Here is a 140,352-nt window from a genome sequence, read left to right as displayed (position 1 = left end):
GTCCACAAAGCACTTCCTTCCCCTCTGCCTGCCTCACCCTCACAGTCGCCCAGGGAGAAGGCATTGCCATCGTATGTGCCCATTGTACAGATGAGGAAAGTGAGGCTGAGAGAGGGCAAGGGACTAGGCTTCCCATCAAAGACCAACTGGGTTCAAAGCCCTGCCCTACCATCTTCTAGCTCTGTGACCTTAAGCAAATTCCTTAACCTTCCTGAGCCTCACGTTCCTCCTCTGTAACATGTGCTTAACAGTAGTCCCTGCCTCACTGGGTTAAAGGAGTTAATTCACCTGAAGTGATAAAGCCTGGAGTGAGCACCCCACAGATGTTGGTCATCACAGTGATGGTTATTACTGCTGCAGGCTGTGCGCGCACACACACACACACACACACACACACACACAACTCACTTGCAAATTCACCTCTGAGCTCCAGAGCCAGCGCTAGGAGAGGGGCCACAGGCCTTCACCTGGAGAGGGTGGAGCTTGTTCTTACATAGAACCCCTGTCACTTCTCTCAGACCTTCTCACCCTAATGAGGCTCTGGCCACTGGCCTGTGAGTGCCAGGGAGGCAGGAGAGGAGACCCCCAGGAAGGCAGACAGACGGACCCCCAGGCCTAAGCCAGCCTGGAGGAGCCCACCCTGCGGCCTTGGGCCTTGTCCTGTATACAAAAGCGAGGGAAGCGCAGTGTTTGTTTTCCCAAAGCCGATGCATTTTTAGATCCTCCAGGCTCCAGACAAGGAAGAGGATGTTTGGACGGGGCAGCTTGGACCTACCTGCCCCGCAGGCTGGCTGGAATTGGAGTGAAACCGTCCTGGGGTGAGGGGAGCTGGGCCAGATGGGCTGGAAGATGACCCCATTGGGGGTCTGGGCCCCTCCCCCAACCTTGATGCTTGAAGGCTGGCTCTCCCCAGAGAAGGCCCATCCTGACAGTGTCCTTTGCTGCCTGCCTCCTGGGCCTGGAGTGAGCCCGTCATCAGGACAGCCTCCCTTGCAGACCATTCGCCCTGGGCCAGTCCTGCTCTTGAGCTGACAGCCTGAGGAAGGAGGCAGGACAGTGATTACCATTTGACCAGCAAGGAAAGGGAGGCTGGCTGAGCCCTGACCCACTCCTGGTGCTCTGATCTGTTCATCTGGGGGAGGAGAGGAGACTGAGGCTCCGAGAAGCATGCTGGCTTTCCCAGCGCCACCCAGCAAGGAAGCAGCAGTCTTAGGATTTGATCCAAGGCTGTGATGCCGAAGCCCACACCTTTGCCACCTCCCAGCCACACGATGCCTCCCTGTGTGCCTGGATGGCAGCTGCCCAGCCTTCTTCATGCCATGATGCATACGTACAAAACTATACGGACTACATGGAGACGCTATGCAGGGCTGGAGGCAGTGGGCCCAAGGATTCCGGGTGGGGGGCCCCGGGTCCACCCCCACCCCAGAGACAGAAGCCATTTGCTTGTGGTGGGGTCCACAGGTGGGAAACAATGGAATAGGTATGGGTTAGCCAGCCCTTTCCAAATCAGGGCATCCTTTTAGTCGCTTTCTAAGGGTTTGACTGGGGATTCTGGAAGGGATGGAGCTGGGAAGCAGAGACAGACAGGCAGTGAGCAGGCACCCCTCTTGGTGGGGATCCCAGCTTGCTAGAGGAGACTGCTTGTAACTGCAGGAAACATGGTGGGCCTATCAAAAGAATGGGAAGCCAGCCACGGTATAAAAGTCACAAACTTAGGCAGGAGCAGTGGCTCACACCCATAATCCCAGCACTTTCGGGAACCAAAGCAGGCAGATCACTTGAGCCCAGGAGTTGGAGTCCAGCATGGGCAACATGGCAAAATCCCATCTCTACAAAAAAAAAATAATAATAATATAAAAATCAGTCTGGTGTGGTAGTGTGCACCTGTAGTCCCAGCTACTCAGGAGGCTGAGGCGGGAGGATCGCCTGAGCCAAGGAGGTTGAGGATGCAGTGAGCCATGATCACACCACTGCACTCCAGTCTGGGCAACAGAGTGAGACTCTGCTTCAAAAAAAAATAAAAGTCACGGCCAGGCGCGGTGGCTCAAGCCTGTAATCCCAGCACTTTGGGAGGCCGAGGCGGGTGGATCACAAGGTCAGGAGATCAAGACCATCCTGGCTAACACGGTGAAACCCCGTCTCTACTAAAAATACAAAAAATTAGCCAGGCGTGGTGGCAGGTGCCTGTAGTCCCAGCTACTTGGGAGGCTGAGGCAGGAGAATGGCATGAACCCAGGAGGCAGAGCTTGCAGTGAGCCAAGATCACGCAACTGCACTCCAGCTTGGGCGACAGAGTGAGACTCCGTCTCAAAAAAAATAAATAAAAATAAATAAATAAATAAATAAATGTCACAAACTTTCCACCAGTATTCATAAGAGCAAACTCTGTGTAGCCTTGGCCGTGCAGTTGGGCAGCCAGCTCTACACCTGTAGGTGCAAGAACTTATTTGAGCTGCACGACACGTAGGCACGAGAGGAGCTCTCACCACCCACATTTCACAAATGGGGAAACCAAGGTCCACAACAGCTCTGCCAAAGTCAGGGATGGCTGAGGGCAGAGCCGGGACTTGAACCCAGGCAGCTCAGTGCCAACATCGCTGCCCTGCAGTTCTCCACCCATCTGTGAGGCGGGCAAAGATGAAAACACACCTGCCCGGTTCACTGGGGCCTCACCCTCACTCACCCATAGATTCCCACAGGCTATCTCTGTGCCTTCCTGTCACTGCTGCTGTGAAGTGAAAACTGTACTAAAAAAAAAGTACTTTTTAAAAAGTTAAACACTGTGATTTTATATGTTTCAAACTCATACATCAACTCACTGAACCATCCAACAATCCAGGGAGAGGAAAATACGTTATCCCCATTTTACAGGCATGAAAACTGAGTCCTGGGCCTGGAGGAACAATGTCCGCAGCCTCGGTGTTGTCGTCTGTAGAATGGATATCCAGACACGATCTGATTGTGGGGAGTGTGCGCGGATGTGCATGGCACGCCTCCGGGGTTATCCTCGGGAAGAATTGGCCATTCCACCACCAGCTCACCTCTCTGGAGCCCCCTGCCCTAGGGGGGCTTGCAGGCCAAAGCAGGCAGGCAGGTAGACAGTCGGAAAGACCCAGACGGCTGTACAAACACCCTGGGGCCGTGGTTATATAAGTCAATAAGCAAACAGAGGGCAGCCGGCGTGAGTGACTAAGAGTCTTAATAGGAACCACCGCAGCCATGGGCATAGTACGCGCTCCCTGGGCACAGATGCGCTCTGGCCATGGGGCACGTCTCTGCTGAAGCCACAGAGTTATCATCGATGGTCCCAGGTGGAAGGGGGTGTTCCATGGAGGATGGGCCTTCCTCTGCCCCTTCCCCCTTGGGGCACCAGGGGACCTCCCTGTTCTTCCTTGGATAACAACAGTGCTCACCACGCCCCCTCCCAGCGTGGGACCCTGGGTGAGTGTGATTCTGGAACCTGCCCCATTTGGTGATGGGGTTAATCTAGCAAATGAATGAAGGGGGTTGGCACAAACGGAGCACTCCATACATGGGAGCTGTGGTTACCTTCCTCCCACTTGGCTGAGGCACCTGAGGGACAAACCTCATTCAGTCACACAATTTGTCTCAGAGGGAAGCAAGCGGCATGGGAAGGATCATATCCCTCTTACAGATGGGAAAACTGAGGTTCAGAGAGGGAAAGTGACTTCTCTAACATCACCCTGTTGGTTAGAGGTGGAGCTGGGTTTGAACTTAAGTCACAGCACTCCCAGGAAAGTGCTCAAAGGGAGGGAAGAATGAATTAAGCCAGAAAGACACATCCCCCCCATCCCACCCACCAGTGTGAGTGAGATATTTTCCCATGTGGGATCTGGTGGGGGCGTGCAGGGAGGGTGAGCGTGCCTGTGTGACGCGGTGTGAAGGGCGACTGGGGGGCCTGTGTGCACACAGGCATTGTGGGTGTAAACCAATGTACACAGGCCCCGGAGGAAGGGAGGACGAAAACACCCCCTGGCAGCCAGCAATGTCCCACTCGGGAGACACCCAGGGCGCCAGCCCCAGCCGAGCAGGCTAGAGACCCCCGGCGCCGGGGCTTCCCTTCCCTAAAGACCACCAGTGGGTGAGGGGAGGATGCACCTCAGCCTCCAAGCCTCATCTCCCTGTCCATCCCCCTCCCCAGCTCCTTCCTGTTTTGATGGAAGGAAAATTTTTCAGCTTTTTCCTTCTTTATTTTTCCAGACGGGTGACTCGCTCGGGAAAGGAATTCCCCCCTCCCCAGACCATCATAACACCTATAGGTCCATGCCATCGAGGCAGGCCCATCCTGTTATGCTGGAATAGGCACGGTTATTTTGGGGTGCCTTACGGGGGTGGTGCCCCAGGGGAGGGGATGTGGGGGTGCTCAGCTGCCTTCTTCTAGTCCACATCCCCCTCCCAGGTTCCTCCCCACCCCCACCCCGTCCTCCCTGCCCGAGTTCTGGGAGGAGGGAAGGAAGCCTGCCAAGCCAGGGTATAAATAACCCAGGTGGTTACTCAGCTCCTGAGAACATGATAACATGAGTCATGACGTGAAATCAACAGGAGCAGCGAGCGCCCGGGCCGCCGCCCCGGCAGGGCAGTGGGCTGCAGGGAGCGACCTCGAGGGGCCTGGGACTGCAGTGGGCAGGGCCCAGGCTGACGGGTGAAGCTGCTGCCCTGTGCCTGGTCCCAGACAGGCCTCTTCCCAGCTCAGGCCCTCGGTTTACTCATCTGGCATACGCGGGGGGGCTGCCTTCCTTCCCCAGGTCCTCCTGCAGCTGGAGAGAGGAAAGGAGGGCGGGAGTGAGCTCTGAACATCCCTGGGGCCTTTGCCTGTGCCTGTCACACAGTGGTGGACAGAACCAGCCCACTGGAACTTCCAGTCCCCTCTCCCCATTTCCAGGGCAGATGGCCCAAGGGGTTCCCTGAGCTTCAAAGGGACTTGCAGGAAGGGAGGAAGGGGGCTTGGACAGGAGCAGGAGGGTCCTGAGCACAGGGACTGCAGAGCCGTCACCCACCAGGGTGGCCCTGAATCCAGGACAATCCGCAGCCTCCTCTGGCGCCTGCTGTAGCGTGGCCTGAAGCGTGGGCACAGAAACAGGACACCCTGGAAGACCTCCGGCCAAGCCAGTGTGACCAGCCCAGGCAGCTTGGCCGGGCTGCTGGCCCATCTCTGGTGCTTGCAGGCCAGGGGGCAAAAGCCAGCGCCCCTGCATCCTCACCCACGTCCTCGGCTCCGGGCTCATCTCCAGAGCATCACAAGCCTGGACCCCAGGTTGCCATGGCAATGGGTTCTGGAGTCTGTGCAGGCCAAGTCACCCTCTCCTGTCCACCCGCAGCTGCTAGGCCTGGTGGGGGGCAGCAGGGCGATGTGTGGGGGCAGGGCCTGTCCTGGTCGGAGGACAAAGGGCGGGGGGCACAGCTGGTGCTGCTGACCTGGGCTGGCAGCTGGGGCATTATCCTCCACGTGGCCTTCAGCAACTTAGTCTCCCAGCCGAGCCTCAGACCCCTGCCTAGGCAATGGCAGAGGAGGGGGAGGATAACGCCTGCCCCGGCTATTATGAGGGGTACCCTGCAGAGGGCGTGTTATCAGGAGAGCAAAGACCCCTCTTCCTCTGTGAGGCATCCCCCTCTACACCTTTGGCCTTATCAGAACGGCAGCACCCCCAGAGCTCGCACCCCACCTCATCTGCCCTGACCCTTGGCCCAGCTTTCTCTCCAGGTGGGGGGTTCACCGCACCCACCGCCCGCGACCCCTGCATGCCCAGACAGCTTGGCATGGCTCAGCCCCAGCATTCAACGGGCAGCCTGCCCTCTGGCCCCTCACAAACAATGGGGACTCCAGGAATATTGTCCCGCCCGGGCTGAATCAAACGCTCTAAATTTAGTCTCTCTGATGCGTCCTCCGTTTCCTGCCCCTGCTGCCCTCCTTTCAAGGCGATGAGGTCACCCCGGAACTGCCTGCCCCAGAAGCCAGACCCGGGGGTTTCCAGGCCCAGGACTGCTCTCCTGCAATTGGGGAACAGGGTTTCATGGGGACCAGGGGACACGGGCCTTCCCTCCTTCCCACCCTGTCCTGCCTTGCCAGGCCCCTGGGCTGCTGGGCCCCATAGCCAGGGCCTGAGGCATCCCTGTCCCAGAGCTGAGGACCCAGGAACATGCCGCCAGCCTGGGATGGGGGAGGCCACGGAGGGAGGAAGCAGTGAGCCCCCAGGGAGGAATCTCGAGCTGAAGAACCAGGAGCTCGGGCTTGTTCTGAGAAACACAGTCTCAGAGTCACTCATTCAGAAAGACTGAGAGAGCCTGCCGAGAGCTAGGGACCGGAGACGAGTCCCTGCCCGCTCAGAGTTGACAGTCCAGAGGCAAAAAGGACAATCGGCAAGTAAACAGTAAATGAACAGGAAGACCACAGTTGTGAGAAAATGTTATAAAGCAAATAAATCAGAGAAATGTGATCACAAACACTGGGTGGGTGAAGGGTACAAGTTTAGGAAACAGGTCAGGGAAGGCCTTTCTGACATTTGAGCCGAGCCTTGGATGACCAGAAAGAACTATTGAAAGATCTGGGTGGGGCCAGAGGAGGGGTGAGTGGCAGACACCCCAGGAGAGAAGAAAGTTGTCCAGGAGGGGCCAGTGCACTGGAGGCAGGGGACGGGGCAGGCACAGGGGCAGGGGAACGAAGCCAGAGGCACTCCCTCCCCCAGGGTGCTGAGCAGGGGAGCCCTCTGACTCAGTTTTACAAAGGGCCGTGGCCGCTGTGTACAGATGGGACAGGGGAGGCCAGGGAGGAGGCTAAAGTCACGAGATCTTGGAACAATAAAAACCAAGTGTCCTAAGTCGTTTGCTCGAAGGCACCTTCAAGATTTGCCTGTTTCAGCCCTGTCATGAGTCTCTGAGGCCCAGAGAGGGCATGTGTCTTGCCCAAGGTCACACAGCGAGTCAGAGCTCTGCCTGGAAAACCTTCGACAGGAGGGAGTGAGGGGTACCTGACCACCTGAGAAGGATGTATCTTTTTAGGAACACCACGTCTGAGATGCTGCCCTCGGCTTAGCTCCCCCAAGTCTGGAGGCTGTGCTGTCGCCCCATCCAGGTTTCTGTTGAGGTGGGGGTGAAGCAGCCCAGAGATGCCTAGTTCCTGGGGTGTGGGGGGGTCTGCCCTGTCCCCTCCCTGGTCCCTCCCACACCCTGTGGGCAGGTGTGCCCGCTCTGGTCCCACCTACAATCCTCCTCAGCCACAGCCCTCTCCCCACACTCCTGCCCTGAGCATCTCCCAGAAGCCCCTGCTCTCCTGCTCTGCCAAGAATCCAGGTTTGGCAGGGAGTTGGGGGGGGACTCTGGAATGTCGCTTTCCGGTGCCAGCACCAGTGTGCCAGCCTCAGCAGAGGCCCCGGGGGCGGACGGGGGATCACCGGATCTCGTCTGGAAGGGGAGGCTGGCAGCCATGCGCCACCGGAGGAAGGCAGGGCCCTGCCTGCTGAGTTGGATGGGGGACGTCTGGGTGTTGGAGCTGCCCGGGCTCCCTGGCTCCTGACCTGCTCTTTCTACCTGCCATCCGTCCTGTGCCCGAGCAACAGTGCCCCCAGCCCACCCTTTGGTGCCTCTTGGTTCACACATGGACCTTGTAGAGGCTGGGTAGTGTTCTGTGTTGGGGATTCCTATTGGCCCTTCAGACACTGAGTGTGAGGAAAGGCTTTGGACAGAAACGGATCTAGGTTCAAATCCCATCTCTTCGGGGCCTCAGTTTGCTTATCTACAAAACAGACAGCGTCCCTGCATGAGGGCTGGGTGTGAGAATTTAACGAGCTGACATGGTCACCCCACTGCAAGCCCTTCTCTGCTGGCTCCCTCCCTCCCCCAGCACCCTACGTGGTATCCCCAAGCCCTGGCCACTCAGGGGAAGCAGAAAGCTTCTTTGCTCTGCCGGCCAGAGGGACGGCCTGGAAGGGGAGCCCAGGGGAGACGGAATAGTGGGGAGGCGAGGGGTGGTGGGGTACATGGTTAGGCTCTGACTCAGGAGCCAGGCAGACCTCTGCTTGAGCCACGGCTCCTCTGCTGGCCAGCTTTGTGGCCTTGGACAAGTTACTCAACCTCTCTGAACCTTGGTTTCCTCATGTGTCTTAACAGTAATGACAGTGGTGCCTACCCCACCCGGGGTAATGGGGACATCATTACTGTTATCTGCTGGTAGGTGAAAGAAGGTGTGGGGGGAGCGCCTGTCCCCCACCAGCCCCAGATTGTTGGAAGCTTCTGGTGGGGAAGGGGCAGCTTGAGCTCCTGGAGGAGGAGAAGGCCCCAGACCCAGACTCACCAGGCAGCAGAAGCCGGGGTGCCAGGACACTCCGAAGACCCTGACACTCCCAGCTGTACTGGAGGTGGAGCTGGGTGGGACCTCCCTTTGCAGCCAGTTATCCTTCAGGCCTGGGCCAGAGCTGCCCCCTTCCCTCCGCCAGCAGGGCCAGGCCAAGAAGCCTTTATTTTCAAACCTTCGAACAATGCCTGGCTGGGCACAGCCTCGCCACAGAGCAGAGGATGGAGAGCTGGGAGAGGAGGGGCCCCACACTTCCTGGGCCAGCATTCCTCGCCCCCAGACAGGTGCCGAGGGCTCTGCCCTCCGTCTGACAGAGGCACGGAGCCTCCTCGGGTTCCTCTCGCCCCCAGCCTCAGCCCTTCTCTCCCTCAGAGGGTCCAGGTTCTAGAATCCTCAGTAGTCCCTGTCCCCTGGCTGGGACAGGCCCCATCAGACATAGATGAGACACACCTGCTGTGCTCAGGCACCCAGGGGCCGGTCTCGAGAATGGCTGGTGGGGCCCCTCCGAGGGGCTGGCTCAGACGCCCTCCATCCCTCACAGCTCCTCCAAGACCAGGTTGGACATCCCACCTCTTTGGAAGGCCCCTCCAACCCAGCGTGGGCTGCACCATCCCTCTCCAGATTCCACTTGCTCCTGGCTCTCCAGAATATTCCTGTGTCTATGCAGCAGGAGGGCAGTGCACCTGGAGGTCCCTGAGGCCACATTCCCTCCCCAAGAGCAGAGTCAGAGCCACACACAAGCAGCCGGGAAGTGGGGTCTCATCCTGGTTCTGCCATCAACCCCTGAGCAACCTTGAGCAACTGTCTTCTGTCCCTTGGTTTCTGCTTCTGAACAACGGGGATGATTAACCCCCCTACCCCCCATTCACAGGGTGCGACGAGGCTTTGTAAGCTGCGAGGTGCTGTGCACATGTGGGGCACAGGGCTTCCGATGGGGCGGGGCAGGAGACACTGGACACGGGGGTCCCCCATACCTGGTGGTCTCTACGGACAGCCACCAACACCAGAGCCCGGACCCAGAAAGCCTGACTTCTCATCCCATCTCTGCCACTATCAGTCTCAGACTTTGAGCAAGATAACAAACCCTCAGTGGCTTGGTTTCCTCATCCGTAAAATGGGCTAAGATAGTACCTGCCTCACAGGACTGTTGGGAAGATTGAGATGAAATACATTAAAGCCTGGGCAGCGAAGCAAGACCCCATCTTCACAAATCAATCACTTACCTGGGTGTGGTGGTGCACTTTTCATCCCAGCTACTTGGGAGGTTGAGGCCGGAGGATCCCTTGAGCCCGGGCATTCGAGTCTTCAGTGAGCTATGATCGTGCCACTGCACTCCAGCCTGGGCAACAGAGCAAGACCCTGTCTCAAAAATAAATAAATAAGTAAATAAGAAATAAAATACGTAGAGTAAGTGCTCAATAAACATGAGCTCTTACCATGTGCACAAGTATACGTGCGTGTACATGTGTGTGTGTGCACCAGCCTGTGTGTGTTTGTGCCCAGAGGGGGTGATCCCAGGGTGTGGAAGCCATTGGATGTGCATGAAAGAGATCAGGCACCAAATCAGTGGTGTGGATTTGCTCATGAGCCCAGCCCAGGTGTCTGTGCACCAGTGTCCAAGTGAGACATGTGCGCCAGGCCTGGTAAGTACATACCGCTGACCTCGTGTGAGAGCCCAGGAGACGCACACAGGACCTGAGGCAGCTTGTCCCCTCACCCCTGCCATTGATCAGGGAGCAGGAGTATGTATTTTTTGTCATTGTTGATTTTTTTTTTTTTTTTTTTTGAGATGGAGTCTCTCTCCATGCCAGGCTGGAGTGCAACGGTGCAGTTTCCGCTCACTGCAACCTCCAGCTCCCAGGTTCAAACGATTCTCCTGCCTCAGCCTCCCGAGGAGCTGGGATTACAGACATGCACCACTATGCCCGGCTAATGTTTGTATTTTTAGTTGACAGGGTTTCACCATGTTGGCCAGGCTGGTCTTGAACTGCTGACCTCGGGTGATCCACCTGCCTCGGCCTCCCAAAGTGCTGGGATTACAGGCAGGAGCCACCATGCCCGGCAGGAGCATGTCCTTGTGTCTCCACCTCACTGGCATCTCCTCCTGCTGGATGGTGGGCACAGGTCACCAGGGCCCCTCTCTCCCACAGTCTGGCCCACCCCAGACCACTAAGGGACCCAGCCTCAAAGAGAGACGTCAGGGTGGGTGGGGGGTGCGTGGAGAGCATCCAAGTGGTCAAAGGCCTCAGGGCTTGGTCTCTCCTGTCTCCTGGGCTGCTCTAATTGTCCCCTTGGCATCTTTAGCATCCCTGCTGTAATGTCCCGTGTCATTATATTCTTGGCCAACTCCCCGGCCTGTGAAAACAGAGGTTCTGTCTGTTTTGTCTACACTGCACCCCGGAGCCTGGAACAAGGCCAGGCACACGGGAGACATTTAACAGGCCCTGGAATGAATGAGGAGCCTGGGAGGGATTTGTTGTTGTCAGCTTTGCGAGGTGTAATTTCCACACAACTCACCCATTGTCCAAACTCTGGGACACAGTTGAGTAGCCACCACCTCAGTCAGAATGGAGAACCTTTAGAGCACGTGACCACCACCCCAGGTCCCGTCTGCTCCTTTCCATGCAGGTCCTTCCCTTCCCGATTGCCCTGGGCACCACTGACCTGCCTTCCAGCACTAGAATTCTGCCTTTTCTTTTTCTTTTTCTTTTTCTTTTTCTTTTTTTTCAGCTCTGTCACCCAAGCTGGAGTGCAGAGGCATGATCTTGGTTCACTGCAACCTCTGCCTCCCCGGTTCAAGCGATTCTCCCACTTCAGCCTCCTCAGTAGCTGGGATTACAGGGCCCCACCACCATGCCCAGCTAATTTTTGTATTTTTAGTAGAGACAGGGTTTCACCATGTTGGCCAGGCTGGTCTCAAACTCCTGGCCTCAAGTGATCCGCCCCAGCCTTGGCCCCCCAAAGTGCTGGGATTACAGGCGTGAGCCACCAAACCTGGCCTGAATTTTGCCTTTTCTAGCATTTCACATAAGCAGGAGAGTGATGCTCTGATACCTGCATCTGCATAGGCTGCTCTGGCTGCTCAGTGGGCCTCCAATAGGGCCCTGTTGGGGAGGGCCACGGAGGAGCGAGGAACCTTTCAGGGTGAGGTCACAGGGGACAGGTAACCATGGTGAGCCTGGCCCAGGAAGGGAAAGGAGAGGCTGCATCAACAATGATCAAGGAGTAGGCTGTGCGCAGTGGCTCACGCCTGTAATCCCAGCACTTTGGGAGGCCGAGGTGGGCGGATCACAAGGTCAGGAGATCGAGACCATCCTGGCTAACACGGTGAAACCCCGTCTCTACTAAAAATACAAAAACAAAATTAGCCGGGAGTGATGGCAAGTGCCTGTGGTCTCAGCTACTCGGGAGGCTGAGGCAGGAGAATGGCGTGAACCCGGGAGGTGGAGCTTACAGTGAGCTGAGATCACGCCACTGCACTCCAGCCTGGGCGACAGAGCGAGACTCCGTCTCAAAAAAAAAAAAAAAAAAAAGAAAGATCCAGGAGGAGCCCTTAGGCCCAGGTGAGGATTAAGCAGGGCTGCCTGCCAAGGCTGCTGTTCAGAGCCTAAGGCGTGCCTCCCAGAGAAGATGACCGGAGAAGCTTCTGGTGTGGGCAAGAGAAAGATGCGCTCACAGGCCCATGAGCGCACAAGTGTGCACACACCCGCACATGCACAGGCACACACAAGCACTCACGGAGCAAGCAGTCCAGGCCCAGGCAGATGGTGCAGAGTCAATGCTGCCACAAGGCACAGCCACTCCACTCACGTTTGTTTCCACCTTCCCTGTGGAGGACATTCTCTAGGCTGCATAGAGTGGAGCAGGTGTGGGTGGCAGAAAGTAGGGAAGGGAAGTTCACAAGAATCATTGGATCATTTCTCATAGTTTCTGTGGGAAGGGCTTAGCTGGGTGGGCTTGCTTGGGGTCTCCATGCAGTTGCAATTGCAGTTGCACTTCGTAGCTAGAGCAGGTGCAGTGGGCACTGGCCAGGCCTCTCTCTACTCCCCTGGTACTCTGGGGGCCACTCTGTTGTGTCCCTCTGTGTGGGCTGGTTGAGCTTCCTCACAGCATGGCAGCTCATGGCTGAGTCTGTCTGAGCTCATCCCCACAAGAGGCATGGCCTATATGGAATCCCAATCTGAGGAGGCAGCTGGTCTCTGCTCTCTTTTATAAATGAGGAAACAGAGATATCAAGGGGCTGAGCAGCTTGCCCATGGACACACAGTGACAGGATAAAAATTCAGCTTTGTCAATCTCTGGCAGGCTACATTTTCCAGCAGGGACCACAACAATGCCTGACATCCCACATGCTCCTCTTGCAATGTCATATTGATGTTCTTCCTGTGGAGAGGTGGGGTCTGCATTCCCTTTGCTTGAATCCAGATAAACTGGAATCCACAGAACCAAAGCTCTGTGGCCTCTGAGGCTGGATCATCGAAAGCAATATTGTTTCTGCTTGGTTTTCCTGGGACATTTGCCTCGGGAGCCCTGAGCTGCCATGTTGTGAGGGAGCTCAATCAGCCCACATGGAGAGACCCAAAAGAGGGGCCCAGAGAGTACAAGGGGAGGAGAGAGAGGCCCGGCCAATGCCCACTGCACCCGGTCCAGCCACCAACTACAACCTCAACTGCATGGAGACCCCAAGCCAGACCACCCAGCTAAACCCTTCCCAAATTCCTGACCCACAGAAACTGTGAGAAATGATCCAGTGATTCTTGTTGTTTTAAGCTACTACATTTGGGGTTGGTTTGTTATGCAGCAGTAGCTAGTTGGAACATGACCCATAGCAAATCCTGTTGGACTGAAGTTCAGAATAACCCAGAAGCCAACCCATCTCACATCTCCACCCACTACCCAAATCCAGGCCACTGTCACCTCCTGCCTGGATGGCTGTGGTAGCCTCTTGACTTCTGCCCCAACCCTGCAGTCTGTCTCCTGCACAGCAGCCCAAGTGGGGCTACAGGGCAGAGATGACCCTGCTCAGAGCCCTCCAGTGGCTCCCATGGCACTCAAGTCCTGACAGTGACCCACAGGCCCAACAAGACCTGCCCCACAACCTATCTGACCTCAGTTTGGCCCACTCGCACCACCTCTCTCTGCTGCAGCCCCTCAGGCCTCTTGGCTGTGTCCCCAAACTCACCAAGCACTTCCCTTCCTCAGAGCCATTGACAGCACCGTTCCCTCTACCTAGCTCTCTTCCCCCAGGTGTCTGGCTGGCTCCATCCCTCAGCCCTTCAGCTCTCAGCTAAAACATCACCTCCCTGGGGAGGCCTCCCCACCCCCACTTGCCCTCCACCAAAGTCCCCGTCCTCCTCTGCTTGATTTCTCTCTGTTGAGTGCCCTGCCTCCTCATGGTGGTGATAAATTAGATCTCAATTGTCTGTTGTTTACCTCTTCCCATCATTATATGAGCCCTTGCCAACAGGGACTTCGTTTTTACCGCTTTATCCTCAGTGCATAGAGCAGGCCCTGCACAAAATAGACCTTCAAATGTCTGTTGAATGAATGAAGGACACCAGAACCTTTCCACCCAGTTGAAACCCTTGCTTAGTCTGCTTTCTGTTGCTTATAACAGAATACCTGAAACTGGATACTTTATTTATTTATTTTTTTATTTTTTTATTTTTTGGAAACAGAGTCTTGCTCTGTTGCCAGGCCGGAATGCAGTGTTGCGACCTCGGCTCACTGCAACCTCTGCCTCCCACGTTCAAGCAATTCTCCTGCCTCAGCCTCCTGAGTAGCTGGGACTACAGGCACCTGCCACCACACCCAGCTAATTTTTGTATTTTTAGTAGAGACAGGTTTCACCATGTTGGCCAGGATGGTCTCAATCTCTTGACCTTGTAATCCGCCCGCAGCGGCCTCCCAAAGTGTTGGGATTACCGGCGTGAGCCACCGCACCTGGCCTTGAAACTGGATGCTTTATAAAGAAAAGGAATTTATTTCCTACAGCTGTGAAGCCTGAGAGGCCCAAGGGGCCTCAGCTGATGAGGGACTTCTTGCTGGTGGGGACTCTCTGCAGGTTCCCAAGATGGCGCAGGGCATCCCATGGTGAGGGAGCTGAGCGGGCTAACATGCTCAGGCCTTTCTTCCTTTTCTTCTAGAAGAGTTCCCCTCCTGTGATAACCCATTATCCCATTAGTCCACAAATGGATTAATCTGTTCATGAGAACAGAGCCCTCCTGACCCCACACCTCTTACAGGGCCCACCTCTCAATATTGCCACACTGGAGATTAAGTTTCCTTAAAACGTGAGTTTTGGACGGAACAAATATTCAAACCATAGCACCCAGTGGGTGAGAGAGTAAGAGAAACGGCGTCGAGCCCCTCAAGATGGGTTGCTCTCCTGCCTGTTTAAGGCACATCCCATGCTTCGGATGCGGAAACTGAGGCTTGGAGAAGGTAAATCATTTGTCAAGGCCTAATCAGTCACTCACATGGTCAACAAATATTGATTGAGTTAAAGCTGTATATAGCATCCAAATCTCCTGGGGTCTTTCAACCCAGACCTCCTGGATTCAAATCCCAGGGCTGCCACTTGCAAGCCAAAGGCGCAACTTACTTAATCTCTCTGTGCCTCGGTTTCCTCACATCTACCACGGGGCTACCCCCCCACCCCAAAGGCAGGGGCAGATTTGCCCTTTGGCTCCTGACTCTTAAGCTCTGGCACGCCTCACGTGCACGGCCCCTTCCAAGGCACCCTGCCTCTCTCATACCCACAATCATGTGTTTTCCTGGAAGAAGATCTCGAGACAGACTCAGCTTCAGGCCCCTAGTCCCGCCCCCCCCCAGAGGGTTGTTTTGAGAATTAAATGAGTTACTGCCCATGAGGCGTGCCTGGCACATAGCAAGTGCTCAGTGCTGTTGCTGAGGGCCCACTGTGTGCTGGGCACGGTGCTTGGAGCCGGGACTCAGTGGCAAAGACAGACCAAGCCTGCCCTCATGGAGCCCATGTCCCAAGAGAGGAACAGACAGTGAACAAATGAGCAAATTGGAGCCTGCTCTGGGGAGGCAAGTGGCTGAAAGGAGAGAGCCATTTCAGGCAGGAGGAACAGCAGGTGCAAAGGCCCTGTGGCGGGGACGAGCTTGTCGCATTGGGGAAGTCAGTGAGGAGGCGCCGCAGGAGCTGTGGTCAGAGAACCGGGGTGCTGGGTCTGCTTCCCTCTCCCCTCCCCGCCTCTGAGGGACCAGCTGGGGTGCTGCTCTACCATCTCCCTGTCCCCGCCTTGTGACCTCAGACCCTGTGCCCAGCCCCCACTTCCCCTTCCAGCTGTGACCCAGAAGTGGGGGACATGTCCTTCCCTAGACAACATCTCCCTCCCCAGGGTGGGCCTCACACTTCCAGAACCTCAGTGGACTCAGCAGCTGTCCCCGCTCCCTGACCCACCCGCCTGCCCCCAGCAGCGTCACACCCTCGAAACCTCCCCTCCTTCGCTTTCCCCAACCCTCCCAGAAACCATGGAGATTCCCCAGATGCATCAGACATTTCCCCCGCCCGGAACGCCCTGTCTGCCCTCCTCCATCTGACCAAATCTCAACGTCACCTCCTTCTGGAAGTCCCTGGGTTATGAGCAGAAAATGAGTCTTGCTCGTCTCTGTACCCCAGGGCCTGGTGCAGGGCTTGGCACCAGGATAGACTGGTGATAAATGGGTGAACAGGGAAGCTATTCAGGTCCAATCGACACATTCTTCGCTGGCCTGCTTGCTTGGCCCGTGCTGGGCACAGAAGCCAGGACTCTGACAGATGGCTCCACTCACGTTCATGGGCAAAGAACCCACTCCCAAATCCAGGGGCCTGGAGCGTGCCTGGGCTCTGCACTAATCTGCGACGTGACTGTGGAAAGCCACCGGTCTCCGCTGGGCTTCTCCTTATCCGCCAGAGCAACAGCTGGAAGAGTCTATGCGTGAGTCACAGTGTGGGCCTGATCCAGACAGCCTGGGTTCGAATCCTGCCTGCCACTTGCTGCTGTGTGACCTTGGGTGAGTTTCTTAACTTCTCTGAGCCTCTGTTTCCCCATCAGTAAATGCTGAGGAGAATCAGTGCCTGTCTCACAGAATCATTCTGAAGATTCCTGGCGCTGGTTCTGTGGAAAGCCGAGCCTGTAGAAAGCACAGAAAGTGCATGCACCACGATTAGGCTTTGAGCCGCGTCCACGGGGACGCGACGTGCTTGCCTCACACATCTACTATGTGTGTCAGAGTGGGAGCCTGGGAGTGCTCAGGACTGAGTCCTTTCTGAGGTTCCTCATGGCACCAAGGACAAGGGTAGCCAGAAACTCCCCGGGCCCCATCACAGCTCCCTGCTCGCGCAGCCTGGGGATGTGTGTGCACAGCACACGGACGGGCGCCCGATCCATCACAGGCACTCTCTTCCTGGACACACCACCTGCTCCAAGGCAGCCTCCATCCTCCCCCACCACTGGACCCTCCGAGCAGTGGAATACCATTGAGAAGGTCCAGGGAAACAGGGTGATCCCATCATGGTGAACTGAGTTTCCATAGACCCACACACACGTACCCTTACACACACACATACTCCCCTAGGGAAGGGTGGCTGGAAATAAGATAACAGGACACATATGAAGGTTCTGAGAGGCTGGGCACGGTGGCTCACGCCTGTAATCCCAGCACTTTGGGAGGCCGAGGAGGGTGGATCACGAGGTCAAGAGATCAAGCCCATCCTGGCCAACATGATGAAACCCCGTCTCTAATAAAATACAAAAATTAGCCGGGTGTGATAGCACGCGCCTGTAGTCCCAGCTACTCGGGAGGCTGAGGCAGGAGAATCGCTTGAACCCGGGAGGCAGAGGTTGCAGTAAGCCGAGATTTTGCCACTGCACTCCAGCCTGGAGTAACAAGAGCGAAACTCCGTCTCAAGAAGGAAAAAAAAAGAAGTTTCTGGGGACCAGAGCCAGTAAGGGGCTCAGTCTCAGACTCCTGGGTTCCTGCCCCTTAGGGCCTGGGGGAGAAGGCCTCGTTTAAACAGAGAGTTTATTCATCTTAGTGATCTCTGTGTCCAGAGCCCATTGCACAGGGGAAGCTGAGGCCCAGGAAGGCTGAGTGACTCGTCTAAGATCACACAGCAGTATGGGAAGAGCCAGCCCTAGAACCCAGGACTCTGACTTCCTGGCCATGCCCCTCCCCCACAGAGTGATGCGTGTCTAGAGATCACCCCAGTTCTACTTTCCAAAATGAGTCAGGAACATCTGTACCTCTGGGACTAAAAATACTCCCAGGGACACCCCAGTAAGAACACTGACATCTTTCCGGGTGTCTGAAAACAGAACTGGCCTTCCTAAGAACTAACAACGATACTGTTTTCAGCCACATTCCCTTCCTGTTCTTGCTACATGCTCTGTCAAATAGGTGGCCAGAGGCCTGGGTGCGGGTGCAGGTGCAGTGGCTCACGTCAGTAATCCCAGCACTCTGGGAGGCTGGTGGGCAGATCACTTGAGGCCAGGAGTTCAAAGACCAGCTTGGGCAACATGGTGAAACTCTGTCTCTACTAAAAATACAAAATATTAGCCAGGTGTGGTGGCACAAACCTGTAGTCCCAGCTACTCAGGAGGCTGAGGTGGGAGGATCACCTGAGCCAGGAAGTCAAGAGTGCAGTGAGCCATGATGGCGCGCCACTGCACACCAGTCTGGGCAACAGGAATGAGAACCTTTCTCCAAAATACAAAAAAAAAAAAGGAGGTGACCAGGCCCCATCTGACAGGATGTGCCACTGAGGCCTAAAGGGATCTGCCCAGGATCACACAGGCAGCCCCTGACACCTGGCTGCCACCTCCAAGCCCAGAACCTTCCCTGATGCCAACCCCCTCTCAGAGACTCGAGGGCAGAGCTCAGATAGCATCCACCCCATCCCCACCCCGAATTCCTTTGATTTTTTTTTTTTTTTCATTTTTAATGTCTTGGCTGGGCACAGTGGCTCATGCCTGTAATCCCAGCACTTTAGGAGGCCGAGGTGGGCGGATCACAAGGTCAGGAGTTCGAGACCAGCCTGGCCAATATGGTGAAACCCTGTCTCTACTAAAAATACAAAAAAAAAATAGTCAGGTGTGGTGGCAGACACCTGTAGTCCCAGCTACTCGGGAGGCTGAGGCAGGAGAATCACTTGAACCCATGAGGTGGAGGTTGCAGCAAGCCGAGATCGTGCCACTGCACTCCAGCCTGGGCGACACAGCAAGACTCCATCAAAAAAAAAATCATTTTTAATATCTTTACCATAAAAGCAACAATACATGTTCATTTATGAAAATCTAAAAATTGCAGAAAAGTCAAAATAAGGAAGAAAAATCACCACCCACAGCCCCACCACCCAGAGACAATCATTGTTAAGGTTTGATGTATTTCCTTCCATAGTTTTTTGTTTGAGGACTTAAAAAAAATGGGGCTGAGGTCATACTGTATATTAAAAGAAAAAAAAAAGGTGGTATCCTGCCTTTTTGACCTGCCATTATATCATGGGCACTTTTCTAGTTCTTTCGCTCTCTGTAATCTCGTTTCTTTTTCCTCTTCTCCCAACCTCATTTTTATTGGCTGCCTAATATTTTGTCAAACCATATTCCATGGTTTATTTTGCCGTTCCCTCATTGTTGGAAATCTCAGTTATTTCCAGTTTTTCGAAGCTATAAATAATATATTTCGATTGGTATCTTTCTACAGATAGCTTTCCTTTTTCCATATTTAGGGGTTGCTCCTTGGCTGGCATGGAATTCCTGGGTCAGCAAGCCATGTGTGATATGCTTCTGACTCAACCCAGTTGCTTTTCTAAGGACCTGAGCCATGCCTGGTCTACAGAGGAGCAGAGAAGCCCCAGGAGGTGACATACACTGCTCATGGCCACTCAGCCGGTCAGCCATGCCCACGCTCCTTCCTCTGTCCCTCGCCTATCCCCGTCATCACGCTTCCGTCTAATCATTTTCATTCATTCATTCGATTCAACAGAGAAGGTGAACCCACTGTGTGCCAGGCACAGGTCCAGGCTCCAGAGACCCGGCAATGGACAGTCAAAGCCTGTGCCCTGCAGGCGTTTCCACCACAAGGCATGATGGGAAGAAGGGCACATCCTCACCCACCTCTGCATTTGGTTATATGCAATGTGAGGTGTTCGTTTGCGTGGCTTCTCATTTGCATCCCACCTGGGGACAGGTGGGCCGGCAGAGGGTGACATCTATCAGCTCTAAGGGCGGGGTCCTGGTTTTCCTCAGCCCCAAACTGTTTTCTGACATTTGGCCTTCCCTTAAAACTTGGGAGATTTCACAAGAGTCTGTATTTCTGACTTCTTCTGAACACTCTGTAGGCCTGGCCACACTGGGCCCAGGTCCCAGAGGGCCCCCAGGGATTGGAGCTCAGTCGTGGCACCCCCTCTGCCCAGGCCCGACCTGGCTACCTTGACACACACCACACTGAGCTTCTTGGCCGTCCTTTCTGCACACATTTATTCGGTCCGTGGCCATTCTTGACTCGGCTGGAGGGATGTTAATGATTGTAATCCGGAGACAAGTCACAAGAAGATGAAGTCACTTGGCTGAGGTGACAGAGCTACAAGGGACAGGGGCAGGATTTGAACCAGAGCAACCCGGATCCTGAGTCCAGGCTTTTGGCCACACCTACCTGACAGTCCAGTGGGAAAACTGTCAGGTACTGGGAGACCCTTGCAGGGGGACAGACTGCCCCACCGCAGCCAGGGGCAGCTCAGAGGGTCCCCAGGGCAGCAGAGGTCTAAGACCACTGTGGACATGGGCCTGGGAGCCAGAGCTCAAAAGTCAGGTTGGAGGTTTCCTATTTGAGGAGAGCCTCCCTCTGCCCAGAACGCCCTCTCCTCCTGCCTTTACTTGCTTAATGCTTACTCTTGCTCAGCTGAGACGCCACCTCCTCCAGGGAGCCCTCCCTGACCCCAGAGAGGGTTTACAGCTAGCTTCAGAGCCCCGGTCCAGCCCAGAGAGAGGTGCAGCCCTGACTGGGGGGGAGAGACTAGAGCACCAGCACCAGTGACTTACACATTCCCGAGTTCCCACTGCCCCCGACGGGAGACCCCCCCACTCGCGCTCCAAACCGCAGCCACCTCCCACCCCTCAGCTCCATGTGGATTAGGAGAGAAAGGAAGAAACAGCAGTGACTGCAGGACAGTAGGACGGCTGCTGGCCTAGGGTGGCCCAGAAAACCCCAGCTTCACCCTACAATGGCTTCACCCTACCTTAGGCATTTCCTAACCACCCTGCGCCTCGGCTTCCTTACCTCTAAAACAGACTGTAGCGGAGTTCCTCCTCCCCGGTCACTGTGAGGCTTCACGGGAACAGCCCCCAGTGGACACCCCAGTAAGTGATCATCTTATTATTAATGAACAGGGGAGGACCCACCCCCGGGGTCATGGGCTCACAGAATGCAGGGAGCCTAGAGACCCCAGCCCCACCGTCTCATTTTATAGCTGAGGAAACTCAGCCCAGGGAGGGAAGAGGCCGTGGCTTTAGCAAGAGCCCCTGACCCTAACTCCAGTTGCTGCCACCAGCTGCCCTTGGCCCTGGTCCACCCCCTCTAAGGGTTCCTGATAAGAAGGGACCCAGGGCCGGGTGCAGTGGCTCTCACCTGTAATCCCAGCACTTTGGGAGGCCAAGGGGGCGCGGATCACTGGAGGCCAGGAACTCGAGACCAGCCTGGCCAACATGGTGAGAACCCCCCTCCCTGTCTCTACTAAAAATACAGAAAGTAGCCAGATGTGGTGGCGGACACCTGTAATCCCAGCTACTCTGGAGGCTGAGGCAGGGTAATCGCTTTAACCCAGAAGGTGGAGGTTGAAGTGAGCCAAGATAGTGCCACTGCACTCCAGCCAGACCAACAGAACAAGACTATCTCAAAAAAACAAAACAAAACGAAAAAACAACAACAACAACAACAAAAGAAGGGACCCAGTGATGCAGCCCCCACCCCGGCCCCTTCCCCTTAAAGGGCCAGCATGTATCTCTGTCCTGGGCCCAGCCAGGGCCTGCTTCCTGGCCATTTGCTTCTCTGGGAAGGAACCCTCTCCCCAGAGACTGTCTCCTCTGGCCAAAGAGGGAGGGGGTGGCTTCCTGGCCTAAACAATGGGGCCAAGAGGCATGAAGCCTCCTGTAGCCTCTGGCATGCAGTGGTGTGGGGACATCTGATGGGACGTCATTCCCAATCAGGGAGCACAGAGAATGTGGAGATGGGGGCCGGAGAGGGCAGGGGTGCAAGGGGGCCACAGAGTGGGAATCCACTGCAGGTAACATGAGTCCCTGCCTCCAGCCCCAGCAAGGAGGCGGCAGCATTGGGGAACACTCTCTGGCCTTGTGACCCTGAGCAAGGGGCTCCATCTTGCTGGGCCTCAGTTTCCCCACCTGTAAAATGGAGAATGACAGGAACATCTACCCTATAGGACGGTCATGACATTAAACTAAATCCTTTCTGTAAAGGGCCTAGCCCTGAGCAAACGGGGTCAGAATTCACACACACGCTGCTGCCAGGCAGTGGGGGGTGGTGGTCACAGGCATAGACTCAACCACCATCTGCCTGGGTGAGAATCCCCCTTTGTGTTTGCAGCTGTGTGGCCTTCAGTAAGTTACTTAACCTCTCTGTGCTTTTGTGTCCTTGTCTATAAAACAGGGATAATAATCATCCCACAGAACAATGTCTGAAAATTAACTGAGTTAACCTGCGTAAAGGGCTTGGAGAACATGGCTGGGCCCTTCCTAAGCACTCAAAGTACCCATCACTGTGGCCATCATCATCAGTATCACCTCCTTGCCTTCTGCGAGTTTCTCATTGCTGCTGTAACTAATTACCACTCACATGGTGACTTACAACAATGCAAACTTTTTATCTCACAGATCTGGAGGCCCAGGTCTCGGCAGGGCTGAGTTCCTTTTGCGGGCTCCAGGGGAGAACCGTTTCCTTGCCTTCTCCAGCTTCTAGAGGCCGCCTGGACTCCTTGGCTTGTGGCCCCTTCCTCTGTCTTCAAAGCCAGCAGTGTAGCCTCTGCAAACTCTCATCTGATCTCTCCTTCTGCCACATTTCCTCTCTGACTTTGACTCTCTCACCTCCTTTTATTTTTTCTTTTTTTGAGACGAAGTCTCATTCTGTCACCCAGGCTGGAGTACACTGGAGCAATCTCAGCTCACTGCAACTTCCACTTCCCGGTTCGGGCAATCCTCCTGCCTCAGCCTCCTGAGTAGCTGGGATTACAGGCACTCACCACCATGCCCGATTAATTTTTGTATTTTTAGTAGAGATGGGGTTTTACTATGTTGGTCAGGCTGGTCTCAGATCCTGGCCTCAGGTGATCCACCCACCTCGACCTCCCAAAGTGCTGGGATTACAGGTGTGAGCCACTGCGTCCAGCCACCTTCTTTTTTTTTTTTAATTTTTCATTTTGAAATCATCTTAGATTTATAGAAGAGTTGTGATGAAATTCAGAAATTTCTCATGTACCTGCCTCCCAGTTTCCCCTAATGTTAACATCTTACATAACCATGGTGCCTTTATCAAAGTGAGGGAGTTAGCATTGAGATACAGACTGTATTCAGACATCACCAGCTTCCCCACTGATGTCCTGTCCCTGTTCCGGGATTGGCCAGGATCCCACATGGCATCAGGTCATCAAGTCTCCTTAGTCCCCTCCCAAGTGTGATGGCTCCTCAGTCTCTCCTGATCCTGATACTTTCAGGAGTGGTGATTGGTGGTTGAGTATTTGGTAGAAGGTCCCTCCTTTAGGATTTTTTTTTTTTTTTTTTTAGACAGTCTCACTCTGTCGCTCAGACTAGAGTGTAGTGGCACTGTCTCAGCTCACTGAAACCTCCACCTCCCAGCTTCAAGCAATTCTTATGCCTCAGCCTCCTGAATAGCTGGACAGCTGGGACTATAAGCGCATGCCAACACACCCGGCTAATTTTTGTATTTTTAGTGGAGACGGGGTTCCGCCATGTTGGCCAGGCTGGCCTCCAACTCTTGACCTCAGGTGATCTACCCACCTCGGCCTCCCAAAGTGCTGGGATCACAGGCATGAGCTGCTATGTCCAGCCCCTTTTGGATTTTTAGAAACAGCTTTATTGAGATATAACTCATATACCACATAATTTATCCATTTAAAGTGTACAGTTCAGTAGGTTTGGTTTATTACATTATTAACCTGTTAAATTATGGTAAAGTATATGTAATGTAACCCTTATTATTTTACCTTTTTTTTTTTTTTGAGACAGAGTTTTGCTCTTGTTGCCCAGGCTGGAGTGCAATGGCATGATCTCGGCTCACTGCAACCTCCACCTCCCAGGTTCAAGCAATCCTCCTGCCTCGGCCTCCCAAGTTGCTGGGATTACAGGTGCTTGCCACTATGCCTGGCTAATTTTTGTATTTTTAGTACAGACAGGGTTTCACCATGTTGGCCAGGCTGGTCAGGAACTCCTGACATCAAGCGATCCACCCACCTCAGCGTCCCAAAGTGCTGGGATTACAGGCGTGAACTACCACACCTGGCCTATTTTACCATTTTTAAGTTACAGTTCAGTTTGCTTTCCTCTTAGAAAGACCTTGTGATCACAGCAGGCCTGCCTGGATAATCCCCATCTCCAGGCCTGCACCTGAATCACATCTGCAGAATTGCTTTTGCCATGTGAGATGGCATAGTCACCGATTCTGGGAATTGGGACGTGGGTGTCTTTAGGGGGGCTGTTATTCTATCTACCTTCCTTCAAGCCACCAGCCACCTCACGCCCACAATCACCTGTGTCCCTGTTGGATCTGGGCTCCCCAACGGCAGGGCTAGGCCAGCCTCCATCCCTGCTATGTCCTCAGTGCCTAGAACAAGGCCTGAGACAGCCGAATTCCAACATGCATTAGCACTTACCCTAACCTCGGCATGGGAAACAGCCATTCTTGTGAAAAACGGTCAAATCACTGTTTTATCGGGTCCACCCTAACTTGCACGAGGCACACCACGCCAAAGCTTACCCAAAGGACCTCGCCCCCCCCGAACAACAGTCTGTGCAGAACAAGCCACCCTCAAACCCACTTTACAGACAAGAAACCAAGGCCCAGAGAGGTGAATGAAGTCCCCATAGTCACACCTACATTTGCACTTAGGAGTCCCTGCCCCTAGACGGGAGTCACCAGGAAGCCATTTCAGGATTTGCCGTTGAAATCCTGAAATACAGGCCAGGCACGGTGGCTCACTCCTGTAATCCCAGCACTTTGGGAGGCTGAGGTGGGTGGATCACCTGAGGTCAGGAGTTCAAGACCAGCCTGGCCAACGTGGCAAAACCCCGTCTCTACTAAAAATACAAAACTTAGCCGGGCACGGTGTCGGGCGCCTGTAGTCCCAGATACTCAGGAGGCTGAGGCACGAGAATCGCTTGAACCAGGGAAATGGAGGCTGCAGTGAGACAAGATGGCACCACTGCGCTCCAGCCTGGACAACAGAATGAGACCCTGTCTCAAAAAAAGAAAAAAAAAGAAAAAAAAAATACAGCTGAAATACAGCTGAACCATGGTAACTAGTCTCTGCTTCAGGCCTCCAAATGCCCCTCACACTGCCTGGACCCTCCAGAGCCCCCAGGCTTCCTCATGAACCAGTAACTAGTGGTCACTGCTTCTGGCAACAGGGGCTCCCCAGGCCACCCGATTGGTCAGCACCAGCCCTGCTGGGTGGGAAATGCTCTCCCCTGTTCTGGCCCACAGTAGGCACTCAGTAGGCACAGCGGGCTGGAAAAGTGACTCCTCAGCCTCACTCTGTGCTCCCCACTGCAGCCCCCATGAGGGAATGGCACCTCAGCACTACAGGCTGTGCCCCCCCTTCCTCTGGGGCCAGTGGATGTGAGGGGACTGTAGGGTGCAGAACAAGAGGGCTTTGAGGTAGCCCTATCTCTGGAGGGAAGTGGAGGAGATAGCACAGCTTCTCACTTTCCCAGCCTGTCCCAGAGCAGAGATAACCCGGAGGAGACGGGGTGCCCGGAGCCCTGCGAGCAACAGGGCCACCCACCTGCCCCCCAGGTCTCCCACAGTCCCTGCTATCGCAGACTCCAGGCTGAAACCCGAGGAGCCGCTCGGAAGAGTGGCCCAAGACAGGCGGGTGATAAGCCGGGCCACTCAGCGTCCCCTGGAAAAAGGCCTGCAGGCTGCAACTGCCCCTTCCGCAAGCCTGGTGCCACCCAAACCTGCCTGGGGAGCCCACCATCACCCACCCCATGCTCCCTAGAGCTGCCCTAAGACATGGCCTCAGCCTAGCTGCCTTCAAAAGCGCCCGGTCCAGCCCTCTCGCTGACCAATGAAGAAGCTGAAAACAGAGAGGTTGGGGGTCTTGCCCAAGTCACACAGCATTTTGATGGCTGAGGGAGGACTTGAACCCACATCTCCTGGCTGCTGCAGGGAGCATGCCAGACTGCTGTTCTCAAATACGGGTCAAATATTAAGAGAAGGGGGCAGAGGGCTGGAAAGCACCAGGTCCAAACTCCAGAGGGGTGGGTTGGGGAGTGCAGAGAAAGAGGTAGAATCATGTTGAGAGTCTGCAGCTGGGAACCAGACACCAGGTTTCTGCCTCCAGCTCTGCAACTAACCACCGTGACACCTTGACCCAGTCTCTGCTCCTCTTTGAGCCTCAGTTTCACAATATATGAAAAGGAGATAAGAATGATTTTATCACCGGGCACAGTGGCTCACACCTGTAATCCCAGCAGTTTGGGAGGCCAAGGCAGGCAGATCACGAGGTCGGGAGTTTGAGACCAGCCTGGCCAATATGGTGAAACTCTGTCTCTACTAAAAATACAAAAATTAGCCGGGCATGGTGGTGGGCGCCTGTAATCCCAGCTACTCATGAGACTGAGGCAGGAGAATGGCATGAACCCGGGAGATGGAGGTTGCAGTGAGCCGAGATCGCGCCACTGCACTCCAGTCTGGGCAACAGAGCGAGACTCTGTCAAAAAAAAAAACAAGAATGATTTTACCATAAGAGTAAGGGACTTGGGGGAGTGGCTGGTCCCTAGCAGAGACTCTAAGGTGCTGCCTTTGTTACTCCATCTGTCCCTCCTCCTCCGCCAAGAATGCCGTGAAGGCAGGGGCTGGAGGTATTTGACTCTCAACACAGGTCCCACGCTCATGGTGTCCACTCCTTCAGCAAGTTTCCTGAGGAATGGCTGCATTACAGTCAGCGCTTCCTTCAGGAAAGCACGGGGGCCATAAGAGGCCAGCACACACGGCTGGATGAATGAATGAGTGAGTACGCGAATGAATGAGTGAATGAATCCATCTGCCCAGTCTCTTCCCAGTGGAGGGGCTCCCAGCCTAGCTTCCTCCCAACCTGCCCCCAACTCTGCTCCCTTGATAGCTCTATGCCCTGCACCCGCCTTGGCCCCAGGTAGAAGCAGCAGGTGGCCAGGGCTGCAGGTGGCCAGTGCAGAGGAGGCTCTTGCTCAGGGACAAATGTGCTGCTTCCCACAGACTAGCAGCCCAGACACTGCCTGCGTGCTCTCTGCCCAGCCCCAGCCTGAGCAAGCCTTCCTTGCAGGCCCAGAACTCTTAGTGCTTGGTGGCCAAGAGTGCAGGCTGGCCTGAGAACCAGAGCAGAGGCCTCACCCACAGCCAGCCCTGGAGGGCCAGCGACTGGAGGGTGAGTGATTCCCAGGTCTGGAAACACCAGGGCCCTGCTCTGGCTTTCAGTACATTCACGTGTAGCACCAAATCCGATTCCCACGGCAGGATGAAGGCATTGTTAGGTGGGGAAACTGAGGCTCAGGGTAGGAAGTGTCTTGCCCGAGGTCCCAGAGTGAGACAGAGGCAGAGAGGAATAGGAATCAGGGCTCAGTTCTTCCAGCCTGCAGTGCTGAGGGGGTCCTCATATCTCCTTGTTTCCCCCATCACCCACACCCTGCCCCCCAGGCGCAGTGTCCCAGCACGAGTTCCTCGGAACCCCAGTTTCCTCATCATCGGTGTGGCTGACCATAGTTCCAGTTTCCTCCAACCGTGTGGCTGTGAGGATTCAATGACAGGCTGTCATTTGCATAGACATTTCTCCAAAAGAGATCTATGAATGGCTAATAAGTGCATGAAAAGATGCTCAACATGACTGCTGATTACGGAAATGAAAATGGAAACCTGTCCCTTCAGTGGTGGGACCATGTCACACCCACTAGCATAAAGGCAATGATCAAAAAGACAGCAGCCAGCGTTGGTGAGGATGTGGGGAAACTGGAATCCTCCCAGGTTGCTGGTGGGAATGCAAAATGATTCAGCCCCTCTGGAAACCAGTTTGGCAGTTCCTCAAAATGTTAAACATGGAGCTGCCACATGACCCAGCAATTTTCCTCCTAAATATTTACAAAGGAGAAATGAAAGCATACGTCCACACAAAGATACATACAAGAATGCTCACGGAAATATTATTTTTAATAGTCAAAAGGTGAAAACAACCCAAATGTACATCAATGGATAAGTGGACAAATTGTGGTATGCCCTTACAATGGAATATTACTTGGCCATGAAAAGGAATGTTCTTTCCGGCTGCTCTAGTGGAAGAAATAACAAAGAACAACAAGGAATGGAGGAGTGACACATGCCACAACATGACGCTCACTGAAAGAAGCCAGTCACAAAAGGCTACACATTGTATGATTCCATTTATACGAAATGTCCAGAACAGAGAACTCTCTAGAGATAGAAAGCAGAGGAGTGTTCCAGGGGCTGGAGGAGGGGAACAGGGAGTGGCTGCTGATGGGTGTTGGGTTTCTTTGTGGGATGATGTAAATGTTCTAAAATTAGATTGTGGTCATGGTTGTACAACTCTGTAAATATACTGAAAACCATTGACTCATATACTTTAAGTGGGTAAATTTTAGGGTATGTAAATTCTCTCCCAAGAAAGTGCTGTAAAAAATGGGCTCGTCCAAGTCCAGGATGGACAGCCTGCAGTTCAAGCCCAGGAGGCAGGAGCTACTGTGGTTCTTATTCTTGCTATCTGCACTCTCATCTCTTTGATTCTTCACAACCACCCTGTAAGGTGGGCACTTGGCAGAGGAGGCAATTCGAGTTTTGGAGAAGGAGGAGCCCCGATACTTCCCTGGCCTTCTGGACAGACAACAGCAGGGTGAGGGGCAGCCTTCCCAGGGAGGCTGGCTGGGGGCTCAGTGAGCTTCAGTTCCACATGCTGGGGCTCTGTAGTAGACTTGGGGAGGGGGGACTCTAAGGTCTCCAGGCCTCTGACCCTCCTACCCCTCCCCACTCCAGGCCTCTGTTTTCCCATCTAGCAAAAGGGCTCCATCAGTGGTTTTCAAACTGTGCTCCAAGGCACCCTGGGGCCAAGAAGAGTTTGCAACCACTGCAAAGAGAGGATGTCCCCGAGGTCCTCCTGGGACCCCACCCACCTCCCTGCCTCCCCTTCAGTCCTGGTCCACCCCTGAAAGGCAGGATGTGGCTGCCAAAGGTAGGTAGGGAAGAGGAAGGCGTGGGGGGCTGTGCGCAGGAATCTACATCCTGGGGACCCGGAGATGGGAACTCCAGGTGCCTGGAGCCCGGCTTCCGGCTCCAGCCTAGGGAAGAAGCCTCGGCCGCCGCCTCCCGGGATGAAACCGCCTGGCTTGCAGCCCAGAGCCCTTCCCGGACATGCTGCCGGCATCTCAGCTTCCCTTCTGGTGGAGGAGACACTCTGGAGCCGCTTGCTCAGGGCTTGGGTTTCCAGGACTGGATCGTCCATGGCTGTGGCTACTGAGTCCCAGATACCCCAAGTATCCAGCAAGAGAGTGAAGCCAGGCCTGTGCCGAGCGCTGGGAACCCTGCGCATTCTGTTTGCATGAATTTAAGCCCAGCACACCCTTCTGCGGAGGAGGACGACCAGGTCGGGGGCTATACATGAGCAATAGGGAGTGGTGAGGCCTGAGGCCAAAGGGAGCACCCCTGGCCCTTCCAAAGTGGGCAGTGGCTACTTGGCTCCAGCCTGCAATGCCAGACTTTTGATTTTTCAAGAGAAGCCAGAAATCTGGGTTACAATTTGAAATCTCCAGAGTTTGGAAAAGTTTTATGAGCAAAACACATCCACAAACAGGGCACAGCCTGCAGGCTACCCATGGGCAACATTATCTCCCGGATGGGTACAACCACTGTCTTTTTTATTTTTATCTTTTACTTTTTTTTATTTTTGGTAGAGACAGGGTCTTACTGTGTCACCCAGGGTGGAGTATGGTGGTATGATCATAGCTCCCTGCAGTCCAGACTCCCTGGGCCCAAGGGATCCTCCTGCCTCAGCTGCCTGAGTAGCTGGGACTACAGGCACACAGCACCATGGCCAGCTAAGTTTGTTTTTTTGGGTTTTGGTGGGGATGGTCAGGGGTAGAGATGGGGCCTCACTATGTCTCCCAGGCTGGTTTTTTTTTTTTTTTTTTTTGAGATGGAGTCACGTTCTGTCACCCAGGCTGAAGCACAATGGTGTGATCTTGGCTCACTGCCACCTCTGGGTTCAAGCAATTCTCCTGCCTCAGCCTTCCGAGTAGCTGGGATTACAGGCACGTGCCACCATGCCAGCTAATTTTTGTGTTTTTAGTAGAGATGAGGTTTTACCATGTTGGCCAAGGCTGGTCCCGAACTCCTGACCTCAGGTGATCCTCCTGCCTCGGCCTCCTAAAGTGCTAGGATTACAGGCGTGAGCCACTGCGCCTGGCCCCAGGCTGGTCTTGAACTCCTGGCCTCAAGCGATCCTCGTGCATCGGCAGCTCAAAGTGCTGAAATTACAGGTGTAGGCCACCGTGCCCAGCCACAAGCAGCATCTTGCAGATGAGAACACTGAGGCTCGGGGGAAGCAACACGTGCAGTCCCCGAGTGGTAAGTAGCCCAGCTCAGACTCAAGCTCGTCTCCGAATTCCAGATTCCAGGAAGGATGCTTCCGTGAAGCTATTCCTTTGCTTTGAAAAAAAACAACCCTTCCCTTTACAGCCTCGTCAAATAACAATGGAACACCCACCCATACACCGCCGCTCAAGGAAGCTGTTTCTGTACTGATGCCTGCCATTCTCCAAGAAAAAACTCCGCCATTCGCGGGCTGTGTTTAAGGTGGAGAAGAGAATACAAATGCATCTCCCCGCGTACCCGCCTAGGGCATCTCTGGAAAAATATACTCAAATACTCAAGAAACGGCGGGGGAACGGGGTGGGAGGAGGACTTCTCTCTCACTGCATATCCTTTGAGTATTTTGATTATTTGGACATGTGAACATATTCGCTCTTCAGCAAGTAAATGGTTGTTTTGTTTGTTTTTCATTGTTCCCTCAATTCATTCTGAGCCTGGGACAGGAAGGGGCATTTGCAGGTGTCTCTGGGGCCTGGAGCCAACTCCCTGGGAGCTGGAGAGAATTGGGGAGGGAAATTAAGCCTGGATGGGACCCCCTGTGTGCCAACCACCCTGCAAATACCCACCCACCCCGGTGTGCACAAGTACACTTGGTCCTCACAACCACCCTAGAATGGGAAACAGTTACAATCCCCGTCTACACATGAGGAAACTGAGTCACACAACCAGAAGTTATGGAAGCCTGTTTGGAGCTTGGGGGCCAGGTCCTAGGCCCACCCCTGCTCCTCCCCAGGCCCTCCCGTTTCTCAGCTGGGGATCCACAGCCTGGGATCTGTCACAGCCCAACCCAGGCCCCAGGCCCCAGGCTCATTCTCCTGTTCCCTCTGGTGAGCTAGTGGGGCAGTTTTGGCCCCAATGGCACCACCACACTCCTGCCTACTCAGCTGGGCTTGAAGCAGCTGGATTCCTTCCAGGAATGGTCCCATCCCAGGTCCAAAGACCATCTGGGCTCCATCCAGAGGCATTTCCACCCCAAACCTCCGGTGCAGCTGGGGGCTGCACACACACCCCTGCCCGCCCCATGGAGCCTGTGCCTGGGAATCCCTCGGTACTTCCTGCCCAAGGTGAGATTTGCAGGCAGGACACCCAGAGAACTCAAGGCGTCCCCTCGGGCATCTCACAGCATCGCCAGGAGGAGTTTGGCACCCCATTGACTCCTGTGAAGAGACCAGAGAGATTAGACCACTAGGTTAAAGTCACACAGCCAATGGGCAGGAAGATAAACTGCTGTTATTCAGAGTCACCTAGACCTGCTTTGGGTTATAGAAGAAATATGCAAATAGGGCCGGGCGTGGTGGCTCGCACCTGAATCCCAGCACTTTGGGAGGCCGAGATGGGCAGATCACCTGAAGTCAGGAGTTTGAGACCAGCCTGGCCAACATGGTGAAACCCCATCTCTACTAAAATTACAAAAAAAATTAGCTGGGCATGGTGGCGGGCGCCTGTAATCCCAGCTACTTGGGAGGCTGAGGCAGGAGAATTGCTTGAACCTGGGAGGCAGAGGTTGCAGTGAGCCAAGATTGTGCCACTGCACTTCAGCCTGGGTGACAGAGCAAGATTCCGTCTTGGGAAAAAAAAAATAAATAAATACATAAATAAATAAATAATAAAAATATACAAAAATTAGCTGGGCGTGGTGGTGGCACAGGCCTGTAATCCCATCTACTCGGGAGGTTGAGGCAAGAGAATCACTTGAACCCAGGAGGCAGTGAGCAGAGATCGCACCACTGCACTCCAGCCCGGGTGACAAAGCGAGATTAAAAAAAAAAAGAAATATGCAAATATGGCAAATCCATTCTCATTGGAAAGGAGCCATACTATGCAGATGAGGCTCCCCACTGCTCTCCATCCCCTCCTCTGCTTCACTTTGCTTCCCAGCATCTACCCCTCCAGACGTGTCACAGGGCTACATGTGAATTACTGTCTGTCTCCCATGAGACAAGGACAGTGTCTGTTGTATTACCCACTGTGTTGTGTTCCCAGCACCTTGAACGTAAAATAAGGAGATCATCCTGGATGATTTGGGTGAGCCCAGCACGATCACAAGAATCCCTGGATGTGCAAGAGGGAGGCAGAAGAGCGAGTGTCAGGGTCAGAGGGAATGGAAGACGCTGTGCTGCTGGCTTTGAGGGGCAGAAGGAACCCCAGGCCAAGGAATGCGAGTGGCATCTAGGAGCTGCAAAGGCAAAGGAGAGCCCGTGAAGGCACAGGCCCTGCCCGCACCTTGAGTTTAGCCCACGAGACCCACTTCAGACTTCCGACCTCCAGAGCTGTAAGAGCTCACACCCCTGTTATTTTAAACCACTACATTTGTGGTCATTCCTCACAGCAGCGATAGGAAACTGATAGGAAACTAATGCAGTTACAGTGTGGGCTCAAAAACACTTTCCTCTGAATTTATGTTTGTTTTGTTTTGTTTTGAACCGTCTCACTCTGTTACCCAGGCTGGAGTGCAGTGGCACGATCACGGCTCATTGCAGCCTCGACCTCCCAGGCTCAAGCGATCCTTCCACCCCAGCTTCCTCAGAGCTGGGACCACAGGCGTGCACCATCACGCCTGGCTAATTTTTTTTTTTTTTTTGAGATTGAATTTTGCTCTTGTCACCCAGGTTGGAGTGCAATGGCATGATCTCGGCTCACTGCAACCTCCACCTCCCAGGTTCAAGCAATTCTCCTGCCTCAGCCTCCCAAGTAGCTGGGACTACAGGTGTGTACCACCACACCTGGCTACTTTTTGTATTTTTAGTAGAGACAGGCTTTCACTATGTTGGCCAGGCTGATCTCAAATTCCTGACCTTAGATGATCTGCCTGCCTCATCCTCCCACAGTGTTGGGATGACAGGTGTGAGCCCTCATGCCCACCCGTGTTGAAGTGTTGGAAAGTGTGCTTCTTCATTGGGGTGGAGCCCCACCTGGTCAGCATGGATCCAACCCCCTCTTGCGTGTCCCTCTGTGTGGAGGGTGCTCACAGAGGACTGGCAGGCGTCCAGGACCATTTTTCCTCTTTCACTATGACACACAGTGCCACGAGCGTGTCCATGAGCACAAGGGAGTGTTTCCTAAGACCTGCCTAGGCCGTTCCTCACTGTGGGACCTCGCGGACATCACATCCCCTCTCTGAGCCTCAGTGTCCTCATCTGTTAAATGGAGCATCTGATGGTCCCTCCCTCACAATGCGCTCTCCCTATGCCAAGCTGGTGCCCTCTCCTGTCCTCTTGGCAGGGCCCTGCGGGGAGGCAAAGGACACAGCGGGAGACTCCACCCTGACGTTCAGCTGTGATCAGCGTGTCAGGCCCTGCCTGGCTTGCCCTGTAGAGCTGAGCTCCAGGGAAGGTCCAGCCCAAGCTGCACATGCACCAGGTTCACAGAATGAAAAATCAGTCATGCGTGCTTGGGCTGGGTCATCAGAGCCTCTGAGGTCAGGGGCTCCAGGAGGAAGGATCACAGTGGCACAGTGATGGGGACAGCAGGACATCCGGGAACAGCCTCCACAATGGCCACCCCTTGGCTGGGGACTGTGAGCCAGTCACCATCCATGCCAGGCCTCAGAGTCCTCCCCTGTAAAGGAAGACAACAATGACCCCTCCTGGGCTGTGCTGGGGACCCAGCGAGGGAGTAAGATGTAAACAGAGATGGAAATGACACACTTCCTGGCCCTTAAGAAGCTCAGGTCTGGACATTAGTAAACAGGCTTTGACTTTGCAGAGAGAGGGGCTCCAAGAGGGAGCTGGGATCTCAGAGCCCCACCCCCGCTCCATCCAGCCTGGGGAACCAGGGAGGACTTCCCGAGGAAGGGGCATATGGAACCCTTGGGGCCGTGCAGCTAAGCCCGGAAATGCCCTTCTGCAGGAGTGGCCATCAGCCCTCCTGAGGCCCAGCAATGACCAGGCCAGGGCAGGAAGCCAACCAGGGGACTCCAGAGGGGCTTTCTGGGCGGAAGTGGAGGTGGGGTTCCTCAAGGTGGAGAATGAGGTCAGGGCTTGGCCGACCCCGCAGGTGATTCCTCCTGGCCAGCCCCTGGCCTGTCCAAGGAGGCGGTCCCACGCCCCAGGGCTGCCCCATCACCAGCCAGTGGTCAGGCCTGGGCTGCCTGATGCCCCCTGTGCTGACTCACGTCCGCCCGGCTGTCCCTGGCCGGAGGGAGGGGGCGGACCCTACTCCACACTTGACCTTATCAGGCCTTGCTGGTGTCCAGCCGCCGGGACGTGGGCAGGGCCTCGGCCTAGCAGGCACGACTCTGGACCTCCCAACCCCCTCCCTGCCCTGGTTGGGCAGGGTGTGCATGAGCTCATGGGAGCCCCAGGCAGGGCAGGGCAGGGCAGGGCAGGCAGGGCGGCGGCCCAAGAAGGGATGAGGCCAACAGCCTGGCTGGGGTGCCCCCGTGGAGCTTGCCCGGCGGCCCCCTGCCCGGGGGGACAGGGCTGGGCATGAGCTATTTTTAGTTCCTGAGTGGGCCCCAAATGTAGCAGCTGGTACCCTACATTCCTACCATACAGCCCAGCCTGGCACACAGGGCACGCACCCAGTATGAAGGCACACACATGTGGACACACCCACGCACAAGAACACTCCAACTGTACGAGCATACACATGAGCGTGAATGTGCAGTGGTGTGCACATGAGCATGTGCCCACATCCGTGTACAGAGACATGCTCACTCCACCTGCCTTTACACAGACACACCAACTGCTATTCACGTGTGTACAAACATGTGCACACCCACCTCCCACAGGCACGCTGACATACACAGAGGCCTGCACATAAGGCCCACCCAGGCGTACACTTCGGGGACACCAGCTGGCTGAGGGTCACTCAGCGACATAAGCAGCCCCGGGTCCCCGCCTGTGTGTGCACACAGCGAGTGCCAGCTTTAGAGACTTCCATTCCTTGCTGGCCCTGCTAACGATGCCCTCAGGGATGTCCCAGTCTGGCGGCTGTAAACAGGCAACGAGCACAATGGGACTGTTGTTCTTTCAGGCATAGCACAGAGGGCTGGAGGTGCACAGAGGAGTGGCGGCCCAGCGCAGGGTGGTCAGGGAAGGCTTCCTGGAGGAGGGGGTCTTTGAAGGAACAAGCAGGGAAGGATCTGCTTGTTTGAATGAACCCAGCTTAGACTGAGTAATTTTCTCTGCTTAGGGAAATAACAACCATGGCGGTAAACCCTTGTCACAGCTCCCATTTGCCACATACTTCCTCGGCACCAGGCTCCATGTGTGTCGTCTCATTTCATCCTCATGACAACCTTATGAGGCGAGTCCTACTACGGTCACCACGTGCAGATGAAGCCCCTGAGGCAAAGACGGGCCTTGACACATGGCTGGTGAGTCTGATCCCAAAGCCCGTGTTCCTAACCCAGCCTGCAGGCACTGGTGGTGACTTTGTTGGTCATGGAGGGTGTTCCAGTTATCCATTGCTATGCTGCAAATGATCCCAAAATTTAGTGGCTTAAAACAAGAGTAATCATTTGTTTCTCTCACAGATCTGCAAGTCAAGCCAGGCGCCACAAGAAGGCACAGCACTGCTCTATGAGGCATCAGCTGGGGCAACTTCAGTGGGAGCTGGAGGTCCCATTGGCTCTACTTGGGCTGACAGCTGGCAGGAGTGGAGGGTCCTCTGTTCCTTCCCACACCGGCCTTTCCATGGGGCTGTTGAGCTTCCTCACAGCATGGTGGCTGAGTCCCAAGAGGTGGGAAGCGGAAGTTGCAGTTTCTCATGGCCTGGGTCCAGAAACTGACACAGCCTCACTGGCAACATATTGATCTAGCATCCACAGAGCCCAGATTCAAGGAAAAAGTACATAGACTCCCATCTTTCAAGAAGAGGAGTGTCAAATAATTGGGGGGAGAGCATGTTCTAAAACCACCAGAATAAGAATGGAGGGAACTCCAAGGCAGGCAACCAGTATCTAATGCAGAGCCTCCTGCCCTGTTCCAGACCTCAGAACTCCAGCTAGGGCCACGAGTCAGCCTAGTGCAGACCACAGACCACCCCCGACCCCTGTGCGTTTCCTTTACATTTTTTTCTTTCCTTTTTTTTTTTTTTTTTTTTTTGAGACAGTCTCACACTGTTGTCCAAGCTGGAGTGCAGTGGCACTATCTCTGCTCATTGCAACCTCTGCCTCCCGGGTTCAAGTGATTCTCCTGCCTCAGCCTCCCCAGTAGCTGGGATTACAGGTGCCCACCACCACGCCAGGCTAATTTTTTTCTTTTTTTGTATTTTTAGTAGAGATGGGATTTCACTATGTTGGCCAGGCTGGTCTTGAACTCCTGACCTTGTGATCTGCCCACCTCGGCCTCCCAAAATGCTGGGATTACAGGCATGAGCCGCTATACCCGGCTTTTTTTCTTTTCTTTTCTTTTCCTTTTCTTTCCTTTTTTCTTTCTTTCTTTTTTTCTCTCTCTTTCTTTCTTCTTCTTTCTTTTTTTTTGAGATGGTCTCACTCTGTCACCCAAGCTGGAGGGCAGAGGCACAATCTTGGCTCACGGCAGCCTCAACCACCCCAGCTCAAGCAATCCTCCTACCTCAGCCTCCCCGGTAGCTGGAACCATAGACATTCACCACCACACCCAGCTAATTTCTTTTTTCATGTATTTTTTGTAGAGATGGAGTTTCACCATGTTCTCCAGGCTGGTCTTGAACTCCTGGTCTCAAGGGAGCCACCTGCCTCGGCCTCCCAAAGTGCTGGGATTACAGGCTCTGTTCACATTTTTCTGTGTGTGTGCCAAGCACAGAGGGGCCACTGTGTGTGGCTACAGAGGCCCAGCTGGCCTGGCACCTCGGCTGGAAAGGGGCAGCCTCTGGGTAGAAGAGCTGGGTGCCCAGGTGGGGAAGGCATTTCACTCACCCCCTGCCACAGCTCCCGTGGAGCCCCAGAGTTCCAGGCTCCTGGGTCCTATCTCCTCTGCTTTCTCCAAGCCCATTCCAGGGAAACAGAAACCCAGACAGGGCTTGGGAGATGTCACTCCTGGGTCCTGAAGTGACACCCCAGAATAGATGTTCTCCTGAGGTCCCCTCTCCTAAAATTTTATAAATCTGGGGTTGGAAGTGCCCCATACTGTAAAATCCAAAAGTCTGTTTCCCTGCTTCTCTTTTTCTTATTTATTTATTTATTTTGAGATAGGGTCTCACTGTGTCACCTAGGCTGAATAGCAGTGGTGCAACCATGGCTCACTGCAGCTGTGAACTCCTGAGCTCAAGCGATCTTCCCACCTCAGCCTCCCAAGTAGCTGGAACTACAGGCATGCGCCACCACACCTGGCTAACTTTTGTATTTTTTGTAGAGACGAGGTCTCCCTATGTTGCCCAGGCTGGCCTTAAACTCCTGGGCTCAAGCGATCCTCGCACCTTGGCCTCCCAAAGTGCTAGGATTACAGGCATGAGCCACTGCACCAAGCCTCCTCTCCTTCTTAAGATTCTTTCTGTTTTGACTCAATTTGACAGCATCAGTCAAATTGCAAACGGGCTTACCCTTTGACCCAGCAATTCTCCTTCTAAGGAATCTTCCAGCCTCCAGAAATCATCAAGCACGTACAGAAGAGATGAGGCAAAAGTGTTCACAGTAGCTTCTTGTGTAACCAAGGAAAACTGGGAGCTGCCCCCACCTGCACCAACGGCCAGAGCCATTTATGGAAAGTTTACGGAACACCGCGTCTGGTATGTGCCTATGAAACTTCTGCATTCAACAAACAAAACTTCTGCATTCAAAACACCACATTTCAAAACAAAACTTCTGCATTCAGCATGCCACAGTCATGTGTGGAGAGCAGAGAGGAACCCTGGAGGGAGGAGCTGCAGACGGAGCAGGGCCATGGGGCAGGTGGCTACTGGTTTCCTGTAATAAATTACCATACACTCGGTGGTGGAAATAACAGACATTTATTCTCATAGCTCTGGAGGCTAGAAGTCCAAAATCAAGGTGTCTACAGGGCCATGCTGCCTCCACAGCTCCAGGGGGCAATCTTTCAGCTTCTAGGGACCCCCGGGTTCCTTGGCCTGTGACCACATTGTTCCAATCCCTGCCTCTGACTTCCCAGGGCCCTTTCCTCTCCTGAGTCTCTGTTTGCGAATCTCCCATCCCTTTCTCTTGTAAGAACACTGTAACTGGATTTAGGATCCACCCCAACCCAGGATGACCTCATTCTGAGATCCATACTCTAATTACATCTGCAAAAATCTTTATTCCAAATAAGGTCATGCTCTGAGGTGCAGAATAGATGTGAATTTTGGGGAGACTCTGTTCAACCCACAACAATGTGGAAGGCCAATGTGTCTTCTCTATCATTTGGTCCTGCTGCAAGGAGGGTGTGTTTCTGGACCTGTGTATTATTTGTGTATCATTTCATTCATGCCTACTGTTCCATTATTGGGAGTTATTTCTATCCTACTGCTCAAGGTCATTGCCAAGGTCTGATTGCAAGTTTTAAAAATTGCAAACTAAGGCATAAGTGGGTTAATTTTTTTTTTTTTTTTGAGACAGGGTCTCTGTTACCCAGGCTGGAGTGCAGTGGCACAGTCGTGGCTCACTGCAGCCTTGGCCTCCTGGGTTCAAATGATCCTCCCACTGCAGCCCTGCTGAGTAGCTGAAACTATAGACATTCGCCACCGCACTCGGCTAATTTTTTTTAATTTATTTTTTTAGTGATGGAGTCTCACTAGGTTGCCCAGTCTGGTCTCAAACTCCTGGGCTCAAGCGATCCTCCCTCCTCAGCCTCCCAAGTAGCTAGGATTTCAGGTGTGCACCACCATGCTTGGCTAATTTTTAAAATTATTTTAGAGACAGGGTCTCACTATGTTGCCCATTCTAGTCTCAAACTCCTGGCCTCAAGTGATTCTCCTACCTCAGCCTCCCAAAGTACTGGGATTACAGGCATTAGTCACTGTGTCTGACCTCATTTTAACTTTCAAAAAGTTCTAAAATCCCAGAAGACAAGTTGTCTTCAAAGATCCTTTGCCTCCCAGGGTCAATGTCCCCAGTTTTCTGGGAGGCCCAGGGGGGCCCCTTGGCAATGAGGTGGAAATGGTCAGCATGGCAGGGTGGGCGCCTCTGACACCTGCCCTGCTGACCAGGCTGGAAGTTGCCGTGGCATCCTCAGGCCTCCCAATGGTGAGCCTACCTGAGTCAATGGCGAGGTGATGGCTGACGTTCCCAGCCCAGCACTTGCTCCGGGTAGGAGCTGGGCACCTTGGAGCATGGCAGGGCCAGGGAGTGGGGGACAGTGGACTGGGGGCTCTGCCTGGTACCAGCGGCCCACCTGCCTATGACAGGCTCCTCAAGGGTCCTGGGTAGTCACAGATCCCAACCCCTCATTTTTGGTTTTGTTTTGTTTTGTTTTGTTTTTGAGACAGAGTCTTGCTCTGTTGTCTAGGCTGGAGTGCAGTGGCACAATCTCATCTCACTGCAACGTCTGCCTCCTGGAATCAAGTGATCCTCCTGCCTCAGCCTCCTGAGTAGCTGGGATTATAGGCGCCCGCCACCACACCCGGCTAATTTTTGTACTTTTAGTAGAGACGGGGTTTCACCATGTTGGCCACGCTGGTCTCAAACTCCTGACCTCAAGTGATCCACCTACCTCGGCCTCTCAAAGTGCTGGGATTACAGGCATGAGCCACCACACCGGGCCTCCAACCCCTTGTTTTATCAATAGGGAAACCAAGACTGACAGAGAAGAAAGGGCTTGGCCAGGGTCACCTCCTGAATTAGGAACCATGTGGCCTGTCCCACTGCTGCTCAGCAAGAACCTCCCCAACCTCCTCCACACCCGCTAGGGCAGCCCCAGTGCCTCTGCCAGAGCGGCTCTGCATTCTCCCCAGCTCCCTCTGCGAGGAGAGCAGGAAATGACCAGCCCTGTGCACAGATGAGGGAAACTGAGACTCAGGGGGCGGAGGGGCAGAGGGGGTAAGAACTAGTCAGCAGACACTAGGCTCAGATCCCCCCCGCCAGCGCCCCAAGGACACAGAGACACCAGACTCCCCAGTGTCCCGCAGCGGGGTCCACTGGGGCTGGGAGGAGCCCTCCTAGTCCTGCCTGGCCTCTGGGGTTCTGTCTTCTTTCCTGATGGTGTCTCGCCCGTCTCCTGCAGGCTGTGCTGTGGCCCAGGGCCCGGGACAGAGCAGGGTTTGCTGGACCGATGACAGTCACATCCTTGCCTGTGTCTGTGAGTTTGGCAGCCTTCGTCTGTGTTTCTCCTTGCTCACATTAGGGGCTGGGAGACGGGGGTACTGCAGAGTGGGTACCCTGGTCGCAGATACCAGGGGCACCCAGCCAAGTCCCCGTGGGTCTTGGGTAATTAATTAATCATTGGGCCGTTTAAAGATTAACAGCAGAACGGTGGGAGAATGGCTTAACTTATGATAGGGGCACGGAAGGGGAGCTTTCCCTGTCCCTGTCGACCCCTGGACTCTGTGACATGGGTTAGGGAGTATGGAGGCTGGCTCTGCAACCCCACCCCTTCCTTCCTGTCCCCTCACCATCCCCAGCCTCTCCTGGTCCCCAAGGAGGGGTTCTGAGCTCACAGTGAGGGGCCTGAGGCATATAACATGGGCCAGAAAGTTCCAGGAGCAAGACCCAGCCCCAGCTGGGCTTCCCTCCACAGGCACTGGCTGGGCTGTGTGGCCTTAGGCGAGTCACTGCCCACTCTGAACCTCGTTTCAGAGGAGGGCATCATAGCAGGTGGTTACAGATTGGAAGAGAGGACGTCCGCACTGTCCACGAGCTCAGCGCACAGTAGGTGCTCAGGACTTCCTCCCAGAGACCCGGCACCCCAAGTCTTCACATTGTGCCTCCTCGGGTCAAAGCCACTCTCCTCCGAAAATAACAGTCAAGTTCATTCTAACCCCCAGGCAAGAGAAAGGGTCCCTTTCTCCAAGGCCAGGTGGGGAAGATGAGTCAGCTTCCTCACCTGGGCTGATTCACACCTGTGTGGAGTGCGGGTGGGGAGGAGACAGAGACCATTCCTCCCTTCGCTCTGGGGCAGCCCATTCCAGCAGGCCTGAGCTGGAAAGGGGAGGGATTCAAGATGAACCAATACCCTCAGAAGGGGTGATATGGTCCCGAGGCCCAGAGAGGGGCAAAGATGGATGCCCTCGCACAGCACCCCAGAGGCAACACCATGGGCAGGGAGCCACGACCCTGCTCCTTTCCCCAGCTGCTCCTCCACTGTTAGGTAACAGAGAGCCCAGCCCCACCTCCCACCAGCCCACTCAGCTGAGCCGGCCATCACCCCTCCCTCCAAAGGTGCCCAAGGGGTCAATGAGACCCGGTGACTCAGGGCGGGAAAGACCCGTGAAGTCATCCAGCGGCCGGGGCCACCTCCTGAGGCTGTCCTGGCCTCTGGTCTCACCGGCCTGGGAGTTCCCCAGCTGTCTGCTCCCCTGGCTGCAGGACAGAGGCAGCCGCCGGTGTGGATGGAGCCTGACCTCAGAGGCTCCCAGCCCTTGGCTCAACGCCGTCGGCCCCAACTGCAGGCCTCAGAGGAGCAGGCCCCTGGCTCGCCCAGCGCCTCCCTCGCGGCCCCACCACGGAAAGGAGTGAAGGAGACACCTCGAACGCGGTGTTGGCGCAGGGCCCAGGGCTTGGCTGGAGAGGGAGTCAGGGAACACTGTGATCATTTTTATGATCTGCGGGGCACCCACCTGAGCAGCCAAAGCTTCATCACTGTGCTCATCAGAAAGGTGACAAATGGTGTTGCCCAGGACCCAAGGCCCCAGACATTGGAGGAACAGGGACACAGGCTCAAATCTGACCTTCCCCAGCCTTGAGGCTTGGACCCCTTCACGCCCCCTCTCTGGGCCTCAGTTTTCTCATCTGTCAAAGAAGCTGGCGAGAGCTGCCTGGCCTGGTGACTGGGAGGACAAAATCAGTGTCTCAGCAGGAAACAGACAAGGGGGATGCGAGGAAAAGATGTTAGAGACCTGGCTGAGGGGACTAGATCCAAGCTATGCTAATGGCAGGAGCTGTTTCCATCCCGGAGCCGAGGGCTCTGACAGCCAGCGAGAGCTGGAGGCAGAAAGAAGGCTGAGAGAGGAGCTACAGCTGTAGGGGCCAGCTGGGATGAGGAGGGAGCAGGGGACACCCCACTTCTCCCCATGGCCCCCCTGTCTGCAGCGCCTCCCCCGGCCGACCCCACTGCCCAGAGAGCCCACTTCAGGGCACAGCCCGCGGGGAGGGGCCTGATGGGAATGCCTTCACAGCCAGCTCTTACTGAGCACAGCCAAGCTTCGTCCTGAGCCCTGGGGACACAGTGGTGCCCAAGACAGCCCAAGACCCCATTCCACGAGGAGAGAAAGAGGGAGAGTGAAGGAGGTGAACTGGGCAGCAAGAGATGTTTTAATCCAAGGAAAACCCTACAGGGCGATCAGAGACCCCTTACACAGACGAGGCCCCGACAGTTGGTGGCACGGGGAACCCTGACGCCCGCCCCCATCACTTTTCCAAGGCCCCACAGAGGTTGCTCAGGCTTGCAGGGGGTGGGGACCCAGGAAGGCTCGGTCAGCCAGCGCCTCCCTGGGCCATTCCAGGCTCTGAGCCGCCGCGTGGCAGGGGGAGCAGGCTGCCAGCCGAGGGAGCCCACCACAGGGGAGCCGTGTGCATTCCCAGACGGGCACATTCCCGGGCACATTCCTGCCGGGGAGCCACTCTGCCACCCGCACCGCCCTGCCTGCTCCCCGCACACAGTGCCCATTGTCTGCCCAGACACTTTGAGCTGCCGCCGCCCCCGGCCTCTGCCACATCCCCACGCCTCCCATTCCCGGGTGGGGCTCCACAAGCCCAAGCACCCCTCTCCCAGTCCCCAGCCCTGAAGGGCACCTGCCATTTTTCTTGGAATCAAGCAAGGATTAGAGGAGGGAAGTGACTTGCCCCAAGTCACACAGGCCAAATCCAAATCCAAATCCAAATCCCTGGACCCCCAGCGAATTACTCTTCCCTAAGAGCCCTTCCTCCTCCCAACCCTACACCCCTGGGCTGAGGGGCACCCTGGCTCAACAGCTTAGACCCTGCCTCCTGAGCACCTGCTGTCGGCCAGGCCCTGTGCCGGCCCCTGCAACCCTGCCTCGCTCACGGGGCCCAGCAGCCCTGCTGGGTGTGAATTTCCCCAATATCACACAGGACCAGGAAGCTGACTCAGGGCGGGGAGGAGTTTGCCAAGGCCACCCAGTGAGGAAGCCAGTGAGCCGAGATCCAGCCCGGCCCACGCGCTTTCCACCTCCTGCAGGGAACAGTACAGGGCAGAGCCTGCCGGGGTGGGAGGGACCGAGGGAGTGTCCAGGGGAGAAAGTGGTATCCAGACAAAGCCTTGAGGGGAAGGGCCCTGCTCCACAAAGGCAGGCTGGTCTGCTGAAGCGGGTAGGCCTTTGTTTGCTCATTCGCCCAGCATGTGGATCCAAGCCCTAGACCAGGCACCGGGCTAGGATACAGGTGAGAAACAGGGTGAGGAGTCAGGACAGCCTGCCTTCAGGGAGATGGGTCAGATAATATGCACTCTCCAGGTCATAAAACCAGGGGGTCGGCCGGGCTCGGTGGCTCATGCATGTAATCCCAACACTTTGGGAGGCTGAGGCGGGGGATCACGAGGTCAGGAGTTCGAGATCAGCCTGGCCAATATGGTGAAACCCCATCTCTACTACAAATATAAAAACTAGCCCAATATGGTGGCATGCGCCTATAATCCCAGCTACTCGGGAGGCTGAGGCAGGAGAATAGCTTGAACCCGGGAGGAGGAGGTTACAGTGAGCTGAGATCGCGCCACTGCACTCCAGCCTGGCGACAGAGCGAGACTCCATCTCAAAAAAAAAAAAACAAACAAACCAGGGGGCCGCTGAGTCTAAAGTATCAAGCGCCCCTTCTTTCCCACTCCCCACCCCTGGTTTCCATCTCTCCTTAGCACACACGGGGCCAGTTCTAACCCACTTCCGTGCCCATCAGTAGAGAGTCACTCTACTGAACTTCCCTGCTAAGAGGTTTTGCAGGCGCTATTCCCTCCCACTGCCGACACCCTTCCCCCAGAGAGCCTCAGGGCTTCTCCCTTGCTTCCTTCAGGGCCCTGTTCAAACAAGACCACCCTATAAAAATAGCAACTCCACGCCCACCCCAGCACGCAGCACCCATCTCCCCCTGACCCTGCACCCGTATTCTGGTTCTTCCCATGATCTGATTTCCCACTTATTTACTTGCTTTTCATGTTTAATGTCTGCCCTCCCATCACCCCCACTAGAATGGAAGGTGTTATGAGAGTTGGGATTTTTATCTGTTTTGCTGTATGAAGTGGATGCGGGAAGAATCAAGACTGATGATAAGATTATTTCAACTCAACATACCAGTAAAACCGGCTCCAAGATCAAGATAGAGAATATTTCCGGCCCCCAGAAGCTGCCCTGGCTCTCCCTCTGGTCAGTACCCACCCCTGTCCCCAAGGGTAACCACTCTCCCGTCACCAGGACCCCGCCCGGTCTGGACCTCCATGTCAGTGAGACCGGCGTGTGATTTTTTGCAGGCATGGGCTTTCTGCACTTGGCATGAGCTCCGCCCCTGCTGCTGCTTGTAGCCAGGGTCACCAGTGGGCTTTTACCTTAAGCAGCAGGTAGACAGTGGGGCTGGGGACAGCTGTGAGGATCCAGAGTTCTAGGAGGTGTGGCGGACCAGCTGGGCCCAGGACTGGGGTTGGAGGTGAAAGTCAGGCAACATCAGCTCATCAATGGCATTTCAAGCCGTGGAATTTGAGTACTATTGAGCTGGCCATGCCACTGATGGAATCATTTCTTGCTGCTGCAAAATCGAGGGCCACATGCTACAGGTCAGGCCTTCTGCCCCCCTATCCGCTGTGAGGTGCGTGAAGGACTGGTTTGGAAACAGACCCCTATTTCAGAAGCAGAGTTGAGGCTTAGCAAGGGAGAATGACTGGGCCAAGGCTACTCGGCTGGTAGGTTTGGGCCAGGACTCCTCGCTCTGCACTGGATGCCCCTGCACTGCCTTCTGGGTGTGCCAGTTTGGCATGGGGAGGCCAGGCTCACACCCAAATCAGGACGTAGCCTATCGTGAGGGTCTGGGTGAGCTGGGAGGTGTTCAGAATAGGAGAGCAACCCATGAAGGCTCCCGGGAGGAAGCAGGCGTGGTGCTGAGCCACAGGAGCCTGGGGCAGGGTAACCCCCACCTGAAGTCACTGTCTCCCCAGCAGTGACATCATTAGCAAGCCAGAATGGGCAGGGCACACAGCTGGAGGACCACGCAAGCTGAGGCGGGGGCCAGGTGGGCGGTTGGAAATACGTCACTAGCCGGGGGGGCCAACCCCCATCAGCGGCCATTGACCTCTAGAAGATGGCTGGGCCTCACACACCTTGGAAACCAGAGCAAGAGGCCATCAGGGTGGGGAAGGCGGCCCATCACCTCCTGTCCAAGTGCCTCATTTTACAGGTAGGGGAACTGAGGCCCGAGGCAGGTCGTGACTATCCCAGGATTACACGGCAAGTGAGGGGCAGATGCAGGAGAGGGGTCCAGGCCTCCTCCCTCCCAACAGTGTTCTGTCTACCCTCCAAGTTCTGTCTCACCCAGCCAAGGGCCACTCTGCTCCTGCACTGCTGGGCTGGGGTGGTGGAAGAGATGGGAAAGTGGAAGAAGGCAGGGGCTGTGTTCACGAGGGGCCCCTGAGGCTGTGAGGATGGTCCATGCCCCCAGGGAGACAGGCTGGTGGACGGGGAGGGAGCACAACTCAGAATTCATCTTCCTCCCCAACATGCTCCTCCCGCAGCCCTGTCTCCTCACCAGGCCCAGGAGCTGGCGCCTCAGCAACTGCTGCATTTTCAGGAATTTTGCAAACTGGCTTCAAAACACAGCCATGATTAGACGTCAAAGTATTTAAACTTACAATTCAGGGCCAGGCGCGGTGGCTCACGCCTGTAATCCCAGCACTTTGGGAGGCTGAGGCAGGTGGATCACTTGAGGTCAGGAGTTTGAGACCAGCCTGGCCAACATGGTGGAACCCAGTCTCTACTAAAAATACAAAACAAAACAAAACAAAAAACTAGCCAGGCGTGGTGGCACACACTTGTAATCCCAGCAACTCAGGAGGCTGAGGCAGGAGGATCACTTGAACCTGGAAGGCAGAGGTTACAGTGAGCCGATATCGCACCACTGCACTCCAGCCTGGGTGACAGGGCAAGACTGTCTCAAAAAAGCAAAACAACAACAGCAAAAAAAACTTACAATTTCAATAAACATTCAAAACTCATCATCCCCAATTACTTGACCACATTCTCCTACGTATCTATGTTTTTGAGGTTATTTACATCTGTGGATCTGTGCTGGGAGACATGCCCCTCTCCCCAACCCCCAATGCAGGGACTTCAGGTTTCTAACTTGAACTTACCCATGGTGGGTATGTTTACACCACAGAAATTGGCAAATGTGGCAAGTTAGGGATCTAAGCCTGCCCCCACCCTGCCCAGAGAGCCAGTTGTTAAACATTAACTGGAAGGGCTGCAGTGGCTCACGCCTGTAATCCTAGCACTTTGGGAGCCCGAGACGGGCAGATCACCTGAGGTCAGGTGTTCGAGACCAGCCTGGACAAAATGGCGAAACCCCATCTCTACGAAAAATACAAAAATTAGCCGGGCGAGGTGGTGGGTGCCTGTAATCCCAGCTACTCGGGAGGCTGAGGCAGGAGAATCGCTTGAACCCAGGAGACAGAGGTTGCAGTGAGCCAAGATCGTGCCATTGCACTCCAGCCTGGGCTACAGAGCAAGACTCTGTCTCAAAACAAAAAAAAACAAACAAACAAACAACAACAACCATAAAACAAAAACCACTAACCAACATGCCTCTGCCCTTGTCCTATCCATCCACAAAGCTCTCCCTCTGGATTGTCTCCAGAATCTCCCCGCTTCCACCCCATCCACCACCCTTTCTCATCTGGACTGTTGCAGCTGCTCCTGGCTCACCTCTCTGCCTCCCCAAGGCCCTTTCTCCACCCAGCAGCCACAGAGTCTCACTCTGTTGCCCAAGCTGGAGTGCAGTGGCATGATCACAGCTCACTGCAGCCTCAATCTCACAAGCTCAAGCTATTCTTCCACCTCAGCCTCCTGAGTAGCTGGGACTACAGGCACATGCCACCTTGCCTGGCTAATTTTTTATTTGTTTGTAGAGACGGGGGGATCTCACTATTTTGCCCAGGCTGGTCTGGAACTCCTAGGCTCAAGCGATCCTCCTGCCTTGGCCTCCCAGAGTGTTAGGATTACAGGTGTGAGCCACTGCACCCAGCCCAGAAAGACCTTTCTAAACTTAAAGAATAAATGACAAGGCCGGGCGTGGTGGCTCAGGCCTGTAATCCCAGCACTTTGGGAGGCCAAGGCGGGCGGATCACTAGGTCAGGATATTGAGGCCATCCTGGCTAACATGGTGAAACCCCGTCTCTACTAAAAATACAAAAAATTAGCCGGGCGTGGTGGTGGGCGCCTGTAGTCCCAGCTACTCAGGGGGCTGAGGCAGGAGAATGGCATGAATCTGGGAGGCAGAGCTTGCAGTGAGCCGAGATCGCGCCACCGCCCTCCAGCCTGGGCAACAGAGCGAGACTCCATCTCAAAAAAAAAAAGAATAAATGACACAAAACAATAAAACAAAGATGCTGCGCCTGGCTTCAAAGTCCTGCCCTATCCCATCCCGCAGCTACAGGGGGTCCTGGCTGATGTGTCTTCCTCCAGGCCAGTTCCAGCCTCTCCCCTTCCCCTTGGCCTCTCATTACACAAGCCTCCGCCCAGACGGCTCCTCCAGGAGACCCTCCAGATCCCCCCACCCCCATCTCCCTGTGGAAGCAGCTCAGCCACTCACTGACCCAGCACCCACTGGATTTGTGTCTTTGCACAAACCTCTCTGCGCTGATCTTCCAGATTGTGTCTGTCCTCACGCTAGACTGGAAGCCCCATGTGGTGTGGGCAGGACTTCTCTCTGTCCCACTCATGATGTCTCTCCGGCACCTAGTGCAGTGCCTGGCATATAGTAGATGCTCAGTAAATATTTGAGCAAATGAGTCCATAGGAGGGCACAGGACTCTAAACCTGTTATCGTCTGTGCCCAGGCAAGGAAAAGAAGGGTTGGCGGCATGGTCAGAACCCATCCCCCATTCTCCCCCAGCCCACCCCAGCCTGTTCTGCCAGCCCCAGGCCGTAGCTCCCTCCCCAACTCTCCCTCAGTCCAGACTTCCAGCATGCGCCTGGTCCTTCCCACAGCAACCCCTTCCCTTGGGGCTGGTGGGGAAGAGGCGGGAGGAATTCCTGGCCCCGAGTCAGAGGAGGTGCCCCGGCAGGCAGGCGGGAGGCAGCGCACACACGCCAGGGACTGCTCCGAATTCCAGCTCCCACGGGCCGCTGGGAGGCCGCCAGGCAGGGCTGGGGAAGGGCAGGGAGCCCCTCCTCGCAGGAGCCGGGAGGGCACGGGAAGCCTACGGCAGGACAAGGGAAGAAGTCAGCGTGGAGACAGGGCGGGAGGGCCGGCCTGATGGCCCACCACTCCCAGCACCCAGATGGGAAGACTGAGGCCTCCTGACGGCAAACTCTGAGCTCCTGACTCCTCCCAGGCCAAAGACCTGAGGCGGCCAGTAGTGCATGGGGAGAGGGTTGGCTGTGACCAGAGACCAAACATTCCGGGATGAAGCGGGGGCGTTTAAGGGCCGATTAACAGGAGACCCATGGAAAGAGCCCCAGACTGGCCGGGAGTCCTGGGCTATCCCAGCTCTCAGTGAGACCAGGAGGAGGCCCTGCCCCTGGCTGTGCCTCGACGCCCCACTTGCCCAAGGTGGCCCCAGCACACTCAGCCACTGGGAGTTCAGTGGGCAACCGGAGAGGAGCCTCAGGGGAGGGCAGAGCTCCCAGGAGGCTCTCAGCCAGGCCTCTTCTGAGTCCCCTTCCTGTCCCTGCCCCCTCCCCTTCCTGGGTCAGGGCCAGGTGCGATGGGCTCAGGCAGCGGCCCCTCCCCAGCTGTCAGCGCTGGAGCTGCCGCCAACACCCACACCAGCACACCTGGCCTGCCCTGTGCCACCCTGCCACCCGGCCGCCACCCCTTTCCTGGCTCCTCCCTGGGCCCCACCAGCTCTTGCAGCGCCCTCGGCCCATAGTGTGGTATCTCAACTCTGGACAGCTGGATCCAGACTTCCAGAACCACAGTGCCTTTGAACTAGAGAATCCTAGAACGACACATTCTTACAACCAGAAAATTCCAGGACCATCAACTACTGGGATATTTTCCATTCTAGTCCCAAGAATTCTTAGAACTAAGTAATTTCAGGAATGCATATCTTACAAAGATCAGACCATGCAAACTAGGACTTATAATTTTAGGAGCGAGGGTTCTTAATTCCCAAGTAACAATCCCATTGTCCCAGAGGATAGAAGCCCCGTGTTCTTCACACCACCCAGAGTAACAGACACCCAGGAGCAGAGCAAGGCGCCTTGGCTGGGGGCCATTCACAAGGCCTGTACCTTGTGAGCCTGCGCCTGGAACAGAGAAGGCGGGAAGGGACAGGGGAAGACAGAGGGCACCTCTGAGCAAACCGGAGGCGCTGAGGGCCTCTCCTCCAGGCCCAGGGAGGCTCCCTCCACCTTGGCCAGGAGAGAGGAACCGAAGAGAAAAAACGCAGTTGATGCCACAGGGTTTGGGCGGCGGGTGTGTGGTCACCGGGGGTGGCAGGAGCTCTCTCCTTCCTGGCGGGAGTTTGGAATTTTCTCCTGGCAGGAAGGGCCCACCCTCCCAGGAATGGAAAACAATCCTTGGCAGCTGGCCCCTGAGGCGTGCAAGGTCTTTGACAATCAAACGCGATTGTCCTCCCTGCCTCACCCCCAGCACAGTACAGGGGAGAAACCGAGGCAGAGTCTCCATCTAAATCAAGAATCTGAATCTGCCTCTGGCGGATTCCAGTCTTCCCCATCTGTGATCATGGAATGTCGAGCCCAAGAGAGACACAGGGGTGGGGCCAGGTGAGTCCCTGCCAGGGCAGGTGGGAGCTGAGACCAGAGAGGGCAGTGGTTTGCCTGAAGTCACTCAGCAGGCTGAGGAGGTCTCTTATTGGCTCCACTGAGGCTCACTTCCAGGGCCTCCTCCAGGAAACCTTCACAGGCTGCCCTTCCTGAGGCCCCTTTGCCCCTTAAGACTTTCTCAGCCACCGAGCCGGGAGCTCTGGCTTTTTTTTTTTTTTTTTTTTTTTTTTTGAGATGGAGTTTCGCTCTTGTTGTCCAGGCTGGAGTGCAGTGGTATAATCTTGGCTTACTGCAACCTCCGCCTCCTGGGTTCAAGGGATTCTTCTGCCTCAGCCTCCCAAGTAGCTGGGATTACAGGCACCCGCCACCATGCCGGGCTAATTTTTTGTATTTTTAGTAGAGACGGGGTTTCACCATGTTGGCCAGGCTGGTCTCGAACTCCTGACCCCAGGTGATCCATCCTCCTCGGCTTCCCAAAGTGCTGGGTTTACAGGCGTGAGCCACTGCACCCGGCCTCTGGCCCTGTTTTCTAAGTGTTTGGTATGAGTGTCTCACCTTCCTGGCCTGGGCTGTGATGGTGCCTCCCCATCAGCCTGGAACCAGATGGAAACCGTGAGCTGAGGCCTCCAAGCCCCTGCTCCGAAACCTCCCTTTGTCCAATGTAGCCTGGCACTTGCGGGAGGTGGAACCTGTGGCTGCCCGATCCCTTGGTCCCACTGGGCATGGGTATCCCCGAGTTTCTCGCAGCCCTCACCCGTCCATCTCTCCCTCTGCATGCTTGGCCCTCGCTGCCCCGTCCCTGTGGCCACTTTCTCTTCTTCCTCTTTCCTGGCCTGTTCGGCCTCCCCTGAGACCGCCTTCCTCAGGAGTCCCTGCCTGGGGTGGGACCCCTCCCCAGCCTGCCTCCCCAGCCCTCACACCACTGCTCAGCACTGGCGGCCTCTCCCTCTGCCTGGCGTCCCCTTCCTGAGGCTGGCCTGGGTCTCGCTCACACTGGATCTTAGACTAACCCCCGTGGTGAATGTGAGCTGAGGGCCGACTGTGGGTCTCAGCCGCTCACACGCCTTCATTCATCAAATCCTGGCAACAACAGGAGGCGGCCTGTTAATTAAAATTAACCAAGCATGGTGGCAGGAGCCTTAGCATCTCCATTTTTCAGATGATGAGACTGAGGCACCGTGTGGTTAAATCACTTCCTCAAGGTCATGCAGGAAGTGGTGGAGCTGGGAATGGAACCCTGAAAGTCCGCTCCAGAGTTTACCCGCATCCTGTCCTGTTAGGTCACTCTGCCCCAGGGGAAAAGGACAGAAGCACCCAGCCCACAGCTCTGGGGAACCCACGTCTGGAACCCCTGGGCCAGAAACCACCTTGCTCTGCCCCCTCAGGCTCTGAGAGGTCCCTGGTTCCAGAATCCACTGCCCCCCACCCCACAACAGACACGCACGCAGACAGACATACAGACACACGAGTTACACACAGACCCAGACACATGCCCTGGGCCCCGGACCGGCTGCAGGAAGCACGCAGCTGCCCAAGCCTTTTTCACTTCAGCTTTTCCTAAATTTGCTTTGAGGAAGTTGCTGCCGCCTTGGAGTTCTCCCCGGTCTCTCACGAGCTCCAGACCACATCTCTCCAGCCCTCCCTTCTCTGGAAGCCTGGAGAACAGAGACCCGAATAAAGGGCCCTGCCCTAGCGGGAGTCGGGGAGACACGCAGTGACCATGACACAGAAGTGCATCCTGCTGCCGGTGGCAGGCGACAGTGCCTGGAACAGAGGAGGCAGAGTGGGGTGCAGGGTCAGGAGCCCTGGGGCAGCAAGGTTGCAGCTGAGAAAGTGGCCTCTGCAAATTTCTAGGGACGAGCATTGCAAGAATTGGGGAGAGCCAGTGCAAAGGCGCCCGAGGCAGGGACCAGCCTGCCGCATTGCAGGAACAGAGAGGAGACCTGTGTGGCCATGAGGCCTGGGAGGAGCGGGCCCTGTGCACTGCGGTGGCCTGAGCTCTCACTCTGCATCCAGCAGAGCTATGGAGGGTGTGCAGCAGAGGCAGGGTGCAATCTGATGGGGGTTTGTTCGACTCTGGCCACCAGGTGAAGGATAGATGTGAGCGTCAAGAACAGAAGTGGGGCTGGGCGCGGTGGTTCACGCCTGTAATCCCAGCACTTTGGAAGGCTGAGGCAGGTGGATCATTTGAGGTCAGTAGTTTGAGACCAGCCTGGCCAACATGGTGAAACCCCGTTTCTATTAAAAATACAACAACAACAAAAATTAGCCAAGTGTGGTGGCAGGAGCCTGTAATCCCAGCTACTCCAGAGGCTGAGGCAGGAGACTCACTCGAACCCGGGAGACTGAGGTTGCAGTGAGCCAAGATTGCGCCACTGCACTCCAGCCTGGGCAACAGAGGGAGACACCGTCTCAAAAAAAAAAAAAAAAAGAACAGAAGCAGGAAACCAAGCAGGAGGCCAGAGGGGCTTGGGCGCTGCTGTTCCACCAGGGCCATGCAGTCCTGACCATCTGGGTGACCCTGGGCAAGTCACCTCATTCATTCTTAGTTTATGCGTGCCTTCAGGCAATGGGTCTTTCAACAAACGTTCATTGAACTCCTACAATGTGCTCAGCACTGTGCTAGGTGCAGAGGGTACAAGAATAGCAAGACAGACACAACCCGGGACCCAAGGAGGTCACCACCTGGCTGGGAAGATGGACGTGGAGCACAAAGTGGGGAGGGAGAAGCAGAGAGTGCAAAAGAGCAAACATCAGGCAACCCTGATGCAGGTGGGGGTCAGGGAAGGCTTCCAGGAGGAGGTGACATTGCAGCCAAGCCCAGAAGGGCAAGTTGCGGTTCCCATCACAGACAAGAGGGAACGGCATTCCAGGCAGGGAGAACGGCCACACAGGAGCTCTGAGCATTGGCCTCCCGCTTCCCCAAGGGGCTTCCTCTCCTCTACCTCCCCAGGTAGACGAGCCCAGAGGAGCCTGGCTGTGGAGCCCAGTTTCTTCCCCTGTGAAATGGGGGTGACCTTTGTGCCTGCCGCCCCCTTCCTCAGGTGTGAGGAGCAAATGGACCATGCGTGACAAGAGCAGGTGCAATGCCTGGTTCATGGGGCGCGACGAGCCATGAGATCACTTCCCACACCCACCCACCCACCCATCCAGGATGGAGAAGGGAGCCCCCTGGGATGAGGTCCAGTGGAGGATCTCGGGGAAGGCCTCCCACAGCCCACCCAGAAATCTCTCCCTAACTCACTGCCTGCTGTGCCTGAAGTCTCTCTCACAAACTCATTCCGAGGTAGGAGGTCGGACTTGACTCCAGAGGCACAGCTCAGACACTGGACCAAATTGAGGACTAGCTAAAACAGGTCGGGGGAAGCACCTCCCCCTAAGACACGCCCACCAGTGTGCCATATCAGTTTACCATTGCCATGGCAACACCCAGAAATTGCCAACCTCTTCCATAGCATTGACCTAACAACCCAGAAGTTGCCCCCATGTCCTGTAAATTTCTGATAACCCGCCCCTTCATTTGCATATAATTAAAGTAGGTATAAATATGAGGGCAACCCTGCTTCTGAGCTGCTGGTCTGGGCCCACTGCCTATGGGGTAGCTCTGCTCCAGGAAGAGTGAGACCTCTGCTGCTACTGTACACTGTCACTTCAGTGAAAGGTGCTGTTTAACACCACCTGCCCGCCCTTGAATTCTTTCCCGGGAGAAGCCAAGAACCCTCCGAGGTTAAGCCCTAATTTGGCTAGCCCTTTCTTGTCCTGCATCAATCAATTCCTTGGCATCATGAATGCCCACGCTTCCTATTCAGGTTAGCCCTGGCAGGGCATCACTCAGCCTTCACAGACAGCTCAGCTCAAGCCCCCCTCTTTCAGGAAGCCTTCCCTGATTGCTAGAGCCCACAGCATCTCTCTTTGTCAGTCTTTCACTCTGCACTTCCTTTGAACTTTGGAGTCCCAGCCTCAGAGCTGAAAGAGCTCTGAGAAATTGTGCAACCCTGCCCTCCCTCAGCCTGAGCCCCCATGCCACAGACAAGGAAACTGAGGCCCAGACAGGCTTCACCAAGCCTGCACCATGAGTTCTCAGGGGAGCTGGGACAGGACGCCACCCCAGTGCCCAGCCCATTCACTGTCCACTATGCCACACAGCCAGTGCAGACTGGGTTTGCCATTCGTTATTTATTTATTTATTTATTGTATTATTATTATTATTATTATTATTATTATTTTGACACAGAGTCTCGCTCTGTCGTCCAGGCTGGAGTGCAGTGACACAATCCCAGCTTGCTGCAACCTCCACCTCCTGGGTTCAAGTGATTCTCCTGCCGCAGCCTCCCGAGTAGCTGGGATTACAGGCACCCGCCACCACTCCCGGCTAATTTTTGTATTTTTAGTAGAAACGGGGTTTTGCCGTGTTAGCCAAGCTGGTCTCGAACTCCTGACCTCAGGTGATCCACCTGCCTCAGCCTCCCAAAGTGCTGGGATTACAGGCATGAGCCACCAAGCCTGGCCCCATTTGCATGTTTTTAACGAATTATAAAATCCTTCACAGATGCCGAAAGAAGGGAACAGCTATCTCGCTGCACCATGGGAGTTTCTCTGCAACTTGCCCTTTTTGCTCTGCACCGAGAGGTCCCTCCATGAGGGGCGCCTGTGACTCCAGCTCCACCTGCACTGCCGCATGACGCTCCCAGGCCGAGGAGACAACGCTGTGCATGATGGCCTCAGGGCCAGTGGACTTTCAGATGATTTCCAGGCTCATGCTATTGATCAGGTTTTTAAAGATCAAAGTGTAGTGGCCAGGTGTGGTGGCGTCCGTCTGTAATCCCAGCGCTTTGGAAGGCCGAGGCTGGAGAATTGCTTGAGCCCAGGAGTTCAAAACCAGCCTTGGTGACATAGTGAGGCCCTGTCTCTACAAAATAATTTTTTAAAAATTAGCCAGGCATAGGGCTGGGCGCAGTGGCTCACACCTGTAATCCCAGCACTTCGGGAGGCTGAGGCGGGCCGATCACGAGGTCAGGAGTTGGAGACCAGCCTGGACAATATAGTCAAACCCATCTCTACTAAAAATACAAAAATTAGCCGGGCATGGTGGCACACGCCTGTAGTCCCAGCTACTCAAGAAGCTGAGGCAGAAGAATTGCTTGAACCCAGGAGACAGAGGTTGCAGTGAGCTGAGATTGCATGGCTGCACGCCAGGCTGGGTGACAGAGCAAGACTCCATCTCAAAAAAAAGAAAAAAAAAATTAGCCAAGCGTGCTGGCATGCGCCTATAGTCCCAGCTACTTGGGAGGCTGGGGCAGGAGGATCACTTGTGCCAGAAGGTCGAGGCTGTGATGAGCCAGGATTGCATCACTGCACTCCAGCCTGGGCAACAGAACGAGACTCCGTCTCAAAAATAAAAAATAAAAAAAGGTCAAAGTCTGCCAACTCCTGAATTCAAGGCCTCGAGTAAAACAAGCTCACCCAAACAGGGGTTTCATAGGAGTGGCCAATAGGTGCTTCATTCGTCCCTCTGTCCCAGTCTCTTCCACCTCCCAGTTCTTCAGTGAGCACCTACTGTGTGCTGGACCCTGCTGGCTGCCAGGCCTGCCGAGGTAACCCTGAGACAGAGGCTGGGGAGGGGCCATGGTTGGAGGGCAGCAGCTTTGCAGCTCCAGCCTGTTGCCACCAGATCACCCTATTGCCCAAATAAGCTGGAAATGTGAGTTCTGTGTGAAAGGTCCTGACTTAGAAAGGTCAGCTCCCTTTAATTTTCTTTTGCAACTCTGAGGACCAAACAAAGCATAACTGCGAGCTGGGCTGGCCCTTGAGCTGCCAATTGCCAGCCCAGGCAGCTCTTTTCCACGCACCACACCAAGATTGTAGACGGGGACACCGAGGCACAGCCAGGAGGAAGGACGACTCTGGTGGTCCCGCACAGCTGAGGCACAGCAGCCTGGGATGAGCTGGCAGGCTGCAGCTGCCTAGTGAAGAGACTTGAATGCCTGTGGGTGCTTAATAAAGGTTGGTAACGGTGACATATGAATACAGTTGGCCCTCAAGGCCGGGCGCAGTGGCTCACTCCTGCCATCCCAGCACTTTGGGAGGCCGAGGCGGGTGGATCACCTGAGGTCAGGAGTTCGAGACCAGCCTGGCCAACATGGTGAAACACCAACTCTACTAAAAATACAAAAATTAGCTGGGCGTGGTGGTCTGTGCCTGTAATCCCAGCTACTCGGGAGGGTAAGGCAGGAGAATCTCTTGAACGTGGGAGGCAGAGGTTGTAGTGAGCCAAGATTACACCACCACATTCCAGCCTGGGCGACAGAGCAAGAACCTGGATCAAGAAAAAAAAAAAAAAAAAATACAGCTGACCCTCAAACAACACGGGTTTGGACTTGGAGTTTCCACTGCTTTTTTTTTTTTGAGATGGAGTCTCACTCTTGTCCCCCAGGCTGGAGTGCAATGGCGCGACCTCGGCTCACTGCAACCCCCACCTCTTGGGTTCAAGCGATTCTCATGCCTCAGCCTCCTAAGTAGCTGGGATAACAGGCGCATGCCACCACGCCCGGCTAATTTTTGTATTTTTAGTAGAGACGGGGTTTCACCATGTTGGCCAGGCTGGTCTCAAACTCCTGACCTCAAGCGATCCACCTGCCTCGGCCTCCCAAAGTGCTGGGATTACAGGCATGAGCCACTGCGGCTGGCTTTTTTTTTTTTTTTTTTTTTTTTTTTTTTTGGTAGCGATAGGGTCTAGGTTGCCCAGGCTTATCTCCAACTCCTGGGCTCAAGTGATGCACCTGCCTTGGCCTCCCAAAGTGCTGAGATTACAGGCGTGAGCCACTATGCCCAGCCAGATTATCTTAATAACATTTTCTTTTCTCTACCTTACTTTATTATAAGACTATAGTATATAATACACGTAACACACAAAATATGTGTTAATCAACTGTTTTCACAGTCAACAGTAAGTTATTGGTAGTTAAGGCCAGGTGCAGGGTCTCATGCCTGTAATCCCAGCACTTTGGGAGGCTGAGGTGGGCGGATCACTTGAGGTCAGGAGTTTGAGACCAGCCTGGCCAACATGGTGAAACCCTGTCTCTACTAAAAATACAAAATTAGCCAGGTGTGGTGGTGGGGACCTATAGTCCCAGCTACTCAGGAGGCTGAGGAAGGAGGATCTCTTGAATCCAGGAGGCAGAGGTTGCAGTGAGCCGAGATGACGCCACTACACTCCAGCCTGGGCGACAGAGCAAGACTCAGTCTCAAAAAAAAAAAAAGTTATTGAGTGTTAAATTTTTTTTTTTTTTTTTTTGAGACAGAGTCTCACTCTGTCCCCCAGGCTGGAGTGCAGTGGCATGATCTCGGCTCACTGCAAGCTCCACCTCCTGGGTTCAGGCCATTCTCCTGCCTCAGCCTCCCAAGTAGCTGGGACTACAGGCACACACCACCACACCCGGCTAATTTTTTTGTATTTTTTTTAGTATAGACGGGGTTTCACCGTGTTAGCCAGGATGGTCTCAATCTCCTGACCTCGTGATCCGCCCGCCTCAGCCTCCCAAAGTGCTGGGATTACAGGCATGAGCCACCGCGCCCGGCCGGTAGTTAAGTTTTAGGGGAGTCAAAAGTTATACCTGGATTTTTTACTGCATGGGGGGTCACTGCCTCGATCCCCACATTGTTCACAGGTCAGCTGTATATGAATGTGCAATGTGGAGCCAGGGAAGCTGCTGAGGTGGGAGGTCCTGCCTCTGATTAAATGTATGTGTGAAACGCTGGGAATGGTGGTTCCCAGGAAACAAGAGTGAAGCACTGGGCATTGGGCTGGATCTTGTGTCTGTCACTCCAGATCCTCAAGTCGCCCTTTCACCCACTGCTCTGTACCCCAGGATGCTAACTTCTGGGGCCCATATCAACCCAACTCCCTTGCCACTTCCAGCTGGGTTCAGCCATCAGTGTCACCAGCAGAACAGAAGGTTGGGGTCGGTGCTGTGCTGGTAAATGTCTAACAAGCAGCTCCCTGGAGGAACAGCCCTGATCTCTAGTGTCTGCCTATTTCCCTGGTGTAAATACTCCCGCTGTGGGTGGAGATGGTGTCACACATGGTTGGGGGATGACATGGTGTCTTCATCTTAGGCCCTGGTGTAGCCATGCCAGTGTGTCCATAGGCCCCGGGCCATGGGGGAAGATGGCGTGGCGTGTCAATGTCCAGGTGTGTTCCCAGGTGCTGGCAATGGGGATGAGCTGGGGCTTTCACACCAGCTGGTCCTCCTCTGTGCTTGGATCCCCATCTATCAAGTGGGGGGTGACAGGCAGCTCCTTGCTGCCCCCTGTTGAGGGGTTTCTGTGCAATAAGGCACACAGTCCTGCCTGACCCAGTGCCTGGGGCCAGTAAGTCTTCAGTAACAGCGGCCATGGTGGTGACCATCGCCTGGGTCCCTGCTCATGCCCCGGGCTGGCTGACCAGGCTCAAGGACGGCCTGGGGTGGAGGCCTGCTGGAGAAGCCCACTGGGGAGGAGACAGCGCCCAGTAGGATGGGGAAGTTGGCGAGGCAGCTATCTTTAGTGCCTTCCCTCACAGCCGTTTTCCTCTGCCAGGCTAAGCGGGACTCTGGTGGGGACCGGGTGGGGAGGGGTCACTTCTCCATAGTCACATGAAGCCCAGTGACCTGGAGGCCAGCTGTGCAGGCTCAGGGCCCAGCGAGGGTGGGGCTGGCTGTGGTACCAGGCTCCAGGAGACCTCATCCATAAAGAAGCAGGGGCCCACTGTAGGAGCCTGGGAGAGGGTAGGGGGCAAAGGAGCATTGGGGGTCGCAGTGGCTGCTGGGAAACAGTGTCCCTCCAGTCCTTGCCCAGAGCTTTCGCAGCCCTCCTGCACCAGGGCAGCGTGGTGTGAATGGTTGTGCGCTCGTGTCTGGAGCCTGGATTTTATATCCCCACCTCACAGCTCCTAAGAGTCTGACCTCAGAGACTGTGACTTAACCTTGCTGAGCCTCAATTTCCTCCCCGTGAAAACAGAAGTGATGCCAGGCTCAGTGGCTCACACCTGTAATCCCAGCACTTTGGGAGGCCAAGGCGGGTGGATCACCTGAGGTCAGGAGTTCAAGACCAGTCTGGCCAACATGGCGAAACCCCGTCTCTACTAAAAATACAAAAATCAGCCAGGCCTGGTGGCGCACCTGTAATCCCAGCTACTCAGGAGGCTGAGGCAGGAGAATCGTTTGAACCTGGGAGGTGGAGGTTGCAGTGAGCTGAGATCGCGCCACTGCACTCCAGCCTGGGTAACAGAGTGAGATGCTGTCTCAAAAATAAATAAATAAATAATAAATAAATAAGGTAAATTTGGGCTGGGCAAGGTAGCTGAACGCCTTTAATCCCAGCACTTTCCGAGGCTGAGGGGGGAGGATTGTTTAAGCCTAGGAGTTCGAGACCAGCCTGGGCAACATGACCCAGTCTCTACAAAACATACAAATATTAGGCCAGGCACGGTGGCTCACGCCTGTAATCCCAGCACTTTGGGAGGCCGAGACAGGCGGATCACGAGGTCAGAAGATCGAGACCATCCTGGCTAACATGGTGAAACCCCGTTTCTACTAAAAAATACAAAAAAATTAGCCGGGCGTGTTGGCGGGCGCCTATAGTCCCAGCTACTCGGGAGGCTGAGGCAGGAGAATGGCGTGAACCCGGGAGGCGGAGCTTGCAGTGAGCCAAGATCATGCCACTGCACTCCAGCCTGGGCCACAGTACGAGACTCCGTCTAAAAAACAAAAATACAAATATTAGTCAGGCATGGTGGCACACAACTGTAGTCCTAGCTACTCGGGAGGTTGAGGTGGGAGGATCACTTGAGCCTGGGAGGTCAAGGCTGCAGTGAGCTGTGATCGCACCATCGCACTCCAGCCCTAGGCGACACAGTGAGACCCTGCCTCAAAAAATAAAAATAAGGTAACTCTGAAAGAGTTGAGTACAAACCTTGGCACACCGTAGGTGCCCAACAGATGTGCCCTCTCCTCCCTTGAACCAGCATTCATTGGCTTTACCGACCCCTGGTAGCCTAGAGTGAGGGTGAAGAGATGTCTGGGCTCACGTCCCAACCCCACCAATCATACAGTGTCCCCGGGCCAGTTATTCATCCACAAGCCCCAGTTTCTTACTGTAAAATGTGATCGTAACAGAAGCTGCCTCAAGGAGTGAGCCTGATGACTTTCTCTGTGTGAAATGCTCAGTGCCTAATACAGAGCAAGATGCTCACAATTATTGCTGCCTGCTGTCCTGCGCACTGCCTTGACCTGTGAGTGCTGCTGATTGTGGGTGAGCAGCTGGTGAGGTTGGGCTCTGGATGGTTCCTGGATGCTCCCTTCCTCCCTCACTCTCAGGCCCCTGGAGTTACCGCAGCGCCCCATATCTGTGGTTTCACTTTCCTTGGTTGCAGTTTCCAGCAGCCAGCCACAGCCCGAAAACATTGAAGAGAAAATTTCAGAAATAATTCATAATTTGACATTGCATGCCATTCTGAGTAGGGTGATGAAATCGTGCAGCGATGAGCGTGACTCATTCCTCTGTCCAGCGTCTCCGCACTGCAGGCGTTCCCGCCTGTGAGTCACTTTGTAGCCCTCTTGGTGATCAGAGAGAAAAAGCCTAATCCACAGAGGGTTCGGTACTATCCGCGGTTTCAGGAATCCACTGGGGGTGTTGGAGGGTAGGCTCGCTGATAAGGGGGGGCTACTGTAATTTCCTGCCTCTCGTGAGGTTTGCATCAGGCCCGTCTCCTGTCGGTGGCCTGGACTGGGCTCCTAAGACTGCTCCTGAAAGGGAAAGGGACTTTGGGCTCCTGGGAACTGCCCAGGAGGCAGGGCAGGGGGATCCCCAGAAGCTGCAAGTAGCTGCATTCTCAGCTATGGGGTTGAGAACCAAGGGGAGGAGGGTGAGCTGCCAGCTGCATGGGGCTGCATCTGGGCAGGGGGACAGAGAGCAGCATAGACCCCGCCAGCAAGGCTGTCCATGAGGATCTAGGCAGCGAGCAATTTGGGGTGAGCCCACAAGGTGACGGCCAGCCGCCCTCCCCTCCACACTCCGTGGCTGTCCCCAGGTGAGCCGAGCCAAGTCCCTGGCTCCGTCACACCTTTTAAGGCAAAGGCAGCTCCCGCCACCACCTCCCTGTTCCCACTTGCTCAGAAATTCCCAGCAGGTATTTTTTCTTTTTTTCAGGAGGAATGGAATGAGACTTCTTGTTCTGTCACCGCAGGATTCCGGCGAGACCTGTCTAGGGGTTCTGGTGAGAGAAAAGCGTGACAGAAAGCGCATGCCAGCAGGCACTTGGAGATGTACCCTCGGTGACATGCACAGGCAACGGCAGTCGCCCCACCCACCACAGGCCTCCGCTCGGGACAGCCGGGCACACGCACAATACAGACGAGGCCCAGAGACGCAGAGACCTCCAACAAACCTACTCCATGCTAGGGAGACAGGAGATCCAGCTGGGAACGAGCCCATATCATGAAGCCCCTCCCTCAGGAGCTCATACGGGAGCCCAGGAGCCTTGTCCCACCCCAGGGCCTTTGCACTCACCGTTCCCTGCCGGGAGTGAGTGTTCCTGCACAGGGCTCCACGGGCAAGATCCTTGACACCTTTCAGATCTGAGAGGCCTCCCCGACCCCACCCACATGACTCCATCCCAGTGACCTATTTTATTTCCTCACAGCCATCTTCACTATTAAACTGCCTCTTTTCTTGACAGGATCTTGCTCTGTCACCCAGCCTGGAGTGCGGTGGTGCAATCATGCATGGCACACTGCAGCCTTGACCTCCCAGGCTCAAGCGGATCCTCCCACCTCAGCCTCCCAAGTAGCTGGGACTACAGGCACGTGCCACCACACCCAGCTAACTTTTAAATCTTTTGTAGAGACAGGTCTCACTATGTTGTCTCAAACTCCTGGGCTCAAGCCATCCTCCCATATCAGTCTCCCGAAGTGCTGGGATTACAAATGTGAGCCACCACACATGGCAGGCAAGGAAGGGCTGTGGGGCTGTCAACAGCAAAGGCTCAGCCCCAAGTCAATCCAGGCTGCCCGTGAGAAAGGCTTTCTGTGCATTTGGGCACATGTGGACAGGTATGGGTGTGATGCCAGCCTCCACTTGCAGCCTGCAGGTGTGTCTGTGGTACTGGATGCCTGTGTGTGTGTCCTGAGCCTGGGGGCAGATAGACAGACTACCCCTACGGGCCTTTGTTCTTTGCATCCTGTCATCCTGGCCATACCCACAACTGGGTACAGAGCCCTGGACAGGCAGCAAGGCTCGGCCAGGACATCTCAGACCAGCAAACCCTTTCCTTTCTGGGCTGGGTGGGCAGCGGGGCTCCAGGCCCAGCCTAAGGGATGGGGAAGGGAGGGGACAGGCTGGGACCCCTGCCCACTCAGCATCCCCACCAGGACGAGATCTAACCAGGGAGACTGACAAGAGGCAGCACCCAGGAGACCAGGCAACCAGGTCTCACACCTGGCCCTGCCACTAAGGTGTCTGGTGGCCTTGGGACAACAGGTCCTGACCCATTCCAGCTGTGCACTTGACTCCCATGACTATGGGGCATCCAAAGACCCTGATGCAGAAAGGAACACTGCCCAATCCAAAACCCCTAACAGGGCCCTCTTGCAGGGCACGTGCCGCACTCACCCCCTGGTGGCTCCAACCTGAAGTGCAGCTCCAGTCACCTAGGCCCAGGCTGCAGAGCCAAGGATGGGAGGGGCTGCAGGAAGGAGGGTTCTGCCTTGAGACCAGCTGCCTCAAGCCAAGCTCAGACGGGGCTGGAGACACGCAGGGTGGAGACACACGTGGGGAAGGTTCCTGCTGCACACAACTCAACTCTGACCTGGCCCTGCCTCAGGACCCACGTGGCACTTATCCGCTCTGCACCTGGATGACTTCAAGTTTTTTTTTTTTTTTTTTGAGACGGAATCTCGCTCTGCCAACCAGGCTGGAGTGCAGTGGCGCAATCTCGGCTCACTGCAAGCCCCGCCTCCCGGATTCACGCCACTCTCCTGCCTCAGCATCCCGAGTAGCTGGGACTACAGGCGCCCGCCACCACGCCCAGCCGACTTCAAGATATTTTAGTGCTCCACCCCGCACCCTCAGATCCACAGGGAGGCAGCGACAACTTGGGCATCTCCCCACCTGTTCTCCCGCAGTCCCACACACGCCCGAGCCCACAGGTGCACCCTGCACGCTGATCCTCAGATCACAGCTATTGCCAATCCATCCGAATAAACAGACTCAGACACACAGTTAGGGCCCCGGTGACTAGCAGGCCTGCCAGACACCGCTGGGTGGACAGTCAGCTGCCGCAAGCTGGGGACTCTATCCACAAATAACTCAGTGAGGGATGGAGTACAGCACAGCGCCTGCACACAGCCACAGCACCTGAGTCTGAGGGAGCAGCTTTGACGGCATCAGGGAACCTATATTCCACACCCTGTACTGGTAGAGCCCAGGTGCAGCTTGAGCAAAGATGGGGAGTCAGCAAGTGGGTCCAAGCACCAGGGTCTGTGCTGGGTTTCACAGAGATCACCCGGCTCCAGGCCAGGTCACAGGGGTCAGCCCAGAGCCTGGAGGCTTCCTTCAGCTTACAACAGCAGCCTCACCCCAGCATCCTGGGCTCCAGGAACTGAGGGCAGCAAGCACTCAACATGCAAGTCAAGAAAGCAAGTAAGCGCCCAGGGGGGCTGGGGTAGAGGGGCCATCTCCAGTGGGAACAGGGACTGCACCAGCCAAGTCCCAGAGGGCAGACCCCAGCCCAGAGGGGACACAGCCCTCTGCCACACATTCCAACTAGGCTTCCAGCTGCCGAGCCCGGGCAAGTCCCTTAACCTCTGTGCCTGTGTTCATGTTCTCCCAGTACCAGACTTGGGGTGCAGATTACAAAAGCACCTGAACAAGCCTTAACTGGAAGCCACCCTTCCCTGGATTAATTTAAAACCAAATGAACTTTTTAAACAAGTAACAGACCCCAGGGTCTGCCTGCACATCAGCATCAAAGGCGCCAGGGAACATCCAGGCCTCCTTGTCTCCTTCCCTGTCTCCACAGCACTGGCATCACCCAAGCTGTGCAAACAGCAGAAACCCAGCTGCCTCGCCCTGGTGACAAACATTTGCACAATGCCCACTGCTCCAAGCTGGATTTCTACAGCTCAGCGGCAGAACCAGGCCCAGCTTTTACCTCCCTCCAGGGACTGAGGGTGGGGGACAGAGTGGGAGGACTAAGGGTGGGGGACAGAGTGGGGGGACTGAGGGTGGGGGACAGAGTGGGAGGCCAGAGGGCAAACCCAGCGAAACTACAGAAAGGAGGGCAGTGGCCTTGGGGAGCACAAGGCACCTCAAGGGCCCCCATCTGCCTCCCCAGTCCCCGCCTCTCTCCTGAAGAAAGAGGCAAGATGTCAGTGGAAAATAACTTTTATTGAGACTCCACCAACTGCAAAATCTGCTCCTGGCATTAAGCTCCTTCTTCCTTTGCAATTCGGTCTTTCTTGAGTGGTCCCTGTGGGGAGAGAGGCAGTGGTCAGAGGTAGAAGATGGCAGGTGACAGCAGATGCCCACTCTAGAGGTCGGGACCAAGACTCTGGGCCAGTCTCCACAGCCACAAGAGAAGCCTAAGGCATCAAGACCACCCCTACCCTGGCTGGAGCCAAAGGCAAGCGGCTGGCCAAGCCACCGAACCCAGCAAGGGGGGCAGGCAGAGGTGCTCACCATGAATGCTTTCTTCTCCTCCATGGTCTGGAAGCGGCCATGGCCAAACTTGGAGGTGGTGTCAATGAATTTAAGGTCAATCTTCTCCAGAGCCCGCCGCTTCGTCTGCACCAGCAAGGACTGTGGGCCAAGAGGGGAAGGGATTTAGGATTATGAGGAGCCAGGCTTTCCTCAGCACTTGGTTCACAGCGCCCCTGCATCTGGGAAGGCACATGATCAATTCAGCCTCCCCCACCACCCGGCAGATGAGGACACACTCAAAGCAGCAAACAGCCCAGCAAGGCCAGCCTGGGAATTTCCTCATCCCAGGACTTCAAAGCCAGTGTGAAAGGACTGCCAACACCCTCTCCTTCCTCTCCTCTCCCACCACAGGGCCACCAGCGTCTGTGGCCTTGGATCCTCCCTCTACAAGAGCCCCCCCATGACAAAGCAGGACCTGCCTCACCTTGCGAAGGGTGAGCACCCGCTTCTTGGTTCCCACCACACAGCCTTTCAGCATGACAAAGTCATTGGTCACTTCACCATAGTGGACAAAGCCACCCTGGAAAACAAGAGCATCGGATCAGCACAGGCCCAGGAGGGGACTGTTGTGCAGATAACCCCTCCAGGTTCAGGCCCTCCCTGACCACAGGGCTGTTCTCAGAAGGAAGGCAACAAGGAACGGTTCCGCAGTCTGTCTTGGGCGCTGTGCCCAGCGCACATTCCAGGCCTCATCACTGAACAGCTGAGCCTGAGACCCCACTTCTCACCAGCCAACCCCAACGAGTGGACTCAAATGACAACATGCCACTTACAAGGGACACAGCTAGGTGCTGTGCTGGCTTCAGTTAAGGATCCTGCTAGCAGCTCCTAGGAAGCAGCCTATCCCCAAAAGCACAAGGCCTGGGGTGGCCTCACAGAGCAGAACACCCATTACTTACCAAAGGGTTGATGCTCTTGTCAGACAGGTCATAGTCAGTGGAGGCATTGTTCTTGATCAGCTTGCCGTCCTTGATAAGGTAGCCCTGGCCAATCTTATAGATCTGAGTGAACAAGAAGGGTGGAAGGCTAGGGCATTAGGGACAAATAACCCAGACGTGCCAGTGTGCTGACCTGCAAAGCACTCTAGGAAGGCAGCTGAGGCCTCAGTCCCAGCCACAGACTATCCCAAGGTCAGAGCAAAAAGGTGGCTGGCCCTCCAGGTTCCTTTCTGTAAGGTGGCTGGACTAAAACTAAAGATCCTGCTGTACAACACAGGAGGCCTGTCACCCCCCCGGTAGTGGGATCAGGGACCAATAAGGCTAGTATCCCCAGCCACACCAAGTCAGCCGCACCACAGCCACTTTACAGGATGGCACCTTACAAATCAAGATGGGCCAGAACGGACCCATGAGAAGCAAGCCACTGATGTCCACATGATGCATAAGCTACAGTCAATGAAGCAGCACTGACCGGCACAGAAACCCCACTCCCCAGCACGGGGTCATCTTCCCGCCCCCAGGGAGCCACTCTCAGAACCTCACCTTCTTGTTGATCTCAGTGCGGTGATGGTAACCTTTCTGCCCAGCGCGTGCCACAGAGAAGGCTACCCGAGCAGGATGCCACGCCCCAATACAGGCCACCTTGCGCAGGCCTCGGTGGGTCTTGCGGGGCAGCTTCTTGGTGTGCCAACGACTGGTGACCCCTGGAATGGATACACATCATTGCACCTCAGTGCCCAGCACCTCCCACTGACCCCTTCCTGCTACTCAACAATTACCAACCATGGCTGGGTCATCTGAGGGAGTGATAAGATTATTTCATGTGCATTATCCACAGGTCTCCCCTGTCAAGCTGGATAGGCTCTGGGGGTGTAACCCTGAACTCAATTCTGAATGGATGCTTTTTAAGGCATCCATTAGTTTAAGCTCCCCCATCCGCAGGGACTGACTGACATAATTCCAAGCTCCCCTTTGCAGTTATCAGTAGGCTACGAAGAGCAAAGGGTCCAGGAACATGTTAAGAAGTTGTCCCCTGGCCCTCTGCTACCCCAGCCACTTCTGACCACAAAGCTGTTCTCAGAAGGAAGGCAGTAGAGAATGGTTCCACACTGTCTGATTCGGGCGCTGTGCCCAGCGCTCACTCTGAGCCTCATCACCGAACAGCTGGGCTTGAAACCACTTCTCCCCCAGGTTTGCACAGCAACTCAAGCCACTGCAAAGCTCACCTTTGTAGCCTTTGCCCTTGGTCACCCCGATGACGTCGATCATCTCATCCTGTCCAAACACTTGGTTCACAGGTACCTGCTGCTCGAGCCTCTCGCGGGCCCAGTCCAGCTTCTCGGCCACAGTGCCTCCGTTCACCTGGATCTCCATCAGGTGGGCCTTCTTCTGGCGCAGAGGGAGCAGGCGCATCTAGGAGGGGGTAGACACAGCTCAGCTCCAGCTGCCAGCGCTCCTCCCACAGTAGAGGAACTGCAGCTCCATGCGGCCTGATTGATGTCAAGCACACGGCAAAAAGCCAGTAACTCTGAACAAGTCACTGAACTTCACCAAGAGGAAGGAACTTTCATTTTTGCCAACAGCAACAACTTAACTTTGGATACTGGTGCCTGAGTTACTGTCAGGATGAGCGGACAAGGCCCACACCACAGGCAAACAACCAGATCCCAGCACCTACCAGCCCAATGTTCCTATGGCTGTCCTTTGGGTCAGTTCCTTTTGGAGTATTGCAGTAGTTTTACCTCAGCCACCTACACTTGCCCTAGTGACAAGCCTGCTTTTAAGAGAGCACAAGCTCTAAGTAAGAAAATGCATCACTGGGCGCAGTGGCTCACGCCTGTAATTCCAGCAGTTTGGGAGGCCGAGGCAGGCGGATCACCTGAGGTCAGGAGTTCAAAACCAGCCTGACCAACATGGAGAAATCCCATCTCTACTAAAAATACAAAATTAGTAGGGCGTGGTGGCGCATGCCTGTAATCCCAGCTACTCAGGAGGCTGAGGCAGGAGAATAGCTTGAACCTAGAAAGCGGAGGTTGCGGTGAGCTGAGACAGGGCTACTGCACTCTAGCCTGGGCAACAAGAGCGAAATTCCGTCTCTAAAAAAAAAAAATGCATTTAAGCATAAAGCTTTCACTCAAGGACAGCCTAGCAATGTCCTGACAAAATTTCAATGGTGGACATTCACTCTCATCTGTGGCCCTCACCACAGGGGGTTGTACTCAGCACTTGAGATCAGCCAGGATAACCAACAGGACAGCAAGAGGCACCCACTCTAACCAAGTCAATAAAGAGCCTGCTCAGCTCACCAACTAGGTTTCCAGGAGAGCAGCCAGTACAGTACCTCACAGCCGACTTTCAGGCAGGCATTTCAGTGTTACAGGTGAGTCACCAGTTGGGTCAGCCAGTTGAATTTGAAAGGGGAATGGTTCCCTTGCTAAGGGCCAGTAAGGACACAGTGCCCTCTGCTGGCAAGGGAGAAGCCTACCCACAAGCAGGCGGGCACGGGACCCCCATGATCACATAGGTCACTTCTACTAAGTGGCAGGCCAAGCCACCCTGGGGCACTGCGCTCACCTGGGTGTGGGCAATGACACGGATGACTTGGCAGTATTTCTTCATGCTGCTGAAGTCCTTCTCCAGCTGCTTCTTGCCATCCTCATCCTGCCATTTCTTGCAGTACTTGGTAAAGGCCTTCTTCTTAGATTTATGCCTTCAGGAGCAGAGCAGAGTTGGGGAGGGGACCGGGTGCAGGCCTTCATCACCCGTCTGAGGGGTGAGCGGAAGGCACACTGGCACCACGGGGGATGGGGCTCATTGCCGGCTTCTAAGGAGCCTTTTCCACCGGCAAGCGGAGCCTGGATGGAGCTCATCGGGCAGAGCCGAGCGGAGCTGAGCAGAGGTCCACAAGGTTAATGTAAGTTACACGCATTCTAACAAAATTCTTGCTCCGGGAGGAAGCAACCTTTCTGCCTTGGGGGAGCACCCACTCAGTGACGGAGGAAATGGGATATTCCACCCAGGGCCAGAGGCCCTTGCCACCCCTATAGGGGTGGAACTATCCTGCTACCTCTCCTGGTTTCTAGTTGGACTCCTCAACCAACTGGGTCCTCAGCCACCATCCACTAGCCTGGACTCAGAAGGAGGGTGTTAGCTTCCGGCTGAAACCAGATGGCTGGCCAAGTCTGATCCCAGGTATTTTTCTGTTCAAGAGGCAAACTAAACCCGAGACAGCAGCTCCCTGCCTGCTACAGAGCTGAGAAACCACGCACACGCTGCTCCCTGCTCTTCAGCTCCCAAGCTAGGAACTACATGGCCTCCTCCCTTACCAATTCTTATAGAAACGCCTCTTGCATTCATCACTGATGTGCTCAGCGAAGACAGTCTTGAAGGTCCGGAGGCCTCGAGGGGTTTCCACGTAGCCCACAATGCCCACAACCACCATGGGCGGCGCCTCCACAATGGTCACAGCCTCCACCACCTCCTTCTTGTTCACCTCTGCAAAAAAAAGCAGTCAGACTTGGCAGGAGCCCAAGCAAGGGGTGTAATGTTTTCTAGAAAAATGCAAAGTGCCCATTTAGGCCGGAAGGGCAACTGGGCCCCACACCTGCAGTATGGACTCACAGGGCTGTCCTTACTACCTATTTCTCATTCAAAGCACATTTATGTTCTTTAAACAAAAAATATCAGGACCCTAGACAGCCAAATACCTGTCCAGCTTCAATTCTCTTCTACAGAAACCTCTGGAGGCAGACAAGAATGCTATTCATCTGGAAAATTCAGTGTCCTAAATATAACTGGGACACAGAAATAGCTCTGAGCTCAGAGATTAGTCAATATCAACTGCCTAACATTAATGTCTCCATAGCTCAGCAACCAGTGCTGTTAGAACACACACAGGTAAGTGGCCATTATTCAAGCTTTCAGGTGAAACTCACGTGAACAAGCAAAACATGAGGCAGTTTTTATGCCAGCCTCAGCAGCTCCAACCCCCAACACTAGTGTTACTTCTCTTTGCTAAGGCTCCTGGCAAATTTACTATGCTCTGAAACCAATACCCCACACCGCACCTAAAGCAAACAGTGCTGGCCATCTGTAGCCTTGGAATATTAGTCTTGAAGTTGAGCATTCCCGTTCTGCTGTCACAGCAGTTCTGACAATCTGTAACTCCTGCTTAAAAACAAGTCTGCCCTCTGCTAGCAGCTTGACTCCGTCTCTACAGTTTCCCTCCTCCTCCACTCCTATTCCTCCAACTTTTAGGATGCCTGTACATACTGGATCCTGGCCTGTCGACTTCCCGCACGATGTGAGTCATGCCAGCCTTGTATCCCAAGAAGGCTGTGAGGTGGACCGGCTTGGACGGGTCATCCTTAGGGAAGCTCTTCACCTTCCCACGATGCCTGCTGCTGCGCTTCCGAGGCAGGAAGCCGAGGGACCCATGTCTGGGAGCGGAAAACTTTCTGTGAGACTAGAGGGGAAAAAAATCACCGTCAGCACCCGTATCAAAGCAGTGCCCCCTTCTCTAGTTCCCAGGGGCCTAAGTTCCAAATCTCAGCAATACTGAATCCTGACCAGACACCCAACAAGCCAAGTAAAAAGTCATTATCTCTTCCAGGCTCGCACATGTCAAGAATGCTTTTGTATTCGACAAAATTTAAGCTGAATCTTATTTCAAATCCACTCAACCTGTAAGAAAACGAGCCATCCATTTTTTTCTCTAACACTACACAAAAATACACTAAGTAGTGGCACTAAAAACTGCTTAACAGTTTATGTGCCAATTAGCAAGGTTTTGACCGCTAAAGAAAGGGACTCCTGGGACAAACGCTGGGTAGCAGCTAGCAATGCTACGCTATGGGCTGCCTCCGGCGCCCAGACACTAATTACACCGACACACGTAGGCCAGAGAACTCGGCAGAGCCAAATCAGAACATGACAATCAGCACACAGTTTCTGTCCGCCCGTCAATAAGTTCATCATCTGTGGTTTCTGGGAGCTCCAGAGGCCTTCGGAGTGCACCAGCGGTCCCAGATATTCAGGAGGACTCCACAACACTCCCCTCCCCCAAGCTTCTTTACCTCCCAATGAGAACGGCGCCGAGAATCCCCACCCAAGGTCCTTCTACCCAGACAAGCAGCTTATGGGCCGTAATACCAACTAATGATAGAATTGGTGAGATCGAAACTCAGAAATGACTCAGGGCTTTAAAAATGCCGGGCCTCCGAGCCTGCTCCCACCCTTACGGCCTCTCTCCGGCCGACCCGCAGGCCCAAAGCCAGTCCTCCAAGCGCTCTTCTCCACAAGCCTCTCGACTTTCCAGAAAATAGGCCAGACTGAAGTCCCCGCTGGGTCGCCCGTGCCCCTAGAGCAAGCCCCCGGCGCCGGCCAAGACGGGATGGCGGCGATGCGTCGCGGATTCAGCCGTGCCGACGCCGGTGACAATGAAACAGCCGCCATTACAACACGTACCATCACGCCATCAAATCCCGCCGGTAGAGGCCGGTCGGCCTTCGGTGCCCGCTATATAAAGCCAAATCTGGCCCCGCCCCTTCCGGCGTGCGAGCGCGCCCCCGCGGCAGACGTCGGGTCGGGGGAGGCGTACCGAGCGCCATTTCCGCGCCCGCTCTTCCGCTCCTAGCTTCCGTTCAGAGGTGGACGTCAGCTTCGGAGACAGAAATTAGGCGCTCTACGGCGAGGGGTCGGGTTCAAACTTAGTGAAAAGCCGCGGAGACGTGGGCTAAGGGTTGGTGTGCCACAAATCTACGGCGTCCGGCAGCAGCCAAATTTGATAATAACGAAGAAAAATGGCTGCGTCGCTTTTCCTCCTCTGATATGCAGCTATGTCTGGAATTAGCGAAGAAAGACTGAAACTCTCGTTTCCTGGCACCCACGCTGGTTTTGCCGCGACACCAACTTACCTTTAATACCTTCGATCTCAGGCATCCCTCCCTCAAGCCCTATCTCTGTCATTTCTCCCATGCTAATGCAGTGGCCCGCGCTTGATTCTGAGGGTCTCAGGAGCGTCCCAAGCCTGCGGAACGGCCTCACGACCTCGGGTCATGCCGAGTCCAGCTGCCCAGCCTCCCGGAGCCTCACGCCTTCCAGACCTCTGGATCAGCGAGGGCTTTCGCTGATCTCTGTCTGGGCTCCAGGGTGACTCGGATCCTGACCGATTCCCTGCCTCCAGGCTCGTCCCCTACAAATCTTTTTTTTGAGACAGAGTCTCACTGTCGCCCAGGCTGGAGTGCAGTGGCGCAATCTCGGCTCACTGCAAGCTCCGCCTCCCGGTTCCCAGTTCAAGCAGTTCTCCTGCCTCAGCCTCCCAAGTAGCTGGGATTACAGGAATGCGCCACCGTGCCCGGCTAATTTTGTGTGTGTGTTTTTAGTACAGATGGGGTTTCACCATATTGGCCAGGCTGGTCTTGAACTCCTGATCTCGTGATCCGCCCGCCTCGGCCTCCCAAAGTGCTGGGATTACAGGTGTTAGCCACCGTGCCCGGCCCCCTACAAATCTTTCTAAGAATCAAGTATCTCGTTACTTTCCATGGCCGCCTCGTTGTTTCCTCGGAATTAAGCATCAACTTCAGCGGCCGCCAAAGACGCTCGCCTAACCGTCTACTTCAGCCTCATGGCTGCGCCAGAGCACACGCTCTCATATCACCTGCTTCCTCCGCCCAACCCTGTCATCTTCTTTAATTCTGGGCCTGGCCTTTGCTCCCACCGTCGTTTAAAAAGCATTCTCTCTTCCGGGCGCGGTGGTTTACGCCTGTAATCCCAACACTTTGGGAGGCCGAGACGGGCGGATCACCTGAGGTCAGGAGTTCGAAACCAGCCTGGGCAACATGGCGAAACCCCGTCTCTATTAAAAATACAAAAATTAGCCAGGCACGATGATGTGTGTCTGTAATCCCAGCCACTTGGGAGGCTGAGGCGGGAGAATCGTTTGAACCCGGGAGACGGAGTTTGCAGTGAGCTGAGATTGCGCCAGTGCAATCCAGCCTGGGCAACAGAGTGAGACACCGTCTCAAAAAAAAAAAAAATTATCCCGCTTAATCCTCACACCATTCCCGAAGGACATAACTGATAGATCTTCAATCCATTATTAGAAATCCTGGGGGCCACATATGTTTCAAAATTCAGCATTTCTTGAGTTTTAGAAAGGTAATATGGTGCACATACTGTATATTATGTAATTCAGTACTTTTTAAAGAAAAACAATATTCCGTAAGGAAACATGAATATTCACATGGAGTGGGACAAATATAAATAGACTCACATCAGTTCAAGGCTGACTTTGCTGCTAAAAAAATGCATCAGTTTACTTTTTGCTGCCAAATAATTTAAGAAGGTTTTTAAAATTTCAGGATACAGGCCAGGCACGGTGGCTCACGCCTGTAATCCCATCACTTTGGGAGGCCGAGGAGGGTGGATCACCGGAGGTCAGGAACTTGAGATCAGCCTGGCCAACACAGTGAAACCCCATCTCTACTAAAAATACAAAAATTAGCGGGTTGTGGTGGCTGCACGCCTGTAGTCCCAGCTACCCAACATGGGGTTTCGCCATGTTGGCCAGGCTGGTCTCGAACTCCTGACCTCAGGTGATCCACCCACCTTTGCCTCCCAAAGTGCTGGGATTACAGGCATGAGCCCCCACGCCTGGCGTTTTTTTTTTTTTTTTTTTTTTGAGACAGAATCCTGATTGGTCATCCAGGCTGGAGCACAGTGGCATGATCTTGGCTCACTGCAGCCTCTGCCTCCCGGATTCAAGCAATTCTCCTCCCTCAGCCTTCCAAAGTGCTGAGGCGGGCGGATCATCTGAGGTCGGGAGTTCGAGACCAACCTGACCAACATGGAGAAACCCTGTCTCTACTAAAAATACAAAATTAGCCAGGCGTGGTGGTACATGCCCGTAATCCCAGCTACTCAGGAGGCTGAGGCAGGAGAATCGCTTGAACCCAGGAGGCAGAGGTTGCAGTGAGCCAAGATCGCATCATTGCACTCCAGCCTTGGCAACAAGAGTGAAACTCCGTCTCAAAAATAAATAAATAAAAATAAATAAAAAATAAAAATAGGGATTCAGCACAACATTGGGTTAGGCCTCAGTTTCCTTATCTGTCAAATGAGGAATTCATTCATTCATTCAACAAATATGCACTGAGCCTACTTTGCCTAGCCCCGTGCAGGGCTCTGCAACATGGAATAAAACAGAGGTGGGGTTGGGACCCCTGCCCTGGAAGAGATCAGTCTACCTACATCATAGCTATGAAACAGAGGCCTGTGCAAAAAGAACTGGTGAATTTCCCAATTTATGGGCAGGGTCATCAGGGAAGCCTCAACCACAGAGATGTCATTTGAACCGGACTTGAAAGGATTTTTATTTGTCAAGCAAAAAGGGCAGCTCTCCAGGCAGTAGGAACAATGTGTGCAAAGGCAGAAAGGATAAAAGACAGTGGCCTGCAGAACTAGCTGTGATTTGGCACAGCCAGACTAGAAGACAGTGGCAGGAGGCCAGTTTAGGAAGATAGGTAGAGTTCAGACCTAAAGTTTCCAGCTGGAAAACATCATCCTGAGGCCAGTGGAATGCATTGAAAGCCTATGAACACCTGTGCACTTATTTTTATTTGTATAATAAGACAGGCTCTTGCTATGTTGTCCAGGCTGGTCTCCAACTCCTGGGCTCAAATGATCCTCCTGCCTCAGCCTCCCAAAGTGCTAGGATTACAAGTGTGAGCCGGCATGCCAGATCAGCACCTGTGCATTTTAGAAGGGTGACTTTAAGGGGCCAGCTGGATTAGGAGAGGATGGAAGGAGTTTTCACTGTTCCGTGTAAGCCACCAACATAGGCACCTGGCAAAGGGCACTGAAGGTGAATATACAGAAGAAAGGGGTGAGTGGCCAGGTGCGGTGGCTCACACCTGTAATCCCAGCACTTTGGGAGGCTGAGGTGGGTGGATCACAGAGCTCAGGAGTGCAAGACCGACCTGGCCAACATGGCGAAACCCTATCTCTACTAAAAATACAAAAATTAGCCAGGCGTGGTGGTGCAGGCATATAATCCCAGCTACTTGGGAGGCCGAGGCACAAGAATCACTTGAACCTGGGAGGTGGGGGTTGCAGTGACCTGAGATCACACCACTGCACTCCAGCCTGGGCAACAGAGCAAGGCTCTGTCTCAAAAAAAAGGGCGGGGAAGAAGAAGAAGAAAGAAGAAAGAAGAAGGAGGAGGAGGAGGAAGAGGAGGAAAGAGAGAGAGAGGGGAGAAAGGAAGGAAGGAAGGGAAGGGAAGGGAGAGAGAAAGAGGGAGAGAGAGGGAAGAAAGGAAGGAAGGGAAGGGAGAGAGAGAGAAAGAAGGAAAGAAAGAAAGAGGGAGTGAGGGAGGAAGGATGGAAGGGAGAAAAGGGAGAGAAAGAAAGAAAGGAAGGAAAGAAGGAAGGAAGAAAAGGGGATGAATCAGATGTTGAGACTGGACAGGCTCTGGAAACTATTTGTATGAGTCAGGGTGGGTGGGACAGGAAGCAGCAAGTATGGGAATCAGGATGTCCATTTTGGATATTGGGTATGTGGTGTTATTTTAGAAGGCAGAGTTTGATTTATATGTGTAGGGATGGATTCATTTATGGGGTTAACTATATCCTTTCTCCTTTCAAGTACAGATGTAAGGCTACATACCAAGACATATGCAACTCATCGAGGTAAAAGTAAGGACATGACCAGGCCCGGTGGCTCACGCCTGTAATCCCAGCATTTTGAGAGGCCAAGGCGGGTGGATCATGAGGTCAGGAGTTTGAGACCAGACTGACTAACATGGTGAAACCCCATCTCTACTAAAAATACAAAAATTAGGCGGGCGTAGTGGTGCACACCTGTAATCCCAGCTAACTCAGGAGGCTGAGGCAGGAGAATCGCTTGAACCAGAGGCGGAGGTTGCAGTGAGCCAAGATTGCGCCACTGCACTCCAGCCTGGGTGACAGAGCGAGACGCCATCTCAAAAAAAAAAAAAAAAAGTAAGGGCATGATGGAGGGATATAAGAGGAAGCCAGAAGTGGGATCACGTCTAAAATACACATTATGGATCTCTGTATTTGTGCCAGAGGTGGTCCTCTCATTTGGTTCGGAGTTTCTGTGTAGCCAAATAAAAAAGATGAATATGGCTAAACATGGTTCACAATATCCACATGATAAAAGCAAACCAGTGGCCAGAAAGAGTCTGCTGTTCCTGAAATAAGGCTTGAAAGACATTTTTCCCCAGGGGTCCTCCTCAAGGGGCCAGGGTGGTACAGCCGATGATGCCTGGAACATCAGCCCACAGTGAACACACAATGGCCGTGTATGCTTAGTGCAGGCCAAAGAACTCACGGCGACATGCTGATCCGTGTGAGCTGTTTACAAGAGGCCAAAGTGAGCGGGTTAAATGATATGATCACTGATTGCCAGTTTAATGCAAAAATCAAATCCAGAGTCTGAAAAGAAATGGGTTAACTTTATTTACAAAGAGACCCCTATCGATTTTTTTTTTCCAAAACAGAACTTGTAGTAAGCAGCAGCAAAGACTCCAAGGTTTTGCTCACATACCTAAAGGGCAGATGGTCTCTGCTGCCAGGTAAAACCCAAGGTGTACTCTAACTTTTGTGGAAGATTAGGAGGACTTGAGGAGGAGGAGAATGGAGGAAGCAGGAGGGCAAGAGAGGAGTTGGGTGGGATGACAGTTTTGCCTTGATGGTGTTTAAAGCTCTGTGTTCCCCCACTAGCCTGGAGGCTTCATGTTGGCAAAGCATGTGTCTCCTCCCCATGTGCTCTGCCTCCAGGCAGAGCCTTGCATAGAGAAGATGCTGAGTCGCATTTGTCAGATGAGGGCATGAAAATAGTGGAACCAAACGAGGACATTACAGCTGCATTTTCTTTCTTTCTTTATTTTTGAGACAGAGTTTTGCTCTTGTTGCCCAGGCTAGAGTGCAACAGCGCAATCTCAGCTCACTGCAACCTCCGCCTCCCGTTTTCAAGCGATTCTCCTGCCTCAGCCTCCCGAGTAGCTGGGATTACAGGGGCCCACCACCACGCTCAGCTAATTTTTGTATTTTTAGTAGGGACTGGGTTTCGCTATGTTGGATAGGTTGGTCTCGATCTCCTGACCTCAAGTGATCTACCCACCTCGGCCTCCCAAAGTGCTGAGATTACAGGCGTGAGCCACTGCGCCTGACTTACTATTATTTTTTGAGACAGGGTTTTGCCTTGTTGCCCAGGCTGGAGTGCAATGGCGCGATCTCAGCTCACTGCAACCTCTGCCTCCCAGATTCAAGCGATTCTCCTGTCTCAGCCTCCCGAGTAGCTGGGATTACAGACACCCACCACCACGCCTGACTAATTTTTGTACTTTTAGTAGAGATGGGGTTTTGCCATGTTGGCCAGGCTAGTCTCAAACTCCTGACATCAGGTGATCCACCCGCCTCTGCCTCCCAAAGTGCTGGGATTACAGGCATGAGCCACTGTGCCTGGCCTACAGCTGCATTCTCAATGGCTGCCTGCCTTGCCCATTATGGGCAAAGCAGTTATGCCCTCTCTTGGACATAAGTTCATATCCTGATCTTTTGTGCTGTCATTGATTGTTGCAAAACTACCCTGCCCAGATGACAGGATGTTTGGTCCAGAGGGTCAGCTAATATGAGCTTGGGGCATGAATGCAGCCTCATGTCCCCGGGCAGGAGCCTGGGTACACAGCCTTTGGGTCGTGAAGGCCCCTTGCTGTGCTTCTTCACAAGGAGCTGTGGGGGAAATGCCCCACAGAATGGGAGCGGGCTGGGCAGGGAGGTCTGGCAGGTCCTGCTCCCACTCCTGCTGCTGTGTGGCCTAGGCCTGGTGAACTTCTATGCATCCCTGCTGGGGCTGCAGGCGGAGATGGCAAATCCAGCCTCCCACTGGCTCTCAGTCTCCGTGCTGGGCATCTGCGTCCTGTGGTGCAGCAGCCTGCCAGTGGGTGGGGGTCTCATCCTCATCCTGTCCCGGAGACTGTGCATGGAGGTGATGCTGCCTGTCCAGCGGGCCTTGTGGCAGCAGCTGACTGTTGTGCAGATCTGGAACCTACAGCTGTTCCCCACCCTGATCCATGGAGCCTGCCGCTGCACCTCGCAACTCCGGCAACACCTGCGGTGGGAGGCCGGCCCAGCCGTGTTCTCCATGGCCCATTGGGCCTACTACAGCCCGGTGGGCTTCCACCACGATAACAGCAAGGTGTTGGAGCTGCTGCTGCAGGCCGTGCTACAGCACATGGCCATGTCCCTGCTGGCCTGCTGCCTGGACAGGCTGTGGGTGGCTGTGGGACGGGTGGCCCAGGCCGTGTGGGGCTGTGGCCTGCAACCCCTGGAGAGGGCCAGGCTGTGCTGGGCAGCCTCCACAGACCTGGATGCAGTCACCACTATCCTCCCAGCAACCACCATCCCTTTCAGCCAGCGCTTCCCCGGACCTGACCCGGCCACCATGAGTAGGCTCTCACCAGCCTTCATGAGCCTGTTCATAGTGGTTGGGGTCAAGGATGCCAGCGAGGGAGAAGAAGGCTGTGGCTATGGAGCCACCAGCATATCCCTTAGCACCAGGTTCCGGAGCAGTAGGACAAGCAAGATGGCCGTGAAGTCTTCATCCAAGAAGGCCCTCGCACAGCAGCTCAAGGCGACTTGTCTCCTCATCATTCTTCTGTTTATCTGTGCCGCGTCTCTCTTCGTGCAGAGCTTAAAATAAGGTGATTAACTGTGGGCCGGCCCCCGGTATGTTCCCTGCCTAGCTTTGTCAGGGGGAGATAGAATGGCGACAGATCTGTCCACTTAGGCCTTTACTGGGCCGAGGGGCAAGGTGGGTTGTTCCCAGTACACAAGACACATGCATCCCAGGGGCTGGGCTGGGGGACCTAGTCTCAGCCCTGTCACTACTGTGTATCCTTGCGGAGGTTACTTCACCCTTCTCAGCCTCAGTTCCCTTTCCTGCAAAATATAGATAATAGGACTCTGAGGAGAGGGGATCTATAAAAAGGTGTCATTTGTGAATTGTAGCATACTCTTCCCCCTCTAATTACTTGAACAAATAGTGCACAAAACCTTCTTCCTTTTTTTTTTTTTTTTTTTTTTTTGAGATGGAGTTTCACTTTTATCACCCAGGCTGGAGTGCAATGGCGCGATCTCAGCTCACCACAACATCTGCCTCCCGGGTTCAAGCGATTCTCCTGCCTCAGCCTCCCAAGTAGCTGGAATTACAGGCATGCGCCACCACACCCAGCTAATTTTTGTATTTTTAGTAGAGACGGGGTTTCTCCATGTTGGTCAGGCTGGTCTCCACCTCTCGACCTCAGGTGATCCGCCCACCTCAGCCTCCCAAAGTGCTGGGATTACCGGCATGAGCCACCACACCCGGCCACCTCTTTTCTATTAAAGAACATAAAAGAAGTCCTGAATAAATGGAGAGACATCACCAATTCATGGATGGCCTGACATGTCTTTAAAATGTCAGTTGTGGCCAGGCGCATTGGCTCACGCCTGTAATCCCAGCACTTTGGGAGCCAAGGTGGGTGGATCACCTGAGGTCAGGAGTTTGAGACCAGCCTGGCCAACAAGGCAAAACCCCGTCTCTACTAAAAATACAAAAATTAGCCAGGTGTGGTGCCACACGCCTGTCATCCCAGCTACTCAGGAGGCTGAGGCAGGAGAATTGCTTGAGCCCAGGAGGTGGAGGTTGCAGTGAGCCAAGATTATGCCACTGCACTCCAGCCTGGCCAACAGAGTGAGACTCTGTCTCAAAAAAATAAATAAACAGGCCAGACGCGGTGGCTTACGCCTGTAATCCCAGCACTTTGGGAGGCCGAGATGGTGGATCACCTGAGGTCAGGAATTCGAGACCAGCCTGACCAACATGGTGAAACCCCATCTCTACTAAAAATACGAAAATTAGCCAGGCGTGGTGGCGCATGCATGCAATCCCAGCTACTCAGGTGGCTGAGGCAGGAGAATTGCTTGAACCCAGAGGTTGCAGTGAGCCGAGATCGCACCACTGCACTCCAGCCTGGGCAACAGAGACACTGTGTCAAAAATAAATAAATAAATAAATAAAAATAAAATGTCAGTTGTGACCAGGTGCAGTGGCTCATGCCTGTAATCCTACTGCTTTGGGAGCCCGAGGTGGGTGGATCACCCAAGGTCAGGAGTTCGAGATCAGCCTGGCCAATATGGTGAAACTCTGTCTTTACTAAAAATGCAAAAATTAGCTGGGTGTTGTGGTGGGCGCCTGTAATCCCAGCTACTCAGGAGGCTAAGGCAGGGGAATCGTTTGAACCCAAGAGGCGGAGGTTGCAGTGAACCGAGATTGTGCCACTGAACTGCCTGGGCGACAAGAGTGAAACTCCATCTCAAAAATAAAATAATAAAATAAAATAAAATAGTCATCTCCATAGTAATCTGTAAAGTCATTAGGATTTCAACCAGAATCCCAAGGGATTTGGGCAAGAGGTCGGGGGATGGGGTGACTCATACATTGATTCTAAAATGTATACGGAAGGCCAGGCATGGTGGCTCATGCCTGTAATCTCAACACTTTGGGAGGCTGAGGTGGGAGGATCACTTGAGCCCAGAAGTTTGAGACCAGCCTGGGGAACATAGCAAGACCTCATCTCTATTTTTTAAAAATTAGCTGGTCATGGTGCTACATACCTGTAGTCTCAGCTACTCAGGAGGCTGAGGAGAGAGGATCACTTGAGCCCAAGAGTTCAAGGCTGCAGTGAGCCAAGATGGCACCACTGCACTCTAGCCTAGGGCAGAGCAAGACCCTGTCTGAAAAAAAAAAAAAAAAAGGTATGTCCACCTACAACCTGTGAAGGGGGGTGGCTGAGATATGAGAATCGCTTGAACCTGGGAAGTGGAAGTTGCAGTGAGCTGAGACCGTGCCACTGCACTCCAGCCTAGGTGACAGAGTGAAACTGTCTTAAAACAAACAAACAAGAGTTCAGTGGAGGAAGGAACTGCAGATGGAGGAATGTGCCGAGACCCAGCTCGATATCCCTCTAGGCCCCTAGTACTGGTGGATTTTAATCAGTGGAATAAAGCGATTTAATCTGTGATGTAAGAGCCCCCTGGCTGCCGGGCGGAGAACAGATTCAGGGTAGCTGGGATTCGCCATGTTGGCCAGGCTGGTCTCGAACTCCTGACCTCAAGTGATCCACCCGCCTCGGCCTCCCAAAGTGCTGGGATTACACGTGCTTGTAGTCCCAGCTACTTGGGAGGCTGAGGCAGGAGAATTGCTTGAACCTGGGAAACGGAGGTTGCAGTGAGCCAAGATTGCGTCATTGCACTCCGGCCTGGGGGACAGAGCCAGATTCCATCTCAAAAACAAAAGAAAAAAAAAAAAGAAAACCACATTCATCACCATCAGAGCTCTTGGGTATCCAAGTGTATTGTCAACAAGCAGTAATATTTTGAAAGGAAAACAGATGTGCTGTCATCCAGGCTTTGGCATTCCACTTACAGAGCACAGGCAGAGTAGACGTAGCATAATTCTTAAGGGCCTTCAGATTTTCAGAATTATCAACGAGCAGTTGGCTTCAACTTAAACTCACCAGGGCTACACCAACTCCTGACAAGAGAGTTAGCCTGTCCTTTGAAACTTTGAAGCCAGGCATTGACTTCTCCACTCTAGCTATGAAAGACTTCCTGGCATTTTCTTTTGATATAAAGCTGTTTCATCTAATTGAAACTCTACTGTTTGGTGTAGCCACCTTCATCAACGATCTTAACTAGACCTGGATAACTTGCTGTGGCTTCTCCATGAGCACCTGCTGCTTCACCTTGCACTTTTATGTTATGGTGACAGTTTCTTTCCTTAAACCTCATGAACCAACCTCTGCTAGCTTCTGCTTGTCTTCTGCAGCTTCCTCATCTCTCTCAGTCTTCATAGAATTGAAGAGAGCTAGGGTCTAGGGCCTTGCCCTGGGTTAGTCTTTGTCTTTTTTTTTTTTTTTTTGAGACAGAGTCTCGCTCTGTCACCCAGGCTGGAGTGCAATGGCTCACTACAACTTCTGCCTCCTGGGTTCAAGCAATTCTCCTGCCTCAGCCTCCCGAGTAGCTGGGATAACAGGTGCCTACCACTGCACCTGGCTAATTTTTTGTATTTTTAGTAGCGATGGGGTTTTGCCATGTTGGCCAGGATGGTCTCAAACTCCTGACCTCAGGTGATCCTCCTGCCTTGGCCTCCCAAAGTGCTGGGATTAGAGGTGTGAGCCACCACGCCCGGCCTACTCTTTGGTTTAAGAGAATGTTGTGGCTGGTTTGATCTTCTATACAGACCACTCAAACTTTCTCCATATCAGCAATAAGCCTGTTTCACTTTCTTATCATTCATGTACTCATTGGAGTGGCACTTTTAATTTCCTTCGAAAGCTTTTCCTTTGCATTCACAACTTGGCTAATTGCATAGTGGAAGAGGCCTAGCTTTCAGGGTATCTCAGTTTTTGACATGCCTTCCTCATTAAGCCTAATCATTTCCAGCTTTTGATTTAAAGCAAGAGACATGTGACACTTCCTTTCACTTGAACACTGAGAGGCCATTGTAGGGTTATTAACTGGCCTAAATCCAGCCTGTCTCGGCTGTTGGCATGCTTTCCTCACTAAGCTTAATCATTGCTAGCTTTTGATTGAAACTGAGAGACAGGACTCTTCCTTTCACTTGAACACTTAGAGGCCATTGAGCAGTTATCAACTGGCCTAATTTCAGTACTGTTGTGTCTCAGAAAATAGGGCTGCCCTACAGAGGGAAAGAGACAGAGAAATGGTGAGTCAATAGAAGAGTCAGAACACACACATTTATCAATTAAATTCACCATCTCGGGCTGGGCGCGGTGGCTCACGCCTGTAATCCCAGCACTTTGGGAGGCTGAGGCGGGGGGATCACGAGGTGAGGAGATCGAGACCATCCTGGCTAACATGGTGAAACCCCGTCTCTACTAAAAATACAAAAAAATCAGCTGGGCGTGGTGGTGGGTGCCTGTAGTCCCAGCTACTCGGGAGGCTGAGGCAGGAGAATGGCATGAACCCGGGGGGCAGAGCTTGCAGTGAGCCGAGATCGTGCCACTGCACTCCAGCCTGGGTGACAGAGCGAGACTCTGTCTCAAAAAAAAAAAAAAAGGATGGCCTGAGACTCCTTCCACGTACTTACCTTTTAGAATTCTGATGGGCCATGTTCCATGTTTCTTTTTCTTCCTTTTTTTGAGACAGAGTCTTGCTCCATCTCCCAGGTTGTAGTACAGTGGCGTGATCTCAGCTCACTGAAACCTCTGCCTCTCCCCAGTTCAAGAGATTCTCCAACCTCAGCCTCCTGAATAGCTGGGATTACAGGCGCATGCCACCACACCCAGCTAATTTTTGTAATTTTTTAGTAGAGAAGGGGTTTCACCATGTTGGCCAGGCTGGTCTTGAACTCCTGACCTCAGGTGATCTGCCCTCCTTGACCTCCCAAAGTGCTGAGATTACAGGCGTGAGCCGCTGCACCCAGCCCCATGTTTCTAATCCAACCAGAACCTGCTGCTATGTTATTGCTATCATCTGAATGTTTGTGTTCCCCAAAATTCATATATTGAAACCTAATCACCAGTGTGATGGTGTTGGGGCAAACTGAGGAACGGAGAGAATGATATGAGAGTACAGGAGGATTTTTTTGGTTTTGTTTTTGACACGGAGTCTCGCTCTGTCACTAGGCTGGAGTGCAGTGGCACGATCTCGGCTCACTGCAACCTCTGCCTCCCGGGTTCAAGCAATTCTCCTGCCTCAGCCTCCCGAGTAGCTGGGACTACAGGCAAGTGCCACCACACCCGGCTAATTTTTTGTATTTTTAGTAGAGACGGGGTTTCACCGTGTTCGCCAGGGTGGTCTCGATCTGAGTACAGGAGGATTTTTTATTTCAGGTATGCACCAGCTCAGTGAACTCACATCCAAAAAGCTGAGCCTAGAACAAAGACAGAGCGGGGTTTTTATAAGCTGGCTTACAAAAGTAAAACAAAGGCAGCTAATCATATGATAGGTCACATAATCTATAGTATAGCATAACTTACGGCCTTCCATAGCTGGTGGCTTTGTAGCTGCATTGAAAGAAAAACAAGAACTGGCTAAATACAGACATTTGTAAAACATAATCATGCTTAAGAAACCAGGGAAAGGAGTAACAGTAACATAATTTGTCTTTCTCTCTTTTTTTTCCTTCAACTTTGCTCTGGAGGGGAGGTGTCTGGAGCCCACTCCTTTGGCCTTGGCTTCTCAAACAGTGTTATCCTATAACTGTCCTTGAAGTGAGCTTGCTGCACTTTCCTTTGCTAGGCAGAGGAAAACTTGTTATTTTCCTTTTAACCTTGCCTTGCCTGTTACTTTTCTTAGAGTGAATGAATGCATATTTATTTTTAAATTTCTGCCTCAATGGTATTGTTACGGGAAAGGGGTCCAGATCCAGGCCCCAAGAGAGGGTTCTTGGATCTTGCACAAGAGAGAATTGAGGGTGCGTCCATAGAGTAAGGTGAGAGCAAGTTTATTAAGAAAGTAGAGGAATGGGGCCGGGCGCGGTGGCTCACGCCTGTAATCCCAGCACTTTGGGAGGCCGAGGCGGGCGGATCACGAGGTCAGGAGACCGAGACCATCCTGGCTAACACGGTGAGACCCCGTCTCTACTAAAAATACAAAAAATTAGCCGGGCGAGGTGGCAGGCGCCTGTAGTCCCAGCTACTCGGAGAGGCTGAGGCAGGAGAATGGCGTGAACCCCGGGGGGCGGAGCCTGCAGTGAGCCGAGATCATGCCACTGCACTCCAGCCTGGGTGAAAGAGCAAGACTGTCTCAAAAAAAAAAAAAAAAAAAAAAAAGAAAGTAGAGGAATGGGCTGGGCGCGGAGGCTGACACTTGTAATCCCAGCACTTTGGGAGGCCGAGGTGGGCGGATCACGAGGTCAGGAGATCGAGACCATCCTGGCTAACACGGTGAAACCCCATCTCTACTAAAAATGCAAAAAATTAGCCGGGCATGTTGGCAGGCACCTGTAGTCCCAGCTACTCGGGAGGCTGAGGCAGGAGAATGGCCAGAACCTGGGAGGCAGAGCTTGCAGTGAGCCGAGATCACGCCACCACTGCACTCCAGCTTGGGCAACCGAGCGAGACTCCGTCTCAAATAAAAAAAAGAAAAAGAAAAGAAAGCAGAGGAATAACAGAATAGCTACACCATAGACAGAGCAGGGCTGCTGATTGCCCATTTTTGTGGTTATTTCTTAATTATGTGCTAAACAAGGGGTGGATTATTCATGCCTCCCCTTTTTAAAATTTTTTTTATTTTTTACTTTTTATTTATTTAAGATGGAGTTTTGCTCTTTCACCCAGCCTGGAGTGAAATGGCACAATCTCGGCTCACTGCAACCTCCACCCTCCAGGTTCAAGCGATTCTCCTGCCTCAGCCTCCCGAGTAGCTGGAATTATAGGCACCAGCCGCCATGCCTGGCTAATTTTTGTATTTTTATTTATTTGCCCTTTTTTTTTTTTTTTTTTTTTTTGAGACGGAGTCTCGCTCTGTCGCCCAGGCTGGAGTGCAGTGGCGCAATCTCGGCTCACTGCAAGCTCCGCCTCCCAGGTTCATGCCATTCTCCTGCCTCAGCCTCTCCAAGTAGCTGGGACTACAGGTGCACTTCACCACTCCTGGCTAATTTTTTTGTATTTTTAGTAGAGACAGAGTTTCACCATGTTAGCCAGGATGTTCTTGATATCCTGACCTCATGATCCACCTGCATCAGCCTCCCAAAGTGCTGGGATTGCAAGCGTGAGCCGCTGCAGCCTGTTGCCCAGGCTGGAGTGCAATGGCGTGGTCTCAGCTCACTGCAACCTCCATCTCCTGGGTTCAAGCAATTCTCCTGCCTCAGCCTCCTGAATAGCTGGGACTACAGGTGCCCGCCACCATGCCCAGCTAATTTTTTTTATTTTGGTTTTATTTATTTATTTTTTTATTTTTTTTTGAGACAAAGTCTCGCTCTGCTGCCCAGGCTGGAGTGCAGTGGCAGGATCTCGGCTCACTGCAACCTCTGCCTCCCGGGTTCAAGTGATCCTCCTGCCTCAGCCTCCCAAGTAGCTGGGATTACAGGTGCATGCCACCACACCCGGCTAATTTTTTGTATTTTTAGTAGCGACGGGGTTTCACCATGTTGGCCAAGCTGGTCTTGAACTCCTGACCTCAGGTAATCTGCCTGCCTCGGCCTCCCATAGTACTGGGATTACAGGCATGAGCCACTGTACCTGGCCTTCTCTATTTGGAATGTTTTTAATGTTTCCATTGAGCATATTCATTCTGCAGGAATTTTGTAGATAATCTTTATTAAGCTGAGGATTTTTTTTTAGCATAGTAAGAGCTTTTATATTGAGTGTACTGATTTTACTACGTACTTTTACTGCATTTACTAAGATCATCATATAGTTTTTCCCTTCTAATCTATTCATATGATAAATTATATTTATAGATTTCCTAATAATGAACCAAACTGCATTTCTAGGATAAACCCAATTTGTTTATAATGTATTTTATTTTTATACATTCCAGGATTAAGTTTGTTAATATTTCCTCAGCATTGTTTGCACTGACATTCATGAGTGAGATTGGTCTGAACTTTTTCTTAAACTAAGATAAAACTAGGAAAATATTCCCTTTTTTTTTTTTTTCTTTTGAGACAGGGGTCTCACTTTGTTGTTTAGGCTGGTTTCAAACTCCTGGGCTCAACTGATCCTCCCACCTCGGCGTCCCAAAGTGCTGGGATTATAGGCATCCACCATGCCATGCCAAGGCTATTAAAATTTCAAGGTACTAGGGAGCAACAGTTGTTAGGGAAGCTGTGCCTTCAGGGCTCACTCATTTGTCTGGGTTCATGCCTTCCTTCCTTTTTGTGCTTTTTGTTGTCCATTCATTTTTCTCCCCTAGCATTTAAAGTTTTCAGCTATCTAGACTTCCATATGGCTAGTCTTGTTCTTTTTTTTTTCTTCATAAAGATTCTTTCTTTGAGGATTCCAAACATTTATTTTAGTCTTTCATCTTTCTATAAATTCATCTCATCTGCAGTTACTTCATTTTCTTTTCCTTTTTTCTTTTTCTTTTCTTTTCTTTCTTTTTTTTTTTTTTTTTTTTTTTTTTTTTTTTTTTTTTGAGGCGGAGTTTTACTCTGTCACCCAGGTTGGAGTCCAGTGGCGTGGTCTAGGCTCACTGCAACCTCGGCCTCCTGAGTTCAAGCGATTCTCCTGCCTCAGGCTTCCGAGTAGCTGGGACTGCAGGTGCCTGCCACCACACCCGCCTAATTTTTGTATTTTTAGTAGAGATGGGGTTTCATCATGTTGCCCAGGCTGGTCTCAAACTCCTGACCCCAGGTGATCCGCCTGCCTTGGCCTCCCAAAGTGCTGGGATTACAGGCGTGAGCCACCATGCCAGGCCTGCGGTTACTTCGTTTTCTGCTTGTTGTGATTGGTGAATTTGCTGCCTCTCAATTTCAACAAGGCTTCTGAAGTTTGGGTTGCAGCCTCATCTGCAATGGGAGGGTTTTGTTTTTCTTTATCCTTTCCCTTCCCTGTGTGCTCACCCTCCCTCTCCAGCAGAGTTACTCCTGCTTCCACCCGGCTTCCAGAAACCCATCTCACAATGATGTCTAGGGCCCCTTCCCATAGACACATTGGGGACACTGCAGCCTCAGTGGCAGATTCAGAGGGAGGTTTCTTTCAGCATCCTGTGGGCCGCCGAAATCTGTCTTTCCCTCCCTGAACCAAGCACTTTGTCTAAGTCAGAGTCCCAGGCAGAGATCCCCTGCAGTTTTATTTTTTGCTTCCATTCCCAATAGTGGAGCGCCACCCCTGTTGCTGGATTCAGGCAGGAGGCTAACTTGGCTTCTGTCTCTTGTGGAGCATTTTAATCTCATTACCCTAAAAATGCTGAAGATTTGGTGGCTGTGTGGACCCAGTGCCCAAGTGCCCATGGCTTCAGCCATTTCCCTGCTTTCACCTCCACAGAGTTGCTCATTTTTGAGCATGGCTTGGTCTGTTTAGTTTTGCCTTATGTTTTATCTGCAATTGCTTTGGGTAAGACGCAGACATTTCTGTTGACTTATTAGGCTTGTTATGTATTCCATTGCAAATGACAAATTAACACTTCGTGGCTCAAAACAACAGTCATTTTATATATATATATATATATATTTTTTTTTTTTTTTTAAAGGCAGAGTCTCACTCTGTCACCTAGGCTGGAGTGCAGTGTCATGATCTCGGCTCACTGCAATCTCTGCCTCCCAGGTTCTAGCAATTCTCCTGTCTCAGCCTCCTGAGTAGCTGGGACTACAGGTCCCACCACCATGCCCAGCTAATTTTTTGTATTTTTGGTAGAGACAGGGTTTCACCATATTGGCCAGACTGGTCTCAAACTCCTGACCTCAAATGATCCACTGGCCTCAGCCTCCCAAAGTGCTGGGATTACAGGCATGAGCCACCGTGCCCGGCCTGTATATTATATTACATGATATTCTATTCTATTATAGTCATGATGTGCTTCGTCTGGGGAAGTCTCAGCTGGGTGATTCTTATTTTCAAAGTGGCATCAACTGAGGTCACTTTTTGGTATTCAGTTGGTTACACAAGTTAGTCTCGGGACCTCAAGATGCTGGTGGTGATGGCTAGAAGGCTGGAATCCCCTGGGCCTCTTGGCTAGAGTATTTACACGACGTCTTGGTGGTCTCAAGATTTCTTTCATGACAGCTCAGGACTGAGAGTGTTCCAAGAGATGAAAATTGAAAGCAAATATTTTCTTAATGCCTGGGCCAGGAAAACGGCCCAAAGTTGCTCTGCTAATCAATCACAAGCCTCCCCATATTCAAAGAGAGGGGCTTCAAGGAATTTGTGGCCATATTTCACCTGCTACCCTTGCTTATTATTATCCCCCCGCCCCCGCTCAGGACTTTGAGATCCTTTAGGGCAGAGATCATGTGCAATGTCACTGTCGGATCCCAGGGATCTTCAACAACCTGGCTCACAGTGATGTTACATAGGCTTGCCGCCAACTACATCCTGTGTGTACTCCCTTCTTCCCTTCTTTGAAAAAAGAATAGGATTTCTGGGTCAAATGGCACATTCTTCAGTCAGTTGAAACACACTACCAAGCAGCTCTCCAACTGGGTATCTCTGGTCAATGTTTGTTATTATTATTTTTGTTTGTTTGTTTTTTTGAAAGGGAGTCTCGCTCTGTCGCCCAGGCTGGAGTGCAGTGGTACAATCTCGGCTCACTGCAACCTCCACCTCCCAGGGTCAATTGATTCTCTTGCCTCAGCCTCCCAAGTAGCTGGGACTAAGGTGCACACCACCACACCCAGCTAATTTTTGTATTTTTAGTAGAGATGGGGTTTCACCATGTTGGCTAGGCTGGTCTTGAACTCCTGACCTCAGGTGATCCGCCCACCTCGGCTTCCCAAAGGGTTGGGATTACAAGCGTGAGCCATCATGCCCAGTCCCACTGGTCAATTTTTAAGATTATCTTCATGCTGGGTGTGGTGGCTTACTTCTCTAATCCCAGCACTTTGGGAGGCTGAAGAGGGCAAAACCCTTGAACTCAGGAATTCAAGACCAGCCTGGGCAACATGGCGAGACCCCATCTCTACAAAAAATAAAAAGAAAAAAATTAGCTGGGTGTAGTGGCACACACCTGTAGTCCCAGCTACTTGGGAGACAGAGGTGGGAGGATCACTAGAGCCTAGAAGGTTGAGGCTCCATTGAGCCGTGATAGCACCACTGCACTCCAGTCTGGGCGACATCGAGATCTGGTCTCAAAAAAGAAAATAAAAGAAAACAAAAAGATTATAATCATGCTGTGGCTCATGCACTAAAATACAGTGAATGCATCTCCCTTCTGTTCAGGCAACTCAAACTTCACATACAGAAAACAGAACTAGCACCCTGGATGCCAAACCAGCCTCAAGAGGGCAGGAGAGAGGGAGCAAAGGCCCATTGCAGTTCAGCTGGGGCTAGGAATTTGAACTACCGGGCATGGTGCAGGCAGCTCTGTGTCTGCAAAAGCTTGTCCTGCAAAGACCAGCCTGACTTTCTCCTTTGGCCTCAACACTAACACAGAACACATAAATCCAGATGGTAGAGGAGGATGTTTCTACAATTTGCAATGACATAAAGTATATTTATATACTTCGCAATGGTATAAAGTAGAGGTTCACGGGTGAGCCTGAGAACCTACCCACCATTCATAGCTTTGTGTTTCTAAGAAAATGCCTACATACCTTGTTATACTGTTACAGAAAAAATTATTCAACGATATGTGTTAAAGCATGATCAGAAAGACTCTACCCAAGACCATCATTATAGACACAGGAACCACTGCAATGAAGTCTTGCAATGGGAGCGAGAGATTGGGCTTAACTCCAAACATGGCCAAGTGTGGGGGCCAGTGGATGGGAAATTACTAAGAGGAAGCATCAATGGTAAGGCGGATTCTGGCTAAACTGACCTAACGGGATTCTTGCTGAAGACAAGCCCGGGTAATCAGACACCACCAGGAGTGGAGGATGAGAAACCTGATCAGATATGGAGGTGATCCCATGTGGAGGATGAGGGGTTCTTGCTAAACTGACTTAGGAGGGTTCTTTGCTAAAACTGGATTTTACAAGGAAGTGCATAGGGGGGCTTAATAGAAGATCCAGAAGCCTGACTAAAGTTTGGCAATGCTAAGAATCTTTGTCAGTACATACCCACCTTGAAAACCAGCCATGATGGTACAGCTAATAACATTTACTGATCCCATTGTTTGTATCAGGCACCATTCTAAGCATCTCTTACGCATTCTCTCAGTTAATCTCAACAATAATCCTCCGAGGTAGGTACTATGCTTATTTCTGTTTTCCAGATGAGGGAATAGGCTCAGAAAAGTGAAGCCATTTGTCCAAGGTTACACAGTGAGTGAGGATAAGGAAAGCCAAGGCTTCTATCTGCCCCCCAAAATATTTGAATCTGAAATTCAGGATGCTAAACACCATGCTTTCTGAGATTTAATGTATTAGTATGATCAAATCTTAGGGGCAGAGGGTTAAGGACAGTCCAGTTATTCAGTCATATACCCCTATGACTAAGACAAAGCCTAATGTAGGGTGGACTTCGAATAAAGGTGTATTGAATTAATAAATGAAGGAGGCTGGGCGTGGTGGCTCACACCTGTAATCCCAGCACATTGGGAAGCCAAGGCGGGTGAATCATAAGGTCAGGAGCTCGAGACCAGTCTGGCCAACATAGTGAAACCCTGTCTCTACTAAAAATGCAAAAAATTAGCCAGGTGTGGTGATGTGCGCCTGTAATCCCAACTACTCGGGAGGCTGAGGCAGGAGAATCGTGTGAACCTGCGAGGCAGAGGTTGCAGTGAGCTGAGATTGTGCCATTGCACTCCAGCCCGGGCGACAGTGTGAGACTGCACCTCAAAAAATAAATAAATAAATAAATAAATAAATGGAGGAATATTGTCACTGAAAGACCAGTCTGAGCAACATAGTGAGACTTCATCTCTACAAAAAAAAAATTAAGTAAGCTCAGTGGCACGAGGGCACAAGTCTGTAGTCCCAGCTACTGGGGAAGCTGAGGCAGGAAGATGGCTTGAGCCCAGGAGTTCGAGGCTTCAATGAGCTATGATTGCATCACTGCACCTAGCCTGGACAACAGAGCAAGACCCTGTCTCCAAAAAAAAATGATGTAACTTAATGCAATGAAAATCACCTCTTGTATGGATAGTTCTTCAAGGTTTGTTTGTTTGTTTGTTTGGAGACAGAATCTCACTCAGTCACCCAGGCTGGAGTTCAGTGGCGCGATTTCGGCTTACTAGAACTTCTGCCTCCCGGTCAGTTTAGGCGATTCTTGTGCCTCAGCCTCCTGAGTAGCTGGAATTATAGGCACACACCACCACGCCTGGCTAATTTTTGTATTTTTTGTAGAGATAGGGTTTCATCATGTTGGTGAGGCTAGTCTCCAACTCCTCAAGTGATTTACCTGCCTTGGCCTCCCAAAGTGGTGGGATTACAGCATGAGCCACCGTGCCTGGCCTGTTCTGCAAGTTTTGATAAACAATTTTTTTTTTTGAGACGGAGTCTTGCTCTGTCGCCAGGCTGGAGTGCAGTGGCGCGATCTCAGCTCACTGCAACCTCTGCCTCCTGGGGTTCAAGTGATTCCCCTGTCTCAGCCTCTCGAGTAGCTGGGACTACAGGCGTACGCCACCATGCCTAGCTAATTTTTTTTTTTTTTTTTTTTTTTTGAGACAGAGTCTCACTCTGTCACCTGGGCTGGAATGCAGTGGTTCGATCTCGGCTGACTGCAACCTCCGCCTCCTGGGTTCAAGCGATTCTCCTGCCTCAGCCTCCCAAGTAGCTGGGATTACAGGCCAGGCTTGTCTTGAACTCTTGACCTTGTGATTCACCTGCCTCAGCCTCCCAAAGTGCTGGGATTAGAGGCTTGAGCCACCATGCCCGGCTGCTAATTTTTTGTATTTTAGTAGAGATGGGGTTTCACCATGTTGGCCAGGATGGTCTCAATCTCCTGACCTCGAGATCCGCTCACCTTGGCCTCCCAAAGTGCTGGGATTACAGTCATGAGCCACCACGCCCAGCTGACAAACATTTTTTATTTTACTAATAAGACATGTTTTGTTAATAAAATAAATTAACAATTTTATTAATTGTGTAACTATCCCCATAAACAAGATATGGAATGATTTTATCATGCCTCCAAATTTCCCCGTGCCTCTTAGTAGTAAATCTCTGCCCACCAATCCCCCTGGCAACCACTGATCTTTTTTCTGTCCTTAACAGTTTTGCCTTTGCAAAAATGTCACATAAAGGGAATCCTGCAGTCTCTAGACATTTGAGTCTGGCATCTTTCACTTTGCATAATACATTTGAGGGTCACCCATATTATTGAGTGTATCCACTGTTCGTTGCTTTTTATTCCTGAGTAGTGTTTAATTCCTGAGTAGTGTACCACAGTTTATACCCTCCCAACTTGAGGAGCATTTGGGTTGTTTCCAGGTTTGGGTTATTACAAATAAAACTGCTCCAAATATTTCTGTTCAGGGTTGGGCTCGGTGGCTCATGCCTGTAATCCCAACACTTTGGGAGGCCGAGGTGGGCAGATCACCTGAGGTCAGGAGTTCAAGACCAGCCTGGCCAACGTGGTGAAACCCCATCTCTACTAAAAGTACAAAAATTAGCCAGGCATGGCAGCAGGCACCTGTAATCCCAGTTACTCATGAGGCTGAGGCAGGAAAATCACTTGAACCCAGGAAGCGGAGGTTGCAGTGAGCCAAGATCGTGCCACTGCACTCCAGCCTGGGTGACAGAGCGAGACTCAGTCTCAAAAATAAATAAATAAATAAAAGAAATAAAACTTTTGTACAGGTTTTTCTGTGAGTAAACTTTTCACATTTTTTTTTTTGAGACTTGCCCAGGCTGGAGTGCAGCGGTGCCATCTCGGCTTACTGCAACCTCCACCTCCTGGGTTCAAGTGATTCTCCTGCCTCAGCCTCCCGAGTAGCTGGGATTACAGGCACCCACCACCACGCCCGGCTAATTTTTTTTGTATTTTTAGTAGAGACGGAGTTTCTCCATGTTGGCCAGGCTGTTCTTGAACTCCTGACCTCAAGCGATCCACTGCCTCAGCCTCCCAAAGTGCTGGGATTACAGATGTGAGCCACCGTGCCCAGCCTAGCCATATTAATAGATGTGTAGAAGTATCTCATTCTAATTTTAATTTGTACTTCTCTCTCTCTCTCTTTTTTTAACAGAGTCTCACTCGGTTCCCCAGGCTGAAGTGCACTGGTGCAATCCTGGCTCACTGCAGCCTTGAATTCCTGGGCTCAAGCAATCCTCCAGCCTCAGCTTCCCAAGCAGCTGGGATCACAGGCACACACCACACTCAGCTCATATTTCTGACTAATGATGTTGGGCATCTTTTCTTTTCTTTCTTTTTTTTTTTTTTTTTTTTTTTTTTTTTTTTTTTTTTTTTTTTTTTTGAGACAGAGTCTTGCTCTGTCGCCAAGGCTGGAGTGCAGTGGCACGATCTCGGCTCACTGCAAGCTCCGCCTCCTGGGTTCACGCCATTCTCCTGCCTCAGCCTCCCGAGTAGCTGCAACTACAGGCGCCCACCACTACACCTGGCTTTTTTTTTTTTTTTTTTGTATTTTTAGTAGAGATGGGGTTTCACCGTGTTAGCCAGGATGGTCTCAATCTCCTGACCTCGTGATCCGTCCGTCTCGGCCTCCCAAAGTGCTGGGATTACAGGCGTGAGCCACCACGGATGTTGGGCATCTTTTTATGTGCTGAGTTGTATATCTTCCTTGGTGAGGTGTATAACTATTCAAATCTTTTGCCCATTTTTAAAAAAGTGGGTCCTCTCCTTATTATTGATTTTGAACGTTCTTTATTTGGGATGCAAGTTCTTTAGATCTATGCTTTGCAAATATTTTCTCCCAGACTATCGTTTGTCTTTTCATACGTTCTTTTAACAATGTCTTTTAAAGAGCAGAAGTTCTTAATTTTGATAAAGTCCAGTTTATCAATTGTTTCTTTTATGAATCATGTTCTTCACGATTTCTTTTTTCTTTTTTCTTTGAGACGGAGTCTCTCTCTGTCATCAGGCTGGAGTGCTGTCGCACGATCTCAGCTCACTGCAACCTCCACCTCCTGGGTTCAAGTGATTCTTCTGCCTCAGCCTCCCAAGTAGCTGGGACTACAGGAGCATGCCACCACGCCTGGCTAATTTTTGTATTTTTAGTAGAGACGGGGTTTCACCATGTTGACCAGGATGGTCTCAATCACTTGACCTTGTGATCCACCCGCCTTGGCCTCCCAAAGTGCTGGGATTACAGGCATGAGCCACTGCGCTCGGGCTTCTCTTGTGCTTTCTTCTAAAAGTTTTTTTTTTGTTTTTGTTTTTTGTCGTTGTTTTTTTTTTTTTTTTTTTTTTTTTTGAGACGGAGCCTCGCTCTGTCGCCCAGGCTGGAGTGCAGTGGCGCAATCTCGGCTCACTGCAAGCTCTGCCTCCCAGGTTCACGCCATTCTCCTGCCTCAGCCTCTCCGAGTAGCTGGGACTACAGGCGCCTGACCTCGTGATCCGCCCGCCTCGGCCTCCCAAAGTGCTGGGATTACAAGCATGAGCCACCGCGCCCGGCCAAAAGTTTTATATAGTCATAGTAGACACCTTATAAGTGTGCTGGATTAAATGCAAAAATGTATGTAAAGCCCTTAGCACAAGGCCTGGTAGAGACTAAACAATCAGCTGAGCCTAAGATGGACATTGACTATGTAATTTTTATAAGGAGCACCCTCAGGCCCAGCACACATTTCCTCCACACAGATGTTGTGTCCTGTCATCACAGAATGGCAGGATACCAGAGAAGCAAAAGTCTCCACCCATATCCTCATCCAACCTGCTCCTGGAACCAGTGAAGTAACTGCACACACAGAGAGGCCATAGAGCTACAGGGCAGCAGGAGAGCCAGCCCTAGAAGGTGGCCCTTCCCCTGCAGGGAGCACTCGTCCATCTAGCCTCCGTTTCCATGAAACCTGGAGGTCTAGCCCAAGCTGTGATGGGATGATGGGGACTAGGCTCTGTTTACTGAGCACCTACTGTATGCCAGGCCCTTGGGTAAGGCATTGAATAAGTTAGACAACACCTGGGCCTCGGGAGCTCACAGAATAGCAGCAGAAGAGGCCATGAACAAACGATTGCGTAATTAATTGCTAGATTCAGGAAAGGGGCAATGTTCTGGGGTAGGAGGGGATGGGGAAGAGGAAGTCTCAGCCGCCGCCTCTGTGCCAGGCCCCTCCAGGCTGGGGGTGGGAGGGTGCGCGGGCACAGGGACACACATGACGTCATCGTAAGAGGCAGGGGAAGGGTGGTCCTGGGAGGTGGGGGCTGCTCTGGAGGGCTGTAAGAGAGGGTCATTCACTCGTGGTTCATTCATTCATTTGAGAAATATTCATGCGGCGCCTACTGTGTACCAAGCACCTTCTAAGAAGGACGAACACGGCTCCTGCCCTCTCATTATATTTGGGGCCGACAAAGCGGCAGGAAACAGCTAAACAAATCAAGCATGAAGATGGTTTCAGCAGAGCGGACGGCTCGGAGGGGCTGCGGCCGGGGCAGGGGACCGGGGATGCGGGGCAGGGACACGGCCCACACTCGCTACACACGCACCGCCCTCCCCGCAACACTTTGCAAAGAGGTCACCGCACTGGCTGCGAGCGCGCCCTGCGCCCCGGGCCGCAGTACGCGCGCCCCCGCGCCCGAGGTCGCGCGCCGCCCAGCCCCCCGCCCGCGCCCCGCTAGCTGCGCCCGCCGCGCACGACGCCCCCTCGCGGGAGCCCTGGGCCGCCGGCCGCGCGCGCAGGGGAGGGGGCGGGGGCGCCGCGCACGCGCACGGGCCGGCGGCGCGCGCCAAGCGGGGGGCACCGCGCGGGTGCAGCCACGATGGAAGGGGGTGCGTACGGAGCGGGCAAAGCCGGGGGCGCCTTCGACCCCTACACCCTGGTCCGGCAGCCGCACACCATCCTGCGCGTCGTGTCTTGGGTAAGGAAGGACTGGCCGGCGGCTCCGCCAGGCTGGGGTGGGGGTGTGGGCAAGGGCGGCGCGCCCGGACCGACCCCGACCTCAACGGGCCCCCGGCGGCGGTGCGGCGGTGGGCGAGGAGCTGTCCTGCCTGCGGGGCCCGCTGCCGCCGCTCCTCCTTCCCGGGCCCGGGGCGGGCGGGAGCCCTGGCGCTCGCGGGAGACGCCGCTCCGGCTCCCGGAGCCCTGGTTTCCTGGGGCCCCCGGTTCGTGCGCCCCCCTTCCCGCCCCGATTGCTGTGACCTCCAGGCCGCGGCTATGCAGCTAAAGGCTCGGATTGTGCGCGGCCACCAGGGCGGACTGGGGACCGTGGGGACGGAGCCGGGGTTTAATGTGGCCTTTTTTGGGGGGGTGGGTCAGGGCGTGGACCATCTCGCTGGGGTGCACGCCGCGCCTGCTATGGACGTTGGAGGAGGAGAGGGCAGGGTTCGTATTGCCTAGCCCGGCCCGGCCCGTGTGGAGCGATGAGTCGGGAACTGAGTACCTCTCTTCCACGCGGGAACTGCCTCTCCTTCTCTGCGTGACCTTGGGCTGGGAGCCACCCAGGAAATGTTCTCGAGAAATGAGGACTTCAGTTCCGAGGTGGGGAGTGCCATCTCCTCTCTCATGCCTCAGTTTCCCAATTTATAGACAAGGTGGGAGGAGCCTTCTGGAGGCCCCCTTGGGCTCTGACGTTACATGAACCGATAACACCCCTCCCACTCAGCATGCACCTGGATGCCCAAGGCGGGTGTCCGGGAGAAAGGTCTGCTCCCACAGTGAAGAGGCCAGGGTGGCCTCCAGCCTAGCTGGGGGGCAGGGCCCTCAGTGCAGAGGGCTGAGTGGGGCTCTTGTTCAGACAGGCGGTCAGGGGGAGGATGGGTCAGAGACAGTGAGCACAGAGGGAGGGGTTCAGGTGCCCTGAGTGGCACCCCATGGAAAGAAGCCCTGCTGAGGTCTGGAGAGGGGGTTTCTGGGGCTCCCTGGGGTTGGCTGGCTGTATCCCAGAAACTCCCAGTCGAGGTTCTGGCCTCTGCAGGCCTGGGGCCCATTCCTGGTGGGTTTAGACTAGAAGGGCTTGGACTGAGGATGCTGGGCAGGGGCACTGTCAGGGACCCCAGGGGCTACGCCAAGGCCAGCTGTGACCTCAGCGTGCCCAAGCTTCCTCCTTTCCTTGGTTTTCAGGGTCTGGTTGGTAGGATGGCTTGGGTATGTATCCCTGGCATGCCAAAGATGACCCCATTTAAAGTCTTTTCTTCTCAAATGCCGTCAGATGGGAGCTCTTTGAGGGCAGGAAAGCCCAGTTCCTTTAGCCCTTGTGTCAGTGCCTGCACAGAGCCGGGCACCCCAGCACATCTGTGTTTGTGGCTCTGAATTCATTTATCTTTGCCAGTCTTCTGCTCCCCAGATGCCCCAACAGACCCTTGGCAAAGGTGGGAGCCCTGGGGGGCACCTGCCGGATCAGGCGGGTGGGCTGTGTTCACTGCTTCAGTCTGCCCACCGCTAGGCCTCTGGCCTGGAAGGGCGAAGCCACTGGCTTTGTGAGGGGGCATGAGCATTCTGTCTGCTTGGGTCATTTCTGCCTGTGATGCCTTCATTTAGCAAAGCTTTATTGAATCTGCTGGGCCCTGAGGGAAGGCAGCATGACTCAGAAGCAGCCCTTGTTCTCAGGAAGCCACAGTCCCACTGGGGAGTGAGCCAGGTGCCCCCAGGCAGAGGCCACAAGAGCCAGGAGAGGGGTCTCCCTGCTGTGGAATCAAATTTCATGGTGAAGGTGATGTCAGATTGGGCCTGGTGGGATGAAGGTTTATACATGTGCACATCCAGCGGAGAGGACGTGGAAAGCAGGAGGAAGGATCAGCCCCTCTGAGCACCCATGGGGTGCAAGACCCCACACAGCTACCTAGCTGGTTCCCCAACACTAGAGGAAGCTGAGGCTCAGCGAGCGAGGCCAAGTGCCTGGCCCAAGGTCACTAAGCATGTAAGTGGCAGACGAACATTTGAGCCTAGGTCTTCCTGTCTCCAAAGCATAGTTCTCCCCCTGGGGCAGGGAAGAGTCCAGAATCCTGGAATGTCAGGATTGGAAAGGACACAAAGGTTACCTGGACCAACCAATGCTCAAACGACCCCACGACCTCCCAGCCCTGCTCACACACGTGGATACAAGGTGCTCACTACCTTTGTCGAATCAAGAGGTGTCTGATACAGGCTGATTGACACCTTTAAAAGTAGCTTTTTTTCCTGATCAAAGTAATACCTGCCAATTGTTGGAAAGTATACAAGTTACATGTGATGGTTGCACGGTAGGAATGTACTTACCACCACTGAAATGGTGAAGATGGTAAATTGTATGTTACGTGTGTTTTACCACAACAGAAAAAGTTTGGTGGGGGGTGGTAATCATGTGATGCCACCACTTAGGGAGGGCTACAGTGAATGTGGTGCTGTCTCCTTCTGGTCTTTTCGAAACTGTGTGGCGTGCTGAGCCATTTAAACACATCAGGAGCTGCGGGGGATGCAGCTGGCGCCTGCTCTTGGCCCTCACACCACAGGGCAGAGCAAGCGAAGCCTGAGCTCCAGGACCAGGGTGACCCGTTTATCCTGGTGTGCTGGAACTTCCTGCCTTTAGCATTCTGAGAGGCCCTCAGTCCAGACAAACGGGGACAGTTAGTCACCCTGTCCAGGACTCCTGGACAACCTAGACCGCTACCACAGCCCTGGAGGGGCCCTACCAGCATGCACACGTGGACCTGTGATTGTTTTTTTCTTTTTTTTGAAATGGGGTCTTGCTCTGTTGCCCAGGCTGGAGTACAATGGTGCCATCTCAGCTCATTGCAACCTCCATCTCCCAGGTTCAAGCAACTCTACTGCTGCTGCCTCTCAAGTAGCTGGGATTACAGGCACACACCACCACGCTCAGCTAATTTTTGTATTTTTAGCAGAGATGGGGTTTCACCATGTTGGCCAGGCTGGTCTCAAATTCCTGACCTCAGCTGATCCACCTGCCTTGGCCTCCCAACGTGCTAGGATTACAGGCGTGAGCCACCGCACCTGGCATGGACCTGGGATTTTTGTAAAATTTGTAAAAGGGCCGGGTGCCGTGGCTCACGCTTGTAATCCCAGCACTTTGGGAGGCCGAGGCGGGTGGATCACGAGGTCAGGCGATCGAGACCGCAGTGAAACCCCGTCTCCACTAAAAATACAAAAAATTAGCCGGGCGTGGTGGCGGGCGCCTGTAGTCCCAGCTACTCGGAGAGGCTGAGGCAGGAGAATGGCGTGAACCTGGGGGGCAGAGCTTGCAGTGAGCTGAGACTGCACCACTGCACTCCAGCCTGGGTGACAGAGCAAGACTCTGTCTCAAAAAAAAAAAAAAAAAAAAATTGTAAAAGAAAGATTTTTTTTTTCTGATGCTTTTCCAAAAGAGGGCCCCCAAATCATGTAAGCTTCAGGGCCCCACCAACCTGGACCCATCCTGGAACCCAAGCCCTCCAAGCCTCTGGGTCAGCCTGCACAGAAGCAGGGCCTCCGGGACCTGGCTTGTCTCTTTTTTATTTTTTTAGAGACAGGATCTTGCTGTGTTGCCCAGGCTGGTCTCAGACTCCTGGACTCAAGTGATCCTCCCACCTCAGCCTTCTGAGTAGCTGGAACGACAAGGCGAGGCGTGGGCCACTGCATCCGGCATGGCTTGTCTCTTGACTAAGGCTTTCTCACCTCTTGGTGTCATCGCCCCAGTGGCAGATCAGCTGCCACTCCTGGCACCCCCAGGCCACAGTTGTGACTTTCAGTAAGTGTCCCCTCCCCACCCTCTGTGCCTCAGTCTTCCCACCCAAACTGGGCTGGGCTGGGTCAGAAGTACCTGATCTGTTGCGCAGTGACTGCCGCCTGTCAGTGACTCATTTCTTTGTTCTAAAGCCAGATGGGAAAAAAAGGAGTTACAGCAAGGAGCTAAACTGATTTAATAGAAAGGACCACCTTTTATTTGGAGTTTATATTATTTTTTGCAGGGGGCTAAAAGGGACTATAGGGAATGAATATCAGTGCTGGTAGATGAGTTGTTTTTTTTTTTCTTTTGAGATGGAGTCTTTCTCTGTCGCCCAGGCTAGAGTGCAGTGGCGCAATCTTGGCTCACTGCAACCTCTGCCTCACGGTTTCAAGTGATTCTCCTGCCTCAGCCTCCCAAATAGCTAGGATTACAGGCACCCGCCACCATGCCCAGCTACCTTTTTAATTTTTAGTAGAGACGGGGTTTCACCATCTTGGCCAGGCTGGTCTCAAACTCCTGACCTAGTGATCCACCTGCCTCAGCCTCCCTAAGTGCTGGGATTCCAGGCGTGAGCCACCGTGCCGTCGGTGTTTCTTTAATTCTCTACTTTGACAAAATGAAAATGATAAAATGTTTGAAATGTTGCCATTTTCAGGGTTCATTTTTTAAGGGCTTTGGCCATAATACCACATGGTTTTGTAAGTGGGGTGGGTATCTTCCCCCCCGTTTTACAGATGACAGAATTGAGGCTCAGCCTGGAGAAATGACTTGTGCTAGCTCAAGGCCTGGGCTTGTCAGAGCCTTGGTTTGAACCCGGCCTGCCGGGCTCCACGTTCTATGTACTCCCTGTGGGTTCCCTGCCTAGATCTCCATGGCACCAAGGGGTGGCCTGAGGGGGGTGGCTTTATTCCCCTGGTTTTATCCACCCGCCCCCCACTCCACCCCCCATCATCCCAAGTGAACATTGAATAAAAAAGCTGAACTTGGCCAGGTGAGGTGGCTCACACCTATAATCCCAGCACTTTGGGAGGCCAAGGCGGGCGGATCACTTGAGGTTAGGAGTTCAAGACCATCCTGGCCAACATGGTGAAACCCCATCTCTACTAAAATACAAAAATTAACTGAGCATGCTGGCGGTCGCCTGTTATCTCAGCTACTCAGGAGGCTGAGACAGGAGAATCGCTTGAACCCGGGAGGCAGAGATTGCAGTGAGCTGAGATCGTACCACTGTGCTCCAGCCTGGGTGACAAGAGTGAAACTCCGTCTCAAATGAAAATAAATAAATAAATAGCTGAATGTTTTTTGTAAACACAGCAGTTTCAAGATAAGACCCCTCACCTCCCCCAACCAACTTGCCATGTGCCAGCCATAGAGCCATGGGAAAATTCTGGGACCAGCAGTTCTGGGGGAAGAGGGTCCAGGGTAGAGACAGAACCTCTGGCCAGTTCTGATGTTCATTTGTTCATTCCACAAGTCCCCTGCTCAGTGCCAGCTGAGTGCTCAGTGCCACCCCAAGGCACTCTCGCTCCAGTGACGAGAACAGGATTGAGTGGGAAGCACCATCGCAGAGGCTCGGGTCACTACAAGAAGGAATTCCCAGGGGGTGGACCAGGAGAGGCTTGGATGACAGACTCACATGCTGGACTTCCTCTGAGGGCAGTAGGAAGCTGGAGAGAGGGTCAAGGATATTTCAGAAGCTCCTGTGGAAGCTTGGTTTGGAGAGGGCTCTGTGGCTGGAAATGTGTGGTCACATCCAGCCTGTCCTCTCCCAGTACCGGGCACAGCCCTGTCACCTAGACAGGAAGGTGGGCCCATGGCCCTCATTTGGCATTTGTTGCTGACCACCCTGGAGTCTTTCTCACCTCTTCACCTCCTGTGGCCGGCTCCTCTGCCGCTTCTTCTCTCTCAGGTCTTTCTAGGACAGGGTCAGCTGCAAGGAGACTTCTGGGAGGTGATAGATTTCTGCTGTGTCTTGGGCACTTCCTCATGTCCAGGGACAGCCCAGGGGCGGCCTAGAGAGCCTGAGAAAGCCCAGGGCATCAGGAGCAGAGCCATCAGAGCGGGACCTTGGAAAACCCCCACCTCTTTCAGCCTCAGTTGCCTCATCTGTAACGTGGGATTGGAGGGCCTGGGTTTGGGGAGGCCTCGAGAGCTTATAAAAATGTAAGTTTTGGCCAGGTGCGGACGCTCACGCCTGTAAGCCCAGCACTTTGGGAGGCAGAGGCAGGTGGATCACCTGAGGTCAGGAGTTCGAGACCAGCCTGGCCAATATGGTGAAACCCTATCTCTACTAAAAATACAAAAAATTAGCCAGGCGTGGTGGCACGCGCCTGTAGTCCCAGCTACTTGGGAGGCTGAGGCATGAGAATCACTTAAGCCCAAGAGGTGGAGGTTGCAGTGAGCTGAGATTGCACCATTGCACTCCAGCCTGGGCTAAAAGAGTGAAACTCCATTTGAAAAAAAGAAAAGAAAAAGAAAGAAAGGAAAAGAAAATGCAAGTTATTTTTGTTTGTTTGTTTTTGAGACAGGGTCTCACTCTGTCACCCAGGTTGGAATGCAGTGGCACAATCTCAGCTCACTGCAGCCTCCGCCTTCCAAATTCAAGTGATTCTCCTGCCTCAGACTCCTGAGTAGATGGGATTACAGGTGTCTGCCACCAAACCTGGCTAATTTTTATATTTTTAGTAGAGACGAGGTTGCATCATGTTGGCCAGGCTGGTCTCAAACTCCTAACCTCAAGTGATCCGCCTGCCCGGCTTCCCAAAGTGCTGGGATTACAGGTGTGAGCCACCTCGCCTGGCCTGAATGCAAGTTTAAAAGGCCTGCCGTACCTCTGCTGTGGTGGGTTTTGTTATCCCCTCCTTAGATGAAAAGCTGAGGCCCAGAGAGGTTAACTGGAATCGCTGGGATCAGCAACCATGGCCCCTCCTCTAGGGAGTCCCCAGCCACATGGGGAGTCCCACATGAGCCGCGCGCGCAAAGCTGTTGGGCGGGCCTCAGCCCCAGGGAGAAAAAACAGAGCCTGGGAGAGGAAGGGAAGAGAGGAGGAGAAGCCAGGAGGAGGAGGGAGGGAGGAAGGGAGAGGCAGATGGCAGGGCTGTTGGAGGGAGCCACACTTGGCACCCAGACCGGAAGAACCAGCTGTCAGGTGGGAGGGGAGGCAGGGTAGGTGCTGAGGAGTGCCTTGGCCTGGAGACCTGAGGCTGCGTTCTGCACCCTCTCTGCCAGTGATTGGCTGTGTGACTGGAGCAAGAGGCCCATGCTCTCCTGGCCTTGGTTTCCCCACCTGTCAAATGGGAAAAGGATAGTTGGATTGCTCTGGTGGTTCCCGACCTTTCCACCCTTGAAGAACCCCACTCTTGCTCCTAGTGGACTCCAGGTTGGGAACTTTGGATTCGTCAGTCTTTAAAGAAGTGATGTTGGGGCCAGGCGTGATGGCTCACGCCTGTAATCCCAGCAATTTGGGAGGCCGAGGTGGTTGACTCACTTGAGGTCAGGAGTTTGAGACCAGCCTGGCCAACATGGTGAAACCCTGCCTTTACTAAAAATACAAAAATTAGCCGGGTGTGGTGGTGCCTACGATTATGCTTGTAATCCCAGCTACTCTGGAGGCTGAGGCACGAGAATCACTTGAACCCAGGAGGCGGAGGTTGCAGTGAGCCAAGATCCCACCACTGCATTCCAGCCAGGGCAACAGATCAAGACTGTTTCAAAAAAAAAAATAAAGTGATGTTTGGAGCCATCCCCTCATGCTTTGTGGGGGCCTGCAGCAGAGGGGGCCCTGGGCCCCAGGTCTATGCATGGGAGCAGAGCAGACGGCATCAGCTGGAGCCTGGAAGGGCAGTCATGCACTGTGTTTCTGGGAGAAACGTCCCTTCAGGGATGGAGTTTTGCTCATCCCCCCACTGCTGGTGGAGAAGGGGCCAGGTGAAGGGGACCTGGAGAGAGGGGCGGCTGCGTAGCTGGGGCAGCCCCAAGCTGTCAGACCCAAGCTGCAGTCATGCAGGAGCTTTAACAAGCTGGGGTTCCTCCAGTAGCTCACAGTCCGGGGGGCAAGAGTCCCTGAGCCTTCAGCCCCTCCCAAAATGTCCCTGACACCTTTTGTAAATTGCACCGTAACCTGGCCTCCCCCAGACCCTGCTTCCTGCAGCCTGCTCAGTGGGGGCTGCTTTATCCCTCAGACCCTCTCTCTGCTGGGCCTGGAGGTCGACAGGGTCCTTCTGGTTCCTGAGGCCGCTTCCAGGCCATTGTCCCCCAGCTTTGAATCTCACACCAGCACTGGGTTGCCCACTCCCCTTCATGATGAGCCGGCTCGAGGCCACTTTGCCCGTTCTTCAAAGATGCCCACCCAGGCTGGGCACGGTGGCTCACGCCTGTAATCCCAGCATTTTGGGAGGCCAAGGCGGGCGGATCACGAGGTCAGGATATCAAGACCATCCTGGCTAACACAGCGAAACCCCGTCTCTACTAAAAAAAAATACAAAAAAATTAGCTGGGCGTGGTGGCGGGCACCTGTAGTCCAGCTACCCGGGAGGCTGAGGCAGGAGAATGGCGTGAACCTGGGAGGCAGAGCTTGCAGTGAGCCAAGATTGCGCCACTGCACTCCAGCCTGGGCGACAAAGCGAGACTCTGTCTCAAAAAAAAAAATAAAAAGATGCCCACCCTAGCTCGGTGTCAGCCCTCTCCAGCACTACTCCTGCTCCAGTCCTGGTTATTGGAGTGTCTATTTCTGTGACCCTTTCCACACCTGGCCTCCTCTCCCCGCATGGTCTTGTCTGCCAGCCTCAGCCAACTGTCACCAGCTGGACCCTAGCTAGGCCTGGCCCTGCCTTCCCAGTAGCCTCTCGCACTCCCTGATCCTCTTTCCAGGCGTCTCCTCCAACCCTCCTACCTTTCCACCTCCCTCTCTCTCCCCTGATCCTAGGTCCTTGGGCCTGGGGCCTCTGAACCACTGATCTTCCCCTGTGCACTGGCCCTCACCACCCCTTGGTCCCTCCTGTCCCCCTCCCCACCTCCTAGTGGCCACGTGCTGCAGCTCCAGCCCTTCTGTGCATCACACTCGCCTGGCACAGCTCTGGTTAAATTCAGACCTAGCCATCTTCACACCTGCCCCCCTCCTCTTAGACTATCTCCCCTGTTGTGGTGGCCCAGGCCAGCCTGGCTGCAGCCTCATGAGCCTGTTTCTCTCACCTACTCAAGGACACACGTCCATCAGTTCTCTCTCCCTCTCTCTGTCTCCTCCACCCTCAGTTTCGCCCTCTCTACTCTTGGCTCTTCCGCATCAGCCTGCAAATGTGCGTGATTCCCCATCTCAGGAAGACACTCCCTCACCCATTTATCTGGTCCTTCAGAAGAGTTGTCACCGTCTCCAGGGTTTCTTCTGCGGTCTCCCACACGCACTCCCCACAGGCTCTCTCTCCCCTCCTCGCCATCTTCTCCGGCTCATTCCTGACCTTCACATTGCCAGTCTCATGGCTGACTGTCATTGATGGATCTCTCAGCAGCGTCTGGCAGCCATGAGGGGTTTATGCATCCTCCCTTGAATCCAAACGGCCGCAGAATGTGGACACCCTCACCCCTCTCGTTCTCTCTTTAATATACATGCTGAGCACAGGCCGGATGAGGTCCCTGGTCTGTAGGGAGGACTGACAGTCTAGTGGAGGGAAATGTGGCAGAAACCAGTTAAAATATGGAGGTGAGCACAGACCCCTAGAGAGGGACAGGCAGGTGACACCAGCGTTGAGTCAGCATTGAGAGGGCAGGAGCCAGCCAGGCAGAGAAGGGGGAAGGAGGAACAGCGAGGGCAAAGGCTGAACGGCCTGGCAGAGCAGAGACGAGGCTGTCGCCCCTGCTGAGGTGTACGCTTGGAGGGTGAGAACTGCATCTGTCATAGCCCCAGGACTAGATTGGTTCCAGGCATCTCCTAAGGGCCCCAACTATGGATGGATGTGGCGGGAACTGCACCGATGGGTCTTCCTTCTAGCCACTGTTCTTCAGGTGTCCCACCTGGCCTTTAGGGCCCTGCTCAAATATCACCTCCCTGTGAAGCCTTCCTGGATTCTCCCAACCTTGCGCTCTCCTCCCTGCTTCCCTTGGGCTCTGTGGGGATGACTGACAGAAATCTCAAAGCAGGGAGCTTTCCCCTTCTGTGCCTTTCTTCTCTAGAAGGTGAGGCAGGGCCTGGAACCAGATTATTTCCCTGATGACCTGGAATTTGCACAGCAGGAGAGAAACCAAACAATCTCAGGCATGCAGGGATTGGCAGGGCAGGGGCAGGCACTGGGGTGAGGAAAAGCAGACAGAACTGGATGGTTAACCCCGCCCTTCTTTTTTTTGTGTGAGACAAAGTCTTACTCTGTTGCCCAGGCTGGAGTACAGTGGCACGATCCCAACTCACTGCAACCTCCACCTCCTGGGTTCAACCGATTCTCCTGCCTCAGCCTCCCAAGTAGCTGAGATTACAGGCATCCACCACCATGCCTGGCTAATTTTTTTTGCATTTTTAGTAGAGATGGGGTCTCATCTCACCATGTTGGCCAGGCTGGTCTCGAGCTCCTGACCTCAAGTCATCCACCCGCCTCTGCCTCCCAAAATGCTGGGATTACAGCCGTGAGCCATCACGCCGGGCCAATCCTGCCCTTCTTATCAACTGAGAGACCTCATAGAGCCTCAGTGGCCGCATCTATAAAATGGGTACAACAGTGCCTACCCCAGGAGTCTTGGGGCATGTAAATGAGGTCTAGCCCTGAAGGGCTCTGCAGTGTTTGGTTGGCATTTACACTCCTTTCCAGGTGGGGATGTTGCTCCCCTCTCCCACCTCTTCTCTGCCTCTGAAAGGGCAGAGGTGATAAGACCTGGGGTGAAGAAGGCCCTGGGGGGTACAGGATTATGGGGATGGCGGTCCAGATACTTCTGCCACTGAGAGTAAGGCCCTGGGCCAGTCAAGCGAGCCCTCTCTGAGTCTCCGTTTCCTCCCTTCTCTCCTTTTTTTTTTTTTTTTTTTTTGTAGAGACGAGGCCTCACTATGTTCCCCAGGCTGGTCTCAAACTCCTGGGTTCAAGTGATCCTCCTGCCTCGGCCACCTACATAGCTGGGATTACACTCGTGAGCCACCGTGCCCGGCCAATTTCCCCCTTTTTCATGAGGCTCCAAGGTCCCCTTGAGGTTACTCAACCAGAGGAGAGGAACATGGGGCATTCTGGAGAGAGGGAGGGGCCTGCAGATCACCCAGGCCCGGCCTCAGCACCTTGGGGAGGCAGGGGTCTGCTCGCCCAGGCCCTGCCCAGCGGAGTCCACTCCACCCCCACCACCGAGCACTTGCGGTGACAGCTTGCTGAGATTACATCTAATCCCCAGCGGGTCACTTCCAAGGCTGCACAACCCAGTGTGAGGCAGGGATGGGGGAGGGGCCCGGAGCCCCACCTGCCCCACCCCCGCCTATTCCCCAGAGCGAGACTCTTCAGGAAGCCAAGGGGCTGCTCAACACCCATCATGTGTCCGTGGGGCTTCAGCCGTTTTCCTCACATGACCCTGGGGGGAGGCAAAGCCCTGTTCCTGTGAAGGGGGGCCCTTGGCAGCCTGACTCATTTCTCAAAAGTGTGACCGCTCCCTTCTTCCCTCAGCCTTTCCCCAGGAGGCAGGATGGATGCCTGCACCAGGACAAGGGCAGGAAGGCTGGGTTCAGCTTGTGGGGAGAGGGCTCAGCAGCCCCCTTTTCAGAGAGTGAGCTCCCTGTGCACAGGGGTGTACAAGCGGAGGTGCCAGCCAAGGACGCTCAGGAGGGGATAATTCTCCTGCTCACCCCCCCATGCTGCCTGGGCCTCTCTGACTATCAGACTTGCTGTCTACTCCCCTCGAAGCCTTTCCTGACCCTCTCCCTGGGTTTGGGGGAGAGACATACACCCAACAACTGAACCAACAAATAGGAAAGAAGTTATATTGTGATGTTACCAAGAAAATTAATTGAGGCACTGGAGAATACTTTAGATCTGGAGTCTGGTCTGGAGGGCTTCTCTGGGGAGGTGTCTTTTGTGTTGAGATGTGCATGTTGAGGAGCCAGCTGAAGGAAGATCTGGAGAAATACGGGCATCCCAGGCAGAGGAAAGAGCCGAGTGTGAACGCCCTGAGGCAGGGATGAACTCAGGAGGGCTTGCGAGGAGAGTGTTGGGAAGCTTCAGAGGAAGGCAGGAGCCCTGGGGTTCGGTGGGGGAAGGGCTTTACCTGGGCAGGGGGCGGTGGGTGAGCATCAGTCCAAGAGTCTAGAGCTGGGGGGTGACATGACCTGACTTCGGTTTAAGGGGATTGTCTGGCTGCTGTGAGGGGACAGAGTGTGAGGGTGCAAGTGGACATATGGGCTGCTGTCATTGTCTGGAGAGGGGTGACACTGGCCTGCCCCAGGGTGGAGGGACTTGACAGTTTTGGGAGGAGGTTGAAGCAGCTGGCCCGAATGTCAGACTGGTTGGAGGGGTCGAGTATGAACCCAGGACTGGGGCCCAGCAGCTGGTGCTGGGGAGGCTGAGAGAGGTCACTGGGGAGGCTGAGAGAGCCTGGGGCACTGGAGGAAGGACTCATGGCCCAAGCAGGGGGACCTCAGGGCCATTCTAGGGTGATGGACTTTATCTTCAGTCAGCGGAGGGACTGTTGAGGTTTGGAGTGGGTGATATCCCCCTGGCTGCTGCCTGGGGACTGCCTGGAGGAGGCTGGAGAGGAGGCTGTGGTGGTGTCAGGCACCTGGACATGGGAAGGGGCCAGCTGCCTGGCTGCCTGCACCGCAGGGCAGGGACCAGGGCTCCCCCAAGCCGCCCAGCTCAGGGATGTTCCTGCGCAGGGCGAAGTAGATGGTTCCGTTTGGAGCTGGGAGGACAGAGTGCCGTGGGCTCCAGATGTCATCTCTCTGCAGCTTATCTGGGGAAAGCCAGCATTGTCTAAAGATGTTTAAAACCAGGCCTCTAGGAGGTTCCTGGCAGCGTAACAGTGATCTCAGCCACCCCCATGCTGGCTGGGCACAGCTCACCCTGAGCCTTCGTTAGCCAACGCCCTGCAGTGGGTCCTAGGCACACCCTGGGTAGTCTGTCTGCAGAGGGGAGATACCATCTCCCCTCAAGTGAAGTGGGCCCAGTGCCCTTTTGCACTGCGGGACACAGGGCTCAGGACCAGCTGGCGTGCCTCCTTGGTCTCATGTTGACCTTAGAGTTTGGGATTCTGGAATTCGATCCTTCATGGATAGGCAGCTGGACACCGAGGTCGTGGGTGAGCTAGAGGAGCAGGCCCAGATGTGAGGCAGGTTCCCCATTTACCTGCTGTGGGCCAGCCAGAGGCAGGGCCTCTCTGAGCCTTAGCCTCCCTGACTGTGAAATGCTCTAAGTATAAGACTGCTTTGTGGGGATGATTTGCAGATTTTTATGGGGATTAAAAGAGATGATTTAGGTGCCTTCTTCCATTGGTGCCAGCTCCGGGGAGGCTGTGGGCTGGTTCAGGGTCTCAGGGTGGAAACAGACTTGTAAATAGGTCCCAGCCAGGAGTGCCCAAGGCTCAGGGTGGGAAAGAGTGACCGGGAAGTGGGATGTCCCTGAAGGTGTCTGGGAGTCACTATATCCCAGCAGCGTTCAGAGAGCGAAGAGGAGTTCGCTCCCATTGAAGATGAAGAAGGTAGGAAGGCAGGTGCAGAGTTGTCAGACAGCCTGAGGACACCACCCACCCTCAGCCCTCTGTGGTGGCTGCATAGGGTGGGGAGGGGGACAGATGAGATCAGGGTAGGCCACAAAGGGCTTGGTGCTTCTAGGGTCTCTGTTTCTATGTGTCTCTGAATCCAGTAGCCAAGGATCCTGAAATCCAAGATTCTGAGATTCCTTCTGATTTGTTTTTCTGAGTTTGACATAGATCTCCACCAAGCGCCATCTGGAATCCGTTTTTAAAAAAGACTCAGGATTGGATTTTAAAGAGGGCGGAAAAAAACCAAAGAGGCTTGGCAGGTTTACGTTGGTGCCTTTTTTTTAGCGTTTGCTTTAGCTCGAGGGAAGCTTGTTTTCCCTCTGCTTGCTGGTGACCTGGGTCCTCCCTTGGCCATCACCCTCCATCCTCTCCTGTTTCTGGGCCTCTGGCTCTGCCTCTAAAGACCTGTCTCCCTTCCCCGCAGCAGATCCGCTTGTTGGATGAATTTTCCCCCATGTCTCGGCTGCTGTGGCCAGTGTGGAAATTCATTCTGGTTCCATTTCCGGTTCTCCAGTGGCTCCTTGAGGCTGCTCTGTGTGCTCCTTGCTGTCTCTGCAGATCTGGCCTTAGCAAGTGACCCAGGGATGCTGCCTGGCACAGGGCACCAGCTTTGGATCCAGAGAGACTCAGGTTCAAGCCTCAACTCCACTCCTGCCCAGCTGCGAGACCTGGGCAGGTCCCTAGAAGCGGCTCTAAAATGGGAATGGGAATAAGAATATTGAGCTGGTGGAGTCAAGAGCATACATTTCTGGGCACACAGCAGGCCCTGGGCAAGTCTCTGTTCCTCCTCCCATGTACCATGAGTGGCTGAGGAGCAGAAACCTGAGGCTTGTGTTGTGCTTTGGGGGAGCTCCCACTCGGGGTGGGGGACAGCTGCTAAATAGAGAAGTTAAACCCTTGACACAGAGGGCAGCTGACAGTCCTGCAGGGGGTTCAGGAGACTGTAAGGGACTGGTTCTGTGTCCTCAGTGATGTTCCTTCCCTTCCCCGAGCCTCAGTTTCCCCACTTGTGGACCAGCAGTCTGCAAGGGATGTGGCATTTGCAGGGGACGGCTCTGCTCCCCATTATCATCATTGAGCCTAAACCCCATGACTTCCTCCCCCATCTGATCTTTTCTTTTTTCTTTTTCTTTTTTTTTTTTTCCCACACCTGGCTAATTTTTGTATTTTTAGTAGAGACGGGATTTCATCATGTTAGTCAGGCTGGTCTCAAGCAATCTGCCCACCTCAGCCTCCCAGTGTTGGGATTACAAGCGTGAGCCACCGCACTCAGCCTCTTCTTCTTTTTTTTTTTTTTGAGACAGGGTCTCCCTCTGTCCCCCAGGCTAGAGTATAGTGGTGCAATCAGAGCTCACTGCAACCTTCACCTCCTGGGCTCAAGCAATCCTCTGGCCTCAGCCTCTGCCTGGCTAATTTTTGTATTTTTAGTAGAGATGGGGTTTCACCATGTTGCCCAGGCTGGTCTCAAACTCCTGGGCTCACCCAGGAGTGATCACTCACCCTGAAGTGATCCACCTACCTCGGCCTCCCAAAGTGCTGGGATCACAGGCGTGAGCCACCATCCCCAGCTTCTTCACTCTTCCTCTCACTCCCCACATCAGCTGTCTGCAGATTTTAGTGGCTCTACTTTCAAAATATATTCAGGCCGGGCATGGTGGCTCACGCTTGTAATCCCAGCACTTTGGGAGGCCAAGGCGGGCGGATTGCCTGAGGTCAGGAGTTCGAGACCAACCTGGCCAACATGGTGAAACCGCATCTCTACTAAAAATATAAAAATTAGCCAGATGTGGGAGCACACGGCTATAATCCCAGCTACTCAGGAGGCTGAGGCAGGAGAATCACTTGAACCCGGGAGGCGGAAGTTGCAGTGAGCCGAGATTGTGCCTCTGCACTCCAGTCTGGGTGACAGAGCGAGACTCCATCTCAAATATATATATATATATATATATATATATATATATATTCAGCACCCACCACTTCTCCCCATCTCCACTGCCTGCACCAGCCCCAGGCCCGTCCCTCACCTGGGTGCTGTCGTAGCTGCTGTCTGGGCTGCTTGTCTTCACCTTTGCCACCACAGTCTTTTCGCTCCATAGCAGCCGGCCTGATTCTTCTCAAACCTAAGTCGCATCAAATCACTCAGCTGCTCTTCAGCCTGCAGTGTCTCCTGAACTCGCCCTGGCCCTTGAGGCCAGCCCATCTTCTTCGCCAGCCTCGCCTCTTGGTGTCTCCCTCACTTGCTTGGCCCCCACCATGCGGGCCTCCATGCCGCTCCTGAACACACCCAGTTTATTTGCACCCAAGGCCTTGGCACCTGTGGCTGCTTCTTCCCTGGGCTCGGGTCCCTCACTGAGTCAGGCTTCTGCTCAAAGGTCACTGCATCAGAGGCCTCCCTGGGCCCCCAGTCCGCCTCCTCTTGCCCTGCTTCGTTCTTCATGACACTTGTCTCCCTCGGTGAGAACAGGGACCTCACACATCTTATTCCCAACTGTGTCCTCAGCCTCTTGCACAGGGCTGGTACATACTAGGTGCTCAGGAAATGTGGAGTGAAGGAACGGTTGATGTCAAGCCCCAGAAGAGGCCTCCCAGGCCCCAGGGCAGGGCAGGCAGCTCACTCACTCCACTCCAGCAAACAAACAGCAAAGTAAGTTGTAGCTCAGCCTGTAGCAGGCGGTAGGGACAGTTAGTCTTCCAGGGAAGAAAACACGGAAAGGGGCCTGGGGCATGCAAAGTTGGGGAGGCAGGTGGTAGGGGGAGTGGAAGGAGGTGAGACCCCAGGAACGGTGGGTGGGGCCAGCACATGAAGGGCCTTGACCCCAGCCCTAGAAGCTTGGGTTGTAGGCTGTGTGAGGTGGCTCACGCCTGTAACCCCAGCACTTTCGGAGGCCGAGGTGGGCGAATCACCTGAGATCAGGAGTTCAAGACCAGCCTGGCCAACATGGCACAGCCCCGTCTCTGCTAAAAATACAAAAATTAGCTGGGTTTGGTGGCACACGCCTGTAACCCCAGCTACTTGGGAGGCTGAGGCAGGAGAATGGCTTGAACCCAAGAGGCAAAGGTTGCAGTGAGCCGAGGTCACACGACTGCACTCCAGCCTGGGCAACACAGTGAGACCCTGTCTCAAAAAACCACCACAACAACAAAAAAGTCCCCACCACAGCCCGCCAGGCCTTGTCCCGCTGCCTATCCCATGTGCTTAGTTCCCGGGTCACTGCTGCAGTCATATTCCTTCCCACCTCACCGTACAACACCTTTTTCTGGCTTCGGCCTTCGCACTTTCTGTTCCTGTGCCTGGAACATGCTTCCCCCAGATCTTTGCAGGCCTGGCTCATTCTTGTCTCCACCCAGAAGCCCTGCTTCAGGGCCCTTTTCCCTGGCCACCACTGCTCCCTCCCAGCATTTGCCAGGGACCGCCATTGCCTTTGTGATCTGTTCCACGAGTTTAGTGGCAGTCTAGCCTTCTGGAGCTGCTTACTCCAGGCCACGTGCCCTTCCTTGCATGCATGACCTCACTGATTCCTCACAATGCATCGTTGGTTTTGGTGCTATTGTTGCCCCCACTTGACAGATGCAGAAACTGAGGCTCAAGAGATTAAGTCAGTGGCCTTAGGTCACCCCACTGGTCAAGTGGCCACACTGGGATTCAGCGGGCCCCAGGTCATCTGACTCAGAGTCCTGCTCCCCACGCAATCGGCTCCCACAGCAGGGTCTCTTGGACTGAATTACCGCCTGGTGCCCCTCCCAGCGCAGTGCCAGGAGCCGAGAAACTTGTGACCTGTGATGAATGCCTGACCGAGGGGGGTGTCTGCTGGGGCCATAGGGCCCCGCCTGGTCCCTCAGACGCTGTTTTGCTCTTGCTCTGCACCCTCCTGGGGACACATCCTCTCCAGCACTTTCCTCCTGGCCTCTCTGAGGACTCCCTGCCTCTGTCTCCCAAGAGAGCCCAGTCTTAATGGTTCCTCCTCTGCTGTCCCCAGGGCCCAGGCTTCTGCTTGCCTGTTTCCCCTCCCACCTCCTCTCTGTCTTCAGGGAGCCTGATATTGTTCTGTTTTTGGAAGGAGATCCACACTTATTTTCAGCACTGGCAGCAGTGGAGTCTCCTCCAGCCCCCGGGAGCACGTGTCTGTTAGTAAGTGTTCGAGAGAGGCCTTCCTGGTGTGATTCCTCTTTTCTGGGCCCTCTAGAGAGGAAATGAACGTTATGAAGCCCCTATGGGGCTTCCAAAGCTCTGCTCTGGGTACTTGCTCTAATTCCCCCGTCAGCCCCAGAGAGGATGTTAATTTTTACAGAGGACCAATCTGAGGCTCGGAGAGGCTAAGTCACTTGCCTGAGGCCACCCAGCATAAGCAGCAGGCCTTGGATTTGAATTGGCAGGTCTGTATGATTCCTCAGTGTGTGAAGTCTCCTTCTGATCAAGAGGCTTTTCCGTTCTGGTTTGGTGCATCTGGTGACATCCAGGACTGGGCCTCAGATTCCCAACCTGACAGTTTTCTGGTAGGAGCCTTGGACTTGTTGCAGTACACCAGTGCAAGGGATTGTGTGACTAGCAGTCCCTGGAGTTGTGCAGTCCACGGCCCAAGCAGCTGGCCATGTACTGCACATCTCCCAGTGTTCAGAGTCTGTCTTGCTTGTCTTGGTTTGTCAGTAGCTCAGGAGCCCCTTTGACAATGGCTCTGAAGTCCTGACTTCAAAGGCACTCTCCACTGTGCCTCTGAGCACCAGACTTGAGACTGAATCGAGCCGCCTGATGCCCAGTCACACTGAGGCTACCTTCCCGGCCTTCCTCCCTGCTGGTCCTCTGCCTGATCCCTTGGGTCTCTGGGAGTAAATTCCACCCCTTCTTCAGGGCCAAACTCCAGAGGCTGAGAGTCAGCTTGGTCAGGTGGAAAAGAACACAGGTCTGGGAATCAGGAGACCTGGGTTCAACTTCAGCCTCTGCTGCTGACAACAGTGCCACCTTCTCTTTCTGAGCCTTAGTTTTTCTACTCTGCCAATTGGGAACAGTACAAATAGCCCTCTCCACTCGAGGGGTGATGGTGAGGCTGCAGAGCCTGTGGGAGGCAGAGCTGTGGGCCCCGATGCCCTCACAGGTCTGAAGTCTCATGGTCATGGGGTCTTCCCAAATCAGGACTGGCAAATGGTGGCTCACAGACACCACTGCCCACCTCTGTGCCCATGGCTGAACCAGAACACAGCTTCAGAATCCTTTCTTTTTTTTACTGTGGCCAGATTAGCATAACATACCATTTTAATGTTGTATAATTCAGTGTACTTTTTTTTCTTTTTTATAATTTATAATTTATTTATTGCAGAGATGGGGTTTTGCTATGTTGCCCAGGCTGGTCTCAAACTCCCAGGCTCAAGCAATCTTCCCACCTCAGTCCCCCAAGTAGCTGGGACCACAGGTGCATGCCAGCATACTCAGCTAATTTTTTTTTTTTTTTTTTTTTTTTTTGCTATGGAGTCTCGCTCTGTCACCCAGGCTGGAGTGCAGTGGTGAATCTCGGCTCACTGCAAGCTCCACCTCCCAGGTTCAAGCGATTCTCCTGCCTCAGCCTCCCGAGTAGCTGGGACCACAGGCACATGCCACCACGCCCGGCTAATTTTCTTTATTTTTAGTGGAGATGGGGTTTCACCGTGTTAGCCAGGATGGTCTCAATCTCCTGACCTCATGATCCACCCGCCTCGGCCTCCCAAAGTACTGGGATTACAGGTGTGAGCCACCGCACCTGGCCCATACCCAGCTAATTTTGGTGTTTTTTGTAGAGATGCGGTTTTACAATGTTGCCCATGCTGGTTGTTCCTTTTTATGGCTGAAAAATTGTCCAATTTATGGATGTACCACACTTTGTGCCCCCATCCATCTGCTGCGCACGTTTAGGTCAGAATCCCCCTTAACACACAACATCCTAACCCAGAGGTCTCTAACCATTTTTTTTTTTTTTTTTTTTTGAGACAGTTTCACTCTTGTTGCCCAGGCTGGAGTGCAATGGCATGATCTTGGCTCACCACAACTTCTGCCCCCTGGGTTCAAGTGATTCTCCTGCCTCAGCCTTCCAAGTAGCTGGGATTACAGTCATGCACCACTACACCCGGCTCATTTTGTATTTTTTTAGTAGAGACGGGGTTTCTCCATGTCGGTCAGGCTAGTCCCGAACTCCTGACCTCAGGTGATCTGCCTGCCTTGGCCTCCCAAAGTGCTGGGATTACAGGCGTGAGCCACCGTGCCTGGCCTCATTTTTTTTTTTTTTTTTTTTTTTTGAGACAATGTCTCGCTCTGTCACCCAGGCTGGAGTGCAATGACACGATCTCAGCTCACTGCAACCTCTACCTCCCAGGTTCAAGCCATTCTCCTGTCACAGGCTTCCAAGTAGCTGGGATTACAGATGTGTGCCACCATGCCCAGCTAATTTTTTTGTATTTTTAGTGTAGAGACAGGGTTTCACCGTGTTGGCCAGGCTAGTCTCAAACTCCTGACCTCAAGTGATCTACCCATCTTGGTCTCCCAAAGTGCTGGAATTACAGGTGTGAGCCACCGCACCCGGCCGGTCTCTAAACTTTTAATCATGCTCCTTTCAGGAAAAATGTTTGCACCAATCCTCCCATTCAATGTAGATTTATTGGTTTTATATATGCTACTACTGTACTAATATATCCTGTGCATTATAAAATCCATGTAAACTATAGGCATCTTACAGAGATAAGATAATATTAAGAATGCTTCTCATATTTTTTCCCATACCTGTCCTGGAATCATTACCCATCCTGGGCATCAGCCAGGAAGAAAGTGTGTTCAACTCACATTGAAATTATAGTTTCTGAGGCTGGGCATGGTGGCTGACTCCTATAATCCCAGCAATTTGGGAGGCCGAGGTGGGCAGATCACCTGAGGTTGGGAGTTTGAGACCAGCCTGACCAACATGGATAAACCCCATCTCTACTAAAAATACAAAATTAGCCAGGTGTGGTGGCGCATGCCTGTAATCCCAGCTACTCGGGAGGCTGAGGCAGGAGAATCGCTTGAACCCAGGAGGCAGAGGTTATGGTGAACTGAGATTGCACCATTGCAGCCTGGGCAACAAGAGTGAAAGTCCACCTCAAAAAAAAAAAAAAAAGAAAAGAAATTATAGTTTCTGGCCGGGCATGGTGGCTCACGCCTGTAATCCCAGCACTTTGGGAGGCTTGGGGCTGGTGGATCACTTGAGGTTAGAAGTTCGAAACCAGCCTGACCAACACGGCAAAACTCCGCCTCTACTAAAAATACAAAAAATTAGCCAGGCATGGTGGGAAACGCCTATAGTCCCAGCTACTCAGGAGGCTGAGGCTGGTCTTGAACTCCTGGACTCAAGTGATCCTCCTTTCTCAGCCTCCTAAAGTGCTGGGATTACACACGGGAGACACCATGCCCAGCCAAAAAGCATGAACTTTAGAGTCAGGTACCCTGGGTTTGAAGCCACACAACTGACCAGTTGTGTGACTTTGGGTGTGTTAGCAATAGCTGAGCCTTAACTGTCTTATCTGCAAAATGCTGATGGTACAGGATGTATTGGCAAGCTATTGCTGCATAACAAATTGCCCTACAACGTAAGGCTTATAACAAGAAATATTTGTTATCTGACAGTTTCTGTGGGTGAGGAATCTGCTAAGCTTGGTGCCACTGCCTCAGGGTCTCTCACAAGGCTATAATCACAGCATCAGGTAGGGCTGTGGTTTCATCTGAAGGCTCAACTGAGGGTAGATCCATTCTTTTTTTTTTTTTTTTTTTTTTTTTTTTTTGAGATGGAATCTCACTCTGTTGCCCAAGCTGGAGTGCAGTGGCGTGACCTTGGCACACTGCAACCTCCACCTCCTGGGTTCAAGCAATTCTCCTGCCTCAGCCCCCCAAGTAGCTGGGACCACAGGCGTGTGCCACCACACCCAGCTAATGTTTTGTATTTTTAGTAGAAACAGGATTTCACCATGTTAGCCAGGATGGTCTTGATCTCCTGACCTGTGATTTGCCCACCTTGGCCTCCCAAAGTGCTGGGATTACAGGCGTGAGCCACCATGCACCACGCCCAGCCCTTTTTTTTTTTTTTGAGATGGAGTTTCGCTCTGTCGCCCAGGCTGGAATGCAATGGCACAATCTCAGCTCACTGCAACCTCCGCCCAGGCCTAGCAAATGGTTCTCCTGGGCTCAAGCAATTCTCCTGCCTCAGCCTCCCAAGTAGCTGGATGACAGGCATGTGCTACCACACCCGGCTACTTTTTGTATTTTTAGTAGAGACGGAGTTTCTCCATGTTGGCTAGGCTGGTCCCGAACTCCTGACCTCGTGATCCACCCGCCTGCGCCTCCCAAAGTGCTGGGATTACAGGCGTGAGCCACCATGCCCGGCCCGAGAGTTTTTTGTTTTGTTTTGTTTTGTTTTTTTGAGACAGAGCCTCTCTCTGTCACCCAGGCTGGAGTGCAGTGGCGTGATCACAGTTCACTACAACCTCCGCTTCCTGGGCTCAAGGGATCCTCCCCCTCATCTTCCTTGGTACCTGAGACTACAGGCACGCACCACCATACCTGGGTAATTTTTGTATTTTTAGTAGAGGTGGGGTTTTGCCATGTTGCCCAGGCTGGTCTCCAACGGCTGAGCTCAAGTGATCCTCCTACGTTGGCCTCCCAAAGTGCTGGGATTACAGGCATGAGCCACCGCCCCAGCCCACTGTGATTTTTTCATTCATCACTCCATCCACTTGCCAGGCCTGGGTAGGGAACTGAGACCCCAGACCAGCCCACAGCTCTGCAGAGGGAAAGAGAACACAAGATGGGGCCCTGCACATGCCAGCATCTGGAGGAGTCAGCCTGGGGGTGGGGGCTGGGCAGGTCCACAGCCCAGGAAGGCCTGTGGCTCCTTGTTCTTTGAGAGTCGGTCCAGTCCCAGGATATCTTGGTGTCAGGGCCCAGGAAGACCTTTAGGACCTGGCTGAGGGGTGTTGGAAGGGGCCGCATCTATGATCAGAGAGTCCTCAGTGCCTGTGGCTGAGGAAGGAAGTGATTGACCCCCACCTGCGCTGTGTGACCCACACAATTGCCCTCCCTCTCTGGGGACCCCCCTCTGAAATGCCTGCTTAACCTGGGTCTTGTAGCTCACGGAGGGCCAGGCAGCAGGTGAGGGTGGCAGCCTCCCCGTCTCCTGGGTGGTGTGAGGCAGGGGTCTGCCCAGGTCTAAGGTGTGGCCCCACCCCCGACAGCTGTTCTCCATAGTGGTGTTCGGCTCCATCGTGAACGAGGGCTACCTCAACAGCGCCTCCGAGGGGGAGGAGTTCTGCATCTACAACCGCAACCCCAACGCCTGCAGCTATGGCGTGGCTGTGGGCGTGCTCGCCTTCCTCACCTGCCTGCTGTACCTGGCCCTGGACGTGTACTTCCCGCAGATCAGCAGCGTCAAGGACCGCAAGAAAGCCGTCCTGTCCGACATCGGTGTCTCAGGTGAGCCCCCACCCAACGGGTACCCCCTGCACAGAGTCTGCAGAGGGCTGTCCCGGCCATAGGAGGCGGCTGCCACCCTTCTTCCCATTTTCCAGATGAGGAAATGAGGTGCAGGCGGGTGAAGGGACAGACTCAGGGTCACATGGCTGGCTGCAGGAAGGATGGGACCAGGACAGGGCCTGGGACCCCAAAATAACCCATGCTGCCCACAGGCAGGGGAGCATGGATGGGATTCTAGTTCCTTCTAGTCTAAGGGACCCATGGATGGCACTGGGCATGTGCCAGCCCCCGTGGGTTGGCCCATGTTTCAGTGGCCTCTTCTGTGCCACCTCCCTGGGGCAGCCTCATGAGGACTAAGCAAGGCGGTGACTGGGTGCCCAGTGCACAGCAGGGGCCCTGGAGCCTCAGCCTCCCCACGCCTCCCAGCCAGACCTTGGCAGGACCAGGGCCTGGACCTGTGGAGCCAACCTGACCTGCTGCCCTTTGCCCTTCAGAAGCAGCCTTTGGCAGAGGCACTCTGACCTCTGCCCTGTGAGTTCCAGGAATCTGATTGGTGGATGCTCTCAGTCACGGGTCTGAACCTGAGGCTTCAGCCTCGCTGTTCTGAGGCTTGGGTCCCCGGACTGGGACCAACCCCTAGTTCTAGCCTGGAGCTCTCAGGATAAGCCAGGCTGAAGACAGGTCATGAGGCCTAGTTTTAGAAGGAACTAGAACTAAATGAATGGTTCTCAAACTTCCACAGAGCCTCAGGGTTCCCTGGCAGTGCCTCTGGGAGGTGGGCTGGGCCCCAGGTGGGAACCCCACCTGCTTGGCAGATGCACGCCTTGTCCTGAGCAGGTCTGGGCTTCTCTGGGAGACCTGGGCACTCACAGGAGATTGTGTGGTCATGAGGCTCCCACTGCTGACGCCCCCAGGCTCGGCTCTCAGTGGGCCCCTTGCTAAACCTGGGGCTCTGTGGGGTCGCAGCACGTTAGAAGTCAAAGCCCAGACCCACCCAGCCAAGCTGCCATCCTTGCCCCAGCCTCATCCTCCTCCCCACACCTCATTTGTCTGGCAGCCTGGGGGTTGGGGTCTTCCTGCCTGCAGAGCTGCAAGCATCAGGGGTAGACCGGGGAGGGGGCCCACGTCAGGGGTGTGGCTGGAGATGGGGGTTTGGCAGAGGCTGCAGAAATGCGGCCTGAGTTGATTGCCTTCTCTCTCTGTCTCTCCCTCCATCCTCCCCTCTCACTGCGCGTGGCTCTCCTCTGACTGGCCCTGACCCTGCCCTGTCTGTGGCCTCCTCCCCCCTGTATCTGGCTGGCTTCCCTCTTCTCGCCTGCATCTTCTCTTGGCTTCCCTCTCTCTTCCCCTATCCCCTTTGCCTCTCCCTTTGGGGGTGGGGGAGCATGGGAGATGCGCTCTTCAATGTCCCCCTGTTCCTTGGCTTCCCCATTTTCTCCCCACCCACCCTCTCCCCCATGTGTGGCACTGCCCGTTCTGCCTGGCCCTGGGACCCCCCAGCCTTCTGGGCTTTCCTCTGGTTCGTGGGATTCTGCTACCTGGCCAACCAGTGGCAGGTCTCCAAGCCCAAGGACAACCCGCTGAACGAAGGGACGGACGCAGCCCGGGCCGCCATCGCCTTCTCCTTTTTCTCCATCTTCACCTGGGTGAGTACAGCCACTGCCCACCAGCCCACACTCGCCCCCTTTCCCCACTGAGCCCCTGGACGGGTGGCCTTTCGCTAGCCTGGGACCCACTCTGCCTCTGGGAGCCCACACTACCCTCGCTCCCTCTTCTGCCTGCCTGTCTCTGCGGCGCTCACAGTGGTGCTGCCTCCCTCAGCAAGGAGGCTGCAGCCCTTGGGGGCAGCACGGTCACTGGAGATGGCAGACCCTCACTGTGGTGCAGAGCACTCTGGGTGAATGGTGTTTATTATCCCCTTTCACAGATGAGAAAGCAGAGGCCTAGACAGGAAGGTGAGGCTTACCAGGTTTGAGGCTGGGAAGGAGCCCTGCCTAGGAGCCAGGAGACCTGGTTCCAATCGGGGCTGCCTCTAATTTTCCTAGCCTCTGTCTTCCCATCTGTAAAATGAGGGGGTAGAATTTGGGGGAGACAGGTGTCGACATCAGATGCGCATGGGCCAGGCAGGGCCTGAGAGCTGTGAGCGGGCCGGGTGACACATGCGTGCCTATCCTAAGAGGGTACCTCTGCTCGGCTGCCAAGCAGGAATAGGGACCTAGAGAAGGCAGAAGTCTGAATTTTTACATGAAATCTGATCTTGATATGTTGGAAGTTTATTCAGGTTTAAACAATATATTGTGTGTGTCAAACAAAGCATGTCTCTGGGCCCAGCAGGCCCTGGGCTGGCAGGCTGGAGGGCCAGGTAGCACAACAGCTCGGCTGGCCCCTCTTTCCCACTGGTCTGGGTCATCTCTGTTTCTTCTCTCCTAATCACCCTTCTGCAGAGATCTAGGGTCACATCACCTCCATAGCCCCATCCCAAGAGCCCTCCCCATAACCCACAGCTGCCTCCCCTCTGGGCCGGCCAGGAGTTCTGGGCCCAGCCTCCTGCAAGGAGACTCTTGAGGCTACATACAGGCCACCAGCTGTCCCTGTTTCCCCCATCCTCCTGGGTTTGCCCCGGGTTGACGTCTTTTTCTTTTTGAGGGCCCCTGGATATCCATTTTTGGGGGGTACACCCATCTCCCCAACAGTATTAGAAGATAGTGTTTGGGCGGGGAGACCCGTGGTTCGGGCCCTAGTGGGCCAGCCTTGGCTGCTCCAGCCCTCGGTGTCCTCAAGACTGGGTAGGAAGAACAGGTGACCCCAGGGGATCTCAGTCCAGAGAAGGTGCCCCAGGAGTGGGGACCACCCAGCCTACAGGGAGGAGTTTAGGGGCGGGGCTCACAGAGGAGTAGTGGATGATTTCTAGCCATGGGTCTGAAGTACCTGACCAACAGGTGCCTGCCCGGCCCCCTGAAGCCAGCCTCCCTCCTGGCACCTCTGCAGCTCTTCCCCACCAGCCTCACCCCTGCTCTTTCCTGGCAGAGCCTGACCGCAGCCCTGGCCGTGCGGAGATTCAAGGACCTAAGCTTCCAGGAGGAGTACAGCACGCTGTTCCCCGCCTCGGCACAGCCGTAGGCCTCCCCAGCTTGCAGAGGCCGGCAGCCCTGTATCACCCCTGGCGGTGAGGTGGCAGGAGCAGCCTAGTGCCAGAAATGTCCAAGATGCCAGGGCATGCAGGGCAGTGGAAGGCTGGCTTGAGGAACCGATTCAGGTTCTCCACTGACTCATTCATTCCTTCACTGCCTCCTTCGTTGATTCTTCATGCGTTCATTCATTCAGTAAACATTTATTGAGCAGCTGTTTTGTGCCTAGTGATGAATTAGGTGGGGTCCTTGGCTCCAGGAGCCCACAGGCTGGGGAGGAGAAAACAAATACATCAATATCTCTTCCAAATGGACAGCCGTGGACAGTTACCAGGTTGGCAGTGGCCCCATACATGGGCTGCCTGGAGGCGTTCATGGTCCCCGTTGCTGAGCTGTGGGTGCAGAGCAATAGCCTCTCCCTTCACAGCGGTGTGAAGAGCGACCTCACTGTCCTCAGGGTGCGCATCCTGGCCAAGGATGTCAGAGGACTCCTGGTCTGGCTCTGTCCTCATGTGCTGTGTGACCCTGACAAACCCCTGCACCTCTCTCAGCCTCAGTCCACTTACCTGAACTGAGGGGTGATAATGGACAAACCTCTCAAGGCTGTTGTGCCAATGAAACAAAGGCCAGCACAGGGCTTAGCACAAGCATGCTCAATAAATGTCAGCTCTTTTGTTCATTCATTCATTCATTCATTCATTCATTCATTCTTCTCTCCAGAGAGTCAAGGGCACCTCCAGAATCTCTACTTTGAGAGTAATTCTCATTTGATGAATCCTTGTTCCTCCAAAGGATTTTGGTCTCTGGTTCTACACAGGTTTCCTCCTTGGGGCCCCCAGCTGCCTGGGCAGGAACGCACTCATTCCTCCACTCTCTGCTGGAGTTGAGCATGCTGGTGGAGCACAGACAGTTCCCCAAAGCAACGCCTCAACCCTGTGAGGGCCTGAGCACACCGAGAGTGAGCTTCCTGGCACTGGAGGCATCCCAGTGCAGACGCAAACTGCCTGCTGCACGCTGGAGATGCTGCAGAGAGGGCACCTACACTGAGAAAGTGGGGCCAGGGGACCACCAGGTCCCTGGGCTCTCAGCAGAACTCCCATCCTCTCTCTGCAGCCCAGGCCAGCGGGGGCCCAGGCCTCTCCTTTGCTGCTGTCTTGTGGCCCCTTAAACTGGTTGCCCAAATGAAGCTTTGACTTAGTGAGGGCAGAGAGCTGACCACAGAGACAGTATGAGTGCCTACAGCCAGAGGCTTCTCCCTAGAAGGATCAGTAGGGGTCATCTGCTCCAGCCCTCTGCCTCTGTACAGGAAACCAGCCTGGATAATAGAGCCAGGGAGCTGAGGGAGAACCGAGTCTACAGACATTGCTCTCAAGGTTCATTGAGTCAGTCCCCGTGCGCTGGCCAGGGCTCAAGTGTACCCTCAGGGGACTCTTCACCTCCCCTGCTTCTTCAGGCTCTGGAGTCTGAGCCCCCAGCAGCCAGGACCTCATGCCAACATAGTGGGAAACCCCAGAGGGCCACACCTTATCCCTTAGCCCAATTTCTTTAGACCTGGTCTGTCTTTCCCAAGGCGCTGGCACTTTGCTTTAAATGCCCACCTTCCAGAAAGTGCTTCCCCTCAGAACTTTGGTCAGTGAGTACAATCAAAAGGTAATGCCCTAGCTGGGCGTGGTGGCTCATGCCTGTGATCCCAGCACTTTGGGTGGCCAAGGCGGGCGGATCACCTGAGGTCAGGAGTTCGAGACCAGCCTGGCCAACATGGCAAAACCCCGTCTCTATTAAAAATACAAAAATTAGCTTGGTGTAGTGGTGGGTGCCTGTAATCCCAGCTACTTGGGAGGCTGAGGTAGGAGAATCACTTGAATCCGGGAGGCAGAGGTTGCAGTGAGCCGAGATTGCGCCATTGTACCCCATCCTGGGTGACAGAGCGAGACTCTGTCTCAAAAAAAAAAAAAAGAAAAAAAAGAAAAAAAAGGAAATGCCCAGTCACTGGGTTTCTGGAACTTTGTGGAATAAAACACTAGGTATATTCACTCTACCTCTTCACTAAGTGGCTCTTTTAGGTTGTTGGTTGACTTAGTGCCTTGTCAGGGGCCAAAGGGAAGGAGGTGAGGGTGCCCTGACCTGGGAAGGGGTAGGACCCCATGTTTAGGGATGGGTTCTAGCAGTAACTCTGCCATGGGCACTTCCTTTTCTAGGCCTCCGTCTTCCCAGCCCTAAAACAGGGGTCTGGAGAGTATCAGCACATTCCCATCACAGGCAGATTCCCCGGGCCAGGAAAGTTTCTGGAGAAGGCTTTTGCAATAAACGTCTAAGCTGCTTTTCTAATGACAAGTTTGATTTACTTAAACTTTGACTTAGCTCAGTGTGGTCAGTGTCATTGTCCTTAATAACAATGTAATTGCTTTTATTGAAAAATAACTTCCTAACCATGCATGTGTGCTGTAGACAAGTCTTTCCCAATCTGAGATCTGTGAAAAAAAAACGGAGGGGCTTCAGGCTAGGCGTGGTCACATTGAATAGTCAGGGCTCTGCCAAGTCGGATGATCCTGAAACTTGTTTTACTCTATTTAACTCAGTTTCTCACTTAGAATTAGGTTCAGCAGCAGGTGACAGAAATCCCAAATAACAGTGATTTCAACAAAGTCCAAGGCTGTGGAAGTGGTCCAGGGCTGGCATACTGGCTCCAGAGGTCTTCGGTGACCCAGGCATCTTTCTTTTTTTTTTTAGGGACAGGGTCTCACTCTGTTGCCCAGGCTGGATCATAGCTCACTGCAGCCTCGAACCCATAGGCTCAGGCAAACTCCCCACCTCAGCCTCCTGAGTAGCTGGGACTACAGGCCAGCACCACTATGCCCGGCTAATTTGGTTTTTGTGGATTTTTTTGGTAGAGATGGGGTCTTGCTATGTTGCTCAAGCTGGCCTTTTTTTGTTTTTTTTGAGACAGTCTCACTCTGTCGCCCAGGCTGGAGTGCAGTGGCACTGTCTCAGGATGCTGCAACCTCCGCCTCCTGGGTTCAAGCGATTCTCCTGCCTCACCTCCCTAGTAGCTGGGATTACAGGTGATGCCACCATGCCCAGCTAATTTTTCTATTTTCGGTAGAGATGGGGTTTCACCATGTTGGCCAGGCTGGTCTCAAACTCTTGACCTCAAGTAATCTGCCCATCTTGGCCTCTCAAAGTGTGGGATTGCAGGCATGAGTTGTCGCGCCTGGCCTGGCCTCTCCTGCTTTCAAGAAGAAGATCAGATTGTTATTGTGTCTGCTGTTTTTCAAGTGCCTTTAACTCAACGTAGTCAGTATGCCAGAGATGCATATTCTAGCCCAGGCTGGTCTTGATCTCCTGGCCTCAAGCGATCCTCCCACCTTGGCCTATCAAAGCTGTGGGATTACAGGCATGAGCGGCGGTGCCTGGCCCCCAGGCATCTTTCATTCCTACAGGCTTGGCTCATGGTCTTTGTGGCAACTAGAGCTCTAGCCATCACATCTGCGTTCCAGGCATCAGGTCAGAGGGTGGGACAAAGAACATGAGGGTACCCCATTGGCCGAAACATAGTCACATGGCCATGCTTAGCTGCAAGAGAGACAAAAGAATGGCTCTTAGGAGATGCCAACAGTCCTTTGTCCCACTGAGAAGCTTTTTTTAAGGAGGTTGTTGTGAGCCTTTGAGCCATCTTAACACTCTATAATGGAGATCTAGAACTTTTGGTAGCCCAGACTGACCTCTGGGATTGGGAGACGGGGCAGGTGACTTCTGGGGTACTTTCTGGCTGGATGATATGGTTCTGGGCATTTCCGGGCGTGGCTGTGAGAACAGCCTTCCTTCTCCACAGCCAAGCTTGGTCTCATGTTTGGTGCTTTGAGGATCTTTAACCCTCTCCTGCCTGTGTCCTGTGAACTAACCGCCACTAACCCAGTGCTCTTGTCTGTCTCTCCCCTAACCACCCCCTCCCGCCTGTCCTTGTCCTCGCCGGCCTTCGTCCCCAGGCGGGCCAGGCTGTGCTGGCCTTCCAGCGGTACCAGATTGGCGCCGACTCGGCCCTCTTCTCCCAGGACTACATGGACCCCAGCCAGGACTCCAGCATGCCTTACGCGCCCTACGTGGAGCCCAACACTGGGCCGGATCCCGCCGGTATGGGCGGCACCTACCAGCAGCCGGCCAACGCCTTCGACACCGAGCCCCAGGGCTACCAGTCGCAGGGCTACTGAGCCACAGTGACCGCCTGCCCCCGCCCCCTCCCCCATCTGTCCCCTCTCTCCACATCCAGCCCCTGCTCCCGCCCAGGCTGCCCTGCCCAGCGCCTCATCAGCCTCTGCCTTGTCCCACTGAGGTCCAGGGTAGCTCGGGGCAGGGGTGGGGCAGTCCAGTGTTGGGGACTGTCTACGTGTGTGCAAGTGTATCCCAGGGCATGTGCCCCACAGGGGCCTAGAGGGTGGGGGCCAGGGGTATTTGCATTCATACATTGTGTCATCAAGCATTCCTTGAGCGCCTACTGGGCATCCGGCCTGTGCTGGGCATGGGTGGTGAAATTGGCAGAAATGGCCACTGGAAAGGGGAGCGATGAGCTGTGGAGGAAGCCCTGGTGGTACCAGAGGCCAGAATGGTGGGAAAGACAGACCCAGATAATGCTGGGAAGTGTGGCTACACCGTGGCTTGGTCATAGGGTGAGTGTGAACACCCACAGGACACTGGGGGCTGTCACCCTGCTCTGGCAGTCCTGCTAAGAGTGTCAGGGCCGTCTCCATTTTATGGTTGAGGAAACTGAGGTCTAGAGAGGTCAAGATTACTTGCCCAGAATCACTCAGGCAGCTAGTGATAGAGGTGGGGCCAAGCCCAGGCTGCCCAGCTGCAGACCACGTGCTCTTCCCTGGCCACCCACCTCCTCCCATCCCCACGCTTGGGGCTTCCCTGCTCAGTGTTACTGTCATTCTGGGAGGCCTTGGGGCCCTCAGCCCCTTGAGACACCCTGATTCTGCTGCAAGCCAAGGGCCTGTTCTGCCCCAGCTGTTCCTCCTCCCCTGGGGACAGCCCCATCTCCGGGTCCCTCCACCCACATCCCCCCTGGTCCTACCCCTGGCCCTCGGCCTCCTCCAAGAGGGCTCGCCCCGGGTGCTGCTCTGTGCTCTGCGTGTCCCACAGACGCTTGTTCCAGGGGGCTCCAGCAAACCCCTTCGTGGTCTCTCAAAAGGACTGATCGCTGTCCTTACCTCTAGGAGGGCTCACTAAGCCCTTACCTAGGGCTGGGTGGACAACAAGGCACAGATGAGGGTGTGACTGGCCCGAGGTCACGGTGAGTGAGTGGCAAAGCTGGCCCTGATGCCCAGGTTTCTTGGCCCCACCTGCCCAGCAGGTGCCTCGATTCCCTGCCCTTGTGACCTCCCAGGAAACAGAACTGATCTGGGACACTATGTCACCTCTCCTCTCATCTGGGGTCAGTCAGGGTTCGGAGGCTGCAGCAGCCAAGCGCATGAGAGGTGTTTCCTTGGCCTTCCAGAAGGCCCACTGTGGAGCCAGCCTCCCTATGGGAGGCAGAGCAGCAAGGACAGGGCTTTGGAATCAGCCAAGTCAGCTCCTCGGCTGCAGCCATGGAGAGACACTGCCCCCAGGATGACACAGGCAAGAGCCCCGGAGGCATGGGAGGCCCAGGGAAGACCACGGGCTGGTGAGGGTGGCAGGTGGCCCAAAGGCACAAAGGGGCCTGAGGAGGTCATAATCTCTTCTGAGTGGGAGCAGGTTGATTCTTGCACAAGGTGGGCTCTTCACTGAGCCATAAGGGACAGGGAGGTGTGGGAGAGCGCTGGGGGCCCATCCCCCTGTCCACCCAGTGTCCACTGGCCCGTCCCTCAGGGAGCAGAGCAGAGCAGGTGGTGGACAGGCCTAGTGCTGGGTGTTTCCACCACCATCCCCCCATCCCCCCTCCAAGAATCCTAAGAGGCAGGCAATCCCTCACCTGCTTACTCACTCAGCAGTTATCCGGCCCCTATGCTGGGGATACCAAGGGCATGGGTGGTCTCTGCTTTGATGGCCCTAAAGCCGGGCCAGAGTTAAGGGAAAGAGGAGGAAGTCCTAAGCAGAGAAGTAGCACCTTTGTCCCCATTTAACAGAAGGGAAACTGAGGCTCAGCAAGCATAGGCAAGTTGGCAGTGGAACACAGATCTAAACTCAGGTCTGTCCAAGTCCTCCCAAGGGACAGCAGTGATGGAGAGGACCTCAGCCAGCTGAGTGACAGCTAGTTGTTGCTGACTTCATTTTCCAATCCGGGGAAGGGGCTCTGTCCACAGTGCCCCCCCCGCCAGGTGGCCCAAATGGGACCAGCATGGGGACAGGTTATCTGTTGGCCTGAAGAGTGAAACCTGTACCAGGCCAAAGGCGAGGGTGTGAGTGAGTGCGGGAGTGTTTATGGCAGCGTGAAGTTCTGTGCCCACCACAAGAGGCTGTGAGATGTTCTGACCCTCACCCACTGTCCACCAAAAGCCTGTCCTGCTGATGGGCACTAGGAGACCTCAGGGTACTGCCCATCTGTTTCTCCTTGGGCGCCAGCCAGCTGCTGGTGATCCTCAGCTGGAAGGCAGGGTACCAGGTAAGCTTAACTCCATCCTGGGTGTTTGTTACAGGCCCTGTCTGCCACCCTAGGCAGGGAAAGTTGTCAAGACTCCTGCCAGGACTGGGGGGTGCTGAGTCATCTCACGAAGAATCCCTCACTCTTCCTGGGTTCAGCCCAGAAGCCCTCCCAGGCATGATGTTCCCCATCAGGCTGGGCTCTGGCAGGGACCTGCCCAGGATGGAGATGAGAGAGGGTGAGAGATGGAGGGTGGGATTTAGATGGGACCCAGGGCTCCTGACTCTGCCCTGGAAGGTTCATGGGGAAGCTTGCTCCTTCTATTGGCAGAGGACAGCCCCTGGGGGACCCCAGGCCCAACTCTGTCTGGTATCCCTTTTCCTCCCAGCTGCCCTCCCCTGCTCCCAAAGCTTTCCTTGGAGAAGGGCCCTCCTGCAGCTGGACCCTGCAGGGTGGCTCCCTCCTCCCCATCAAGCACAAGAGAGGGCCCAGGAAAAAAGGTTTCACATAAGTGTAGAGTCGCAAGGACGCTTAGAGTTGGCAGAGTCTGGGAAGTAGGGAGACAGTGACTTGTCCAAGGTCAAGCACAGAGGGAGAGATTCAGGAGTCAGGTCTTCTGCCTTCTGAGTTGACTCATCCTGGGCAGTCAGACTGTCCTGCCTGCACGGCTCCTGATCCACCTGGGGGTGTCGCAGTTGAGGGGCTAATTCCCAGGGGACTGACGGTAGTTCCCTACTCCATCCTTCCCTGGTGATTCTTGATCTTCAAAACCTCGGGGATCCCAGGTTTCCCCATGTAACTGAGAGCCCCTGCCTGTTAGCCCTAGAAGACCCCTAACCTTGGCCCAAGACCCCTTTGGTTCTCTAAGGAGCACGAAAGGGGGGATGCCCCTCCCGAGAGTTTATGGGAGAAGGGATTGGGCCGGCTGTCTCCCAGCGATGCACTTGACCTGACACTCCCCATGTCCTGGTGCGCACAGCCCTTGTCGGTGCCCCGGCCCCTCCCGCAGCGTTACTGCCTGTGTATAGTATAAATATATATATTTTCTATATATAAGATGTATAATATAAGGCTCCACAAATATATCTGTGTGTGTGTGTGTGCGCGTGTGTGTGCGGTGAAGGGCGGTCCCCATCCTGGGCCCCCACTCTAGGCCCCCCCACCACCTGGCTAAGTCTCGAGTGAATCCAGTGGCCCCGTGGCACCCTCCTTTATGACATCCATCCATCTGTGGTGAACCAAGTGAAGGTGGTGACTTCTGGTGACATAGTAATAAAGTGAAGACTCAGAACCCACCAGCGATTGCAAGCGTGTCACCGTGTTTCTTTGTTCTTCATTCTGCATTTGGCTTGGATGCTCCATCCCGTTTGTCTCCTTAGACAGGCCATGTCTTTCTTGGTTATTATTGTTTGTTAATTTTTCATTACACAATGAACCTATGAACATATTATCCCTTTAAAAAGTAAAATTGGCCGGGTGCAGTGGCTCATGCCCATAATCCCAACATTTTGGGAGGCCAAGGTGGGTGGATCACCTGAGGTTAGGAGTTCGAGACCAGCCTGACCGACATGGTGAAAACCTGTCTCTACTAAAAATACAAAAAAAAAATTTGCCGGGTGTGGTGGCGGGTGCCTGTAATCCCAGCTACTTGGGAGGCTGAGGCAGGAGAATCACTTGAACCTGGGAGGCAGAGGTTGCAGTGAGCCAAGATCGTGCCATTGCACTCCAGCCTGGGCATCAAGAGCAAAAATCCGTCTAAGAAAAAAAAAAAAAAAAAAGGAAAATCATTACAGTTGAAGCTAGAGTCTCTTACCTTACATGTGCACATGTCCATATACATGCCCCATCACCATTTCCTATCCTGGTGCCTTCCCTAACCCCCAGGAGTAAACAAGATTAGGTGCTTGGCCTCATTCCTTCCAGACCATTTCCATGCTTTTACATACACATGTTCTACAAGACATGGTTTTTAAATTTACTGGCCTTCAGCTGGGTGCCATGGCTCATACCTGTAATACCAGCATTTTGGGAGGCCAAGGTGGGAGGATTGCTTGAGCCTAGGAATTCGAGACCAGCCTGGTCAACATAGTGAGACCCGGTGTCTAAACAAAACAAAACAAAAAATTAACCCGGGTACAGTGGCTCACACCTATAATCCTAGCACTTTGGGCAGCCTAGGCGGGCAGATCACGAGATCAAGAGATCGAGACCATCCTGGCGAACATGGTAAAACCCCGTCTGTACTAAAAAGACAAAATTAGCTGGGTGTGGCTGGGCGCGGTGGCTCACACCTGCAAACCCAGCACTTTGGGAGGCCGAGGCGGGCGGATCACCTGAGGTCACGAGTTCAAAACGAGCCTGACCAAAGTAGAGAAACGCTGTCTCTACTAAAAATACAAAAATTAGCCGGGCGTGGTGGTGCATGCCTGTAATCCCAGCTACTCGGGAGGCTGAGGCAGGAGAATAGCTTGAACCAGGGAGGTGGAGGTTGAGGTTGAGGTGAGCAAGATGGCGCCATTGCACTCCAGACTGGGCAACAAGAGCGAAACTCTGTCTCCAAAAAAAAAAAAAAATGAGCCAGGTGTGGTGATGGGCGCCTATAGTCCCAGCTACTTGGGAGGCTGAGGCAGAAGAATCGCTTGAACCCAGGAGGAAGAAGTTGCAGTGAGCTGAGAGCTGAGATCGCGCCACTGCACTCCAGCCTGCGACAGAGCGAGACTCTGTCTCAAAAAAAAAAAAAAAAAAATTCCCATGAGAAAGGGCTCTGGAGCCCAGGCCGGGTGGGAGGAGCAAGTGGGCGTGGCCTGGGCATGGCGCGTCGGTTAAGGTACTGGCCCTGCCCACTCTCGGGAGAGGGGCGGGCGAGAGAGATGCTAAGCCAATCGGATTGCGGTCATCGGAGGTGGGCGGAGTCGGCAGGAAGTCGAAGGAGTAGCCGGTTCCGAGGGAAGGAGCGCGGCGGGGCGGATGAGGGACTCCGGGGCTCCGTTCCAGGACACCCAGGTTCTGACCCCGTTTAGGAGGCCGGGGCTGCCTGCAACCCGAGGAGCCCGAGCGACCCTGAAGGCCGACCCTGAAGCCGCTGCTCAGCGAGAGGAGCCGACCCTTGGGGGACAGCGAGGTCGGGTTCCAAACCGGGGCTGCTGGGGCTGGTCAGGCCGCCCGCTCTGCTTGACCCCTCTCACCTGATGGCCCCCCTCTCCAGTCTTCAAGGAGGTGAAACGTCATTGTGGTCCGCAGAGGGCAGGCCGCGTGTGCAGAGTCGCTGTCATCCCTTAGCGGCCACTCCCGCCTCCCTGTCCACTTCCGGTCTTCGTCCTTGCGGTTCAGGTGTTCGCTCCACTCTGCGGCACCAAAGGCCCGTCACGTGCCTCCCCTGCCCAGAGACCCCAAACACCGAAACTGTCATCCGAAGGCCCCGCACCTGCCGCCTGTCGGACGCTGAAGAACGACTCCCAGGTGGAGAGGACAGCACCCCAAAAGGGATGGGGGATGGACTGGGGCGTCTGAGCCCCGTGGAGTATGTCAGCCTTTCAGAGCAGCCCGCTCCACGCTGCGATGTGGTCCTTAAGAAATTAGGGCCGGGCACGGCGGCTCATGCTGTAATCCCAGCACTTTGGGAGCCAAGGAGGGCGGATCACCTGAGGTCAGGAGTTCGAGACCAACCTGGCCAACATGGTAAAACCCCGACTCTACTAGAAATACAGAAATTAACTGGGCTTGGTGGCAGGCGCCTGTAATCCCAGCTACTCGGGAGTCTGAGGCAGGAGAATTGCTTGAACCCGGGAGGCGGAGGTTGCAGTGAGCGGAGATGGAACACCACTGCACTCCAGCCTGGGCAACAGAGAAAGACTCCGTCTCAAAAAAAAAAAAAAAAAAAAGTTAGGGCCGGGCGCGGTGGCTCACGCCTGTAGTCCCAACACTTTGGGAGGCTGAAGCTCGAGAACAGCATCTCTACTAAAAATACAAAAATTAGCTGGGCGTGGTGGTGGGTGCCTGTAATCCCAGCTACTCGGAAGTCTGAGGCAGGAGAATCGTGTGAACCCAGGAGGCATAGGTTGCAGTGAGCAGAGAGCGTTCCACTGCACTCCAGCCTGGGTGACAGGCTGAGCACTCCCTCATCCTGGAGCGAGACTCCATCTAAAAATAAATTAATAAATAAGTTAGGGCCGGGCGTGGTAGCTCACGCCTGTAATCCCAGCACTTTGGGAGGCTGAAGTGGGTGGATCAATGAGGCCAGAAGTTTGAGGACAGTGTCTCTACTAAAAATACAAAAATTAACCAGGCATGGTGGCCTGAGCCTGTGGTCCCAGCTACCTGGGAGGCTGAGTGGAGAGGATCTCTTGAGCCCAGGAAGTCGAGGGTGCAGTGAGCCATGATCACCACCACTGCAATCCAGCCTGGGTGACAGAGTGAGACCCTTTCTCAAAAAAAAAAAAAAAAAGTTATAATGTAATGGAATGGCCTTCATTGGACTTAAGGGAAGTCATTAAACCCTGAAAGGGTTTTAACTGACTCAGGACAATTCGGAGAAATATGAAAACTATTTCAAAGAAATACTAGGTTTCAGAATCAGGGCTGCTGCATGATTTGCAGGGCCCAGTACAACATGAAAGTGCAGGGCCTCTTGTTCAAAAAGCAATATTTAAAAATAGTGTAATTTTTGACCGGGTGCAGTGGCTCTCGCCTCTAATCCCAGCACTCTGGGAGACTGTGGCGGGCAGATCACTTGAGACCCAGAGTTCGAGATGAGCCTGGCCCACATGGCAAAACCCCATCTCTACAAAAAATACAAAAAAAAAAAAAAAATTAGCTGGGCATGGTGGCACGTGCCTATAATTCCAGCTACTTGGGAGGCTGAGGCAAGAGAATTGCTTGGACCCGGGAGGTGGAGGTTGCAGTGAGCCGAGATCACGCCACTGCACTCCAGCCTGGGTGACGGAGAGAGACTCTGTCTCAAAAAAATAATAATAATAAATAGAAATAGAAATAAAAATACTAAAATATAAAGCGCTTTACTTATAAAATATTACATATAAAATATAATAGGAGTAAGAGTAACACATGAGTAACAGCATAAATTTAAGATTATAAAAAATAATATTTGGGGGCTGGGCGAGGTGGTTCACGCTGTAATCCCAGCACTTTGAGAGGCTGAGACGGGTGGATCACCTGAGGTATGAAATTCAAGACAAGCCTGGCCAACGTGATGAAACCCCATCTGTACTAAAAATACAAAAATCAGCCGGGTGTGGTGGCGGGCACCTGTAATCCCAGCTACTCAAGAGGGTGAGGCAGGAGAATCGCTTGAACCTGGGAAGCAGAGGTTGCAGTGAACCGAGATCATGCTGTTGCACTCCAGCTTGGGCGACAAAAGCGAGATTCCCGCTCAAATAATAATAATAGCAATAATAGGCTGGGTGTGGTGGCTCACGCCTGTAATCTCGGCACTTTGAGAGGCCGAGGTGGGTGGATTGCCTGAGGTCAGGAGTTCGAGACCAGCCTGACCAACGTGGTGAAACCTCCTGTCTACTAAAAATACAAAAAAAAAAAAAAAAAGATTAGCTGAGCTTGGTGGTGTGTGCCTGTAATCCCAGCTACTCGGGAGGCTGAGGCAGAGGAATTGCTTGAACCAGGGAGGTGGAGGTTGCAGTGAGCCGAGATTGCACCACTGCACTGCAGCCTGGGTGACAGGGCAAGACTCCCTTTCAAAAAATAAAAAATAAAAAATAACATAGTAATAATAATATTTTGATGTCACTTTATATAATACAAAAATAATGGCTTACTAATATGATTTCTTGATTGGTCATATGATTTTTTGGCTCATTCTTTTTGCAAGTTCATTTATTATATTATTGAAATTTATACTTATGACAACTTCATTTTCCATTGAAAGCTACAACAGCCACTTTTGGCAAAGGGAAGATTACAAATAATTTCTTATACTTTTTATTTTGAGAAGGCTCCTTCTGCCAAGGCAATTGTCGCTGTAGCTGCTGAGAGTATTTTATATGCTGTCACAGTAGGAGAAATTCATGATTTTAAAGAATTTTTAAAAATTATTTAGCTCTTCATATTGGCCAGGCGCGGTGGCTCCCACCTGTAATCCCAGCACTTTGGGGAACTGGGGCAGGTGGATCACCTGAGGCCAGGAGTTCCAGACCAGCCTGGCCAACATGGCGAAACCCCGTCTCTATTAAAAATACAAAAATTACCCAGGCCTGATGGTGCGCACCTGTAATCCCAGCTACTCAGGAGACTGAGGCAGGAGAATCACTTGAACCCAGGGGGCAGAGGTTGCAGTGAGCCAAGATTGCACCACTGCACTCCAACCTGGGCGACAGAGTGAGACTCCATTTCAAAAAAAAAAAAAAAAGACTTAACTATTCATATATATCAGTTTCATGTGTGTCTGATTTAATTTTAAATGTAAACTTATACAACGATGTTTTAATGTTTTGACATTTTCTGTAACTTGTGAAGGTTGTACAAGAAACTGAAAGTTACTTCATGATTTCTATATAATTTTAATGATCTGTTTATGCATTTGATTGCTGGGTCTTCGATTACAAGGAAAACTTAGCTTTAAAACTGCCTTCAGAGTAAACTTCACATAAAATAGAATTATTTTCTGTGGAATATGATGATCTACACATTTAATTTTTATTTCTAAGACTGTGGATATTTGCAATATTGCAGCAGACTTTTTTGTTTGTTTGTTTTTGTTTGTTTGTTGAGACTGAATCTTGCTCTGTTGTCCAGGCTAGAGTGAAATGACGTGATCTCGCCTCCCTGCAACCTCCACCTCCCAGGTTTAAGCAATGCTCGTGCCTCAGCCTCCCAAGTACTGGGATTACAGGCATGAGCCGTTGTGCCTGGCCTGCAGCAATTTTCAAAACCAGAGATTCTTTTTTTTTTCCTAGCATCCCCATGGATGCCAGGGCGAAAACCAAAAATTCTAAAACTCTTTGAAGAATCCTAACAGCTCCCTGATGTGCTTTATTGCAACATCCATGTGTATGTTTCCATGTTGTAATAACTTACTGACAAGGTTTACTGCCTGACTACTGGCAGTACGTGTCCCAGCATTTAGGCTGTGAGCTATATTTGTGCAGATGTTACAGGCACGGGCTGTTCCACGTGGAGTCTCTTCTCCCACCACAGAGCCCGTAATGGCATGGAGCTGTGACACCCCCACCAGTTTCTTCTGCTGCTGCCACCAATCTGGGCACAGATCCTGGCCCCCACTGTCCCCACACAGCCCCACAGTGTCACAAACTGTCCAGCCATGTGGGTGCACACAAGGTGGCCAGGCCAATTGCTAGGTAACTCTGCTGCTCACCGCCTGTTATCCTTGCTGGTCTGAGCCTGCTGGTGCATATGCTTCTTTGTCCCACTGGACTTCCTTTATAAAACACAAGTTCAAATATAAAATGATGAAGAATTTCAAGATGGTGAAATTCAAACAGAAATTAATGCAGAGCATTCAACCAAATGCTAGGCCTATTTTGAGAGCAGGGTGCTGTGCGACTGTACGGGTCCCACGCCCATGGGTGCAGTCCTGCTCAGCACACTGATTCTGGCCCCTCTCCATCTCCCCTTTATTTTATTCTGAATCTTTTTTCTTCTTCTTTTAGTCTCCTTGTCAATTAGATAGCTACACTTGACTATGGGCCTGAGCTATGCTGCGTACTTTGTAAAGCATTGTCTAGTTCACTTCTTTTCTTTTTTCTTTCCTTTTCTTTTTTTTTTTTTTTTTTTTTTTTTTTTTGAGTTGGAGTCTTGCTCTGTGGCCCAGGCTGGAAAGCAGTGGCACGATCTCGGCTCACTGCAAGTTCCGCCTCCCGGGTTCACGCCATTCTCCTGCCTCAGCCTCCCAAGTAGCTGGGACTACAGGCGCCTGCCACCATGCTCAGCTAATTTTGTTTTTGTATTTTTAGTAGAGACGGGATTTCACCGTGTTAGCCAGGATGGTCTTGATCTCCTGAACTTGTGATCCGCCCACCTCGGCCTCCCAAAGTGCTGGGATTACAGGCGTGAGCCACTGCTCCCGGCCTCCTTTTCTTTTCTTTCTTTTTTTTTTTTTTTTTGGTTGTTGTTGTTGCTGTTGTCGTTTTGAGACAGCGTCTCGCTCTGTCACCCAGGCTGGAGTACAATGGCGCAATCCAGGCTGGAGTGCAGTGGCGCAGTCTCAGCTCACTGCAACCTCCGCCTCCCAAGTTCAAACGATTCTCCTGCCTCAGCCTCCCGAGTAGCTGGGATTACAGGCATGTGCCACCACGCCCGGCTAATTTTTGTATTTTTAGTAGAGACAGGGTTTTGCCATATTGGCCAGGCTCGTTTCGAACTCCTGACCTCCCGTGATCTGCCCCCCTCGGCCTTCCAAAGTGCTGGGATGACAGTGCAAGGCATGAGCCACCGCGCCCGGCCTTGTTCACTTCTTTCAACACCTGTGATAGGGGCACTAAGATGCTCCCATTTTACAGATGAGGAGCTGGGCCAGAGAGAAGTGGCCCAGCACAGTTATACTTGTGCAGGGCCTGACTTGACCAGTAGCGAGTCCAGCTTTAAAACCCATCGTCTTAGCCTCTTTGCTGCCTTTTGTTAAACTATTTTTATACATTTGCAGTCACTCGCATAATCCTTAAAGCCTGTTTTTGATGTGAAAGTTGCCCCAGCTGTGCATGCTTCTGGATCAGCAAAGGCTTCGGCTTTGGTTACCCATCTGTTCTCCGTGCTTATCCAGCACTGGGGTCTTCCCAAACCCTGTCCCAATTATGTGACCTAGAAATGTGACTTCAAATGTTTGAGAGATCTCATGAAAAATTGAATGCACTTTTCCTCAAGGTTTTTCAAAAATTACATCGCTGGACGGGATGGCTGACTTCTGTAATCCCAGCACTTTGGGAGGCTGAGGTGGGCAGATCGCTTGAACTCGGGAGGCAGAGCTTGCAGGAAGCCAAGATCACAGCGCTGCACTCCAGCCTGGGTGACAGAGTGAGACCCTGTCTCAAAAAAAAAAAAAACAGTAGCCAGGCGTGATGTTGTGTGCATGTAATCCCAGCTACTTGGGAGGCTGAGGCAAGAGACTCACTTGAACCCAGGAGGTGGAGGTTGCGGTGAGCCGAGATCGTGCCATTGCACTCCAGCCTGGGTGACAAGAACAAAACTCCATCTCAAAAAAAAAAAAAAAAAAAGGCAGCCCACCTCCACCTTGTTTTCCTCCATAGCACTTGCCACCAGCTGACATACTTACTAGTTTATTTATTACCTATCTCTCCTCACCGAATGTGGAAGTCTCATAAGGGCAGTGCTCTTGTCCCTGCTTACCTGGCATGTACTAAGTGCTCTATTGAGGATTGTCGAATTAATACATGAATCTTTCCACCAAATCTCCTCCTTTCTCTGTGCTCATCATCTAAGTAAAAGGCACCATCATCTCCCAGTCACCCCCCTGGGTATTATCCCAGATTTGTTCCTCTTTTCAAAAACCCAAGCATACGCCAGATCTTGTTGACTTAACATCCTAAATATTTCTCAAACCATCCCTTCTGTCACTGCCTTGATTCTCCCCTTCCACAGCAGATGCCTCAAATGCATAGAGTAACATGCTGCTTTGCACACTGTGAATGTTTCAGCATCCTCTCTGCCCCCTGCGCTCTGTCTACCTGCCAGGCCCAGACCTGGCCCTCCTCTCGTGGCCCTGTCTCGGCAGATCCTCCACCACTGGGCCGACGGCCTGGGCCAGGAGCCTGGGAGTCATCTTCCACTCCCCTTTCTTCTGCTTCCAATCAACTGCCAGAGTCTTCCTACTTGACCTATTTGGATATTTTTGAAAACTGTCCGTTTCTTTTATCCTCATGGCCACCATCCTGGTCCAGGCCACCTCCTTCTCTTATCTGGGTTATCCCAGCAGGCTCCTAATACTGGTCTCCCTGCTTCCTGTCTGACTCAGTGGGATCCCTCTGAAACACAAATATGAATCATGTGACTCTCCCACTTAAATGAATCCCTACCCTTACAAGATAAAGCCAATTGCTTCTGTTGCACCCATATCCCTCCCTGATTTGTCCTCCTCAGCTTCGGCCACAGTCGATTTCTGCCTTTGCCACATCCCCCCTCTCTTTGATCATGCAATCCCTTGGCCTGAGATGCACTTTCTATCTTCTCTGCCTGCTCAATCCCTCTGCCCTCCTAGACCCAGCTGGAAGGTCACCTCCCCTGTGAAGTCTTCCCTAACTCCCCCAGCAGAATTAACTGCCCCCTCTCTTGGGCTTCTGGCTCCACTCAGTTTGTCCCAGGCCTGATGAGCAAGGATATCTTGGTGAAGGTGATAACTGGCCAAAAAGCAGTTGGGGCGCCCAATGGCGCGGCCTTCAGAAGCACCTTCTGTGTTTTTGGAACTGTTACCAGCATCCCAAGGTGAAATGGTAGAAGCATATGGCATGAGCGTGGCGAAACGGGTCTGGGGAAGGGAAGAGAAGCCACATATTTGGAGCAGATTCTGTTTCTGTGCTAAAGGCTTGGAAGATGTTACTTTATTTAATCTTCGTAACATCCCTGGGAGGTAGGGGTTTTAAAAACAAAGACAGTGGTGGCCGGGCGTGGTGGCTCATGCCTGTAATCCCAGCACTTTGGGAGGCCAAGCAGGAGGAATCTTTTTTTTTTTTTTTTTGAGACACAGTCTAACTCTGTTGCTAGGCTGGAGTGCATTGGCGTGATCTTGGCTCACTGCAACCTCCGCCTCCCAGTCTCACTCTGTCACCCAGGCTGGAGTACGGTGGCGCGATCTTGGCTCACTGCAACCTCCGCCTCCCGGGTTCAAGCGATTCTCCTGCCTCAGCCTCCTAAGTAGCTGAGACTACAGGCACATGCCACCACACTCGGCTAATTTTTTGTATTTTTAGTAGAGACGAGGTTTCACCATGTTGGCCAAGATGGTCTTGATCTCCTGACCTCGTGATCCGCCCACCTCGGTCTCCCAAAGTGCTGGGATTACAGGCATGAGCAACCGTGCCCGGCCCAGGAGGATCTTTTGAGCTCAGGTGTTTGACACCAGCCTGGGCAACATGGTGATAGCCTGTCTCTACAAAAATTAGCTGGGCGTGGTGGCACATGCTGTAGTCCCAGCTACCCAGGAGACTGAGGTGGGAGAATCACTTGAGCCCAGAAGCTTGAGGCTGCAATGAGCCATGATTGTGCCACTGCACTCCAGCCTGGACAATACAGTGAGATCCTGTTTTGTTTTGTTTTTTAAATGGTGGGGGTCAGGGAGAGA

At 53.6% G+C, this 140,352-nt stretch overlaps 2 protein-coding genes and 4 non-coding genes across 9 annotated transcripts; 1 reads left to right on the top strand and 5 right to left on the bottom strand.

The window, feature by feature from the left end:
- Window positions 1-64,554: 64,554 nt before the first annotated feature.
- On the bottom strand, window positions 64,555-72,027 carry RPL3 (ribosomal protein L3). The gene is made up of 10 exons (XM_012507714.2): window positions 71,290-72,027; window positions 70,096-70,288; window positions 69,150-69,318; window positions 68,398-68,533; window positions 67,050-67,236; window positions 66,367-66,527; window positions 65,785-65,886; window positions 65,310-65,405; window positions 64,865-64,984; window positions 64,555-64,655 (listed from the first exon to the last, which is right to left on the bottom strand). Exons 1-10 carry the CDS (start codon window positions 71,290-71,292, stop codon window positions 64,611-64,613), a joined length of 1,212 nt encoding a protein of 403 aa, XP_012363168.2. The 5' UTR covers window positions 71,293-72,027; the 3' UTR covers window positions 64,555-64,610.
- Window positions 65,497-65,589, bottom strand: LOC115836170. Its single transcript, XR_004031159.1, has one exon. It is a non-coding gene; the product is annotated as a small nucleolar RNA U83B (small nucleolar RNA).
- Window positions 66,894-66,988, bottom strand: LOC115836171. Its single transcript, XR_004031160.1, has one exon. It is a non-coding gene; the product is annotated as a small nucleolar RNA U83B (small nucleolar RNA).
- On the bottom strand, window positions 68,534-68,588 carry LOC115836178. The gene has a single exon (XR_004031164.1). It is a non-coding gene; the product is annotated as a small nucleolar RNA U82P (small nucleolar RNA).
- On the bottom strand, window positions 70,742-70,805 carry LOC115836159. The gene has a single exon (XR_004031149.1). It is a non-coding gene; the product is annotated as a small nucleolar RNA SNORD43 (small nucleolar RNA).
- A 24,227-nt stretch (window positions 72,028-96,254) lies between the features above and the next one.
- On the top strand, window positions 96,255-130,373 carry SYNGR1 (synaptogyrin 1). 4 transcript variants are annotated; one of them, XM_030815518.1, is made up of 5 exons: window positions 96,255-96,433; window positions 119,147-119,384; window positions 120,885-121,030; window positions 122,412-122,550; window positions 124,711-124,784. In XM_030815518.1, exons 1-4 carry the CDS (start codon window positions 96,335-96,337, stop codon window positions 122,502-122,504), a joined length of 576 nt encoding a protein of 191 aa, XP_030671378.1. In that variant the 5' UTR covers window positions 96,255-96,334; the 3' UTR covers window positions 122,505-122,550; window positions 124,711-124,784. The 4 variants fall into 4 exon arrangements, with proteins under 4 accessions (XP_030671378.1, XP_030671377.1, XP_030671379.1 ...); XM_030815517.1 differs by lacking the exon at window positions 122,412-122,550 and having other exon boundaries at window positions 124,711-124,840; XM_030815519.1 differs by lacking the exon at window positions 124,711-124,784 and having other exon boundaries at window positions 122,412-123,195.
- The last annotated feature ends 9,979 nt before the right edge of the window (window positions 130,374-140,352 follow it).

Source organism: Nomascus leucogenys, chromosome 7b, assembly GCF_006542625.1.
Source record: "Nomascus leucogenys isolate Asia chromosome 7b, Asia_NLE_v1, whole genome shotgun sequence".
NCBI classification, from domain to species: Eukaryota; Metazoa; Chordata; class Mammalia; order Primates; family Hylobatidae; genus Nomascus; species Nomascus leucogenys.
This window is presented reverse-complemented; position numbering and strand designations above follow the sequence as displayed.

What these genes read in the sequence shown, in the direction of transcription:
- SYNGR1 (XM_003264771.4), top strand. Translation starts at nt 96,335, where the DNA reads ATGGAAGGGGGTGCGTACGGAGCGGGCAAAGCCGGGGGCGCCTTCGAC. An exon ending in TCCTGCGCGTCGTGTCTTGG is followed by an intron (nt 96,434 to 119,146) that starts GTAAGGAAGGAC and finishes CACCCCCGACAG; the next exon opens with CTGTTCTCCATAGTGGTGTT. An exon ending in TTTTCTCCATCTTCACCTGG is followed by an intron (nt 121,031 to 126,498) that starts GTGAGTACAGCC and finishes CTTCGTCCCCAG; the next exon opens with GCGGGCCAGGCTGTGCTGGC.
- RPL3 (XM_012507714.2), bottom strand. An exon ending in GTGTCATTGCCCACACCCAG is followed by an intron (nt 67,237 to 68,397) that starts GTGAGCGCAGTG and finishes ACCCCCTCCTAG; the next exon opens with ATGCGCCTGCTCCCTCTGCG. An exon ending in ACAAGAGCATCAACCCTTTG is followed by an intron (nt 65,406 to 65,784) that starts GTAAGTAATGGG and finishes CTTGTTTTCCAG; the next exon opens with GGTGGCTTTGTCCACTATGG.